Source organism: Schistocerca cancellata, chromosome 2, assembly GCF_023864275.1.
Source record: "Schistocerca cancellata isolate TAMUIC-IGC-003103 chromosome 2, iqSchCanc2.1, whole genome shotgun sequence".
NCBI classification, from domain to species: Eukaryota; Metazoa; Arthropoda; class Insecta; order Orthoptera; family Acrididae; genus Schistocerca; species Schistocerca cancellata.
In genome coordinates, this window is record NC_064627.1 from 234631096 (window position 1) to 234757678 (window position 126583).

Here is a 126583-nt window from a genome sequence, read left to right on the forward strand (position 1 = left end):
CGACCAATCCACCTGTCATGAAATATGCTATTCAATACCGCTTCAACTGCACGCGAGCTATGTGCCGGACATCCATCATGTTGGAAGTATATCGCCATTCTGTCATGCAGTGAAACATCTTGTAGTAACATCGGTAGAACATTACGTAGGAAATCAGCATACATTGTACCATTTAGATTGCCATCGATAAAATGGGGGCCAATTATCCTTTCTTCCATAACGCCGCACCATACATTAACCCGCCAAGGTCGCTGATGTTCCACTTGTCCCTGCGATCGTGGATTTTCCGTTGCCCAATAGTGCTTATTATGCCGGTTTACGTAACCGCTGTTGGTGAATGACGCTTCGTCGCTAAATAGAACGCGTGCAAAAAATCTGTCATCGTCCCGTAATTTTATTTGTGCCCAGTGGTAGAACTGTACACGATGTTCAAAGTCGTTGCCATGCAATTCCTGGTGCATAGGAATATGGTACGGGTGCAATTGATGTTGATGTAGCATTCTCAACACCGACGTTTCTGAAAATCCCGAATCTCGCGCAATTTGTCTGCTACTGATGTGCGGATTAGCCGCGACAGCAGCTAAAACACCTACTTGGGCATCATCATTTGTTGCAGATCGTGGTTGACGTTTCACATGTAGCTGAACACTCTCTGTTTAAATAATGTAACTATCCGGCGAAGGGTCCGGACACTTGGATGATGTCGTCCAGGATACCGAGCAGCATACATAGCAAACGCCCGTTGGGCATTTTGATCACGATAGCCATACATCAATACGATATCGACCTTTTCTGCAATTGGTAAACGGTCCATTTTAACACGGGTAATGTATGACGAAGCAAATACCGTCCGCTCTGGCGGAATGTTACGTGATACCACGTACTTATACGTTTGTGACTATTACAGCGCCATCTATCACAAAGCGAAAAAAAGTGGTCCAACTAAAACATTCATATTTCTTTACATACTACACGAATATGTAATAAAAAATTGGGGTTCTTATTTTAAAAAACGCAGTTGATATCCGTTTGACCTATGGCAGCGCCATCTGGTTTCCCGCTTCAAGCTAGACGAGTTTCGCTGTTTGCAGTTTTTTCGTTTGATGCTTATTTCGTGAGATATTTGGCCCGGTCACTATCAATGGACCGCCCTGTATACATGTATATACATATTTAAGTGAATCTATAATCAACTCTTATTTAGGTAGAGTTATACTACACTCTTCCGTCCTTAATTTGTCACGACGCGTGGGCTACTCCACTGCAGTTCTGAAGACAAGTCCGAATCATGTCTTAGACGATGAATTCGACGCTTGAGGCACGATCGTGTCGGAGAGTGCAGGGCAGGAGGTGTTCGTTTTCCAGCCGTACAGCTCGGAACGCTGTTTCACCTTTCCTCGCGGTTTGCCACTTGGCTTTGAAGTAGGCCGACTATGGTTGGGGCTTCTTTTATAGCTCTCTCCCTATTCAGGGCGAGCAGAGTGGCTCGTAAATAGGCCCGCGAGAGCAGTAAATGCATTGCTTTAAAGCCAATCCTCAAGCAAAACTGAGGTCACACACTTGCCACCTCCGGTCAGATTTGTGATTAGTATCTTCCAGGCTACACAACCCTGTTCCCGCAGCAACTCCCCAGTTACCGGAAGATTGCTGTCTTGAACTGGCGGCCTGTCATAAGGCAGACATCGGTGCGTGATATCTTTTAGCGTGGGACAGCCGATGATTATCGACAATCGTAGAATTCATCACAAGCTGTGTCCATTGATAGAGGTCTGCCAGGTATACACTGACGGAAAAAAATCGCAACACCAAGACATAAACAAGAGTTAATAAGTGTGTTTCTACACGTGAAAGGCGACATCTAATCAAGTTTCGCGCCAGTAGCATAAAAGTGGCACTAGTAGCGCAACTATGAGGATGCAAATCAGTTTTACTTTAAGTACACATTGTAACGCTCGTGAGCGTTAGTTATCTTTGAGACTGGACGTGGTGAGTTGATATTAATCAAGGATGCCTTTAAGGCGACAAAGACGCCATCATCAACAAATCATTTAGCTTGAACGAGGTAGTGTAAGAGGACTACAACAAGCTGGATGTTACTTCTGCGACGCTGCAGAAATAATTGGTAGAAACGTAGCCACTACACACGACTGCTGGCAGTGATGGTCACAAGAATGTACAGTCGCAAGAAGATGAGCTCCAGACGACCACGTGGTCTTACCGAGAGGGAAGACCATCGTGTTTGGCATATGGCTCTGTCGCATCGTACTGCATCTGCGGCAGCAATCTGAGCAGCAGAGTGATACAATGAACTGTTACAAATCGGTTGCTTCAAAGACAGCTCGGACGACTTGCCAGATGCCTCTTACCGTTTAGTCCACTGACCCCAAACCACCACCACTTGCAACTTCAGTGGTGTCAAGTGAGAGCTCATTGGAGCACAGCATGGGGGTCTGTTGTGTTTTCTGAGGAAAGCTAGTTCTGCTTCAGTATTGGCAGTGTGAGGAGACCTGTTGAGGACCTGCATCCAACTTGTCTGTGCTCGACACACTGGACCTCCACCTGGAGCTACGGTCTGGGGAGCGATTTCGTATGACAGCAGGAGCACTCCCATGATTATCCCACACACTCTTGAATGCAAAAGTCTGGTGATTCGGCCTATTGTGCTGCCATTCATGAACAGCATTCCAGAGAGTGTTTTCCAACAGGACATTGCTCGCCCACATACTGCTGTTGTAACCCAACATGCTGTATAGAATGTCGACATGTTGCCTTGCCTGCTCGGTTACCAGATGTGTCTCCAAGCCAGTAAATATAGGACATCATCGGAGTATTGTCCAACCAAGTGTGACAGGCATGGAACTCCATCCCACAAAGTGACATCTGGTATCTATACAGCACAATGCAGGCTCGTTGGTATGCTTGCGTTCAGCCTACTAGCAATTACACCGGTTATTAATGTACCAGCGTTTCACATCTTCAATGTCGTATCTCACACTTACATTAACCTGTGATCTTGCAACGTTAATCACTTAAATTTGTTACCTCCACAAATGTATTCCCGAAATTTCATTAGTCTACATTAATCATTTTTTTTGTGTTGCTATTTCTCCGTCAGTATATAGTCGCCGGATATCAGCAGTTATAATCATTTCACGGATAAAAATCTGCCACAATAGTAACTAATTTGTAGCGAATATTACAATTTTCATCTATTTGCGTTACATGTGATGAAAGATTGCGATTCCATGAAGTGGCATCGCACCTTGGTCTTAACTGAAAACTGGCAGTCTGTAAGCATTTGTGGAATGTTTGCGAGTGTCATACTCTCTGGAAGTTCATTTCCATCCTTTCCTTTCAGTTACTACCGCTTTGCCTCCACCTGTTGACAGTGTACCGTCGACGCCTCATTTTTCGTGCAGTCAGTAAAGTGTCTAATGGATTACAAACCTGGTAGCTGGTTATCTGAGATGTGCGAATTGAGAAGTTTCTGCCACCTTCAGTTAACACTTCATTGAGAGTGGGTTAATAATACGCAGGGGTGCAAAACTTAAGGACGAAAGTAACTTTCGCATGATGTGTCACTGCTAAGTGACGTAGCGCGATGAAACTCGAACTATCCATAGAAGGAACTGCTGCAATATAGTAAAGAGGCTAACTGAAAGGAATATGTAACGAGACGAATGGAAATGACATTTTTATTTAAGGACAATAATTACACTGAACTAACCGCGATTTATGATGGTACCCTGGATATTAGCCTACAACTGATGGGACGTGATTCTTAATAGGGTTTGTCATCACCACGGACGACAACGCATGCTCTACCATGTGCTCCCACGCTGGCCACGATACTCGTTCGGAGTTCTTGTGGCTGGGCGTTAAATTCCTGCATCATTGCCGTTGACAATTGCTGAAAGGTCGTTGGTACACGTAAACGTGTTGCAGTACGTCTGTCCAATGCATCCCACACCAGATTGATGGTATTTCAGTTGAGGGAACGGGCAGGTCAGTGCATTCGCCAAATATCCTCTGCTTCCAAGAGCTCATCCATCTGCACTGTTCAATGCAGTCGCGCATTGTCAGCCATAACAATGAAGTCAGGGTTGAATGCACCCCTGAAAAGACGAAATTGGGGAAGGAGTACAATCTCACAACGACTTTGACTGGTGACTGTACCGTGTTCAAAGATTTAGAGGTCAGTACACCAATGCAGCATTATGCCTCCTCACACCATAACAAAATGGTTCAAATGGCTCTGAGCACCGTGGGACTTAACTTCTGAGGTCATCAGACCCTAGAACTTAGAACTACTTAAACCTAACTAACCTAAGGACATCACACACATCCATGCCCGAGGCAGGATTCGAACCTCCGACCGTAGCGGTCGCGCGGTTCGAGACTGTAGCACCTAGAACTGCTCGGCCAACACCATAATACCTGGACCATAAAAAACGACCACGTTCGACAATGGTCCTGGGTGCATTACGTTTTCCTGCCTCTCACCGTCTGTAGGTATGTCCAATCATGTCATACCTGATCGTTTTGTAGTCCAGGTGTTATGGTGTAGAGATGCATGATGTTGCATGTGCATACTGATCTCCAAATTTTTGAACATGGTGCACTCAGCAGTCAACTTTACTGTGACACTGTAATGTAGCCCACTATTTGTCTTTTCAGGTGTCCATCCGAGCATTCGTCTGACTTCATTTTCATCTACATCTACGGGGCTTTCAACTTAAATAGTAGCAACTATTTATTTACAGCTCGTAAAAAGTAGATACATGGTTCAAAGTTTTACTGACCTTCAAAGTAGTCACCATAATCGTGTATAGTCCGTGCCAGCGATGTGGAAGTCGTAGGATACTCTTAGCAATGCCAGTTGTGTAGACAGTTCGAGCAATGCGGTCTATTGCCGGACGAATTTGTAGCAGTTCTGAAGCGAATGCCGTGAAGTGTTTCCTTCAGTTTAGAAATCGAGTTGAACTCACGAGGGCTTAAGTCAGGGGAGTGCAGTACGTGGTATAGCATTCAGTGTGGAACCGCACGAGCGCTACGGTCGCAGGTTCGAATCCTGCGTCGGGCATCGATGTTGTGATGTCCTTAGGTTATTTAGGTTTAAGTAGTTCTATGTTCTAGGGGACTGATGACCTCAGAAGTTGAGTCCCCTAGTGCTCAGAGCCATTTGAACCAATTTTTGAACCATTTTTTGTGGTATAGCACTTAGCAGCGCCATCAGTCAAATAAATCAGTAACAGCTTTACTGTACATGCTTGAACATTGTCCTGCAAGACGATGGTCAGGTCCCGCAGAAAGTGACACCACTTTTGTTTCTATGCTGTTCATTTTTGGAACACAACCTACGACCAGCAATATTCTAAAAGAGGACGGACAAGCGTAGTGTAGGCAGTCTCCTTAGTAGATCTGGATTTATGGATGACATTGCACAATGACATCGAACAGCAAACATGGAGGCGCTCTTGGAAGGAGAGGATATACGGTGAATGCACTGGCCTGCCCATTCCCCCCGATTTCAGCCCCCTTAGCACATGTGGGGTGCAGCTAGGGAGACGTATTGTAGCACGCCCGCATGCACCAACAACCATGCAACAGCTGTCAACCATCCTGGTGGAGAGTGGAGCGCCCTACCACAAGAACTCCTTAGCACCTCGTGGCCGGCATGGGAGCACGTTGCAGAACATGCTTTGCTGTCCGTGGTGTTCACAAATACTATTAACAACTGTGTTCCGCCTTTTGTAGGCAAATGTCCAGGGGCCATCACAAATCGAGGTGACTTCAGCGTAATTAATGTCTTTGAAAATGAGTGTCAATTCTGTTCATCTTATTGGGTGTTTGGCCGGCCGCGGTGGTCTAGCGGTTCTAGGCGCTCAGTCCGGAACCGCGCGACTGCTACGGTCGCAGGTTCGAATCCTACCTCGGGCATGGATGTGTGTGATGTCCTTAGGTTAGTTAGGTTTAAGTAGTTCTAAGTTCTAGGGGACTGATGACCACAGATGTTAAGTCCCATAGTGCTCAGAGCCATTTGAACCATTCATTGGGTGTTTCTTTCAGTAACGTTCTGTACGACACTGTTGCACTTCCTTCTATGTGTGGTGCAAGTGTTATCTACGAGGGTCGACTGAAAAGTAATGCCTCCACCTTCCTAACTCTTCAACAGTTGGCAGCATTGATATGCGGCAGATACTGGCTTGTTCCGTAGCCTCTTGTCTACAGCTCAAGTTGGCGGGAAGATTCAGCATTGAACGGTTGTGTTGTTACAGTGTGAAGTATGGAACCCTGCGCAGACGGTCCGTCAATGCGATTTAAGCAACGTGCAGTCATTGAATTCTTGTCAGCAGAAGGTGTCACCCCAAAGGAGATTCATCAGAGAATGAAACGTCAGTCTATGGAATATCGACACAAAGACTCGCCCCAGAAAAAGAAATTCAAAACGCAGCCCTCAGCTGGAAAATTCATGGCCACAATGTTCTGGTACACAGATGGTGTTATCCATGTTGATTTCTTTGATCGTGTAACAACAAGTAAAGTTTGGAAGGTAGGAGACGAGGTACTGGCAGAAGTAAAGCTGTGAGTACCGGGCGTGAGTCGTGCTTCGGTAGCTCAGTTGGTAGAGCACTTGCCCGCGAAAGGCAAAGGTCCCGAGTTCGAGTCTCGGTCGGGCACACAGTTTTAATCTGCCAGGAAGTTTCATATCAGCGCACACTCCGCTGCAGAGTGAAAATCTCATTCTGGAAACATCCCCCAGGCTGTGGCTAAGCCATGTCTCCGCAATATCCTTTCTTTCAGGAGTGCTAGTTCTGCAAGGTTCGCAGGAGAGCTTCTGTAAAGTTTGGAAGGTAGGAGACGAGGTACTGGCAGAAGTAAAGCTGTGAATACCGGGCGTGAGTCGTGCTTCGGTAGCTCAGTTGGTAGAGCACTTGCCCGCGAAAGGCAAAGGTCCCGAGTTCGAGTCTCGGTCGGGCACACAGTTTTAATCTGCCAGGAAGTTTCATATCAGCGCACACTCCGCTGCAGAGTGAAAATCTCATTCTGGAGGTTATATGCTTGTGTTAGGAAAGGTCTTCTCATAAATGAATTGAGACGTGCTGTTCAAAGATGGCGGGCTGCTTGGGGGAGGGGAGGTGATATTGATCACTGTCCTCAAGTTGCCATACATCAGAAAGGCCGAAGAATAAGGATGCTAGGTTTGGTGGTGCATACTTATCCAGTAAAGTTAGCAGAAGTTGGGAAATTTATGCAAGTAAGAGAAGAGAAGATGCTGCCGTTAATGGAAGATAGGTATCAACAAGCGGTAATGAGTGAGGGTGAGCTGAACTGTGACATGTAGAAGTACGTGCATCATGCTGCTCTTCCGGGATAAAACACAGGAATGTCCTTGCCAAAAAGATCTGATCAAACCGAAACCACATTTTAGAAGGCAGTTTACATTGGATATACCCACTGTACAATGATATAGTGGTGATTGCTAGTTGCTATCAGCAAGGGAAACTCATGGGGGCTATACATTTAGAATTGTAAGGTAGTGGACTGTTGATCAACAGGACTATCTGTGATATTTCAGGAGCTTCATCTCGTTTCACAGCTACTGTATGGGGTTACTCTACTAAATGTCACATAGCCACAGCTGTACTGGCCAGGCCAATCTCTAGAGATATCGTCCAAACAAAACCTTGCTTTCCTTAACCACAGCTGTCAATCTAGGGAATTCATTAAGCAGAACGATAGGATAGGGCAGGCGGATCACTGCAGCACAATTATTGCAGCATGATACAGGTATTGTACACAACAGGTAACCGAGACCTTGAGCATCGTCGCAGCTCCTAGCACCATGGCAACTCTGATTTTGCTCTGCCTAGCTCTCATATGTTCATAAAAGGGGCGAATCCAGGTTTCTTTAAATGGGATACCCCGAGTGAGAGATGACAGATTTATTAAATCTGGGTTAAGCACAGTAATTTTCATAGTAGTTAAGAATAGCAGAGTTAGTATTGGGTACTAGTTTCATGGATTAAGCATAGAACTGGGCCAGGGTGAGTCCCCAGGGACTGGGTCTTCTCAAACACAGCAAGAGAAAGCTAACATGAGAATGCCACAGAGCATTGTGTTAACAGACATAGGTTGATAGCTACCAGTATGACATGCTGATCAAAAATACGGACATGCCAGTGGACTGCACAGTGAGGATATTTGAGTAACCACATAGTAAGTGGAGTGATTACCACACCAGGGCAAGTCTCTTGTTAAGGTGTCATGACTAGGCACTGGGTTTTAGTGAAAGAAGTGGGCACTAGAGACATATAAATAAGTCTGGATTTTAAGGCAGGAATCAGTAGCCAATGCTGGAAGCCAACAGTACCACCTCGATGCCATGGCACCGCTGGCCAGTGAGACGACTGGGCTCTACCAGATGCCGCAAAGGGTTCGAGATCGAGCTGTGCCTGTTGTCTGTATTAAGTCCTTCACAGATCGTTGTGTGATCATCCTGCTTTCCATGCATAATGTCACTGACACTGGGTTTCTAGTGGGAATTGGTGCAACAGTGCCAGCCACCAGCCAGCTTCTCTCAGACAACAGAGGGTTGCACATTGCACACAGTAAACTGCACAGGCTGATGCCAGAGCTGCATACAAGGCATAAGGGCCATCTCCCTAGTGGGACACCATTACAGTACAACAAGAAGCATCGCTAACATAAAAGGCCGTGGCCTACAAAGGCTGCCAGATTCAGCAGCATGAAGCACCAGCTCAGCAGCACCAAGCGGAAGTCACCACCCATTCATGAGCCCCAGTCAGAGTCAACAAGGAGAGGAATGCCTACCCCACTACATAATGTATCAAAATCAATAAAAGTTATTTGTAACTGTTAACAGCATTTGTCTTGGGTACCACAGCCTGTCAGCACCACTCACTCATCCCTGAACATGCCCAACACACTATAGAGTGGTCTCATTCTTCATTAGCAATGAAGAATATGACAAGTACTGGATCTAAGTATTGTGGAGCATAGTAGCAGTCAGTCACTTGTTAGATATTCCGTCTTTGCATTAGTTACTTTTTGTGACTGTACCTCAATAGACGCTAATTGTAATTAAAATAATGAAGAAATAAGTAAAGAGACAAATGGCATGACAAATATTTGTTAACGTCAAAATATGATTGTGTAAAACAGATAGTATTTGTTGCAAGAAAACATCTGTGTGGTTTGGGTACATTACGAAGACTTATGAAAAGTTATTGTACTCATGTTAAAACTGTCTCCTATTTTGAGTAATGTAATGGTGACACAGTACAGTCCAAGGAAGTTCTTTAAAAATAGAATGAAATAATGAATATTTAACCGATAAGTTCTCTGTCATAGGTGCTCCATTCTGATTGTGACTCCAAAAATTTTCTGGAAAATAATAAAAGTGGCAGCTACATACGACTTACTTGCTGCTGTTGTTGCTGTTGCTGTCTGGCTTGCATCAACTACAATAGGTAGAAGCACGAGGGGAATAGGATGCACTAGAATCACTGCATCCCTTAAGCTAGAGTTGACGATGTTGTATGTTGATAACATCGCTGAGGTCCATGTAATGGAGGAATTGTCCTCTTGAAGTTCGGTCCAACAGTGCAGCAGTGGCATCACTTTGTGGGGGAGACTGCAGCTGTAGAAGTTGGTCATACCCAAAAAATGGCATTAAGTGTTGGAAGTTCTCTGGAGGAAACACAGTCTGAATCAAGTCACTCTTATTTTGTAAGGGCTGAATGTGGAAGAAGTAACCTAATGTCCCAAAAAGTCCACCTCTTCCTGCACGAGCACATATTTGCCTTTGTTAATTTTCAACATGTAATGTGAATGTCTATCAGAAATAATCTGTAGACGTTTGTCATGTTCCACAGCAGAATTTGAGAGACAACACATCTTCCAGATAAGCAAAACAGAAGGGCTGGCCACAAAGCCCTTCATCAATGAAACACTGCCATGTTCGGCTGCTTTTTTAAGACAAAATGGCATTCTGACATTTCAGAGAAGCCAAAAGGTGTGATCACTGCTGTCTTTAGAGTATCCAGAATCTAGTTATATGCTTTTTGGAAATTGATAATGCTCAACAGCTGAGCACTTCATTATGCAGCTGGAAAATACTGGTGGTGTGGAACAGGATAACTGTTTGGAGTCAGTGGTGAGCCAGAAGGCAATGCAAGATTGGTCTTCAAATTTCACTGGTAGAATGCTGGAAGTACAAGCAGTGCGGAGTAATAAAACTGTTAACAGTGCAAAAAATCCATCTTCTTGCAAATGAGTGTTTGCATTGTTGACATTAGCCAATACATAATTTCTTGTCGTGGTAGGGTGTAGGCATATTACATCACAGCAGTCATTCATGCCTATGCATGACTGCTGTTCTTGTTTGGGTAGTTGCTTTGATGGATACATTTTCCAGCCAGCCATCCAAAGTGGGAATGATACCAACACTGTCTTAAGTACTTTCTGATGTCACAATGAGTGATTCATCCTCTAGCAAGCAATGGGCTACTGGGGCTTACTGGATCTTGCTGAAATTGTCACTGGAGAGTGCTGAAGTCACTAACTCTGTTAGTGAATGCTCCTCCCCTCTAGTGATACCCCCTGTAATAAATTTGTGATGCCATTTCCAGTTTGTGGAGCACAACTTGTGTTATTATTTAACAATATATTATATATTTGATCAGCAGTGGGCAACTGCAATTACAAATTTGAAGTGTGACTGGAAACATAAGCACTTTTGACAACAAGAGGCAACTGATTAACTGACAGTTGTTTCAGTATTTCCTCTAATACTTCAGATTCAGACATTAGTGGCCAGAAATGATGCCAGAATACAAAGGTGATTTGTCAGCAATAATTTCATCTGTCAAGACTTGTTGGATTTGAAGATCTGTCAGTTTACAAACTTGATGAAGCACATTGTCTGTAAGGTGCACATATTTTCACACTTGTAGCATGTTATGCACAATATCAGACAACAACCCCGAAGTGTTGGAGTCTAATGCTCCAATTGTAAGAACAAACTAAAGGTTGTCACAACTGATACCACAGGTGGAAACTGGAAGTTCTAGGAGCTGGAAATATAGGTCTGGTTGTTGTAGCTTGTATGATGGGGCAACAAATTATCCTCATCCTGGCGAATTGTCCGTGAGACACAAGTCACACGAAGTGCCTGGCACTTGTCTGAAATTTATCATTGCTGGTGGAACAGTAGTTACTTCCTCTGAGGTACACAACAGCTGCCCTCAAGAGGTGACATTCACAGCAGCAGGCACAAGATCCTCGCTTCTGATGTGTTTGTCCTCTGACATGGCACTGGTCAGGGTCACTATTTGTGAGAACAACAATTCACAATGAAGTGTGAACAATATTAGTGACACATACTTTATTAATTTACTAACAGAATACAGATGATGAACAATAGAGGATATACATTATGGAACACAGAGAGAAGACAATGGCAGGAAAGCACGGAATGCACCGAAGAACTCATCAACAAGAAATGCAAAGATATTTCACACTTTTGCCTGATCTTAATGTTTGACTAATTGCATCACCATGCAAGTATTGGATTGCTTTGGAAAGTATGTTCATGTGGAATCAAAATAACTGAATATGGAATAAATAATTACCTGACAGAAATTAACAACAGATTTCAATAAATTCGAAAGTAGCTGGATTTTAAAAATTAATTTGATTTCATTCTGAGATTATTTGTATCTTCCAATACAGTTTCCATCCACTTAACTGAAACTTAACTTTTTTGATACACAATGTAGAATAGTGATGGGCAAATGAACACTGAATGGTGGTAAGAGTACTGGAAAGAATTAGTGGATGCTGGGAGTTGAGCTGAGAAATGGACTTAGTGAAAGAAGCTGAACAAAGTATTTGGACATATTAAGGGATGAATTAATAAGTTGAACCACACAAAAATGTTGAAGGATAACATATGTGAAATAAAGACGAGAAATGAAGAAAATAGTAATGCCATATTAAAGGCAAGTGTTTCCATAAATTTCTTGTGAAAATCAGTGAAATGGACAAATATTTTCAAGAATTCAAATTTTTTTTTACAACAAGTTGCATATCAATGTACAAAACTGTTACTGATGATTTCACAATTGTAAAATTTAAATTATAAAAATCTGTAATGTATAACTGATATTTATACTTTTCAAAACTGAATTATATTTAATGGTTTGTGACAGCTTGCAGTTTATTATGTTTTGAGAACACTGTATTTTGTGATTTTTTAAAATTTTTTTTTTTACAGCAGCTCATCCAGTAATGTACTTCCAATATCTATCAGTTTAATCCAGTTTTTTGTGGGGGTGGTGTGGGATTTTCGGAGGGGGAGGGGGGGGGGGGGGGAGGTGATGTAACAGAGCAAAGTGGGAATATTTAAGATATAATAATCATGTGTTTTACTACTTTGTAATTTCTGTAATATACACATCTATAAATAGGTATCACACACAAAACAGTAGCCTCAGGGTTTGGCAGGAAACTTTTATGTCAGGTCTATGTGTTTAACAAATAAGAATTTTTCAGGCCATTTCTAGTATGTATAGCTTACTGATCTGTGTTGTGGGATCTATATCATACTACCAGCAAGCTGATCATCTGTGGTGTATAGTAACAATAAATATGAATGAAATGAGAAAGTAAAATTGACTGTGATACATTGCATCATTTGTAACTGCTTTTATAACTTAATAATCATCAGAGAAATATTAGACTGACGCACATCCATGAGACAGAGAAGGTGTAAAACAGGTCAGTAACATCACACCTTATTAATGACAGCCAATACCAGGAAATTTGCTATTTGATCATTATTATCTGCCTGTTTGCACACTGTTATGATCACTCACATTTTCCCCCAAAGATTTGTCTCTATATCACATGTAGGCTATGAAAACCATGTGGTAGTGATTCAACACAGTACTTCATTAGATACTCTTAACAACATGAATTTGCTGTGTTATCATAAGCTAGGAAGATATCAATTTGACTTGCAGAACAGATCTGTTTATATGACATTTTTATGAGTATTTTTCTGGGCTTTACATTCAGATAGGACAACTGGAATACCATGTTGTCATTAAACTCATTGTTGTGGGTAGTAGTGGTGACAGTTTACGAGAAGACTGTGCGAACATAAACAGCATTGTACTTCTCTTGTAGATGACTCGTGTGAAGTTTGCCCAAAATTTGAAAGGGTAGATGCGGGGGAAGAACGTGAACATCGATAGCATTTTATGTCCACCTCCCCAGCTGAGTGGTCAGTGCTAATGACTGCCATGCAGAGAACCCAGGTTCGATTCCCGGAACTGCAAGAGATTTTTCCATTTATGGAAAGACTGGTGCAGGGTGCACTCAGTCTTATGAGGCCAACTGAAGAGCTGCTCAGCTGATTACTAGTGGTTCCAGCATCAAGGAATCCGACGGCGACAGGGACGGCAGCCTGTTGACCACATGTCTCTCCATACTGCATCTGATGATGCCGGTGGCTGAGGATGACGTGACAGTCAGTAGGCCTGACTGGCCCCTCAGGGACAGAATGCAGAACTTCACTTTTACTTTACAATATATTATTGGATAATTGACAGTTAAGTGTCACCGAAATGGCTGGCAGTAGAGTACAAAAGATTTTGAGTGCGAAATAAAAAATTAGTCATATGAAACCTTTGCAATAAATAGGTGTCTCAGTTGTAGAGAACTGACTAAAATGAAATATGCAGATGAGTTTATCAGCAACACCTATGTACAACTGCAGAAACAGCTACTTAATGAACAATTTTAGTTACTAACATGACTAGTATGAAGTACAAAATGAAAATAAGTTGAATAATCTGAAATCTTAACTACTGTTCATTGAAAACTGTCATGATGTAGTGTGGTCCAGTGAGACAGCATGATGGTATTACAAAAGGACAAATGGCACTAGCCAATCAAGTATGCAGTTTTTTATAGAATAAACAGTCTAATAGCATATCATTTGGAGCATACCATCAAGTAACAAGTGTACTCACTCTAGGTAATTGTAGTTGCCTCTGGCTCTGGCAATACAGCTTCTCATCCTGGTATTATTAATCAGGGAAGTGGTGGGAAACTAACTGAATGATGCAAGTGAGAACATTTTCTGTATTTATTTTGCCTATTATGTCCTAAGACATCTGGTGAGTGTTAATATACAATTTAGGTGATGGTAAAAATGTTAATATTGATAAAAATTAGAAAATAAAACAGCTCTGTCATGCCACAACGTACTTGCAGAGTAACATTTATAATAATGGGAAAATGCTAATCTTCTTTCACCTTTCTGTGACAAATGCTTCCTTCAATCTGAAGGCATCCTAACTCAGTTTTTCACACAAATGGTACCATACACTGAGGTGGCAAAAGAAGTGGGATGCCATCAAATATCCAGCCAGACTTTCTCCCCTGTAGAAATACTGACCCATACCACCTATATAGCCATCCACAAATGTGAAAGTGTTGCTGGTGCCGGATTTTGCACATGAACTGACCTGCTGATTCAATCCCATAAATGTTCAGTGGGATTCATGTTGAGTGTTCTGGATGGCCAAGAATTGTGGCCTGGTGACATGTTTAATAACTTTAAGTCCATGAATGGGTGCAAATGACCTCCAAGTAGCTGAATATATTTACAGTCAATGGTTGGTTCAGTTGGACCAGAGGACCCAGTCCATTCCAAGTAAACACAGCCCACACTGTTATGAAGCCACCGCCAGCTAGCATACTACCTTGTTCACAAGTTAGGTCCACGGCTTTGCGGGGTCTGTGCCACCCTACCACCAGCTGTCACCAACTGAAATTGGGACTCATCAGACCAGGCCACCCTCTTCCAGTAGACTACGGATCCAACAATACAATCACGAGACCAGGAGAGGCACTACAGGCAATATCAGGCTGTTAGCAAAGGCATTTGTGTTGGTCATCTGCTGCTATAGCCCATTAATGCCAAGTTTCACTGCACTGTCCTGACTTTGTAAGTCCCACATTGATTTCTGCAGCTATTTCATGCAGAGGTGATTGTCTGTTAGTACTGACAACTCTACACAAACACCGCTGTTCTCAATTATTAAGTGAAGGCCACTGGCCACTGTGATGCCCATGGTGAGAGGTAAGGGCTGAAATTTGTTATTCTTGACCCTGTGGATCTCAGAATATTTAATTCCTTAAAAATTTCTGAAATGAAATGTCCCATGCGTCTACCTCCAATGACCAATCTGCATTCCAAGTCTGTTAATCCCCATCGTGCAGCAATAATCACGCCATCAACCTTTTCACATGAACGACTGGAGTACAAATGACATATCCACCAGTGCACTATCCTTTTATATGTTGTATAAGCAATACCAAAACCATTTGCATATATGCATATTATTTTCCCATGACTTTTGTCACTTCAGTATACAGAAACATTTAATAGAGGCACGTGGACATTATCATGCTCCTGATGACAGGTGAAACGATGTATGTTTAGTGTGTGTAGTGTGTACATTGTATGCAGATAATATACATATGTCATTTGAGTTTGGATCTACAAGCTTATAAATTTGGTTTCTGATATGAGAAACTTTTAACAAACCATGAATTTTTACATTTTGGGCAATACTTTCCTTTCTTATATGAAAGATCATGCATTTTTCAGTTAATTTTCAGATTATTTCTGTATGATCAGTTGCTTAATTTGTCTCTTCCATTTTTGTTTTGATCAACTAGGAGCATGCAACGACTTCAGTTCCTACTGTTTAGTTTTTGTTTCCTATTTTTTCTTCTCCCCATATCATTCCCATTTCTTTTTCTTCTGCTTTGAAAGCCTTCCAGATTCAATATTTTATTTTTTAAAATGTTATTTCTGTTATTTCAGTTTCTTTGATACTGATTCTTTGTAGTTCTTTTCTTATTTCTGCAATCCACACTACCATCAATTTCCCTTTCAGGAACGTTCATTTCATTAGCCTGTCACTCAGCAGAAGTGTCCTACATTTAATGCTCACTTTTTGATTACTTTTTTCCCACACATTATTGAAGATTTCATCATTTCTCATTTTTCAATCATCTATAGTTTGTATTGGACCCATTGCTTTTCTAACCCATCTTATGTATTTCTATTCTGTCCAGCTTATTGTTCATCATTGAGCATTCACACATATATAAATGAACATTTTGAATACTTTTTTGATGCAACTTCATGATGAGCCTTACATGAAGTACAGTCACTACCTTTGTCATACTGTCATAATGCATAGAGACCACATTTTCCACCAGACTGTAAAATTTCACAATCTTATTTTCACATCAAATACTGAAAAATATAGTAGTGTTACTATGATAAATGAGATGAAGCTCTTCTTTCTTGTGTTAAGTTGAATCTCTCATAAGATTATTACCAGATTTGAGAACAGTATTACTGCATTTGCTCTAAGACTGTTACGCTAATTTTCGAACGTTAGGAACAATTTATGGTTGATACTGTTAGTGGGAGCTCAGATCACATAGTGTTGAAGTGCAGTAGGCATCACTTAGTATCTGCATTGAGTGATAATGCCATGAAACCATCACCGTCAGCACAGATATAACTAAGCTAGCTTATAATGCCTTGACTACAAGCCAGGGAATTGAAACCCCCAAAAAAAGGAATAAATTTTTACACGCAAGCCAATCGACAGGAGAGTGGAGAATGGAAACAGAGCACTGGACGAGGCTCAGGCTTGATCCATGGGCATTGGAAGGATTGTTAGAACTACTGGGTCAGACCTATTGCTGCAGGCTGATAAACACCTGGGTCAGTGGCTCTGCCCATGACACACTTTACACACACCCTCTGTGAGAGTAAAGTGTACTATCCCTTTGCAATAATCACAACAGATTCTCTGTATCCATCTCAATGTCTGCTGGCATATGGATACTAAGCAGCAGCTCTGTAAAACAATTATATTCTTACTTTGTTTAAACAACAGCATAAACTTCAATTGTAGTTCAGTTGTAAGCCATCCTATGCCAGCCCCTTTCACATAATGAATTAAAAGACTTGCCAAATATTATTTGCAAGTTATAAAAGTTTACAAGCAAATAGTACTAGCACAAAATGTAAAATAAATCAGTCAGTGTTTCATGTGCCACTCTGTGTCTTACTTTCCTTTATTGTGCTGTTACAGATCTAGCGTCTTGTTCTTCCAATATATAACTACACCAAATATAGAAGACACTTATATTCCAGAGTTTTGGTTTTGGCATACCAGTCACCCACAGGACAGGAGTAAGAACAAGGGACCTGTGCTCAGTTTTTACAAAAATGTAAGTGATATTTTTGAAACAAAACAAGAGAAACAGTTTTAGCATATATTGTAAAGATACATAATTAATGTAAACATGCAACTTTGTTGCAGGAGCTTATTTTTCTGTTATAAAGCAGCAAGAAAAAATTACACATTTAAATCAATGTAAGTTCAATTATTTAAAAATATAATTCATTCTCTATATTTTCTTCAACATAATGAAACAATTATGGCCTCAAAGGTTTGTCACTGGTCTCTTGCTGATCCATTCTTTTATGGCTGGCAGTTCACATATCTTCTTCTTAAGAGATGCTAGATTTGGATAATCTTTTGTAATATCAAACTGAGCCACACAATTCATGTAATCGCACAGTGCAGCAAAGAAAATGTCTCCCCAAGTCAGCTAAAACAAAAGAGAAAATGAAAATATGTATTAAGTGGTATTTCAGATTTCATATTAATTACAACAGGATTGAAGTGAAGTAAAATGAATATGTCATAATACTATAGCTTTTACTTTTCATAGTAATATCCGTGTCCCAATATTCCAGAAATTTCTTAAACAATTAACAGCTGCATTTCCTTTTAACTTCATTTATACAGAGCTACCCGACATCTAAAAATATTTAAATATAATCCATTATTTCGCAACTAGCATTTGGTATATATGAGGCGTGTTTAGAAAGTCCATGAAAAATCCGAGAGATGGCACCACCAGCATGTATCAAGGTCATATTTAGTTAGTAGCATCTTTGGAAAGAACGCACACCAAGTTTCAGCCATATTGGTCTATTTCTTTGTGTCTGGCATTCATGTGAATCAAGAAAGTTGAGTGATTATCAAAAAATGGACAAAAAAGAATTTTGTGTGGTGATTAAACATTACTCTATGAAAGGCAAAAATCCTCAGGAGACTAAAGAGAAGCTTGATAAACATTATGGTGACTCTGCACCTTAGATTAGAACAGTTTATAAGTGGTTTCAAAATTTTCGGAGAGGCCATGTGGGCACAAGTGATGCTGAACGTTCTAGATTCCCTGTGGAGGTTATAACTGCAGAAATCATTGATAAAATCCATGATATGGTGATGGATGACAGAAGAGTTAAGGTGCGTGAGATTGCTAGTGCTGTGGGCATCTCGAATGAATGGGTACATAACATTTTGCATAAACATTTGGACATGAGAAAGCTATCCACAAGACGGGTTCCGCGATTGCTCACGCTTGACCAAAAACGGAATCATGTGAAGTGTTGCAATAATGGTTTGCAGCTGTTCAGGAAGAATCTGTAGGACTTTAAGCATCGTTTCATCACTGTGGATGAAACATGGATACATTACTACACTCCTGAGACCAAACAACAATCTAAAAAATGGGCTACCAAGGGAGAATATGCACCAAAAAAGTCAAAGACCATTCCTTCAGCTGGAAAGGTTATGGTGACTGTTTTTGGGATTCACAGTCCTCATCGACTATCTGGAAAAGCGTAAAACTATTACACATGCATATTTCTCATTGTTATTGGACCATTTGAAAACCAAGCTGCAAGAAAAACGCCAGCGATTGAACCACAACAAAGTCCTTTTCCATCGTGAAAATGCACCAGCACACACCTCAGCAGTTAAGGTCGCAAAATTAATGGAAATAGGATTCCAACTCTTTCCACATCTCCCCTATTCTCCAGACCCGGCTCCCTCTGACTACTATTTGGTCCCCAATTTGAAGAAATGCCTTGCAGGACAAAGATTTTATTCAAACTAGGAGGTGATTGCAGCGACTAATAGCTATTTTCAGGACTTAGAAAATTCATATTATTCGGAAGGGATCAAAAAACTAGAACAGCATTGGATGAAGTGTAGAAGTCTAAAAGGAGACTATATTGAAAAATAAAAAAGGTTTACCCCAAACATGTAAGTAGTTTTTATTTCTGCACGGACTTTTCAAACACCCCTCGTGTTAACAAACAATGGGCATACATCTTTGCTCGTACTTAGCTAGAACTAAGGTAAAATTTTTGAGCAGTGAAAAGTCTATATGAGCTGCAGTTGGCATGAATATATAAAACTGACAATAGGCATGCATCTTTGTAGGCACTGTACTTAGCTAGAACTAAGTTAATTTCTTTGAGAAATTAAATGTCTATATGAGCTACAATTGGCATGAATAAACTGAACTTAGCAGCTTTATTTCTACAAAATTTGCCACTTACTAGCTGGCACTAGCATCATATTGTATGATTCATACACAATTACTAACAAAAGTACCAATAGGCAATTGAAGACATAAGAAAACTTTTAGGGTTGGGAAAATAAGGGTAAACTTTTAAAAAATACAATTGGGGTTCAGTTAAAGTAAAACTTCTGGAAGTTGAAACATACAGCAGCATAATGGTTGCTCTTTTAATTTGAATTTTAAGAGAATCAGTATTATGAATATGAATAATGTGAAGTACAGAAATGTGTCATAGCAACTTATCACACTACTTTAAAATGTATGAAGACAATCCAAAAATCTTTACATTAACCCTGGAAAATCTAGTGAGATTAAGTATGGTCATATGTAAGATTCTTGAAAGATCTAACATCGAATCAACTGCTAGGATTTTTACATGTAAGTGCCTTACTGCTTAATTTCAGCATGAAAGATGACTGACACAAACACACAGTTCTGCATCCTCATGTATTAAACTTATACCTATATCACAACGAAAACAATCAATTATTGATAAAATTATTTAACTGGATAGATAACAAATCTACTCACTGAGTGGCGGCAGAGCACACACATAAAAGACTGTTGTGATTAGCAAGCTTTTGGAGCCAGTGGCTCCTTTTTCAGGCAGGTGGGTTGAAGGGGACAGAAGAAGGGTGAAGGAAAAGGGTGGAGAGGTATAGGAAAAGGGGTAGATTTTGGGAAAATCACCCAAAACCACAGGTCATGGGAGACTTACCGTACGGGATGAGAAGGAAAGATTGATTGTTGGGGACTGCATCGGATAAGATTTGAAAACCTGAGAGCTTAAAGGTAGAAAACAAGGTAATATGTAAGACAGAGATTACTACTGAAACATCATACACGAGTTAATATGAGTGAGAAGCTAATTGCATAACAGAGGTGGGAGGGGGTGGTGAAAAATAAATGGAAAAGACAAAGAAAAATGTAGGAAATTAAAACGGAGTGGAGCAAAGAGTAGTTACAGTGAAGAAATGCTGAGACGGAAGAAACTAATGTAAATTAAGGTCAGGTGGGTGGCAAGAACCATGGACATGGTGTAGTGCTAGTTCCCACCTGCGGAGTTTTAAGAAACTGTTGTCTGGGGGAAGAATCTACATCTACACCTACATCTACATGGTGTGTGTGGTGAAACAGTCACCGAGGTCACAAATGTCATGTTGTAGAGCATGCTCTGCAACAGGATATTGCAAATTGCCAGTATATATCCTCTACTTATGCCCATTCATTCTAATTGATAAATTGGTGGTAGCTATGCCGATGTAGAAGGCTGAACAGTGTTTACATAACAGCTAGTGTATGTCATGTCGTTTTGCAGGTGACTATCCCTTTGATAGGGCTATTATAGATGGTGGTAGGAGGGTGCATAGAGCAAGTATTGCAGTGGGTACGGTAACATGGATAGGAGCTGTAGGGTAGGGAGATGAGTGCAGAGGGAGCGTAGGGTCTGATAAGAATATTGTGGAGATTGGGAGGGTGACAGAAAGCTATTCTAGGTGCAGTGGGCAAAATCTCAGACAGAATGGATCTCATTTCAGGGCATTATTTTAGGAAATCATGGCCCTGTTGAAGTAGCTGATTAACACATTCCAGACGGGGATAATACTAAGTCACCAATGGTGTGCTCCAAAGCTGTTTTGTGAAGTTATCAGCAGTACCAGGATTGGATGTGATGGCCTGGAAATCTGCTTTTTAACTAGGCTGCTGGGATAATTATGTGCAATGAAGGCTGAGGTGAGAATGGTGGTTTATTGCTGTAAAGAGTCTGCATCCGAACAAATATGTTTGCCTCGGATGCCAAGGCTGTATGGGAGGGAATATTTGACACGGAAAGGATGGTGACTGTCAAAATGTAAGTACTGTTGTTTGTTGGTAGGTTTAATGTGGGCAAAAATGTACAGCTGGCCTTAGGTGAGGATGAGATCAAGATCAAGAGAAGTGTAGAGAGATTAGGAAGAGAACCAATTAAATTTCACATGGTCCTATTGTGGCCTTAATTTACATTGATTTCTTCCATTTCTTCCATCTCAGCTTTTCTTCACTGTAACTATTCTTTGCTTCACACCATTTTAATTTCCTACATCTTTCATTATCTTTTCTGTCTATTTTTCACCACCCCCTCCCACCTCTGTTATGTTCATTGCACTTAGCTTCTCACTCTTATTGACTTGTGCACAATGTTTTCGTAGTAATCTCTGTCTTGCATATAATCCTGTCTTCTACCTTTAAGCTCTCAGGTTTTCAAATCCCATCCAATGCAGTCCCCAACAATCAGTCTTTCCTCTTCATCCCATACGTTAAATCTCCCATGACCCGTGGTTCAGGGTGGCTTTCCCAAAATCTACTCCTTTTCCTAGAACTCTCAAGTCTGTTTCCTTCAGCCTCCTTCCTTCCCCTTCAACCCTTCTGCCTGAAGGAGGAGCCACTGGCTTCGAAAGCTTGTTAATCACAACAGTCTTATGTGCATGTTCTGCTGCCGCTTGGTAAATAGATTTTTTATCTATCCAGTGAAATACTTTTATCTATATCATTTCTCTGAAATATGTTGCATGCAGTTTAAGTAAGAAAATACATACAAAACTGGTTGTTAGCTAAATGAAAACTATTTTCACAAATTACTTTAATAATGAGGCGCAGAAGATAGTTTCACTTATGTGGATCCAAACTGCCTTCTCATTGTATGAACTAACATCTGTGTGATGGGATTATGGATGCATTCAAGTGAATAGCATTCACTTTTTGTTTTTAATAGACACATACATCACCAATTTCTCTTAATACTTCAGTTTGCTTTTAAGCATGAATCCCCAACAAAAGCTTCCTTCACATTGGTGATTACTGTTGCGCAACATTTCTCAACTCCAGCATGAAACATAAAATAGCCAAAATGTAATTATTATAGCGGAATACACATAAGTCTTATCCAGTGACATGAGTGCATTCCATCTGGAAGCTCTATGTTTTTTACCAGTTGTTTTGCATTCAGAAATGTATTGCAGGAGGAGATTGTGAACCCATGCCTAATATAGTCTTTCACACCGAGGCATTGACATACATAGTGGTTGACAATAGCCTTCAGTAGTAACCTCAAATGGAGCTTATTATCTGCATCCATTTTATTCTGTGGTAGCAGGTCCTTAAAAGCAAATTTTAACATGGTAACAAAACAAAAAACATTGCTTTTACTCAAAATTTGCCACTCATGATGCTTCTCTGAAAGTTGTAAATGAATAACATGCCAGGCTAAAATAAACTGCCACATTTTCGGTAGAATTCTTTTTAGATACTAACCAAAGCAGAGGTGACATTTTTTGATTTTTTTGAATGTCACCATGCAAGTGTGGGCGTGGAGGGGGCCCACTTAATATTTACAAAAAAGTATGAGTGTAGGCTTCGTTTCAAATGACAGTTCCTCTCCAGCAGTCGGCATTTCTGCTACAGTGCCTTCCCACAACTCCATCACTACTGCTCTCCCATGTGTGCCCTGCCACGTATGCATCTACCAGATACGGTATTATGTGCTGACTCTAAAGGAACAAGACCTACGGAGTGTCAGTACAGGAAATGTTTAGTGGCCTGTTCCTCTTCCTTTACCACCTGGCACCCCACTTATTCCTCTTCTGTGCCACCTCCCTCTACACTAACATCTCCTATGTCTATGATCTTGCCACTGTTGAAAACTGCCTTTCCCTACACCCAACTGACTCCATTATTATTTCTTCTATTTCTGTCTGTAAGCTTGTGCTTTTTATAATACTAGTGCCCTCTGCGAAAAGAAGTAATTTTGCTTGTTGCATATATGATGGAAGTTCCTTTACATATATGACAATAGTGGATCCAAGATCAAGCCTTATGGAACCCAAAAAATTGATTTCTCCCCGTTCAGAAGATTTTCCATTGTTTACTTTGATTGAATTATTAAGCACAACTTTCTGCATGCTTTTATTTAGATGATCCATTAGTTGGCTAAACTGTCAGTTCCATAAAACCTCAATATTTTTAGGAGAGTATTATGATTCACATGGTCAAATGCTCTAGATAGGTCACAGAAAATACCAACCCCAGTGTTGATTTGTTATTTGATGGTCGTGAAATTTGTAGAGCATTCTCAGTTCAGCATGTCTTCTAAATTTCAAACTGTGATTTATGAAGGATACATCACCACTCAAATTTTGGAAAATGATATCTGTAGTGCATGGATTTGCCTGCATTATACCCAAAACCCAACTGTCTTTATCAGTCAGAGTTGATTTTAAAAACAAAAGTGTTTTCTAATGTAAATATATGTTATGGAAAGTTATTAAGCACTTTGAAAGGATGTTTGTATGATTCCCTTACTTTTACCTCCATTCATTACTTAATGGCACTGTTTTGTGTTGCAAGTGCACTGTGTGGTGCCAGAATTTCCTTCATCATTATTCCATTATAGAATGTTGGGTAGCAAGTGCTCAAAATTGTTTCTGTACTGGTGCATAGAACACAATGTCCCATGAAATGAACTGGCAAAGCAGTGTCCATACACTGATTTGCTTCGTGAAATAGATTACACAACGCTATAGTTTCTCATCATTTACTAGAAGTATCATATCCCCAACAAATAAAACAATTTTCTTTGCATTTACATTTGCTATCAGATGATAAACGTATATCAGGAAAATAAGGCGGTCCATTAGCCAAGCCTAGGAACACACCAAATTGACTGCATTCGCTTGGTTATATTTCAGTGATATTTTTTTTTCTTTTGATCAGAATATCTTACTGAAATCAATTTTGCACCATTCTTTAATTGTTTATCATACATTAGATTTAACATACTGCTGAGTCATTCACAAATTGCTGTCTGTGTTGATTTTGCCCTTCTGAACTCCTAATGTGAACAAGACAGTGTCATTCTTATTTTCAAGTGGCATCAGTTTATTATGTATAATTTCTATGGGCTGCCACATACCCATGTGAGACAGCATTATCAGCATCTGACAGACATGGAAAGGGGGCTCTCCATTTGGCCAACTGTTTGAATCATGCAATATCCAAATTTGTGTGGCATTTGGATATGACAGTGAGCCAGTGTTAGACAGAATGAGAAGGTGAGAGCAGGCATTCACACTGTCAAGGTTCCATTGGCCACATCTGACCACCACACAGGAGGATTGAAATATTGTGCACCATGCATTGCATAACATCTTCACATCTGTGCTGCCATCTGAGTACAAGTAATAGACTCCCTGCAATCCACCATGTCATCCTGCACCATTGGGTATGACTTCAGGTCATGGCTGGCAGTGCCTAAGGGTACTCTGATGGCACAGTGGTACACCACAGACATTCTGTGTCCTCATCTGTTGCCTCTCATCTGACAGTAACGTGGTGCCATTTTTCAACAGGACATTCCTTGTCCACACATACCACATGTCTCTATGAACTGTGCAGGACCAGCTCATATGTCAACTCCATCCCAGTGCCAGCATGCAGGCTAGCAAGGGCCAGTTACAACGGTTGTAGGCCAGCTTGCCCCAGAAGGGAATTCAATGGCTTTATGACGTTCTTCCCAATTCAATCAGTGCATGCATCCAGGTACAGGGGGTGCAATGCCATTCTGATAAGTGGGTTCATACTGCCAAGTTCTTGGGAAATTTGACTTCATTTTGTAATTACTACAGTAACATCACATACCCTCTAAACCTGTGAAATTTCACTTTGTTTCCTCCTCTCTTTCTGGGTGCTTCACTTTTCTGTCAGGCAGTGTATATCACCACCATTATCACTTGGACTTATTGGTACACTTAAAGATGAAGAATTACCTTCTAAGGTCAATGAGTATTGAAGTATGCCAATAGAAGGCACCATTAAGAGAGAACATAAATGTATATGACATGTGACAGGGAAAAAAATCTTGGGTTGCACAAGAAATGACTACCTAGAAGAAGAAAAAAAGAAAATTCAAACTCAAGAACAATAAAGATAAAAATGTACAGAACAAGCTAGAAAAAGTGGCTAGAAGAGGATTGCAGTACAACTGATGAAATGGGGAGAAAGGGAAAACACGATTTATTGTATAAGAGAGTAAAGAGTAGGCTTGAGCTTGAAATCTAAACTTTTTTTAGAAGCTACTATTGAAAGACAAAAATGTAATGTACAAATATCACAAGTAAGTCCTCCAGACATGGGAAGAGTATTTAAAATTGCTATATGACACAGATCACAAACCAACAAATCTACAGTTCTAATCCTTGAATGTTGTGGATGATAAGAAAGAACTGCTAGCTAGTGCAGTTTAAATAAAAAACAGGAAGGCAACAAGTACAGATGTGAGATCAGGAGAAATACTTAATAATTTGAACCAAGAAGCAATAAGAGAAATACTGAGGTTATGCAACAAAATACATGAGAGTTGTGAATGGTCAGAGAACTTCTTGACAGTACTAATGATGCTAATACCAGAGAAATTGGGAATAAATGGTTCAAATGGCTCTGAGCACTATGGGACTTAACTTTTGAGGTCATCAGTCCCCTAGAACTTAGAACTACTTAAACCTAACTAACCTAAGGGGATCACAGACATCGATGCCCGAGGCAGACTGTAGCGCCTAGAACTGCTCGGCCACCCCGGCCGGTGAAACAGAGAATAAAAGAATGTCTTGAACACAGGATAATTAGCCTAATTTAAAATGCTGCCACAGTTAAGTTAAGAAGCATGGCAAAAAGACTGAAAAAGATAATGGAGGTGGACTTGACTGAGGAGCAGTTTGGTTTTATGAGAAGTAGAGGCACAAAATATGCACTAATGACATTATTTTCCAAAATTAATCAGAAGATGATGTACAGTAAGGCAACTATAATGTAAGGAAAGTATGCTGTTCACTAACATAATAACAGACTGAATAAAACTTTCACACAACACACACAATACTGAACTGTTGTGGAACATATCATTTCACATGAGCTTCCAATTTTTGAGAAACTACCTGACACTTAGTAACAGAAGTCCTGAATACAAAGCTCTTCAAAAACACTATTCCAGTAACCTAGTACACTGTTGCATCAAATGGTGGTGGTAGGTTTCTTTTTTCTTTCTAGTGTGGAGTGTGACAGATGCAAAACCCAAGTTCTGCACTTTTTTTGCCATTTTGACCATGAAGAAGCAACAAAAATCATTCTATACATTTTAAACTAGGCTGAATTTGTTGCAATTTGAGATTAAAATGGGCTTGCAAGAGCTTATATTATCTGAGATACAGTTTTTCAAAGTCTGGCAGATTTTCCAAACTTGGAAATTTTAAGCTAATTTTCATGTATCATCACATGCTGTAGTCTTTCTATCTTCAATAACCTGTCTGAAATGTTTCAGCAAAGTAAATACTTATTCAATTTAACATTTTGATTGGCAGTTGGAGAAGCTGATGTTTGGTGGGAGGTCACTGTTCACAACAAGGTGACTGAAATTGTAGAAAAGAAGTGTACATAAGAAGTTTATTTAAGAAACATTTACATGAGGTGAATGCAAGAAGTGCAAATGATGTGAATGATAGTATACACAAAATGTGAATTAGTGTTTCCTCCTCTTCATAGGACCAGGGCTAAGCAAATCTGATAATCTGCCTTGTTCAGTGCCATTTTCATTGTCCTGAATGTCCGGAAATGGAATGTAAATATGTATTTGTTGATTATCCCAAGGTATAACCTTGTCAAAAAGTCCTAATACAAAGGCAACCCAAATGTTGGTAAGTATTAATTGATAGAAATAATGATATCAATACCTGATATTTTTCTTCGACTTGTCTGAGCAGCCTATACATCTCAGCATCTTCATTGAACTTGTCGAAGTCTTGGGTTTTGAAATTGATGTCTACCAGAATTTCTGGCTGCTTTTTGCAGGTTGTCTACTGCAGGCTTTCCTATAGCTGCAAGCAGTTCTGCAGGAAATCACATTTGGCAGGTTTGAGGGGGCTTTTTCCCTCAACACCATCTTTGTCAAAAGGCTTTGGACTGTAGCAACTCATCCCCATTCGAGCAGTTTGTTTTTGTAACCCAGTCATTGCTGCTCCTGGTGTTATGTGCTACATGAATGTAGCTCTGTAGCATCTTGCATGGGAGGAAGTCTCGCCATGTCAAAACTGGTCTTGTAAGCAGCCCGTGTTAAGAGCAGGTAGCACAGGTTGTTGAAGATTTGACTGGACCTTTCCCCATTGTACAGCTCAATGAGGAGTTTCTCCTCTGATCCAGCTACTTCAGCAGTTGTCACAGCTGGATTAGAAAAAAATTGCAGCTGTCTCTTTAAGGTCTACATGTTTCTTTAGTATGTGAAACAACTACAGTTTCAAAAATAAACAATTTTTTCAGCCTTCAGTTGCAAGGTAATTTTTACTCGTTTACCTAGGTTTTGATTCCAGTAATGGAATCTTCTTCAGAACCTATAAATTAAACCACATACAGAAAGAAAGATGATGAGACTTACCAAACAAAAGCGCTGGCAGGTCGATAGACACACAAACAAACACAAACATACACACAAAATCCTAGCTTTCGCAACCAACGGTTGCCTCGTCAGGAAAGAGGGAAGGAGAAGGAAAGACAAAAGGATATGGGTTTTAAGGGAGAGGGTAAGGAGTCATTCCAATCCCGGGAGCAGAAAGACTTACCTTAGTGGGAAAAAAGGACAGGTATACACTCGCACACACACACATATCCATCCACACATACACAGACACAAGCAGACATTTGTAAAGGCAAAGAGTTTGGGCAGAGATGTTAGTCGGGACGGAAGTACAGAGGCAAAGATGATGTTGAAAGACAGGTGAGGTATGAGCGGCGGCAGATTGCAATTAGAAATTAGCGGAGATTGAGGCCTGGCGGATAGCGAAAAGAGAGGATATGCTGAAGGGCAAGTCCCATCTCCGGAGTTCTGACAGGTTGGTGTTAGTGGGAAGTATCCAGATAACCCAGATGGTGTAACACTGTGCCAAGATGTGCTGGCCGTGCACCAAGGCATGTTTAGCCACAGGGTGATCCTCATTACCAACGAACACTGTCTGCCTGTGTCCATTCATGCGAATGGACAGTTTGTTGCTGGTCATTCCCACATAGAATGCTTCACAGTGTAGGCAGGTCAGTTGGTAAATCACGTGGGTGCTTTCACACGTGGCTCTGCCTTTGATCATGTACACCTTCCGGGTTGCAGGACTGGAATAGGTGGTGGTGGGAGGGTGCATGGGACAGGTTTTACACCGGGGGCGGTTACAGGGGTAGGAGCCAGAGGGTAGGGAATGTGGTTTGGGGATTTCATAGGGATGAACTAAGAGGTTACGAAGGTTAGGTGGACGGCGGAAAGACACTCTTGGTGGAGTGGGGAGGATTTCATGAAGGATGGATCTCATTTCAGGGCAGGATTTGAGGAAGTCATATCCCTGCTGGAGAGCCACATTCAGAATCTGATCCAGTCCCAGAAAGTATCCTGTCACAAGTGGGGCACTTTTGGGGTTCCTCTGTGGAAGGTTCTGGGTTTGAGGAGATGAGGAAGTGGCTCTGGTTATTTGCTTCTGTACCAGGTCGGGAGGGGAGTTACGGGATGCAAAAGCTGTTTTCAGGTTGTTGGTGTAATGGTTCAAGGATTCCGGACTGGAGCAGATTCGTTTGCCACGAAGACCTAGGCTGTAGGGAAGGGACCGTTTGATGTGGAATGGGTGGCAGCTGTCATAATGGAGGTACTGTTGCTTGTTGGTGGGTTTGATGTGGACGGACGTGTGAAGCTGGCCATTGGACAGGTGGAGGTCAACGTCAAGGAAAGTGGCATGGGATTTAGAGTAGGACCAGGTGAATCTGATGGAACCAAAGGAGTTGAGGTTGGAGAGGAAATTCTGGAGTTCTTTTTCACTGTGAGTCCAGATCATGAATATGTCATCAATAAATCTGTACCAAACTTTGGGTTGGCAGGCCTGGGTAACCAAGAAGGCTTCCTCTAAGCGACCCATGAATATGTTGGCGTACGAGGGGGCCATCCTGGTACCCATGGCTGTTCCCTTTAATTGTTGGTATGTCTGGCCTTCAAAAGTGAAGAAGTTGTGGGTCAGGATGAAGCTGGCTAAGGTAATGAGGAAAGAGGTTTTAGGTAGGGCGGCAGGTGATCGGCGTGAAAGGAAGTGCTCCATCGCAGCGAGGCCCTGGACATGCGGAATATTTGTGTATAAGGAAGTGGCATCAATGGTTACAACGATGGTTTCCGGGGGTAACAGACTGGGTAGGGATTCCAGGCGTTCGAGAAAGTGGTTGGTGTCTTTGATGAAGGATGGGAGACTGCATGTAATGGGTTGAAGGTGTTGATCTACGTAGGCAGAGATGCGTTCTGTGGGGGCTTGGTAACCAGCTACAATGGGACGGCCGGGATGATTGGGTTTGTGAATTTTGGGAAGAAGGTAGAAGGTAGGGGTGCGGGGTGTTGGTGGGGTCAGGAGGTTGATGGAGTCAGGTGAAAGGTTTTGTAGGGGGCCTAAGGTTCTGAGGATTCCTTGAAGCTCCGCCTGGACATCAGGAATGGGATTCCCATGGCAAACTTTTTAAGTAGTGTTGTCTGAAAGCTGACGCAGTCCCTCAGCCACATACTTCCGACGATCAAGTACCACAGTCGTGGAACCCTTGTCGGCCGGAAGAATGACGATGGATTGGTCAGCCTTCAGATCACGGATAGCCTGGGCTTCAGCAGTGGTGATGTTGGGAGTAGGATTAAGGTTTTTTAAGAAGGATTGAGAGGCAAGGCTGGAAGTCAGAAATTCCTGGAAGGTTAGGAGAGGGTGATTTTGAGGAAGAGGAGGTGGGTCCCGCTGTGACGGAGGACAGAACTGTTCCAGGCATGGTTCAATTTGGATAGTATCTTGGGGAGTTGGATCATTAGGAGTAGGATTAGGATCATTTTTCTTTGTGGCAAAGTGATATTTCCAGCAGAGAGTGCGGGTGTAGGACAGTAAATCTTTGACAAGGGCTGTTTGGTTAAATCTGGAAGTGGGGCTGAAGGTGAGGCCTTTGGATAGGACAGAGGTTTCGGATTGGGAGAGAGGTTTGGAGGAGAGGTTAACTACTGAATTGGGTTGTTGTGGTTCCAGATTGTGTTGATTGGAATTTTGAGGTTTTGGAGGGAGTGGAGCTGGAAGTGGGAGATTGAGTAGATGGGAGAGACTGGGTTTGTGTGCAATAAGAGGAGGTTGAGGTTTGCTGGAAAGGTTGTGAAGGGTGAGTGAGTTGCCTTTCCGGAGGTGGGAAACCAGGAGATTGGATAGTTTTTTAAGGTGGAGGGTGGCATGCTGTTCTAATTTTCGGTTGGCCTGTAGGAGGATGCTCTGAACAACCGGTGTGGATGTGGGAGAGGAAAGATTGAGGACTTTTATTAGGGACAGGAGTTGATGGGTGTGTTGATTGGCTGAGTGGATGTGTAGGTGAAGGATTAGGTGGGTGAGGGCAATGGATTGTTCGGTCTGGAACTGGTATAGGGACTGATGGAAAGAAGGGTTGCAGCCAGAGATGGGAACTTTAAGTGTGAGGCCTTTGGGGGTGATGCCAAATGTCAGACAAGCCTGAGAAAATAAAATATGGGAGTGTAATCAAACTAGGGCGAAGGCATGTTTGCGGAGGGAATGTAAATAAAACTTAATTGGGTCGTTGTGGAGGTGTTGTGAGGGTGACATGGTACTAGAAGGTGGAAAGTGGAACACGAGGCTGAAATGAAAATGAAAATAAATATAAAAATATATGGGGAGAGATAAAGGTAAAACTAGAAAGCAAATGGAGATCTGGTGTGAAAAAGGCGAAAAAGGGTTGGTTAGAGCTGGGCTATGTTGATCCTGTGGTGAACTTGTGTAGGTAGATAATGATGTGCATAAAGGTTAGGTGGTTGTGTTGCCGCCAAAACACGTTAAAGGGTGGAGAAAATTTCGAAAAAACTATGTGAGGATGTATTAAAAGGGTGGTTTGGTGGTGGCAGATTATGGAAATGAAGCTAACAATTGTCTGACGAAGAAATGATGACGTTAAAACCTGTGGGAAGCGGCTAAAAATGATCGATGATGTGAGAAAAACGGAAATGGAAATAAAGCAAAAGATATTAAAACTAGCCGAAAAGGTTGTTTAATAGCTGAAAGGAACTGTTTGTGAACTGGAAACGGTGGATTTAATAGCAGCGGTAGTGTTGAAAGCGGAAAAAAAAATTTTTTTTGGTTATGGTTTGGAAGTGGGTTACGTATTATTACGTATTATTGAGTATATATCGGCGGGATAAAATTGTATACTGGATTACGGTAAAAAAGGAGAAGGTGAATAGAAAGTAAAACTGCTGGCTTCACACGTCCGTCCACATCAAACCCACCAACAAGCAACAGTACCTCCATTATGACAGCTGCCACCCATTCCACATCAAACGGTCCCTTCCCTACAGCCTAGGTCTTCGTGGCAAATGAATCTGCTCCAGTCCGGAATCCTTGAACCATTACACCAACAACCTGAAAACAGCTTTTGCATCCCGTAACTCCCCTCCCGACCTGGTACAGAAGCAAATAACCAGAGCCACTTCCTCATCTCCTCAAACCCGGAACCTTCCACAGAGGAACCCCAAAAGTGCCCCACTTGTGACAGGATACTTTCTGGGACTGGATCAGATTCTGAATGTGGACCTCCAGCAGGGATACGACTTCCTCAAATCCTGCCCTGAAATGAGATCCATCCTTCATGAAATCCTCCCCACTCCACCAAGAGTGTCTTTCCGCCGTCCACCTAACCTTCGTAACCTCTTAGTTCATCCCTATGAAATCCCCAAACCACATTCCCTACCCTCTGGCTCCTACCCCTGTAACCGCCCCCGGTGTAAAACCTGTCCCATGCACCCTCCCACCACCACCTATTCCAGTCCTGCAACCCGGAAGGTGTACACGATCAAAGGCAGAGCAACGTGTGAAAGCACCCACGTGATTTACCAACTGACCTGCCTACACTGTGAAGCATTCTATGTGGGAATGACCAGCAACAAACTGTCCATTCGCATGAATGGACACAGGCAGACAGTGTTCGTTGGTAATGAGGATCACCCTGTGGCTAAACATGCCTTGGTGCACGGCCAGCACATCTTGGCACAGTGTTACACCGTCCGGGTTATCTGGATACTTCCCACTAACACCAACCTGTCAGAACTCCGGAGATGGGAACTTGCCCTTCAGCATATCCTCTCTTCTCGCTATCCGCCAGGCCTCAATCTCCGCTAATTTCTAATTTCCATCTGCCGCCGCTCATACCTCACCTGTCTTTCAACATCATCTTTGCCTCTGTACTTCCGTCCCGACTGACACCTCTGCCCAAACTCTTTGCCTTTACAAATGTCTGCTTGTGTCTGTGTATGTGTGGATGGATGTGTGTGTGTGCGCGAGTGTATACCTGTCCTTTTTTCCCCCCTAAGGTAAGTCTTTCCGCTCCCGGGATTGGAATGACTCCTTACCCTCTCCCTTAAAACCCATATCCTTTTGTCTTTCCTTCTCCTTCCCTCTTTCCTGACGAGGCAACCGTTTGTTGCGAAAGCTAGAATTTTGTGTGTATGTTTGTGTGTCTATCGACCTGCTAGCACTTTTGTTTGGCAAGTCTCATCATCTTTCTTTTTAGATATATTTTTTCCCACGTGGAATGTTTCCCTCTATTATATTCAAACCACATACAGACATATATTACTCACTGAAATGCATCATCAGTCTAATGATTCAATAATAAAGAAATCTTGATACTTACAAAAAATTAAATTATTTTGAGAGCCAAACACTGGCCATGTCACAGATTAAAAATTAAAACAATGAAGACGTATAATCATAAGATTATGTCTGTCAAAATTAAAACCATTAAGGCGAACGTAGACGAAGCTACGCCAACCAGAAATAAGGACCACATGTGAGCGGCACGGAAACTATGCGTAAATATACATATAAACAAAATGTGACAAAGCCGTCTTACGAATGGACAAACCTATTTATTGGTATGGCAACATTAAACAATTTACCTGAGAACAAACTACAAAGCCAAGGTATAAAAAAATTTTTACATTTAAATATTATAGTAAGAGGGCGAAGCCCCGCTACAGTAACTAAAAAATTAGTGTCGAAACCATGCGTGCTAAACATAAAACGTCTTTAACATAAAAACGCCTTAGCAACTATGTGTCATTACCAAGCATATTACAAAATACAAAGACACACATGTACAATCGCACTATAATAAAGGGACAAAGCAGATAGGGAAACAGCATCGGCCATTCGAAGCGGACTGTGGGTCAACTCCACTGGAGTAAAGGTTGAAATCCTTCAAAATAACTTCTATTTTTTAGTTGCAACTGATCATTAAGTAAGTTGTCTCTATGTTTAAAAATTTGCAATTCTTCGAGGGTGTCTAGCCTACATCCCTTGACTTCATTATGCAAAAGCTCTGCGTCTTTTTTTTACTGTAGCGGGGCTTCGCCCTCTTACTATAATATTTAAATGTAAAAAATTTTTTATACCTTGACTTTGTAGTTTGTTCTCAGGTAAATTGTTTAATGTTGCCATACCAATAGATAGGTTTCTCCATTCGTAAGACGGCTTTCAGTCACATTTTGTTTATATGTATATTTACGCATAGTTTCCGTGCCGCTCACATGTGGTCCTTATTTCTGGTTGGCGTAGCTTCGTCTACGTTCGCCTTAATGGTTTTAATTTTGACAGACATAATCTTATGATTACACGTCTTTATTGTTTTAATTTTTAATCTGTGACATGGCCAGTGTTTGGCTCTCAAAATAATTTAATTTTTTGTAAGTATCACGATTTCTTTATTATTGAATCATTAGACTGATGATGCATTTCAGTGAGTAATATATGTCTGTATGTGGTTCAATTTATAGGTTCTGAAGAAGATTCCATTACTGGAATCGAAACCTAGGTAAACGAGTAAAAATTACCTTGCAACTGAAGGCTGAAAAAATTGTTTATTTTCTATACATACACGGTTGCTGACGTGCTGCATTATGTTAAAGATTTGTAAACTACAGTTTCCCCTGGCCAGAGAAGCATGCAATGAAAACACAGTCACTGAAGGCATGAAGTGACTGACTGTGAAGGTTGGGGTGGTTAAGTAGAAGGCATCTAGCATTTTGCCTCTTCCACACTTATGAATATATATAGTACCTTGTGTGGGACCACCAAGATCAGTGAGAATGACTTACAAGCCTTCATCCACTCCTGCAATAAGCATGACATGAAATTAAAGAGTCCTTTCTGATAATGGTCATGATGATTAATGTGTCAGCATCTTCTTCAGCCTGAATAACCTCAATGTGTTTGGCTTCAAATTTCACCTTCAGCAGTTGAATGAACCTTAATTTGTTTTTATTAGTAGATAAAAAATTTCCTTGGGAAACAATTGGAGTGGTTGTTTCATCAAGGATAAGAGGATTTATTGCCCTTCCTCATCCCCTCTTGAGTGAGTACAAACATCAAGAATGGTTACGGTTCATACATGAAGAAGTTATCCAGTTCTTCATCCGACTTTTTCAAAATGCATACCCTGTGAAACAGTATGAGTGGGTCAAAGCCACTTGTCTGCTGTCAACACTAACAGTACACGTGGAAGAGAAAAGAGAGAGACTTTGATTTTAGACCCAAATTTGACGTTTTGGAAGTTTTTCCCCAAAAACCTTCAAAGCGCTTTTTTTTTTTTTTTTTTTCTATTATCTTTTGCCATATGACAGTTGACACTCCACTGCTTAAGAACATTATCAACCCCATTTTATGAAATGGAGGGTACTTCAAAAATCAGTCACACAGTTTCTTTTTATCAGATTCATTTCTAGTAATTCACAATGATCTGATTTATACTTCTGCTTCTTTCATCAATTCACTTATAATATTAAGTTCGCAGAAACCATTAGTAGGTTCCCATCTCTCACTATGTGTTATTATTCCTATATCTATGTATTCCCTGCCTTCAAAGTATCAAATTGGATATATTTTTACTTCACTCAATCATTTCACACAGGTTATTGATTATGTCTTAGACAAATGACTATGATGAAACATGAAAATTAGCTTAAAATTTTCAAGTTTGGAAAATTTGCCACATTTTGAAAAGGGCTATATCAGAAATTATTAGGTCTTCCGAGTCAATTTTGGTCTCAAATTGTAGCAAATTAAATCTAGTTTAAAAACATCACTGACAGAACGGTCTTCCTTCTTGTTCAAAGTGGGAAAAACTGAAAAAGTACAAAAATTTTGCAGTTTTGGGATACTCAAAAGTGATCCAGGGGGCTGGTGAGGTCAGAAACTTGGAGTTTGTATGTCAGTCACATTAAAATAAATAAATAAATAAATAAATAAATAAATAAAATAAAATAAAACCACGTAAGCTAGGTATTACCATCACTTGATGGAACCTAGGCCCCCTATTCACGACAAAGTTACTGGACTGTACCTTACAGTCATATTACATTTAAAATTATATTACATTTTTAATTAACTGGACTTCTGAGAAATTATTTATGCAGATTACGACTTACCAAATACATGTACAAAACTGTGTTATCTGCAGTTGTGTAATACTATATAAAGACAAGACATCATTTGACGTTGCTATCAAAAATAATAAACATTTCTTGTAGGCAGTTTTAACTGTGTTAGCATGACATTTAAATCAGTAGACATATTGTTTCTACCATATATATCCTTTTTGCTTGCATATAATTTTATACAAAAATTGTATACACAACACTGTGATGTTTTGTTCTCTTCCTCAAAGTCAGTTTTCACAGAACACATGAAATCTGTATTTATGGCTTATTGGCTTATGATTAGAATACTGTAACATAATCTGAATTATCTGACACTTTGTAATCCTATGCATTCACTGATTAAATCTGTGCAAACTACTGTCACTGAAGCTATCATTCTCACTGATCCAGCAACTCGAGAGGCCTCTACCAATGTTCAATGATCCCAATCTATCTACCCATTCAATTTAAGTGACTTCAATTCCCAATCAAAGTTTTGTTTCCAATAACAATGAACAAGGCTCAATGTCAGAGAAAGGGGGGAAGAGAAGGAAATGGACACAGAGTGGGGTAAGGAGGATGTGGAGAGAGAGCAAGAGGAAGAGGTGGTGGACAGACAGATGGGAGTGGGTTAGAGATGGTGATGTACAGACAGAGGGAGGATGAGGATGAGGATAAGGATATGGGTAAAGAGGGGGGAGGGGGGAATGAACATTGATTTTTTTTTGTTTGGGGTATAAGGGCGCTCAACTAATGAGGTCATTAGCACCCAGTCACAATTGTTAGAGCACATAGAATCTAGTAAAACTCAAGGGGGGTCGGGGGGGGGGGGGGGGGGGGGGGGGACACCAGAAAGTTCTTACAAAGATGCAGATAAAATAAGTGAAAGAGTTAGATGTCTTTGGACATGCCAGTCAAAGTAATGAAACGAAGTACAGGAGCAGCTGCTCGAGCGTCATCAGCTAAAATATCCTGTAAAGTAGATGGCAGAGACAGGACAACATGAGATTGACTAAAACGGGGACACGACAATAAAACATGGCGCACTGTTAATGCGTGACCACAAGGGCACTGCGGGGCTGGGTCACCGGAGAGCAGGTAGCGGTGGCTAAACCGGCAATGCCCAATCCGCAACCTGGTCAGAAGGACCTCTTCTCGCCGAGATGGTCGGGAGGAGGTTGTCCAAGCAGTTGGGAACGGTTTTACTGCCCGGAGCTTGTTTCCTTGAAGTGAGGACCAAGTATCCCACCACAAGGACACAAGCCTCTTACAAACAACCCCACTAACGTCAGATGACGGGACACAATGGGAGGCCAGCCGAGGCAGGAGGACTGCAGCCTTGGCTGCAGCCTCAGCAGCCTCATTCCCAGGCAATCCTACGTGGCCGGGAACCCACAGAAAGCTGACAGGAGAGCCACCCTCAGCTAAAGAATGGAGGGACTGCTGGATCCGTTGCACCAAGGGATGGACCGGATATGGAGCTCCAAGGCTCTGAAGAGCACTGAGTGAATCAGAGCAGAGTACATACGATGAATGGCGGTGGCGGCGGGCATACTGAACGGCCTGATGGAGAGCAAAAAGCTTGGCCGTAAAGCTGGAACATTGGCCGAGGAGCCAGTATTTAAAGGTGACGGCCCCGACGACAAAGGCACAGCCGACACCATCGTCAGTTTTGGAGCCATCAGTGTAAATAAAGGTGTGACTGGCAAGTCACGCACGAAGTTCGACAAACTGTGAGCAATACACTGCAGCTGGAGTACCCTCCTTCGGGAGCGAGCTGAGGTCGAGATAAACATGAACCAGAGCCTGGAGCCAAGGTGGTGTCAGGCTCTCACCCTCTCTGAAGGTGGTAGGGAGGGCAAAATCCAATTGTCGAAGCAGGTGACGAAAGCAGACTCCAGGGGGCAGCAGGGCAGACACATACAATCCATACTGACGGTCGAGAGAATCGGCGAAGAAGGACTGATAAGAGGGGTGGTCGGGCATTGACAACAGCCCGCAGGCATACCGACAAAGCAGTACGTCACGCCGGTAGGTCAATGGTAATTCGGCAGCTTCAGCATAAAGACTCTCGATGGGACTAGTGTAGAAAGCTCCGGTTGCAAGACATAACCCCCTATGGTGGATGGAGTTGAGACGGCGTAAGAGGGATGGCCGAGCAGACGAGGCTCCCATAATCCAGCTTTGATTGGACTATGGACCGATACAAGCGAAGCAGGACAGGGCGATCCACTCCCCAAGATGAACCACTAAGAACTCTGAGGACATTAAGGGAACGTGTACAACGAGCAGCCAAATAAGACACATGCGGAGACCAACAAAGTTTCCTGTCCAGTGTGAGCCCTAGAAACTTAGTTGTTTCCACGAATGGGAGAACAACGGGACCGAGATGTAAGGATGGCGGAAGGAACGCTTTATATCGCCAAAAGTTGATGCAAACCGTCTTCTCTACAGAGAACTGGAAGCCATTTGCCACACTCCATGAGTATAGGCTGTCTAGACAACGCTGAAGGCAGCGCTCCAGGAGGCATGTTCCTCGGGCACTGCAGTAGATCGCGAAGTCATCGACAAAAAGAGAGCCTGAGACATTAGGTGGAATGCAATCCATAATTGGATTGATTGCTATAGCAAAAAGGACTACGCTCAAGACGGAGCCCTGAGGCACTCCGTTCTCCTGGAGGAAGACGTCGGACAATACGGAACCCACACGTACCCTAAACTTTCGATCTGTTAAAAAAGGAATCAATAAAAAGGGGCAGGCGACAGCGTAGACCCCACCTGTGCATAGTGGGGAGGATACCTCCTCTCCAACAGGTATCATAAGCCTTCTCCAAATCGAAGAACACGGCGACCGTTTGGCGCTTTCGCAAAAAGTTGTTCATGATGAATGTCGACAAGGTCACAAGGTGGCCAACAGCGGAGCAGTGGCAACGAAAGCCGCATTGAACATTGGTAAGTAGCCGTTGAGATTCAAGAATCCAAACTAACCAAGTGTTAACCATGCGCTCCATCACCTTACAGACACAGCTTGTAAGAGAAATGGGGCGGTAACTAGAAGGAAGGTGTCTATCCTTCCCGGGTTTGGGTATAGGAACAATGACAGCGACTCGCCAACGCATGGGGACTTGACCTTCGGTCCAGACGCGATTGTAGGTACGAAGAAGGAAGCTTTTGACTGCCGGAGAAAGGTGTGCCAGCATCTGAATGTGAATGGCATCTGGCCCCGGAGCAGAGGACCGGGACAGTGCAAGTGCACGTTCGAGTTCCCGCATAGTAAAGGGGGCATTATAATTTTCCAGATTCAGCGAGTGGAAGGAAGGTCGCCGAGCCTCTTCTGCCTCTTTCCTGGGAAGGAAGGCAGGGTGGTAATGGGCGGAGCTTGAAAACTCCGCGAAAAAGTGGCCGAAGGCGTTGGAGGTATCCACAGGATCAACAAGGACCTCATCACCTTAAGTCAGGCCAGGTACCGAGGAGTGGGCCTTAATGCCCGACAGTCGGCGCAGGCCACCCCAGATGACAGAAGAGGGAGTAAAACTGTTAAAGGAGCTGGTGAAAGAGGCCCAACAAGCTTTTTTGCTGTCTTTGATGACTCTACGGCATTGCGCTCGGAGTCGTTTGTATCCAATACAATTCGCCAACGTAGGATGGCGGCGAAAGGTGTGTAAAGCACGTTGTCGAGCACGGATGGCGTCTCGACAAGCCTCATTCCACCAGGGGACGGAAACGCGACGTGAGGAAGAGGCAGTACGAGGAATGGAACGTTCGGCAGCATTGATGATAACAGCCGTGAGGTATTCGACCTGACTGTCACAACTGAGAAAATCGTGGTCCGGAAATGTCGCCAGGGAGGAGTAAAGTCCCCAGTCAGCCTTCGGTATGTTCCAGCTCGAAGGACGTGGGGAAGGGGTGTGGTGCAGGAGACGAACGACACAGGGGAAGTGGTCGCTCGAATAGGTGTCAGAATGGACATACTACTCGAACCGACGGGCAAGATGGTAGAACAGATCGAGAGGTCCAAGTGGGAGTAGGTATGAGTAGAGTCCGAGAGGAAAGTCGGGGCGCCAGTATTGAGGCGGACAAGATTTAGATGGTTGAAGACATCCGCCAAGAGGGAGCCTCTCTGACAGGATGCAGGAGAGCCCCAAAGGGGATGATGGGCATTGAAGTCGCCAAACAATAAAAATGGCGGAGGAAGCTGAACAATCAGGTGCATCATGTCAGCCCGACTAACTGCGGATGACGATGGAAAGTAGACGGTACAAACAGAAAAAGTAAAGGCAGAAAGAGTAATACGGACAGCTATTGCTTGGAGTGGGGTGGTCAATGGGAGGGGATGGTAATAGACATCGTCCCGAACGAGCAACATGACCCCGCCATGAGCTGGAATACCGTCCACAGGGGGGAGGTCAGACTGCTCCGAGGTATAGTGGGTTAAAGCAATATGGTCAGTTGGGCACAACTTGGTTTCCTGTAGACCAAGGACAAGCGGACAGTGCAGGTGGAGGAGCAGTTTTAATTCCTCCCAATTAGATCGAATACCTCTTCTGTTCCAATGTAACAAAGCCATCGCTAGTCAGAAAAGAGGGGGAACGAAACGGGTGAAGAGCTGGTCACCTCAACGGCCGCGGAGGGCCAGGTGTCGAGGGAACAACACTACAACCGGCGGGAGGCGGATCCTGTTCCATCGAGTTGTCGCCAGCGGCGGCCACTTCCCCGGGTTGCGTAGGAGGGGCAGCATCATTTGCTGACGAGACCAGCTGAGCGCCTGGCATCAGAGCATCCTGGCAAAACTGAGGACGGCTGGGAGCAGCGACTCACAGATGGAGCGTCAGATGAAACGCGCCAGGGTGGAGAGGGGGATAAAGATTTCTTCTTGGAGGCCTTCTTGGAAGGCCGCTGAGGCACGGGGATGGTGGGCTGGACCCGAAGAAGGTCCTCACGCGCGGGGTCCATTTTGGAATGCCGGACCTCGGAAGCCGGGGTCCGGAACGTTTCCCCGATGGACGCCTGAGAAGAGGATTGCTTCTCAGGCAGCGGAGGGGGAGGAGGAGGAGGAGGAGGAAAGGTGGCCCTCGGGGCAGAGGGGGCAGGGGCCACGAGGGAGGAGGATTTGGAAGGGAGGGATTTTGGAGGCGGAGGTGTAGACCCCGGATGGGGTGAGGAGGTGGAGGGGGGACAGGATAGGGGTGAGGATACTGTGGAAGGAGTGGACACGACTGAGGCAAACGAAGTTGTCAATGTCACGGGATGGAGGCGGTCATACTTCTTCCTGGCCTCAGAATAAGAGAGACGATCCAAAGTTTTTAATTCTTGAATCTTCTTCTCCTTCTGATACGCGGGGCAGTCTAAAGATCTAGGCGAGTGGATGCCAGGACAATTGACACACCGAGGTGGTGGGTTGCATTTATGTTCCTCATGAAGAGGACGTCCGCAATCGCCACAAAGGGGCTCAGCCTCACACCGTGACGACATGTGCCCAAAGCGCAACACCGAAAGCAGCGCATAGGAGGCGGGGACGTAAGGTCGCACGTCGTACCGGTAGCACATCACCTTTACCTCCTCTTGTCACAACTGAGAAAATCGTGGTCCGGAAAGGTCCCCAGGGAGGAGTAAAGTCCCCAGTCAGCCTTCGGTATGTTCCAGCTCGAAGGTGAGGATAAAGGCTCCGGTATCAATGCGACGGTCTTTGGGGCCACGCTGAACTCGCCGGACGAAATGCATGCCTCGGCGCTCCAGATCTCTTCATCAGATTGCAGCAGGAGGTCCCGATGAAAAATAACCCCCTGCATCCTATTCAGTGCCAGATGTGGGACAATAGACACTGGGATGTCTCGTAGTCGGTCGCATGCCTGGAGCGCCGCCGACTGTGTGGTGGAGGCAGTCTTTATAAGAACGGACCCCGAACGCATTTTACTGAGAGCCTCGATTTCCCCGAAGATGTCCTCGATGTGCTGGACAAAGAACATGGGCTTGGAGGTGGCGAACGTCCCCCCATCGGTCTGAGAACAGACTAAATAGCGGGGGAAGTACTTCGCCCCAAGCCGGCGGGCCTGTCCTTCCTCCCAAGGAGTGGCCAAGGGGGAAAGGGCAGGAGAACCAGAACCAGAGACAGTACCTTTCTTTTTAAAAGACTCTGCCGCAGAGCGACCTGATACATGTTGACGTTTCATCTGCGAAACGTCCGCCCCGATACCACCCACTCCGACCAGGGGCTCTCCCCACGGGCGCCACCCAGCCTCAGCAAGGGCCACCTGGCAGGATGACCGTTGCCGGGAGTCCCGATGCCCTATGGAGATGGGCATCTACTCCTTGGCTGATGTGGGGAGGGTGCAGCTCAGGTATCGGCAACCGATCCCTGTGTTGTCAGGGGGCTACAACCTAGAGGGTACATGACGACCCCACCACAACGGGCTGGCTACCGTGCTGGATTTCGGGTGCCATGGAAAGTCCATCATGATCGTAGGTGCAGATGGGGACGCACTATGGGCGTAACTTGTGCAACCCATCAGGCGTTTAGGCCCAATTTGAGGAATAGTGGGTGTGGTTACAACGCCGTTACAATGCTGAGTGCCAAGGTCTTAGTGCACTGAGGACCAGTGATACACCACGTAAGGCGTCCTTCCCCAAAAGGCTCGTACTTCTGTAGAATTTTGAAAAAAGGAGGTCAAACCCCAAGGGGGACCATCACATTGAAGGCCGAAACGGTTGAAACTCCTTTTAGTCGCCTCTTACGACAGGCAGGAATACCTCGGGCTTATTCTTACCCTGGACCCGCAGGGGGAGGAATAAACAGAGAGAGAGAGAGAGAGAGAGAGAGAGAGAAGGTGTGGTGAGGGGGAGAGGGGGGAAGATTGTGATGTACAGACAGAGGGAGAGGGGGAGGGGAGAGGGAGGATGTGGGCAAGGAGCAGGGGAGATGGGCGGAGAGGGGGAAGAGAAGGAGATTTGAACGTGTATCCAATTCTCACACAGATTTAGCAATGGTACAGTATTGCCATGTTTGCTTTTTATAGATGAGAAATGAGAAATAAATAAATAGTTTTTAGCACCATTTATGTATTATGAAGATCCAACATGGTACTTAGAAATTACAACAAAACAGCAATAGCATCCACAGTTTCATATGAATTCTGCATGTAAACAAACACAGTCAGCTGTATGATTATATACAAAAAAGAACGGAATACAACAAAGAGACAACCATGTCATGAATACCATCAATTGTGAATTTATTTCTTTTTCTCAGGGGTGTGAGCAGGTGGATAGAAAGATTTCATCAGTTGTTCCAAGAGCAGGTGGATAGAAAGATTTCATCAGTTGTTCCAATCATAAGCCATCATTATTGATTTCCAGTGATTTACAAATAACTATTATCAGTTGCAATGGACAGGTGAGAAAGTTCATATTAAAGTGTAGGTGTGATGTGGATGGTACTGCTTAGAAGTTTTCCCACTGTATGTTTTTTCTTTGGAGTATGTTTCTGGAATCTCTTGTGTATTCCAATGGATCAATTCAGTTTAAAATAACCAATAATCATGTGGGCCTCTTTCTCAGCTTAATCAGTTTCATAGTAATAGACATTTTTAATACTGTCACTATAGTGCAGAAAGTCATAAAACACTTAACAAATGAGTGGGCAACAATAATCATGGATGATACTTGAGTAATATCACATACAAGATGGAATTTCCCTGTCAACTGAATAATATATTTTGTATTTATTACATCTGAGCTGCTAAAACAGTGTACCACACTGTGACGTAAACCCGAGATAATGCCTTTCCTTGAGAGTGCATATCCCAAACTCCATTATTCAAGAAATGTTAAGGGCTGATTTAGAACTGACTATTTATAGAATTATTCCACACTTTCTTAATTCTGCAGGTACTCCTCCATGGTACTGCGGGGCTAGGCTTTCTAAGAGAGCAGATTGGTTTTTAGTATTTAGCTTTACCACAACCTTGGGGTTGTCACTTGGAAAGAATTGTTATACTCTCAGTAGAGCACGTAATGTTACTTACCTTGCCTGCTGCAAGATATCCTCCATTTTCCTTCACCTGTTCATTAAGCCTTTGAAGATAGAAGGGTAGTGTTTCATTAAACACAGTTTCTTTCTTCTTCTGCTTAATAGCTTCATCAGGTTCCCAGTAATAGTCACTTAACTCTGCGTCAAAATAGGAAAAACAAGTTTCTGTTATTAATAGAACATAAATGTGAAAACACAGATTTGCAAACACATAACTCAATATTTATTACTGTCAGTAAAATTATGATTTTTTTTTAAATTGTGTGTAATTAGTCCCAGAAATTATATTTCTAAGTGATTTTATTCAGATACATGAAGTATTAAAAACTTGATAAAAATTCAGTACTATTATAGTCCAGGAAGTGCTAACAACCTAATACTAATGTAGTACATAGAAACAAATACAACTTAAAGGATTGATTATATTTCTTGTTATAAGTTGAGCTGTGAGGAACAAAAATAAAAATCAACACTTGCAGAGTTATAACACAGTGAGCTGAACCTAACTCCACTTTCTATCACTGGTCGCCTACTAATAACTGTAAATTTCCCCCCTGATTTCCATCTAAATCTAGTCACACACATCATGTAAATATAGTGTGTGCATAAATTAGGAACATATACTGTGTTCAGACAAAGATTTACTTCAAAGGAAAAAGCTTATTGACAAATAGGCAGAATGGATTCAGATAATATTGTTCGTGTGAAATACGACTAGCTCTTTACTCACACGAAGTAAAGGGTGTTGTTGACAGGTGATCTCAAATTGATTCCATGTTTCTTGATTTCCAAAAGGCTTCCAATATCTTTTCTCTTAAATGGCTTCTAATCAAATTGCGTACCTAAGGAGTATCACCTCAGTTGTGTGACTAGATCCACCATTTCCTGTCAGTAACTTCACAGTTCGTAGTAACTGATAACAAGTCATCGAGTAAAGCAGAAATGATATCTGGCACTCCACATGGAAGTGTTATAAGCTCTTGGTATTTCTAATCTATATAAATGATTTAGGAGACAATCTGAGCAGCCATATTAGATTGTTTGTAGATGATTCTGTCGTTTACCATCTAGTAAAATCATCATAAGTTTAAAACTGATTTCAAAATTATTTAGACAAGACATATCTATGCAGCAAAAAGTGGCCCTAATTATCCTAAGGTCATCCACGTAAGTACTAAAAGGACTCTGGTAAATTTTGGTTACATAATAAATCACATAAATCTAAAGACTGCAAATGCAGCTAAATATCTAGGAATTATAATTACAAGCAACTTAAACTGGAATAATCAGAGATAACATTGTGGGGAAGACAAATCAAAAATTATGTTTGACTGGCAGAACACTTAGACAAACAGGTCTACTAAACGGACTGCCTACATTATACTTGTCTGTTCTCTGCTGGAGTATTGCTGTGTGGTATGGGATCTACCAGATCGGATTGAAGAAGAACATCAAGAAAGTTTGAAGAGGGGCAGCTCATTTTGTATTATCAGAAAATAGGTGAAAGAGTGTTACAGGTGTGTAATATATGACTTGGTGTGACAATCATTAAATCTACCATACAAGACACAAATGATGTACACATACAACAGACAATACAATCCTATTACAGAATGGTTAATTCCAACCTGGGATCAAACTGTATAATGCATACCAACATGCAATAATAATGAACAGACAGAACTTCAAATCAACGGAGAAGAATTACTTGATCAAGCACTGCATCTACACAGTAAGGGAGTATTCAGAAAAACAAAACTGCAGCAATAGTTTGTCAGTCAACTGTTTTTGTGAAATGTATAGAGTAATAAAATATTTTGCAATATTACCTTTTTCTAAAGTGATGGGTGTAAAAAATTTCAAGAAATATATGCCATGATTAAAAAATGGTCCAGAGTACAATGTACTGTCATAAATTCTCAGGCTAAATAAATAAAATGTATGCAGGTAGAATGATGATGCTATTGTTAACTTTCCTGGGTGTTTGGATTTGACGATGCACTACAATGCAACAATTTTCACAAAGTTCCCACACAGTGCTGTGCAGTAATTTGGGTTCTGTGTTCCAGAAAGTCAGTGAACAGTGGGCCCTAGCAGTTAAAAAGAAAAAAAAGTCATTATGCTTTCCTGGAGCTGCCCTGCCTGTTAATTTGACTACACTCCAAAAGTTCTGCTGGGAAACTCTTACAAAGCCTCCATACAATCCTGATCTTTCCCCATGTGATTTCCATATTTTTGGAACCCTAATGAGAGGCATTCATGGTCATCAATTTGCATCAGACAAAGAGGTGCATGCCTGGTACAATCATGGTTCTGCAGGCAACTGCAAACATTTTTCCATGAAGGCATTGACCATCTCACAGTGGGATAAATCTTTTAACAGTTACAATGATTATTCCAGAGGTAGTAAACAGTTTATATCCTTTTTTCCCCATTTGTATCAGCTTCTTTTGACTGCCTCTTATAATGTAAAGCTAGTGAATCACAATACAACAATATTGTTTCATTATTGTGTCTGTTGGGCATGTAAATACCATCAGCACCCTATTTAACAAATATGTTTAAGGTGAAAAATATGCTCTGGCCTGATAGTGTGAAGATCTAAGTGGACAACTAGCCATGTTACTTGGTATTCCATTCTATTATTTACTTATTTATCCATCATTTTTTGTTTCTGTGGTCCACATTGTGAACAGATCATAGGATACAGAACAAGTCAGTCATACAGATTTGTTGTGGTATCATCCTATGGTATTATGTAAATGCTACTATTACATTTTATATTAAGATATCTACCATTGTCACAGTCATCCTTATCCCATCACCGTTGAACTTTAAACAGAATGACAGGAGAAACTGCCATTCACCTGGTAGTTTAAGGTGGATCTCAGTTTACAAGGAAGTAACCCACTCACTATGATTTTGTAAACCATACATCACACACATGGGTATCAGACAGGTTATTTCACAAGCCAGAACTGCAGTGAACTGTCATGAGCAGCATCTTTACACCCAATTCATTTGACATGACAGTTTGGAATCTCAGCTGTGAAGTGTTCCTCTTCCATTTGGTTCGCCACTGGGTCCTAAGGCGTTGGGGAAAAGTACTATGGAAAATGACATGGGAAAAAATGGGGCATCACAGGACATACTTTATCAGCTTCATCTGTTGAGACCTGCCTGGCTCATGAGACCCTCCAAGTAGCTACACTGCTTCCAGTGTAGCCCTCAGCTTCAGGCCTCAGCTTAATAAAAATAATAAAAAGTAGAGAGCCCAAGACTGAGCCCTGAGAAACTCCACATGTAATGATACCCCACTCTGATGATGGTGAGATACCTGCTTTCTGATTTCTATTAGAAAAGTATGAATTTCTGCTGCACCATTTACACCTACCTTTGTGTAACAGTATTAGGTGTCTGACACAGTCAAACCTTTTTGTTGGGTTGCAAAGTATTCCAGACATTTTCATTATTTTATTGATGGACTCCCAAAACATTGACAGAAAATGCAAATGTTGCATCTTCTATTGATCACCCTCTCTGAAATCCAAATTGACTTTTGCTGATGATATTGTGATCACTAACATGCTTAATACTTCTGGCACACATTAGTTCCTCCAAACCCTCAGAAAAACTAGAGGGCAGTGAGATTGACTGACAATTAGCATGATCCACCATATCTCTCTTTTTATACAGTGGTTATACAACTTATTTTAAGCCTTTCAGGAACTATTCTTTGCGTAACTGATGCATCAAAAATGTGGAAAAGGATTTTACTTACATGGATATACCAGTATTTTAATAATTATTAAATATGTTGCAAACTCCTGTAGAGTTTTTACTTTTCACAGACTTAATGATTCTTTCAATTTCCTGTGTAGTGCCTGTTACCTCATTCTGTTGTACTGTGCTATATACACTAGCTCGCAGAAAATTACTGGCTTGATTTATGGAGCCTCATAACCCTATTTGTTCTGTTACTATTAAAAAGATTTTTTTTGGAACATCAGCACCTGCATTTGGACACAATGAGATTATCCGCATTCTTTTATTTATTTTTTTCAGTCTCTAAAACCTGCACTTTTCTGTTTCCTTCTGTACGAAATTCCAGATAGTTTTTACTTTATTGTTTGAGTTATCAATTCCTGCCGTCAAAAACATTATTTTTATTTATGTACAGTCTTGTTAAGAATTTTACTGTACAGTTTCTAATTTTATAATCTTGTTTGGATTATTTGATTTCTTGGCATTCTGCATAAAGCTCCTTTCTTGTTCTACAAGAAATTTTGACACCCATAGCAATCCAAGGCCTATAACCTGATTTAAAAAGGTTTCCACTAAATTTTTAGGAAATATTTCTTCAAATACACTTGTAATCTCATTAACAAATATATTAAATATGGAAGTAACATCAACAATAGCATACACAGGAAACCAGTCCACAAGCTGTAGTTTATGATTAAAGTGTTCCATGGTTCGTTTGATACTAGTCCTCCAGATTTTTCAAATGAAAGTTACTTTACTTTTACTTTTTATGATGAGAAACTATCCATCATGGTCAAAGAGCACATCTATAATATTTTTCACTGTTAAATTGTTATATCCATCCCTGTGTATAAACATGTCTACTGAAGTATTGGAATTGGCTGGTGCTCTAGTTTGAGAGTTTTACCACTGACACTAAGTTGTAATAGCAATCAGGTGTACAAGGTCTATTCTGTTTCTATTGTCTGTTAAGAAATTCAAATGAAAGTAGCTCATTACAATGAATGAATTAGGTTTCCTAGACAGCAACGGAAAAGAGAAAAACAATGAAGTTCCAGCAGGAACCCTGTACATTGACACCACAATAACTGTTGCATTATCTTCTGTTATCTCTCTGCCACACACATCCAAGCACTGTTTAGCACAGTATTCACTTAAATCTAGAGATTTATATGCTTCATTATTTCTATAAAGAAACTGCAACTCCACCTTTTCTCATACTAGATCTACAATAATGAGCAGCCAAATAGTAGGTTTCAATCCTTAACATGTGGATTCTGTTTCTCAAACACTGTGCTAGTACATTATACATCTAGAATGAAATTAATTATTTCATAAACCATATTTCAAATATTAATAAACACAAGACTTACTCAATCTGAAGTCTGTTATTGTATCAACAGCCATATCAATCTCAGCAGATTCCCAATCATTTTCACCTGCCAGCCCCAGCTTCTTGCCTAAATAGCGGCATATAGCAGTGGATTGATGCATCTTCTTTCCATCAATTTCAAGAAGGGGAAGCTTTCCATATGGTGTAGCTTCAAAATTGGAAACAATAAATCATCTTTTGCACATATACAAAAGAGAAATCACATAAATGAAATTGATTGTACTGGTGAGTTCACTTAGAAATCCTTATATATAGAGCTGTATTTCTCCAGTAATCAAATACAAAAACAAAAAGAAAACATGAATTATTAATTATGATGCAGAATAGCTATTCATATTGTTGCTATAACTTGAATCCTTGAACACATGTGGCACCTCAAAGTGAGACAACACAAGTTCTTGCAAAAATGAAAAACTGATTTTCTGTCAACATTTTTTTCTAAATTTAGTCATAAAATAATTCTTAAGTCATCACCCTGCTTCATACAGTGTGTGGAGGTTAGAAGTGATCTTCAACAAGCAGGTAGATAAAGTACACCTACAAGAAACAAAAAGGAAATAATAAAGAAACCGCCATTCCATATTGCCACCTGGAATGTCAGGACCATGTGCCCAAGGTACATCAATGATTCCCAAGAGGTTGATTTCATTTGTAAATGACTGCAGTTATTGATAGGGAGCTCCACTGCTCAAATTAGGGCAATGTGTGACTACAGGAGACGCGGCTACCAGACATGGCCTCTATTAGAGAAGCTAATTACACATTCTTCTGGCAGGAGAAGTCACAAGATGAGCCCAGACTTCAAAGTGTAGGAACTGCAGTTAAAAACGCCCTCCTGAACAGCATTGTGCTACCATCTGGTGGAACAAAGCAGATTCTTACTTTACAAGTATACTCTTCAAGTGGAACTATCAACATCATTAATGTGTATGCTCCCACCTTATCATCCAGCATAGAAGAGAAGGATCTGTTTTATGATTTACTCAGTGACAGAATAACCAAAGTGCCTGGCTCAGAGTCACTATATATTCTAGGTGACTTTAATGCTCGAGTTGGGTCAGGTAATGGCATGTGGCTGACTTGCCCGGGTCATCACGGTGTGGGAAAAATAAATGATAATGGCCAGAGAGTGCTGGAAGTATGCTGCTTTCATGGTCTGTGTATCACAAACACATATTTCCAACTTAAAGATCAACACAAGGTGACCTGGTGACATCCCCTCTCTCATTACTGGCACCAATTTGATCTTGTCATAGCTTGGCATTCAGATCTAAAAAAATGTCCTACTGAAACGAAGCTATCATAGTGCTGAATGCAACACTGACCATGCTCTGGTGGCAAGCAGACAGGCTCACGCCTAAGAAATATCACCGTGCTAAACAGAGAGGTCAACCACAGATCAACACATATCATGTTCATAGCTTTCAATGAAAACAAGAATTTGCCAGTAGTTTTGAAAGTGCTTTATCAAGAAATGCACAAACAGAAATAAATATTGATAAAAAATGGGCACAACTTTCTGACACTCTACAACTCACCAGTATTGGTCTATGGAATGAAAAAGAATAGATACAAGGACTAGCATGAGCAAAATTTGGAGGAGATGGAAACAGTCATTGAGGCAAAATGGGAAGCCCTGCTTTCTTATACAAAAAACCCAAACGGAAGAACTTGGGATGACTGGAGTGAAGCAAAGAACAGGGCACAACAAACATACAGGTGAAATTTATGTGCAGATATACAGAAAGCTGCCGATTTTGGGGACATTAAGGCAACGTACGATGGTATTAAGAAAGCAGTTGGTCCAACCGTCCAAAAAGCAGCTCCTCTGAAGACGAAGACATGAGAAGTTATTACTGATGAAGGCAAGCACATGGAGTGCTGGGTTGAACATGACCTTGAGCTGTGTACAGCTGAAAATGAAGTAAGGAAGGATGCACTTGATGCCATCAAACAAATGCCAGTTATGGAAGAGCTTGATGCAATGCTCACTATCGAAGAACTTGGCAGATCGATAGACTGCCTAGCAAATGGAAAGGCCCCAAGTGAAGATGGGATCGCTGCAGAGGTTATTAAGTATAACAGCCCTGCCCTTCTTCAGCACCTACATTCACTTCTCACAACCATCTGGGAAGAAGGCTGTGCCCACTAAGTATGCAAAATTCAAAGATTGTTACTTTGTATAAACAGAAAGAAGATAGAAGTGATTGCAACAATTACCAAGGCATTTCACTGTTGAGTGTAGCTGGGAAGGCTTATGTACGAGTCATGCAAATGCAATTGCAATTCCTAGCATCTAGAATTTACCAAGAATCCCAATGTGGATTCAGACCTGGCTGATCAACCGTGGGTATAATTTTTTCTCTACAACTGCAAGAGAAGTGCTTTGAGCAGCAGAGACCACTGTATATTGATTTTATTGACCTCATCAAAGTATTTGGTTTAGTGAGCAGAACCGGGCTCTTCAAGTTGCTGCAGAAGATTAGTTGCCCATCTAAACTACAATAATAGCTAACTGTCTCTTTCCATGAGAAAATGCAAGCAACAGTCTCTTTCAACGGCAAAACAACAGAATCATTCCCTGTAAATAGTGGTGTAAAGCAGGGGTGTGTGCTAGCTCCTACTCTGTTTGGCATTTTCTTTTCCCTTCTGCTGAGATTTGATTTTGGAGACTGTGAGGAGGGAGTGTATTTACAAACAAGGTGTGATGGAAATCTCTTCAATATTGCCCGTCTCAAGGCAAAGACAAAAGTCAATACAGTTGTTATTCGGAAGTTGTTATAAGCAGACGATGCAGCTCTGGTAGCAAACTCTGAGGATGAGCTGCAGTATAAGTTATCACATGCGTGTGGGAAGCTTGGTCTTACCATCAGCCTCCAAAAGACTAAAGATCGCGGCACACAGCACCACCAACCTTCCAGCCATCAGCACTGACAGTAATCCTCTGCAGGTAGTTGACGATTTTACCTACTTGGGATCTACAATATGTAGCAAATTGTCTGCGGACACTGAGATTACCAAAAGAATTGCAAAAGCATCGGCTGTCATGGGTAGATTGAAAAACAGAGTATGGAAGAATGGACTACTCACATTAAAAACTAAATTGCAAGCATATAATGCTTGGGTTATCAGCACCCTTTTGTATAGCTGTGAGACATGGGAAACTCTTGCTAAACACGAATCTCGACTGAACAGCTTCCATCTCCATTATCTCCGAAAGATCCTTCAGATCTCTTGGAAGGATAGAGTACCCAACACCAAAGTATTATGGCTTGCAAGCACAACCAGCATTCATGCACTCCTAAACCACCAATGTCTAAGGTGGCTGGGACATGTCAGGCTCATGGATCCTGAGCGAATACTGAAAAAATACAGCTAGTGACCGTGTCAAGTGGCGACATGCTGTGCGCAATGGGGTTGAGCTTGCAGAGAATGAATGTATACAAGAAGACATCAGGAAGAGGGCAAGATGGAAGGAGAGGGTGGCCTCTGGTGGAAGTCTTTCACATTTCAAGTGCCCAAACTGCAGCAGAGACTGCCACTCTTGAGAGGGACTTTCATCCATAGCAGATGTTGCAGAGTCTGAACCAACTATGCTACCCATCATCTGACTACACACACACACACACACACACACACACACACACACACCAAGGACGTTTTTACCAAATTTGTAACCTCATTTTTCACCCTTCTGTGCTATTCCTTGTGCCCTCTGCCTTGAGCACAGCATCTGTTATATCTGTCTTATCATCCAATTGTGTCTTTTCCTACACCCCCCCCCCCCCCCCCTCACACCTGAGTTGCAGTGCTGGCACAATGCACAATATAGCTCTACAGGCTTCTAAGAGAGTTTATAGACAGTTGTTCTTCCCATACACTATTTACAACTGGAACTTAGAGGAAGATAATGGTACCAGAGGCACTCTCCACCACACAATACAAGGAGGCTTGTAAAGCACAGGTGCAGGTGTAGATGTATACTCTACATCTCTGAAGAAGGATTTGACCAAAAGTTAGCAAAGTTCTCAGAGTTTTGTATGTGCCTATCAATGGCTCAGCATCTCAGTTATACAATAATATTTGGAAGGGGATGATTCATGGACACAGCATGTAGTCATTTAACAATTTATTTCAATTTTACTGTACAAACACTGAAAAATAAAGACTGGGCCAACACACTATAGCAACATTTATGGTGACCGATGATAACACATGACTGTAACATTTTACATTTTATATTGCATCTTAAGTTATGTAGCTTATTATACTAAAAGAAATCAAACTTTAATCCAAGACCTTTCACTTGAATACAAAGTCATTTAATACACTACAGAAAAGTAATACTTTTAAAGTGAAACCTTATTTGAATGTGCTTGATTTTCATGTGAAAATATGAGTTGCATGACAGTTTTCCAGAATATTCATTGTTATTATAAGATGAAGTATGATAGTTTCTTCAGATTTGGTACTTTCATGAAAACTGTCAGTTAAATTACTTCATTCACTACTTCAATGAGACAGCTGTACTTGACTTCAGTCAGTGAAAGAGCAATAGATTTGTGCATACTGAGAACTATCATATCACCCATCAGGATATGAAGTTGTAGCCTGTATATGATTTTGTACTAGTACCAGAATTCCACAAACAGCATGATTTTCTACCTTGTGCCAGAATTTCCCCAATCCACATCTGTAAAACTGGAGAAGTAGATAATCTTCTTCTCTATGGTTCCTCCAACACACATCAGGAGTCAGCCATTTGCCAAAGAGCATTATGATTACTGTTGTTGTAGCTTAATATGGCAATTGTCTAACTTGTTTTGGTTCAAAAACTGACAGAAAAGTAGAATTGATATTAAACAAATTCTCTGAATTAATCATGAGTTTTGTGTTCTCAAGTGGCTGTTTATGTACGCAAATTACTTCCAGTTACAGTAGTGTCTTTGTCAGCTTTCTTTCTTGTATGCTGAATTGGTGTACATTTTTTCAGACATAACAAATTTGCCATTATTTGTATTTTATTTTCAGGTTGATTGGCCTCTGTAGCTTGGCAGTACCTCCTGGTTCCTAGGACCTATACACAAAAGCGCATGTATATCTCATTCTTGATTTCTATATTAATTATTATGTTACTTGTGTACATGAATATGAAGACTGGCTGTTGTCTTTGATTGGCTATATAGACATGGGTCTGAGTTTTATAATTGCAATAATATTGATTTTAAAGTTGCATTTAACTTAAATTAACCATTGTTACATGCTTAATTGTGTACATAATTGACTTTTTAGATTTACAGTGTGTAACCCAGAATCCAATCACATTGGTCAACAAATATGGCTGCTCCATGACTGTTTCTTTGTCTATGTCTCCAATAAGAAATGCAGTGGTGATATCCGGTTAGAGATATGACAGTCAAACATGTTTGATAGAGCCATACATAACTGAAATAAAAGTATAACTTGTCTCATAGAAACACAAGTAGCTGAAATGCCACAAGACGAATCCAGACATTTGGCAAACGACTTGAATTTCTCCAAAGTAAGCTCCATCACTACTGTATTTTTTCCAAAGTGGTTTTGTAGTCTATTTATTCGTCTGTTGTCTCATTTATAGCCAGTGGCCTAATCTCAGTGTATATAACCTAAAAAATGTCTTGATAATTTTGGCACCCTTCATTCATAAATGGTGTTAGTATCTATTAAATTTGCAGTGAATTGCTTGAATCGAAATACCATCCTGAGGGAAAAAATTTCATGTTAAATATGAGGCATCATCAACTTAGTAAGTCAAGATAAGCACATACAGTTTACAGGTACCTGTTAAATGGTTTAGATAACTCAATACCTCACATGAGAGACAACAAGAGGAATTAAAGTACATACCATTTCACCGTAACTATGCACTGAAATGAAAACAGTTTGTAAGCACACCCAGGATTAGAATGTGGTACTACAAGTCAAATGCAAATACTGATGATCCCTGAGCTGTCTATCATTTTATACTACAATCTTTCACTTAAAATATGTTAATTTGCATCAATATTAAAGTTTGTTGTGAATTGTATTACCGGATACCACCAGTGTGACATACCATGTTAGCTTCAGTAGAAACAAACAGAGAAGGAGAGATAAAAAACAAAGAAAATAATATTATTAGATTAAATTAACTACTCTACTGTTAAATACAGTATGATTTTACTCATGTGTCTATGAAGGTGTTATAAACTCAGACTAGCTGCACAAGTAAATTACAAGAACTAGCAAGGTTAAATACTTATTCACTCTGGTTCTGACATTTTTTTAATAAAAATTGCTCTTGTTGTTTGTAAAACTCAGCCATTATATTGCGATCCATATGGCATATGGCAATAGGCATTTGGAGACCCTTCAAATTGCTTCATCCAATACTACTATTCCCCTAAAATATAAATCTACTTTGTCAGATCATACACAACATAACATTATGAATTCAATATTTTTGTTAGATGGTAATCTGCTTGATAAGTTCCCTAGTTCACGAGTTAGTTCTCTTTTCCTAAATATACTACTGTTTGATACAAAATCACCTTTCAGCATACAAAATTTATTTAGATATATTTGATTAAATTGCTTGTATTCAATTTCTGCAACTACACTGATACAGAAAAGAAATGTTTTAAATGAAGTATACATTAATTCAGACACCTTACTTACATGTTTTCACTGGTGGCCACTGCTCAAATTCATAACGAATATCCTCAAAGTCCATCTTCCCATAGGACAAAAGAAAACGTATTGGTTCACCAAGCCCCATAACAGCGAAGTAAGTTAATTTACATTTTGGTGCCATCTGGAAGTCATTTATATTAAAAATTAAAAAATTGAAATATATGAGCACATTTAATATAAATAAAAATATATTATTTATTATTATTTACTTCTAGTGTTGCCACATCAATGGTTCTAATTCATATCTCTCTGTCTACTACCTTCCTCACTGTTTTAATGAAAAACTAAATTCAAAGTACCACAAGCACTAACAAAATATGTAAAAACTACTGATATTTATTAGCTTCAGTGCCTTCCAGGATAAATGTTTCCAATGTTTAGAATATCTTTTTTAAAATTATTCAGAGTGAGACATTACTTACATTAATGTATAGTATATATTCTACAGAGGCAGCCCAAAAAATGTATACACTCTTTGTCAGGCTCTTTTGAGATATCGATATTATCGTTCAATCTGGGTTATGAGTGTGTTGTTGTATGGTCTTTGACTCAACAGCAGTTAGTTCTTTCATCTCAGTTTTGAGCAAACAAAGTGGCTGGAGCACACTTGACTTTTGAGCAATGAAAATGTACTGTAAAGAGGTTTTTCAAGTTTGATAATGCCATTGAAGTGCAATGTCAGTGGAGGTGGGAGTTTGAAGCAGAACCACCAACCTGCCTAACAATTAAACACATCATTGACAAGTTTGAATTGCATGGAACAATTTGTGATATTCACAAAGGAAGATCAGGAGGACAGCATACAGCTACAAGTCCTCCTTTGTTAGCTTTCGTGTTGGAAAAGTTTGTTAAAACTCCACAGAATTCTGCTACGTAATGTGCACATGAAGTGGGTGTTAGCAGTGCAACTATACGAAGAATTCTGAAAGCTGCTAAGTGGAAAGTTTACATTCCATGATTACTGCGCAAGATGATGACAATCCTGATCGCCGAATGCAGTTTCGTGAATGATCAGCAAATGGTAACTGATGACAAACAATTTGTGATGAAGGTAGTGTGGAGTGACGAGGCACAATTTAAACTTAATGGAACCATGAATCGGCTTAACATTGTTTATTGCGCACCGGAAAATCCGCACGTTTATGTGGATAAAGCGGTCAATCTACCAGGGGTTCATGTGTGGTGTGGACTATCATCTAGGGGCGTAGTACAACCATTTTTCTTTGATGCTACTGTCACAGGAGAAATGTACCTGGATATGTTATGCACATCAATTTTGCCAGGTATATGTGTGCGTGTGTGCTTTATGGAGCTGATGAAGAGGTCTTCTACCAACAGGATGCAGTACCATCACACTACCACCTAGTTGTATGAGCTTCCCTGGATGACAGTTTTCTGGGGCATTGAATTGGACAAACAGTTCCCTTCATGGTCGCCATACCTAACACCTATGGACTTTTGATTTGTGGGGAACTGTGAAAGATAAGCCATGCATGCTGGAGGAACATCACCAGGAGATTACAGTTACATGTGCACCGATCTCCAGTGTAACATTGACTGACGTAGTTGTGGCAACCGCTCGTCATTCTGTTATGTGTACAGCCATAAATGGAGAACATTTTGAATTTTTAAAGTAGCCATGTGCTAAATTGAAGTTTGTACAACATGTGTGATCAATTATTAAATGTAAAATAAACACATAAGCAATATTTCTCATTCCTTAAAGTGTGTATACATTTTTCCAGAGGACACTGTAAAATAACAATCTTTTCATACCTGTAGCTAAGTGATAATATATTTCACTTATGTAAACTAGACACACTCCCTAAGAGGAACATGGTGACCATATTGGGAAAAAAAAAAAGAAAAATCAGAAAGTCATTATCAGATTATTTTCACACAAAAACTTGCACTTTTGTCAAATTACTGTATATGTCCTTTTCAAGAGTTACATTCAGATCAAATTTTCTTCTTTCAGACCAGTTAATAATACAAAAAGTTTCAAAATAATTGTTACTAATGGCCTGCTTCATATAACTATTTTTAATTGGTTTAAAATCGTAAGATTTGTAGAAAATTTATCTGTTAACAATAGCCACATCATACAGGAAAATACCTTTTTTTTATATGTTTCCAGACTGTTGTGAATAAAGATTACTTATTTTAAGCAGCTATTTGGGGCATCTACTCAAATTCAGACCACTGACAACTTCCTAAAATGTTAACATTTGTAATGACACCATCTGCGTGACCTTATTCTGGAAAAAAAATAGTAAAAGGTATTTTCCTGTATTATGTGGCTATTGTTAACAGATGAATCTTCAACAATACTTACAATTACACAACCATTTAAGCAAACCATTGGTAACAATTATTTTGAAGCTTTTGTATTATTAACTGGGATGAATCATTGTTGTTATAAACGCTAACACTAATAAACATCAACTGCGTAAATACTGCAAGGAAAATTACATACCAAACAGGGAGAGAAACACAAGAGGGTATGTTGTACACAGAGCATTCCCAGTCCAACAGTTTTGGTAATAAAAGAAACTGCTCAGCACATTAGTTGAAAATAATGTGATAAATTCTGTTGATCTTAAGAAAACTGTACTGAAAATTTAGGAGAATCTCTCATTGGTTGTGTCCACTAGAAACAATTTCATGTGAAATTATATGAGCATTTATTCTTATTGGGTCATTCCACATCAAATGGACCACTGTTCCCCATCTGATGAGGAGCTATCTGAATGAAATTTTTCACAAATCTTTCCCAAATAACTAAAATAAACTGTGCACAATTCTGAATTCAAAATGCAAAAACATTAAAGTTTAAGAGGCTTTCAGTGGAGGGCTGCAAAATGTTAGGGTAGCTCAAGTTTTGGAAAAAATTTAAGACAGGTTAAAATAGAAATTAGCAGTAATGTAAACAAGATATCTGTATTTGATAGACAATGTTTTGTGCTCTTCACACTGTCAGAATTTCAACGCTATGTTCAGTAGCATTTACTTGAAGCACATGTGTGAAGTTATAGAAGAATCAATTTTGACGATTTGCAACCATTTTGTAGTTGCAATAACTTTTAAACAAATTAAGTACACTGAGTGCTCTTTAGCAGTTCCACAAAGAAGCTGTTTGTTGTTGGTTCTGGCAAACTGTAGCAGTTATTACAAGTATGTTAGAAATGGTTAAAAGGTAAACACCCCATTAAATTTGCACAAACTTCAATGTTGTATTGCTAATTACCATCATCTCCTATTTTTCATGACAAAGTGCAGATGTTTTGTAAAGGAAAACATTTCTTTGTTTTGGGGATCATCTGGATAATGTTTATTTAATGAACTACACAATACCAATGTCAAAGACTTGCATATTGTTTTTATATATTTGACAGATTTTAGTGTTTTTAGATGTAATTATGTTTGTTTGTCTCTATTTTTACTTTTGATCTACATCTATTCACAAACAAAAATTTAATGTCAATGGAAAACGAGGATGGAAGTAATTACAAGAGAACTGGCTACCACTCACCTTAGATGATTTTACAAATGTACTTCTTCAAATACTAGACATATCTACATGTTTCTGGACAAGCTCTGACTGACGTATGCTATCTTAATTGTAGATTGTAGACACCAACAATTAACATCTAACTGTCAGTGTGTCCTTTGAGTCAAAAGTGACTATTTTTGGTTACATTTTCAAAAAGAGAACAAGCTACTATCCACCACCAGACAATTATACAGATGTACTTCTTCAAGTAATAGACACAGTAATTTCCAGGCCCACACTGTCAAATTTGTGCTGTGTTTTAAGTGTTGACAACAGTATGGTCTTAAGGGAAATAATTGTAGTTGACAGCATTAGCCCTTCTTTACATATTCATGTTTCAATGCAACACCAACAATGGATGACTTTCTGGAGACCTTGATTGTATAAGTCAGCAATATGGCTGTTCAGGAAATGTTCCACTTTGCAAATCACCTCTTTGTCATTCAGGAAATGCCTCTCATGGAACAGTTTCTTCATCTGAGGAAAGCTGAAAAAAATCACTGGGTTCAGTGTCAGGAGAATATGGGGGAATGAGGCAGAATATTACAGCCCAAACAAGCAGCATGTATGACTGGGTCCTGTGCAGAATGAACTGCAGTGTTGCCATGGAGCAAAAATACCCCCTTGGACAGCTTCCTGAAGCACTTTGTCTTGAGAGAATCTCATATCTCATCAGCTGATTCTGATAGCATGTTCCTGTAACAGTTTGCCCATTATAAGAATCATCTATTAGCAGGGGCAGTTCTAGAAGTCGGTCAAGGAGGGAGGGGATAAGGGTAGGGGGGAGAGGAGAGGGGGTTGGGGGAATGGAATATTGCTTAATAAAAGGAGAGTCATGGCCCTCCACCGACAAATTGGTAAAATTTGGAGTTGCTTAAAGTAGTTTTTGGTAACTGTTTTGGAGTTTAGGGTTAAAACGTGTCTACAGAACGTGTGTGACCAGGAAATAATATGATTTGACCCAGATGTCCAGTTATTTTGAAGTTTTTGTCTGGGGTCAGCAATTTAAGTGTTGGTTGGCATACCTGGATCTTTAGCTTTCTTGATTATTGTAAGAGGTACTCATACATTAAAATACATCCAGTGTATATTAATAAATAATAAGACGCCCATTTTAAGTTAAATGATATTTATTGGTTTAGATAGTAAGCTATTTGCCACTCTTATTCTTTTGTTAAAATGTGTTTGAAATACATTGCAACCTATATTGCTACACTTTGATATATATATATATATATATATATATATATATATATATATATATATATATATATATATATAAATGATTGAAACTGTTGAAGTAATGTATTTGCTGATTTCTGAAGTCATTTTATCCAGTGTAATATGATACTCAATTGGGGAGGGGGGGGGGGGGGGGAGGACTCCAATAACCCCCACCCCCTCCCCCCTTGCCACGGCTCCTGTCTATTAGCTGCACACATTGGTAACACTTCGTTCACCTTGCCCAGTAACAGTTGGGTCTATGCCTTTTTCACCCACTTCCTTCTTTGTCCTGCCTGTACTACCTAGTGACTGTGTCATATGATAGTGCATTGTTGCCATACACTTTTTCCAACTCAGCATGGATTGTTGCAGCACTGTTCCCCATCAAAATGCAGAATACAAATGTCCACATGATCTGTACTTAATAAGTGGAATGCACCATTTTGTTTTGGCTCCTCTGGTGACATGCTATGGTAGAGCAATGCTTTAATATCAATATGTACCAGGATGAAAATCATACACCTGCAAGCCAGCAGAAATTTATTTCTGTAGCAACATTTTTCAGAGGTGATAGTTAAAGCTTTATGACTGCCCCTTGTACATTTGTACACATCATCTATAGGTGAGAGTAGCTTGTTTCCCTTATAGAATTATAACAAAGAAATTGGTCACTTTTAAGTTGTAAGGGAACTGCTCAGTGCTACTATCTCTCTAAAATATCACAGAACATGGTACTCACATTAAATTCACGACATGATCCAATGGAATCAAAATTGTAAACCTAATAACGTAACTCACTCTTACATTTTTCAAAAATAGAAATGATATATGGAATCGACACAAGATTTACTTCCAACTTAATTTGAAATTGTAATCATATTTTAAAACTATTCTCATTATTCCTATTTGTAAAAATTATTCTGAAAACAATTACAAGAAGTATTTAATTATATATATGAAACTCTCTGGAAGTATAAAATCAATGTATTTTGTAATCTATAACTGTGATCTTTTGTATCTGTATACCAGTTGATTTTTGTAAGTAGTATGTCACATTTTATGCTGAAATGATGTAATTTAGAAGTGTGTTATGGCGCGAGTTGTTGTGAATACATTAAAGAATGGAAAACAAATTGTGACAGTTTACTTAAATATGAGATGAAGATTAGTAAAAGGAAGGATAAAATGTCATCATGCAGTGACTCAGTGTCCTTATTTGTCAGGTACTGGCTCAGTCACATTCTTAGACATGACATGGGTAACTACACGGAGCTGTGTATTGACCTAGAATTTCTTTAACATGTTTTGGAATATTTTTATGGTAATTGTAATCTATCCACTAAGAAATTATTGAGACTGAAATTATCTGCTGCTTTAATGAAAATATTACCGAAAATTTCTACAGGTTTGGGGTCACCTTCAATCTGTTTAAAGAAATTTACTCATTGCACTGAATATTTTTTGTGCCTCATTTTTTTACCATGTTCCAAACAGGTTTTATTGTTGCTGAAGAAACTCATTTTTCTCAAAAATATATTCAGTGGTAAAACACTGACTTCTATTCAGGAGGATGGCAATTCAAATCTCCACCCAGCCAACGAGATTTAGCTTTTTTGTGATTTCCTTAAGTTTCTCAAGATGAAAGCAAGATGGTTCCTTTGAAAGAACACAGCTGCTTTTGTTCCCTGTTCTTCCCCACTTTAATGGCATCATTGCCAACAGGATGTTACTGCATGATTTTCCTTCTCTGTTTGAAATCACATGCATTTTGATTCTATGATGATTTTCCTTAAGTTTGTAATATGATTTAACACTAGAATCAGTGAAGACCCTTAATGCTTATTCTCTATGATATTGTGATTATATTTATGGGATTTAGGATCATCAAATCTACTTGTACAAATCCATTTGTAAGAACAATTCTTTTCACAGTCTGTTATTTTTATGGTGAGTAACACGAGAGATGAGGATTCAAAGTTGTGTGAAGCATCTCTCTCGTGTGTTCAATATGAGTTTTCCACACCCCAAGCAATACTATCAACTAATGTACTGAAAAAAGCTACTCCTAGCAAACATCGCGCAAATGCAGAGGTGAGAAAAAATCAAACTTTGTCTTTATTCCACCAAAATATATGTAGCCTCAAGAATAAAACAGACCAGTTGCTAATAAATTTAAAAGACGAGTTTGAAAGTGAGCCTGATATACTGTGTTTCTCAGAACATCACGTCATGAATGGGATCCACATGATACAGATTGAGAACTTTAGTTTAGCTACTCATTACTGTAGATCTGTTATGGAAAAAGGTGGTGTTGCAATATTTATAAAAAATAATATAGTGTATAAATCCCTAGATTTAAGCAAATACTGTGATGAACAACATTTTGAGGTGTGTGGCATTGAGTTAACAGCAGATAGTGCAACTGTTATTGTTCTGGCTGTTTACAGGGCACCTGCTGGAAATCTAAATGTATTTCTAAGACAAACTGAATCACTTCTGGCCCACCTATGTAGGAAAACTAAATCTATCATTGTTATGGGTGACTTCAATGTGGACCTGTTAACAGAAAATAGAAACAAGACAGATTTTGAACATTTAATGTACTGTTACAATTTAGTACCACTTGTGAACACTCCAACTAGAGTAACTGCCAGCTCTAGCACTTTAATAGATAATGTATTTGTAGATAAGGATATTTGCAATAATTTAACCATGAAAAATATTATAAATGGTCTCTCTGATCATGAAGGGCAATTCCTCACTCTAAACCAAATGAATGTACAAAGAAAAGAAAATTTCATTTGGAAAACATTTAGGATTATAAACAGACACACCACTGAAACCTTTAATCAGCAATTACAGCTTCTGGACTGGTCTCCTGTATATGCTACAGTTGATGTTAATTCAAAATTTAATATATTTATAAATGAAGTTACAAGCCTTTTTGAAGAAGCTTTTCCTAAAAAATCAGTGAGAGAAAACCTGTTCAAATCTGGAAACAAGCCTTGGATTACTAAAGGCATCAAAATCTCTTGTAAAACAAGAGGAGAACTATATACTGCAGCCAGGAGTCCAAATGATAACAGTAGGATTACACACTAAAATCTACAATAAAGTTCTGAATAAGACAATTCAGGCAGCAAAGAACATGTGCTTGAAGGCAAAAATTGACAACTCGAGCAATAAAGTAAAAACTATCTGGAAATTTGTAAAGAAGGAAACGGGGAAAAATGCAGTTTGTAGTGAAAATATCCAAATCAAAAGTGAGGGTAATCTTGTTAGCGATCCAAAAACAGTTGCAGACACATTCAACTACAATTTTTTAACAGTAACAGAAAAAATAGGTTTACAAGGGTCCATGAAGCAAGCCATCAATTTTTTGAAAGCTAGAGTACCTGGTTTAGTGCAACACATGAAGGTAAAAACAGTCACTGTTCAAGAAATTGAAAGAGTTATTAAATCCCTGAAAAGTAAAAACTCTGCTGGAATTGACAACATTTCTAACAAATTATTAAAATACTGCTCCAGCCATGTAAGTAAAGTCCTTTGCCACATTTTTGATGCATCACTTAAGCAAGGAATAGTTCCTGAGAGGCTTAAGTATGCAGTTGTAAAACCGCTGTATAAGAAGGGGGATAAGACGGATACTGCTAACTATAGGCCAATATCACTACTGACAAGCTTTTCAAAAGTTTTAGAGAAACTAATGCATGCCAGGATAGTTAAGCATCTCAGTGAACACAATAGCTTCAGCAAAAGTCAGTTTGGATTTCAGAAAGGTTTGTCAACAGAAGATGCAATATTTGCATTTACTGGCAAACTCTTGGAATCTATCAACAAAAAACTGAAAGTGATTGGCATATTTTGTGACCTAACAAAAGCATTTGACTGTGTAAATCACCAAATTCTTTTACAAAAAGCTGCACATCTCGGTATAAGTGGTGCAGCAGGGAAATGGCTCGACTCATATCTGTCAAACAGAAAACAAAAAGTTATAGTAGATAGTCAAGATGGTGTCCCAATATCTTCAGAAGGGGGTACCATCACATGTGGAGTGCCGCAGGGCTCAGTTCTGGGCCCCCTACTTTTTATTATATTTATAAATGATCTTCCTCTCTCTAGGGAATATTGTAGATTCACCATTTTCGCGGATGACACTACACTACTTATTGATAATTCAGAAGATAAGCTTGAGGTAACGGCAAATAAGGTTTTAAATGAAACGGTGAACTGGTTCAACATTAATGGTCTTATTTTAAATTACTGTAAAACAAACTACATTCAGTTCCACAAAACATCCAAAGATGAGGAAATATTTGTAAAGGTAGGTGAGCAGACAATAAACAGGGTAGATTCCTCAAAATACCTAGGCTTGCATATTGATAGCAAACTGAATTGGTCCAACCACATCGTGGATCTGTGCAAAAGACTAAGCTCATTAACATATGCATTGCGCATTGTTTCTTCTTATAGAAATATGGAAACCATGAAATCAGCGTATTATGGTTACCCTCATGCAATTATGGCATTTGGAATTATATTTTGGGGAAATCAGCCACTGGCTAAAAAAGTACCGTGTGTACAAAAAAGAGCCATAAGGATCATGTGTGGAGTCCATCCTAGAGCCACATGCAGGAATCTTTTTAAGAAGCTTGAAATACTTACATCCACTGCGCAATATATATTCTCATTGATGTGCTTCATAAGGAAAGAAAAATCCATCTTTAAGCTGAATAGTGCATATCACAGTCACAATACTGGAAGGAAACATGATATCCACTATGAACAGCCAAATCTAAGTATGGTGCAGAAAGGAGTCCATTTCAGTGGCTGTAAGATTTTTAATGCCCTCCCTTCACGAATTAAGTGTTTGATAGATGATGATCTCCTGTTTAAAAAAACCTTAAGGCAGTTCCTATTGCAAGGATCATTTTATACATTAGAAGAGTTCCTGAACTACAGTGTTTAACATCTCTTATATTGTAAATTGCAAATGTATGCCCAAATTTGTATTTGAAATACTGAATATTTTTATTGTAAACATATATTTTGCGATATTTATTTCTTTGTAACACTTATTATTTTGTAATCTTTATCTCTCTCTAAAACGTATTTTTGTAGTGGGACCTAAGTTACTGTTCACTGTTTTTTGTTTTGTAATCTCTATCTATATCTAAAATGTATTTTTTTTGTAGTGGGACCTAAGTTACTGTTTACTGTTTTTGTTTTGTTTTATGTATTACCATAAATTCTGGCCAAAAGCTTGTAAAATTGACACGTTCCATATCCTGTGATACTGTCACAACATGGATCACCGGAACAAGAGATAAATAAATAAAATAAACAAATAAATAAATGTTATGTGACAGAATATATTATATTTTTCATTCACATGAAGTGTGTTATGTAGACATTTCCAGTCTGTAATTCTGTCATAGTCTTCACTGCAATGCTTGCTCACATCTAGTGCTTTTCCTTCTATAGATCTAATCAACTGATGGTTGAGTCTTAAAAAGATTGATCTTGACATGGGTAAAGGAAGTAAAAGCTTAACATTTCTTTATAGCTGAAGGATTTCCTAAACCACTTTTCACGATCTTTCTATATGCTCCTGCCAAAGCTAAATGTCTCATGTTCTTTCTTTAGATTTTAGATTGTATTTTATTGGTCCTGTTGTCTATATAGCAGCTTATGCATAAGACATTGGACAAGTCAAGTTATAAATATACAAGCTGAAAGTCATTTCAAGGCATACATATTTAAGCTTACAATAATACACTTTACACGTAAGTATTTATACAACACATTTCATAAATTTAAATATTCTTCAATGGAGTAAAAGCAGTGATGCTGTAAATATGACTTTAGAGATTTTCCAAATGTATTGACCTCAGTGATAGCTTTTATGTTTTCAGGAAGTTTGTTATAAAGCTTAACTCCCATGTGAAAAGTACCTTTTTGGCACAGTGCTGTGCTGATTTGAGTCATATGTAAGTTTCTGTTTTGTCTGGTAAAGTGCTCATGTATATCACAGTTTTTTGCAGTCTCTGGTCCTTGCCTATTACATTTAATTTAAAGAACAAAAGGGTTTCCATAATGAATACACACGGTAATGGAGGAATACCAGATTTCTTAAACAGGGGTTTACAAGAGTCTCAAGGCTTGCACCCAAACAAGATTCTAATGGCCCTTTTTTGTAGTTTAAAAGTGCTATTAGCTGTTTTAGATTTTCCTCAGAAGGTGACCCCATATCTAAGACAAGAATGAAAGTACGCATGACATGCATTCAATACTGTTTTCTCACTACAGCATGATTTTAATGAACAAAGAAGGTAATATGTTTTGCTCAGTTCTGCATTGAGATATTCAATATGCTTATTCCATCTGATGTTACTCTGCAGCCAAAGTCCTAAGAATTTGGTTTCAGTACTGTTACCAACTGGTTAGTCATTGATAGAGACTGATGGGATAAACATGTCCTTGTTAGGAACATTGTGGAATTTTAGAGCAACGGTTTTCTTACTGTTTATTACAAGCTGATTACTCTGTGCCCAGCTGCTAAGTTGTTTTGTGACCGTGTTTACTGTCTGCTGTAACTGTTCATCGTCGTCTCCTTTTAGTAGAATCGTTGTGTCATCTGCAAATATGATTGTTTTGTGTGCATCAACATTTAAGCTTAGATCATTTATGTACAGAAGAACAGAAGGGGTCCCAATACGGATCCTTGGGGTACACCACATTTTATTTGTTTATAGTCAGATAAGTGATTAGATACAGTTTTTAGTTCAATATTTGTGTGCTTGACGCACACTGCCTGCATACGATTTGTCAGGAAGGAACTGATCCACTTGTTGGACAGACCTCTAATACCATATCATTCTAGCTTTTATAGCAGAATTTTATGGTCCACCATGTCAAAAGCTTTTGACAAGTCAATAAAGACTCCTATTGTTTCCTGTTTTTTGTCCATCAGGTTTAGGATGGAATTGATGCACTCATAGACAGCAGTTGTCGTTGACCTCTTATTTCTGAATCCATGTTGTTCATTACATAGGATGCTGTTTTTATTTATAAATTTCATAAGTTTCTCATACATAACTTTTTCCAGTACTTTAGAGATGCAGGAGGAAATTGTGATGGGTCTGTAGTTATTTACATTGTTTTTATCCCATTTTTCTTATACAGGAATAACTTTTGATGTTTTCAACACATCAGGGAAAGTGCCTGCCTGAAGTGAGCAGTCGCATAAATGTGCGAGTACTTCAGTTAGGTTTGATGTGCTCTTCTTTAACACTGTTGAAGGTATACCATCAATACCTGCCGATTTGGAATTTTTTAGTCCTTTTATTGCTTTAGCTACTTCATCTTGTGAAACAGAACTGATGTACATTGATCCTCTACATTCACTTATTTTATATTCATTTGCCTGGGTCCTCTTAAAGTTTGATTGTAACATATTTTCATCAACACCTGTGAAAAAGTTGTTAAATGTGTTGGCTACTTCTAAGGGGTTTGTTACTTTTTTATTTTTATGTGATAGTGTTATATTTTTGCAAGGTTGTCTGTATTCCCCACATTCTTTTTTTATAACAATCGACATAGCCTGTGATTTATTAGCTGAATTATAAATGATTTCATCATTATGCATTATTTTTGCTGCTTTTATTACTTTTCTTAATATTTTGAAGTATTTTTTATAGTATGCACGTACTACAGGTGAGGAATTTTTTGAGTTACATATTTCATGAAGTAGTCTTTTCTTCTGGCATGAAACCCTTATTCCCTTTGTGATCCAGCTGTTTGTTCTAGAGTTTCCCCGTATGGTTAATGTTTTCAGTGGGAATGCAAGTTTAAAGAAATGGGTTAATGTATCAATGAAAGTGCTGAATTTTTCATTTATATCATTCATTTTGTACACTCCTAGCCATTTTTCTTTCTGTAATAAGTTGTTGAAGTAATTCACATTATGCTGTTTATAACTTCAATATGCTGTTCTGAAAGACATGTTGTTAATAATACTGCCTTGTACTTTTATCACTGCCTTAGTATCTACTATACTAAACATCTAAATCTTTCTACTTGTTTTAGTTGCCCTTTGTACTTTGGCAAACATTTTTGCTACAACTGCCACATAGTCACAGACCAATTCCAGTGTTGACATCCTCAGATAAGTCAGGACTATTTATTGGATTTAGACCTAATGTATTTCCATAATGAATTGGTTCTGAAATATGTTTTATGTAGTTTTCAGAGAAGGCATTTAGCAATGTTTCACAGGATGCCTTGTTTTGCCAACTACTTACAAAACTGTTACTATCACAGTCAAATCAATTGTTAAATCATTATAATCTACTCCAGTGATGATAGTATGAGTTGGAAACATATGTATATACAAGCAAACTGAGGTTTTCAGAGACAAAGTGTCTGTACAATAGGTCTGAAACATTGTACATAAATGATCTAATAGATAGTGATAGAATCTCCACGTTCGGGAATGACGGCGGTGGTGGTGGTGTGTGTGTGTGGGGGGGGGGGGGGGGGGTAGTCGAACGCTAGAAACATGCAGAGAACTGCTGGAAGACCTACAGCAGATTGACACTTGGTGCCAAGATTGGCACTTGACTCTCAACATAAACTGATGTAATGGATTGCATAAAAATAGGCAGAAAGACCCATTATTGTTTGACTGCACAACTGCCACACAATCACTGGAAACAGTCACATCCATTATACATCTGGAAGTATGCGTATGGAATGATTTAAATTTGAGCGACCACATCACACTAATAGCAGAAATGGTTGAGATTTATTGCAAAAATTCTTAGAATGACGACGAATTTGACTGTAGTATTATCAAAATTGAGGGAAACGTTGTGGCAAAAAACGAAAATTTTCCCACTAGATGGTGCTGTAAGCGTCATTATGTAGTTGGTTACAAATGACAGATGAATTGCAATACCATGCCCATGGTATGAGTTGCACATTAAAGTAACCGTATTATGCAATGTGCCTGATCGCTCAGGTTTGGCATTCAATAGTTGTGGCACTGTTCGTTTGGTAAGTCCACCCACCACGCAAGGTCGTACCACATCGAATGGGAAAAACGAGGTTTTAATTGTCCTGCGGCCAAAAACGGCACAAAAAGCTAGAATGAGAAAGTTTTTTTAACAGTCCTGTAGTCAAAAAGACACCAAAAACATCAAGCAAATCGGTTTCTAACTATCGTGAGACTGGCGCAAGGCACGTTCAACATCCTGACCACCATTTTCTGCCACAAATTGAAATCAAGAGACAGCACATTCCACAACAACTCGGAATGTCTCAAGGGCTCACGTTCAGTATGTGTTGCGCAATGCATCCCTTCAATTCAGCTACGTTTGTAATCAGGACACAGAGCACACCATCTTTCTGATAACCCCATGGCCAGAAGTCACGCTGATTAAGGTCAGGTCATCTGGACAGCCATGCTCTAGGGAAAAGACAGCTGATGATTCTAGCATTTCCAAAATGTCTCTGCAGCAGCCGCTTCACTAGCTGTGCAATGTGCAGAAGGGCGCCATCTTGCATAAACATGATCTTACTCATATGTCAATGCTGTTGAAGGGATGGAATGACGTTGGTGCGCAAAAAGGCTCCCACAACGATTACCAATGACGGTAAAGGTAACAGGACTCGCAGGACCCACCTTCTCGAAAAAACATGACCCTAAGATCAGCAATGCCGTCAACCCGCACCACACAATTACCGTTTCATAATGAGGCGGTACCGGTTGATGTACAAGCAGATTTTCCGTTGCCCATACATATTATGCAATACTGTGTACTGACAGGTCGTTGGAGATGGAAATATGCTTCATCTGTCCACAGAATGATCCAGAGCCATTCATTGTCTAATTCCAGACGAGCGAAAAATTCTAAAGCAAATGTTTGTCTTAGTAGCAGGACAGCATGAAGCAACTCATGAACATGGGTACTTTTGTATGAACAGCAATGCAGAATGTTTTGTAGAATTTTATGCACCATGGTCTCATGCATGTCCACAGTTCGAGCAATTCCCCGTGCACTGCAAGTTTGCACACCACCACTCGACCTCTCCAGCAATGCTGTGGTCACATCATCTACTGAGGTCGGATCAATTGTTTACCACCCTCTGCCATATTGCACTTTAAAAGAAACAGTCTATTCGAATTTCTTAACCATTTTCTCCAGACCTTTGGCAGACATCGGACCAACGCCTTTTTCCATACCCTCGAGTGTCTGAAATTTCTGCCTAGCTACTGGATGCACAGTCGCCGTTCTTGTAAAATAGCTTTACCAACAGCGCAGGATCCTGCATTGAGACATTTCATGCCGAGCGTTTCAGACGCAAATTGAGGGACAGTCGTGTACCCTGCGTCTTATTTTGCGTATTCTGCTACTTACAGGGTCTTCCAATAGTATGGTTTTCGATAAACTTGTTTTGTTGCTACAACGTTTACCCTTCTTCGATAACATTCTTTTCAAATTTGACGATATTCGCTTTTTACAGCGTTTTGAAACTGGAACTTCCATTATAAGCATGCTGTATTTGTTCTAAGTCTTAGATCCTTACCAGGATAGAGCGACAGGTGAACTAGGGAACAAATAATCGCAGAGCCCTTCGTCAAGGGTTAGTTCGTAAGTATGGAAGCGTCACGAGGCAATTCCAATGGCAGACAGTACGAGAGGGGGGTCGTGGATCACGGTGTGGTTTACTATTGAAATTCTGAGGACATACGTTCGTAGAAGAATCAACCAACTGCTTTCTCAAACTTGTATCTCGCGAAAATACCGTGAAGGTGAGACTAGAGAGATTCGAGCCACCATTCGTGAGACTAGGGCAGGAAAGTGGGATGTGACAATCGAACATGAAGTAGCACGTCATTTGGCGGCTTACGGAATACAGATGCACAAGAAAATTAGTCGTGGCCTTGTTTAAGGCACCATTCCAAAAATAACCTCACGTGTTTTAGAGAGGGGATATGTGATAGTGGGGGCAGGAAAAACTAAATCAGGACGACCTTGTGAAGAACTGAACCCTGTTAATTTCCAAGACGGTTGCCATTTCATTTAAGCAAACTCTCACACAGAAAAACTTCCACCATCACCTTTTTAGAATCGCCGTTGTGATTCTTCATTATCATAACTTGTCATTTAGCGTCATAAGTAATTCGGCTTTTATTTTTATTGGATGAAAAGTAGCTCTCCTCATAAAGTGTCAAATCTAATGCTAGTGACGAATGATTAACTGAGGTTTGCATCGAAACAGCCATGAAAAAGTTGAAGGGGCACGTGATAAAAGAATAATATTTACTTCAATACCTGGATTTTGCTATTGTTATATTTTGATGCTCTCAATATTCGACAATGTTACTGAGCCGCGTGCAAACAGCATTTTGCAACGGCTGCACGAAATGTAAGTCGAGGATGACTTGCCATGAAGGAAAACAAAACGGGATGTAGAATATTGTCGACGTACCGTGAATGACAACCAAAAGTGTCCTCTTATGAAATAAAATATCACCCCAGACGATCACTCCTGGTTGTCGGGTTGTATGGAGCGCGACAATCGGACTGGTACCCAATTGCTGTCTAAGGTGTCTCCAGACACGTCTTCGGCAGTGATGAATCCCGCTGCGAACTGATCCCCGATGACCAAAGAACACGTTTCTGAAGACGCCTCAGACAGTGGTGGGATTCCAACTGGACTGTCACTCGCCCGACCAGCTGACATCCAGGAGTGATGGTGTGGGCTGCCATTCCTTTTCATAGCAGGAGTCTTACAACACAGCGGTACGTCGACCATGTTCCACGACCCATTTTGTTCCCATTTATGGCAACCGTCCTGGGCTTAAATTGCAGCAAGATAATGTCCGCTCGCACATGGCGGGAGTTTCTACTTGTTGTCGTGTTTGCCAGTCCCTACCTCGATCAGCAGGGTCGCTGGATCTCTCCCCAATTGGCAACGTTTGGAACATTATGGACAGGGCCCTCCAATCATCTCAGCATTTTGACGACTTAACACACATAATTTTGCACTATATCTCTCAGGACATCCACCAACTGTGTCAATCAATGACAATGCGAATTACTGTTTGCATAAAGGCCAGATGTGGACCAAAGCGTTATTGACTTCCTGATTTTGTGAGTCTTCAATATGTTCAAATGTGTGTGAAATCTTATGAGACTTAACTGCTAAGGTCATCAGTCCCTAAGCTTACACACTACTTACCCTAAATTATCCTAAGGACAAACACACACCCATGCCCGAGGGAGGACTCGAACCTACGCCGGGATCAGCCGCACAGTCCATGACTGCAGCGCCTTAGACCGCTCGGCTAATCCCGCGCGGCTTGTCTTTAATCAATCATCCATTTTTTCTGACTTTGTAATCATTTGTTTGTCTGTACATGTACATCACATCTACGGATTTCTGTCCCTTAAGGATAATCCCTTTGTGGTACGTCTTTTTGTTTTAGAATATATTTCCACTGGCCAATATCCAGTTGGTTCCTGCCGCAGGGTTAACCCATGACGCCTGTGGCGCTTATCTCTGACCGTGACCGCCAACTGGAAACTGTCAACACTTGCGTGTGGCGCAGCTGTCTGCTGCACTCTTATCGAACAAAACCGCCTTTCAGCCGTTGTGCGGTAATACGTCGAATATAATCTCCCCGAATGAATATTTCCTGCCAGATGTTTCTGCACACCAAGTCGCCTTCTGCGAGTGCTATGACTGGTGACAAAAGAATCGTCCAATTGATTACAAAATGTCGCTACCTCCGGTGATTAAATAGCACCTGAGCATTAACATATTCTGAATTCAAACATAATTAGGTATCTGGAACAGAACAAACTCGTCGATGCTTGCAGAATGGATTCCTACAATATCGACCATGTTGAACCTAAACAGCGCTTTTCATACATGAAATCCTATAAGTCACGGATCAAGGCTATCAATCAGATACACCACTTCTTGACTCCCGAAAATCATTTGACTCGTTCCTACACTTGCGTTTATTAACAAAAGCACTATTATATGGGGTATCAAAAAAATGTGACTGGGCTGAGAATTCCTTGGTAGGATGGACGCAGCATGCATCCTCGACGGACAGCCAAAACTGAAATCTAAGTAATTTCAGACGACCACATTAAAATATGTTGAGATCCTTCTTGTTCGTGTAATATACTAACGATGTGGCCGACAATACTAATATAAACCTCAGAATTTTTTTTTTTTTTTTTTTTTTTTTGCAGACGATGCAGTTGTCTGTAATAAGTTTATATATAGGGCGATTCCGTCATGATGTTAAAAACTTTAAGGGATGATGGAGAAGGATAAATGTATCAATTTGAGGTAAGGGATCTGTCTGGAAATGACTGAGTCGAAAGTTACAAGCGAATATCGTGAAGATATCTCTGACAGAGGACCCCTTCTACTGCAAGTTATTTGCTTTCCGTATTTTGCGAGGACGTAGTATGGTCAAAAACAAGAAAAAATGTCCAGTAGGCATGTTCTCTGAAGTACATACCGTAAAAGACATGAGCACTCGTCAATCTCTTCTACTGAATGAGTGCTCATAGCTTTTGAGATAATCATCTTACAGCCCATGTCGTTTCCGGACCAGAGTCCCTTACCTCAAATTGATACACTTACTCTTCTCCATCGTCTCTGAAAGTTTGTAATAACATCACAGTATTACCCCGTATACAGGGTGACTCAGGTGCTCCTATCGCTGGGTTTTATGCAGTCTGCAACCCCTTCAAATACCCTATGCAAGATTTTCATATCTCTCCCTCGCTGCATGCAAACTATTAGTCCTACAGAAAAAATGAACTCGACCCTTTTTGTACAAAATTTATTGTAGTTAAGGTACGTATTTTTTGAATAATTCGAGAACTATGGCGTCTAGCAAAAGCACATTCCAGTACAAAATTTAACTAAATTAAATTTCCTACAGAAAGGTCTTGTTCATTTTTTCTATGGGGTTAATAGTTTGCATGTAGCGAGAGAGAGAATATGAAAAATCTTGTGTGTGGTATTTGAAGGCTCTGCGGGCTGCATAAAACCCAGCAGTAGGGGCAGCTGAATCATCCTGTGTAAGTGTTTGTGGGTGAAGGTGACAGTTTTGTCAAAAACTACCCATCGCCAGTCACTGGTTTTTGAATTGATGCTGCCCTTGATTTCCCCCTTGTGCAGTATAACATTTGTTTATTTAGAGAAAGCTTTTGATAATGTTGTCAGGCATACATTCTTTGAAATTCCAAAGATAGTAGAGCTAAAATACAGGGCGCAAACGGTCTTTCACAACTTGTACAGAAACCAGACTGCAGTTGCAAGAGTAGAAGGATATGGGAGAGAAACAGTAATTGAGTGGAAAACGATGCAGAGTTGTAGCCCATCTTCAATTTGTACATTGAGTAAGCAGTAGAGAAAACCGAGGAGAAATTTTGAAAGGAAATTCAAGACCAGGGGAAGCAATAAAAACTTTGTTTGCCTAAGATACAATAATTATGTTGCAGATGGAAAAAAAGGTTTGGAACTGCAGTTGAATGGAATGGATAATATCTTGAGAAGAGATTAAAACATGAACAACAAGAAAAGAAAGACAAGGGTATTCTAATGTAGTCGAATGAAATCAAAAAAATGGTTCAAATGGCTCTGAGCACTTTGGGACTTAACTTCTGAGGTCATCAGTCCCCTAGAACTTAGAACTACTTAAACCTAACTATCCTAAGGACATCACACACATCCATACCCGAGGCAGGATTCGAACCTGCGACCGTAGCGGTCGCGCGATTCCGGACTGAAGCGCGTAAAATCGCTCGGCCACACCGGCCGGCTGAATCAAATCAGGCGATGCTGAGGGTATTAGCTTAGGAATAGCACACTAAACGTAGTAGATGACTTTTGCTAATTGGGCAAGAAAATAACTTTTTAAATGAACACATCGCCATTTGACTGTATTGTTACTTATTTAAGGTCAGACCAGGTTTCGGGCTTCTATGCCATTTTCAAGTGACAGTTTGTCATGAACATATAATGTAGGACATAAAGTCAATCACTTGAAATTGGTACAGAAGACAGAAACCTGGGTCGTAATTAAGTAAACAACAGTACAGTCAAATCGTCGTGTGTTCATTTAAAAATGATTGTATGACTGTTGCTCAGCAGCGTCAAAGTAACTGATAAAAATTGCAGATTGGCAATACAAGGAAAACTATTTCTGAAACAAGAGGAATTTGTTAACAAATAATATAAAATTATCTGACATGAAGTCTTTTCTGAGGGTATTTGTCTTGAGCATAGTTTTGTATAGAAGTGAAATGTGGTCAAAAACAGCCTAGACTAGAAGTGACAACAAGCTTTTGAAATGGTTCAAATGGCTGAAATGGCTCTGAGCACTATGGGACTCAACTTCTGAGGTCATTAGTCCCCTAGAACTTAGAACTAGTTAAACCTAACTAACCTAAGGACATCACACAAATCCATGCCCAAGACAGGATTCGAACCTGCGACCGTAGCGGTCTCGCGGTTCCGGACTGCAGCGCCTAGAACCGCACGGCCACTTCGGCCGGCCTTTTGAAATGTGCTGCTACAGAAGAGAGTTGAAGATTTGATGCGTTGATCAGTAACTAATGAGGAGGTACTGAGTCAAATTGAGAAAACTGAAATTTACGGCACAACTAGAAGGTTGATAGGAGACGTCCTGCAGTGTCAAGGGTTCAATAATTTGGTAATGGACGGAAAAGGAGGGAGGGTGTAAAAATATTAGAGGAAGACCGACGATTGAGTAGGCTACAGTAAGCAAGCTTAAATGGATGTAGGTTGCAGCAGCTGCTCAGAGGCGAGACATGCACAGAACAGATTAGTGCGAGGAAATGTATCAAACCAATCTTAGGACTCATTCACGCCGTTCGGTTTTGGCCGAGTGGTTCTAGGCGCTTCAGTCTGGAACCGCGCCACCGCTACGGTCGCAGGTTAGAATCCTGCCTCGGCCATGGATGTGTGTGATGTCCTTAGGTTAGTTAGGTTTAAGTAGTTCTGAGTTCTAGGGGACTGATGACCTCAGATGTTAAGTCCCATACTGCTCAGAGCCATTTGAACCACTGACTCGTTCACGTTTGCAATCGTCTCAGCACATTTACTAGTCATTCATGGACGTACACACCGTCATGACAATTAAAAAATACACTGACTGAAAAATAAAACTGCAACACCAGGAAAGAGTTCTGCGAAATAAACGAAAGTTGATATGCGTGTTTTTATACCTAAAAGCTGATGTCTGTTTATATAACGCGCCAGTCACGGAAGAGTGGTGCAAGCAGCTACAATGCAAATCATGTTTGATTTAGTTACCTTTGAGACTGGGTGTTGAGTTGAAGTTAAGTCAAGAATTCCTTTAAGGCGACAAAGACGTTATCATCACCACTTCACAGTGTCGTGTAATACGGCTACGAGAAGCTGGATGCTCCTTCTACGACTCTGCAGAAAGATTGGGTAAGAATGTAGCCATTGCATATTATTGTTGGCAGCGGTGGTCACGGGAATGTACAGTCGCAACACATCTGGGTTCCCGACGGTCACGTGACACTACAGGGAAGACCCCCAGCGTGTTCGCCGTTTCGTTCTGGGGCGTCGTACTGCATCTGCTGCAACAGTACGAACAGCGTTTGGCAACACAATGACAACGAACCGTTAAAAATCTGTCACTTGAAGGACAGCTCCGAGCCAGACGCCCTGCAGCGTGCATTCCACTAACCCCATACCACCACCTTTTGCGACTTCAGTGTTGTCAAGCTAGAGCACGGCGTTCCGTATTACGTTCCTGAACCCACCGATTCCATATTCTGCCAACAGTCATTGGATCTCGACCAACGCGAGCAGCAATGTCGCCATACGATAAACTGCAATCGCGACAGGCTACAATCCGACCTTTATCAAAGTCGGAAACGTGATGGTACGCATTTCTCCTCCTTACACGAGGCATCACAACAACGTTTCACCAGGCAACGCCGGTCAACGGCTGCTTGTGTATGAGAAATCGGTTGGAAACTTTCCTCGTGTCAGCACGTTGTAGGTGTCGCAACCGGCGCCAACTTTGTGTGAATGCTTTGAAAAGCTAATCATTTGCATATCACAGCATCTTCTTCCTGTCGGTTAAATTTCGCGTCTGTAGCACGTAATCTTCGTGGTGCAGCAATTTTAATGGCCAGTAGTGTATTTTGGGTTTTTTGTTTTTTTTCCTTGGTAAATTAAGTCCAAGTTCTGGAATGAAGTTTAAAAAGAGTGTTTTCTTCCACTGTGCAATCGAAACTGCTGCGCTCTCACAGGTTGGAGTGTCTCCTGGAAAACGTGGAATTCTCAGAGAATTAAATCTTACCTGGAAAAATCAGGGTAATCTCAGGAATTCTTTGTTTTTAGCTTAATGTTGGCATTTGATTTTATTGAGCTTTATGAATCACAAATTTTAAATCACTTACTTCCGGATAATTCAAAAAGGACCAGATTTCAGAAGTTTATTACAAACTATAAAAGATAGAAACGCATGACGCCTGTCACTGGCTGGAGGCAAGTTCGAAGTTTAGACGCAGCTGCAATATTGTTAATTTTCAGCAACAATTTTCTGTGAATATGCGCGAAATCAATCCATTGTTCAAGCGCAACGTGCATTCCGCCATCGATTCGGCCAGAAGCCGCCTCTGCACTAGCATGTTTATGAATGCCATAGAAAATTCTTGGAAGCTGGTTGCGTATGCAAAGGGAACACCACCGGTCGGGCACGAAAGTCTGATGAAGATGTCGAGTGCATCCGAGATGTTTTCACACAAGACCGTTTCGATGTTTCTCGAGCAACGCATAGTGCTCATGTTGAGTGCGTGGTATGTATTTATCTATCACAAAACTATCAACCTTCCTCTATCCAGTGACGTGTGCAATTTGCTTCCATAGTCCGTCTGTAATAAACAGCTGAAGTCCGTTCTTCATTTCGGAATCCCTTTGCATTTCATAAGTGTGTTAATTATTTGAATATTAGTCCATATAAATTATCCGACGTTTAAAAGCTATTGAACTACAGCCGAGTGCAAAGGAAACTTATTGTAAGATGCTGTACTCCCGCCCCCGCTCACCATTCATTTCTCAGGAGCTTCTTGTTACATCCTCTTCCTCCCAATACCTGGAAGTATCAGGGAACTTTTTTCCCTTCAAGTTTCAGTAGCCACACTGTCTCATTTATTTAGGAGAGAGCGAACCCTTGTCTGACAAGGGGAGTACAGCACCTCCAACGGCTGAATCCAAATAAAAATTATTTTATGATCCAGAGATGTGCCTGTTCTACCACCCAGCATATTTAAAATTCTGAATTTGTGTGAGGTTGATGTTTCAAGGTTAACTAGAGAAGAACAAGTCGCTCAAGAAACAATACCGCCAACAGATACGCTATGTGATCAAACGTATCCAGACACCTGGCTGAAAATGACTTAAAAGTTCGTGGCACCCTCCACCGGTAATGCTGGAATTCAATATGGTGTTGGCCCACCTTCAGCCTTGATGAAAACTTCCACTCTCACAGGCATAAGTTCAGTCAGGTGCTCGAAGGTTTCTTGGGGAATGGCAGCCCATTCTTCACGGAGTGCTGCACTGAGGAGAGGTATCGATGTCGGTCGGTGAGGCCTGGCACGAAGTCGGCGTTCCGAAACATCCCAAAGGTGTTCTATAGGATTCAGGTCAGGACTCTGTGCAAGCCAGGCCATTACAGGGATGTTATTGTCGCCTCAGGCTGTGCATTATGAACAGATGCTCGATCGTGTTGAAAGACGCAGTCGCCATCCCCGAATTGCTCTTCAACAGTGGGAGCAAGAAGGTGCTTAAAACATCAATGTATGCCAGTGCTGTGATAGTGCTAAGCAAAACAAGGGGTGCAAGTCCCCTCCACGAAAAACACGACCACACCGTAACACCACCGCCGCCTCCGAATTTTACTGTTGGCACCCCAAAGGAGATTCATCAGAGAATGAAAGCAGTTTACGGTGATTGTGTTGATATGAGTACTGTGCGTCGTTAGGCGAGTAAGTTTAAAGATGTTGAGGCGGGAACATCTGACCTGTGTGACAAACAGAGTCGGACGTCCTGTGGCAGCAAGCACAGAGTTTCACAAGCAAAATGTTGACAGATTGATTCAGGACGATCGTCGTATCACTCAGAGGGAAATTACAAACATTTCATAAGGACGTGAGGGTCACATTATTGCTTTGCTTGTCTGTCGGAAGATCAGTGCACGATGGGTACCCCACATGCCGACTCCTGAAATGAAAGTGCACAGACTTGAAATTTGCCGGGATCTCCTCTCGCGTTACGAGAATGAAGGTGGCGCCTTTCTCCATTCAATTGTGACTGGAGACGAAACGTGGGTACACCATTACGACCCGAAGACGAAACGTCAGTCGATGGAATATCGACATAAAGACTCGCCCCAGAAAAAGAAATTCAAGACGCAGCCCTCAGCTGGAAAAATCGTGGCCACAGTGTTCTGGGACGCAGATGGTGTTATCCATGTTGACTTCCTTGATCATGGAACAACAAATTCAGAGCATTACATCACACCGCTGCAAACTCTGAAACGACGGCAACGAGCGTCCGACAATGCCAAACCACACACTTCACGTGCCACCACAGCAGAACTTCACAGACTGAATCTCACCTGTTCCCGATAATGACAGACTATCTGCGGTGACGTCAATATGCTTCTGATGAAGACGTTGAGAGAACTGTAGGACTGTGGTTGCGGAAACAGAGTGGCGACTTCTTCCGTGACGTTGGCAGAAATGTATCCAATTGACTGGTGATTATGTGGAAAAGTGAATATTGGTAATTAAAGATCACATTCTAAAGATTATTTCTGCGTTTGATTTATTAAAATATTCCCATCCAAACCCAATTAACGAAGGTGGAGGCATTTTTCATTCAACCCTCGTAATACTACAATAACTCTGCCTATTACATCTTCTTTCCTGCAACATGCAGATGAACGTGTTCTTGAGTGCTTTGGCTAGTTCACGGCACAGTCCCAAATATTGTTCTGACATTTAGGATCGCTGCATAGGTAGGAGGATAGCTCTAAGCGTCGCCTCCGTAGCGTCTATAACCCTTTCATACTTTTCACACTGACTACCCCTGTCCCAGTGCATCACTTACTGTGGGCGCCCTACTTTTTATTTCAGATGCCTGAGAGAACATTTCCACAATCAGGATTTCCGGTAGCGTGTTGACGAGCATTTCGATTTATGAAATAATTTTTGCTGCTTCAGTCAGTAAAAATTATTTCATAAACTTCCACTGACATGGCAAAAGTCATGGGATACCCGATGATATCGTATTGGACCTCGTTTTGCTTGGGGCAATTAAGCAACTCTACGTGGCATGGACTCAACAAGTCGTTCGAATTCCTCTGCAGAAACACCGAGCCCTGCTGCCTCTATAGCCGCGTTCTCGAACTGACCTCTCGACTATGTCCCATAACATTCGATGGGATTCATGTCGAGCGATCTGGGTGGCCAAATCATTCGCTCGAATTGTTCAGAATTTTCTTTAAAACAATTGCGAACAGTTATGGCCCAGTGACGTGGAATATTGCCATCCGTAAAAATTCCAAAGTTGTTTGGGAACATGACGTCCATGAATGGCTGCAAATGGTCTCCATGTAACCGAACATAACCATTTCCAATCAATGATCGGTTCAGTTAGACCAGAGGACCCAGTCTATTCCATGTAAACGCAGCCCACGCCATTGTGAAGCTACCACCAGCTGGCACACTGCCTTGTCAACAACTTGGGTCCACGGCTTCGTAGGGTCTATGCCACACACTAACCCTACCATCAGCTCTTACTAACAGAAATCGGGACTCATCTGATCCGGCCACTGTTTCCCAGTCGTCTGTAGTCCAGTCAATATGGTCACGAGCCCAGGAGAAGTGCAACAGGCAATGTCGTGCTGTTAGCAAAGGCACTCGTGTCGATCGTCTGCTGCCATAGCACATTAAGGCCAAAATTTCGCCGCCCTGTCCTAACGGGTACGTTCGTCGTACGTCCCACATTGATTTCTGCGGTTATTTCACGCAGCCTTGCTTGTCTTTTAGCACTGATAACTCTGTGCAAACACTGCTGCTCTCGATCGTTAACTGAAGGGCATCGGCCACTGCGTTTTCCGTGGTGGGAGGCAATGCCTGAAATTTCGTATTCTCGGCACACTCTTGACATTGTGGATCTCGGAATACCGAATTCCCTACCGATTTCCGAAATGGAATGTCACATGCGTCCAGCTCCAACCAGCATTCCGCGTTCAAAGTCTTATTTCCCGTGTGCGGCCATAACCACGTTGGACACCTTTTCACATGAATCATCTGAATACAAATGAGAACTCCGCCAATGCAGTGCCCTTTTATACGAGGGTGAGTCAAATGAAATCCTTAAATATTTTTTAAAATATTACTTACTGTGCAGAAGTGGTACAAAGCTGCATCGCTCTCCAACATAATCTCCCCCACGCTCAATGCAAGTCCTCCAGCGCTTACAAAGTGCATAAATTCCTTTAGAGAAAAATTCTTTTGGTAGCTCGCGCAACAACTCATGCACCGCGTGCCGTACCTCTTCATCAGAACGGAACTTCTTTCCTCCCACTGCGTCTTTGAGTGGTCCAAACATATGGAAATCACTTGGGGACAAGGTCTGGTGAGTAAGGTGGATGAGGAAGACACTCAAAATGCAGGTCTGTGATTGTTGCAACTGTTGTACGGGCAGCGTGGGGCCTTGCGTTCTCATGTTGCAAAAGGACACCTGCTGACAGCAAACCACGTCGCCTTGATTTGATTGCAGGCCGAAGATGATTTTTTAGGAGATCTGTGTATGACGCACTGGTGACAGTGGTCTCTCTAGGCATGTAATGCTCCAAAATGACGCCTTTTTCGTCCCAAAAGAGATTCAACATAACCTTCCCTGTTGTTTGAAACTACTTTGGTTTTGCAAGCTGCGACATCGTCGCGAAAAAACACAGTGACCCGTATATGTAATAAGTTTCTTTAAGTCTATTGTCACAATCTTTTTTGTTTAACAGATTACCGGTTTCGGTCTTTAATGACCATCATCAGATCTGTTTCATAAAAAGGACTTTGTTTTTATGAAACAGATCTGATGATGGTCATTAAAGACCGAAATCGGTAATCTGTTAAACAAAAAAAGATCGTGACCATAGACGTAAATTAAAGAAACTTATTACTTTGGTTTTGGTGATGAGGAATGGCGCCATTCCTTGTTCGCTCTCTTCGTTTCCGTTTGGCGGAAGTTAACACAGGTTTCGTCCCCAGTAACGATTCTTACAAGGAAGCCATCACCTTCTCTCGTTCAAAGCGCCGAAGAAGTTCTTCACAAGGATCGACACGTCGTTCTCTCATTTCAGGAGTCAGCTGCCTTGGCACCCATCTTGCAGATACTTTGTGAAACTGGAGCACATCATACACAATGTGGTGTGCCGGCCCATGACTAATCTGTAAACATGCTGCAATGTCATTCAGTGTCACTCGGCGGTTTTCCTTCAGTACGGCTACAACTGCTGCAATGTTCTGTCGAGTCGCAACTCGTTGTGCCTGACCTGGACGAGGAGCATCTTCCGCTAAAGTCACACCATTTGCGAACTTTCTATTCCAATCGTAGACTTGCTGCTGTGACAAACATAAATCACCGTACTGAACCTTCATTCGTCGATGAATTTCAATAGGTTTCACACCTTCACTATGCAAAAACCGAATAACAGAACGCTGTTCTTCCCTAGTGCAAGTCGCAAGTGGGGCGGCCATCTTTATGCTGATACTGTGACGCTGTATGTGCATCTGCACTACGCTGCCACCTACAGGCCATTCTGCACGTTGTTTGTAGCACCCTTACCAACGTACAGGATAACGGCGCGAAATTTCGATTTGTTATTACAAATTTAAGGTTCTCATTTGACTCACCCTCATATCTCGTGTACGCGATACTACCGCCATCTGTGTATTACCCCATGGCTTTTGTCACCTCAGTGTATGATACAGTCACAGACCTCAAACAGTTCCATACAACGTGGATAAATTCAAGTACAGTAATGCTGCTGATAGTAAGGAATTCAACGGCTCCTAGCGCGGAGTACAGCAGCTACAAAGATTGATTCAGCTGTCGTTGACCTGCAGTACCGACACTACTGGCACCATGTACTCGTACCTTAAGTACAGAGCTGTCTCCTCAGCACAGGAACCAATTTTCTCCAGCGCAGACAACGAGATTTTCACCCACACCTGCTAGCTGTGATCCTTTCCGGACGCTACACACACTGTTCTCCAGGCCTTAGCAAAGCACACAGACACCATTCCATTGGTGGAGCTGCTTCGGGAGGAAGTCTTATCACTACCTATCTGTTCCAGTTACCATTTGATCCGGCTTCTGAACTATGCAGCGCCGTCTTAGGTAGTTTGCAGATGACGCTGTCTTTTATCGACTAATAAAGTCATCAGAAGATCAAAACAAATTGCTAAACGATTTAGAGAAGGTATCTGAATGGTGCGAAAATTGGCAGTTGACCATAAATAACGAAAAGTGTGAGGTCATCCACATGAGTGCTAAAAGGAATTCGTTAAACTTCGGTTACACGATAAATCAGTATCATCTAAAAGCAGTAAATTCAACTAAATGCCTAGGTACTACAATTACGAACAACTTACACTGGAGTGAACACACAGAAAATGTTGCGGGAATGTTAAACAAAGACTGCGTTTTATTGGCAGGATACTTAGAAAATTTAATAGATCTACTAAGGAGACTGCCTACACTACGCTTGTCCGTCCTCTTTTTAGAATACTGCTGTGCGCTGTGGGATCCTTACCAGATAGGACTGACGGAGTACATCGAAAAAGTTCAAAGATGGGCAGCACGTTTTGTATCATAGCGAAATATACGAGAGAGTGTCACAGAAATGATACAGGATTTGGGCTGGACATCATTAAAAGAAAGGCGTTTTTTGTTGCGACGGAATCTCCTCACGAAATTCCAATCACCAACTTTCTCCTCCAAATACGAAAATATTTTGTTGACACTGACCTACATAGGGAGAAACGATCACCACGATAAAATAAGGGAAATCAGAGCTGGTATGGAAAGATACAGGTGTTCGTTCTTTCCGCGCGCTATACGAGATTGGAATAATAAAGAATTGTGAAGGTGGTTCGATGAACCTTCTGTCATGCACTTAAATATGATTTGCAGAGTATCGATGTAGATGTAGAGTTTCGAACAGGTTCTTCAGAATACAAAACGAGACGTAGCCAAGTTACATCTACACACCAACTCTACAAGCCACTGTCCACTGCATGGCAGAGGGTACTCTGTGTGAATAACAGCGACATTTTGGCCTCGTCCATTCCCGTATGGAGCGAGGAAAACATACGTTATGCCTATATGCCTATACATTTGCATCTATACTCCGCAAGTCACCCTACGATATGTGGCGGAGGGTACACTTTTTGTACCACTATTCTTTCTCTCCCTTCACTACTACATTCGCAAATAGTGTATGGGAAGAGTAACTGTCGATAAACCTCCGTATGACATCTAATATCTTTGATTTTCTCGTCGTGATCATTTCGCAAGACATACGTGGGAGGAAATAATACGTTGCCTGCCTATTCCTTGTACGTATGCTCTCGGAATATCGACAGTAAACAACTCCGTGACACACACTGCGTCTCTTGTAACATTTATCACTGGACTTCGTTGATCATCTACAAATTACATTTCTTTTAGATTTTTCGACTGGATCCGATCCTGGCATCATCTTCTCCTATAATCAGTTTCATGTGGTCATTCCATTTTAGGACGCTCTGGCTCCTTACTACTAGACGTCTTACAGTTGTTTTTGCCAATAGCTTACTCGAAGTCTTAAGCCTGAAGACTGGTTTGATGCAGCTCACCACACTAGTCTATCCTATGAATACCTCATCTCTGCTTAACCACTGCAACCTACATTCTTTTGAACCTGGTTAACTTTGGTGGCCTTCCTCTACTATTTTAACCCCCCCCCCCTCTACCTCCCTTTCTTCTACAGTGCCCTCCATTACCAAACTTATGATACCTTGATACCTCAGGATATGCGTGGTACTGGTTTATTACATGCACAAATCAGTGCTAATAATCTCATACAGTCAAAGTCGCAAATAAACTGGCCAGTATATTATGAAAACTAAAAAGGTACACAGTTATCCATCATTTTGTACACCCCGCTTACTGTAGGACATTTATTTCTGTACGACCTAAGTTTTCCTAAATACACAGCAATGAATAAGAAAAAAATCTTAGTTTTCCACTCCACATCCCCTAATCGAAATTTACGTGTGTGTATCTGCCGGTTGCTGCGAGAAGACATCTTATTCAGCTCATCCGTTACGCTGAATTCACTATCGATATTTTCTCTGTTGTGACCGTTTCCATAACAACTTGCCACGCACAAAACGACCTACGTCCTCGAAGGGCTTCGATGAGCAGTGCTGCTAAAATTTAAGATTACTTTAGGAACAGCAGTCACCAGTAAAGAAGCAGCACATTGTTTTGTAATGAAAATGTGACAGAATTAACAGCAGTTAGAGAAGAGGAAGGATACGCTATGAGTAAAGTAAAGAAAAATGTTGAAAAAGACAGATGCGAAGGGGGGCGGGAGTGAGTATGGGTGTCCGCAAAAATTTACCCGTGGCCGGGCAGGAAGTGAGGAGGGGGAAGGTGTAGGCTGCAACGAAAAAATGGTATAATTGTCCATAGGCATTGTTGCAACAAAACATATGTTATACAGCAACTGCTAAAGCCACAGTACTGTCACACTGCTACTGGCCACGCAATGCTATAACAGAATCACTGGAAATCACTTCTGGAAGTGTATTACAATTCTATAATGAATAAAAATTCAGTACTCCAGATTTATGATTATGAAGGGGAGCGAATAGCCCCCTCCCCCCCCCCCCAACCTTGAGAATGCCCGCGGGGGGGGGGGGGGGGGGGGGAGGTAGCGAAGGAATGATTAGAACACACACGCGAGTTTGCCTTCTTGGTGTAACAGAGGAGCAAGGACAACATGCTCTACAGGAATAACGAAAGAGTGTGAGGAGAACGCAGGAAGGACAAGACATCTTCATTTTCCAAAATAAACCGACAGACAAATGGAAAAAAATGTTGACGTTAGGCATAAAGAGGGTGGGAGAGCACGACATTCGTGGGTGGCACGTATGATTACGAGTATAAATAGTCATATTCTCAGACCAACATGATCATAAAACCGAGGTTACGATGTGCAATTTAAAACACAGAATTAGAGGCATCTGCTATATTTGTGATGCCGTGCTTTCCAGGAGCTGCGCGATCTATCAAGGGAAGCACACAGCTGACGGAGTGACTACTTCGCAACACGACGGTGGCAGTCTACGACGATGACACTGCCATCCTCGCGCAAGATTGGAAGCCGTCTAACATTAACTCACGACTACAAACTGCACTCAGAGCGGCAGAGCCTTGCTGGTGAAATGGCGTGTTAAGAGTAAACGTCGACAAGTGCGAAGCCGTTCTGTTCACTAGAAGACCGAAACTACTGCGCAAATATCAACACTGCAACCTAACAACACTACATGCACGCCCAGTACGTTTCCGACAGAAGGTCAAATACCTCGGTGTCTGGCTGGACCGGAAACTACTTTGGGGGGGACCACATTCAACACGTGACCAACAAAGCAAATGCGAGGCTCAAACAACTCTACCCTATGCTTAAAAGGCCTAGCAAGCACACTGAATAGGAGGGTGTCCAGGTCCATGTACACCACACTTATCAGACCTCTGATGACGTATGCTGCTCCCGTCTGGGGATACGCTGCGCCCACTCGCCTGCGCCGCCTGCAGCTCATACAGAACAATGTACTCAGAACCATAAGCAACGCTCCGCGCTACACACAAAGCGCGGATCTTCACCAGGAATATCGGCTAGATACCATCTTACAGGTATTCCAAAAACTCTCCACACGACTGTACCGAAACACGATACAATAGCGTAAACCGTTTATCCTCTATCTGGATAACTACGACCACAACCACAGACGGAAACATAATAGACCAAAGACACTATTAGCAAGAAACTAAACATCTATGGTCCATAGCAAGCTAACACGACGGTACTGGCGAGCCCCTGCAACACAGCTACTACTGCCAACCCAGGATGCTCGGCCCACCGAAAAACAGGCAATCGCTGGGAAGCCGTACTGTACACAGCACGCAAACCAACCACACACACACTACACTGTGAGCTGATCTATGACCGATCACTCACTAATGTGTGACGATCTTTAACTGTTACAGGGACGCAGAAGCTGCAGCAGGCCCTACAACGAGCACCCGCAACAACAAAGGTAACGATGCACGATACCTCGCACTAACATAACCACACCTTGCATGCACTGTCGCAGCTACCAAGCCGCTGCTGCCCTTATTACCCGTCCTACTGTCGCAGAGGTTTTTTACCTTGGCACTTTTTCCCTCTGCCCTTACAAACCGCTATCCTTCGATCGCTCTAGTCCACTTTCTGTCTCCTGACGGTCCATGTCAATGAGTAATTCTATCTAGACGCATGGACAACATCACAGCCCACATCCTGTGACTCACGATTTGAAAACTAACATATTATACGGAAGTGATAGTAGAACTTTTGGTTTGGTCACCACGTTCGTACGGGCGTGGAGGAGCCCCATCCAAATTTTCCCTCATGTGTCTTAAGGATGTAGTACCTGGACATACATAGTTGTAACAAATGCTGCTGCTTTAGTACGGCCAGCTTCTCGAGGGTTTGTGACGACTCGAGGTTCCGTTTTACGAGACTACTTAACACATTACCGGAGCACCGGCCTAAGCAAAACACTAAGTCCGATCGTTTCGGCATTAATTTTTTTATTTTCCATAGGAGACTGGTATCATTACAAGTTACAACGAAGCACGTTACTTCAGAAAACAACAACAATAATAATAATAACGAAATGGCAGAGTCGAAGCAAGGTAGCCATACTAAAGAATACTGATGAGTATTTATTTATCTTAACACATATGTGCGTATCGCAATGAAGTCATAGCGGACTATACCTGCTTTGAATAATGGACACTGTATTTGTACTACTTTTGAAGAGCAATAGGAAACAGCTGTGTCCCCTATTCGTGGAATGGGCCGACGCCGCCTGCTTTCTTACCCACTGTGTTAAAGATCGCTTCATTTCGATACCAAAAGTGATCGAGATGCTAGTCGACAGCTCATAACCACCCGGGACGATCTTTCATTTCTGTTCATGCCAAATACACTGTTAATGTGTTTTTTAACTGGAGCCGTTACCAGTAGTTTCAACGGCGAATGAACAGCAGGCACCCAAGCGTCTGGTGGAAGCTTAGAACAAAAAATAACGAGACCTGAACTTCATTAGGACAGATTTGTGGTCTGCCACTGCTCGGTGGTAGGCGCTCTCCTACGGCATGCAACTGCTCGAAAAACTTTGAATCTCGATTTATTGAAAGTGCTTGAAAAGCTTATTATTAGAGCAGCATTTTTTGTTACATCTAAGTACGTACTACAATCTTGACACAGCAAAATCAATTACCTGTTGTGTGTATGCTTCCCTTGTTTGTAAGAAGTCATTTCATTATTAGTTTCTCCATGTTCGAAGGGCGACGATGGCACAACTGTATGTTAAATTAATGAAAAGTGGCGTCAGCTGCTAATGAGACGTTTATTCTAGGCTTTTTTCAAATGTGTCTGCAACTGCCGTTGTTAACGCATAACATGATTGATGTAGACACATTTTACATAACAGAAGATGAATAACTATGCTAAGATACGTACAGTGTAAGTACAGAAACAATCTATACTTCCACTGCGCTATAGCGAAGCAACGACAAATAGTAAAAACAACAGAAGTGGACTTAAAAATTGACGCTTGCTTAGTGTACTACAAAAGTTATGCTGATAACGTATTCCGTCTTATTCTGTGGCTCACAACGAGAATATGTCCGCAGTTCGTGGTCAAGGGCTGCCTCTGGATCACGGGGGTTCCGGGTTCGATTCCCGGCCACGTTGGGGATTTTCTCTGCCCGGGGACTGGGTGTTTGTGTTGTTCTCATGATTTCATCATCATCATTTGTGAGAGTGACTAGATTCGATTGTGAAAAGAAAATGGACTGTGTAAAAATTGGTACGGGAGTTATTACAGTGCAGTCGAGTGTCCCACAAACCAAACATCATCATCACAACAAGAATTTGACCAGTGTGTAAATGTCTCTAACAAAATGCATTATAATAGTGTTTTTACTGGCAAGCACCAGCGGAAAAACAGCATTAATTTTTTAGATATTTCCACTGCCATGAATCAACATAGACATGCTTTTGGTATTTATCACATACCTAAAAAGTCCCATGTGCGCTCTCACATACCGCTAGCGTTTATTGTTACTCTTCTGCTAATGCATAGAGGTGAGGTAGGAGATTACAGCATTTTCCAGCTCTTTCCTGAAGCTGCGGTGATTTTCTTCGTCAGTAGGTTTCGAGAGGGTGCGTTTCTGGATGAGGAATCGAATATATTGCTTCCCCCCAACTTATACCTGCCGAGGAGATCACGAATGTAGAATTAGAGAGATTCGAGCGCGCACGGAGGCTTTCCGGCAGTCGTTCTTCCCGCGAACCATACGCGACTGTGGGAGGTAATGACATGGGCACGTAAAGTGCCCTCCGCCACACACCGTTGGGTGGCTTGCGGAGTATAAATGTAGATGAATGCGACGTCTACCTGTACTATTACTGTTCTATCGTGTTAGCGGTCTCTGAGATCGCAAGTGCGACTTTGCGTTATAGATTCAGTAGCCAGGTCTTCTACTGTTCGTGTTATGGAACCTGATTTTGAGGATACGTTTAAAAAAAAAAAACCTGTGGACAGTTTAGGAAGTGATGTTGGATCAGATGGTGACAACCAAACTGAAAGCGAACATAATTCAGAATAGGAACAGTGCGAAAGTGAAGACGATTTTGTTTTCCCACCTGTGAATTCCTTGAATGAAACGTGATGACGACAGAAGTGTAGAGACTGAATCTTTAGTAAAGGTTTTGCTAGAAGTATATATGGTTGAAACAAATCATTCTTGTCGTCGAAGCCTCTTCCAACGTTGGCCAATTGCATTTTTTCCACATGTTGGACATAAGTGGGGTGTATGGGTTTGTCCTTCATAATTCTTACAAAGGCGACACTCTGATATGTAGCTTTAATTTTGTTAACTCCTTGGTGGCACCACACATAAAAAGCGAGTCATTGACTATGACCTACCCCGTGTACTTTGTGCATCCATTCACCGTAGAGGAGGAGTATATTAGTGTTTTAACGTCCCGTCGACACGAGGTCGGGTTAGGGAAGGATGGGGAAAGAAGTTTGCTGTGCCCTTTCAAAGGAATCATTCCGACATTTGCCTGGAGCGATTTAAGGAAGTCACGGAAAACTAAATGAGGATGGGCGGACGCGGGTTTGATCAGTCATCCTCCGGAATGAGAGTCCAGTGTGCTCACCACTGCGGCATCTCGTTCGGTATCCCATTCACGGTGTTTTGGGTGTAGAGAACGGAATTCGTTGTAGAACGATTAGAAAAACGCAAAACATGCCCCACCTGTGGCCCAAAAACGAATACAAACGTGCCTTCGTTGCAAGAAACCAATCTGACTCTAATCTCTCCAAAAATGTCCTGCGAGTGCAAACAAAACCTCTGTGAAGGAAACTAATAACCTACAAAGTAGTAGTGAAATTTTCATTTTTTGAATGTTTTATGGGATTTTTTACGTTTTATTATTACATGTATAATACAAAATAAAAAAGATATAGCAAAAAGTAAAGTTTGGAGTGCAAGGTATTTGAGTTTCCATAATATTAACATTAGCATGTAATACTGTGTTCATTTTGATCAGCTTTCTGTTTAAATGCGTTTTTTCGTAAAAATAATCTTTAAAATTTATTTGAATATATATTTTGTGTGGTATTACTCTAACCTTTTGCATAAAAGCTTTACGTTTTTCACTGAAATTGTTAAATGCAATTTTTATGGCTATTTAAATACACCAGTCTGTTAGGCTGTACCTGGGACAGAGTGCGACAAAAAAATGACCCAAGGGTTAAACTGCCACAACATGCTAGTGAAGTAAAAACGGAATTTCGCTGGTTGCGAAATACGGCCAGGAATGACGGCTATCACAGCATGGTCGATGATGAAATTTATAATTCATTAAATCTAATAGGAATCAACGAACACAAAACGGGGTACTACATAACAAACAATTCGTACTGTTTCCTTTCAATGGGCAGGTCTAACGTAGACTGCATAGTCTTTAAAAATGATGTAAACATCGCATATACATCTCAGCCAACATTTTTATGTCTTTTAATATATGGCATTAACACAACGCAAGACATATCAAAACTGTGGCAAACACAAAATTTAGTGCCCTGAATGCAAGGCTACCTATATCAGACAAAAAGGAAGGATCTTTAAAATGCAATACAATTAAGACACAAAATTAAAACGAAAAAGACGTAAGAAGTAAGTGCACCTACGCAGCTCACTTCACACAAGATAGTCACACTGTACACAGCATCGGAAACGATCTGGTAATCCGTCAAAAATGAAGAAGGGGTACTTTATGGACGTACATAAAGAAACAGAAATTTATACCCACCTGGAAAAACCTAAGAAAAACACGCTTGAAGAGCAATACACACTAAGAAACACCGGTTTTGGCAACGTCCTTTACAGATGCTGCGCAACTTCGAAAATGTTTACGAGTATGCTTTTGTAAGCAGTCTGCGGTGCGTCTAATCTACACCAGAGCCCTCTAGTGTCCCCTGTGGTTCAACTTTAGCACGCTAGAGGGCATAACTTTCCACTCACTTTGACGTCACGTCCACTGCGACTATATTACACTTTTATTAAATCTAAAAAAAAGTATTACTCTTTTGTTGGTAAAGCATGCATTTTGATATTTTTACACGTCAGAATACAACATTTCTAAAAGCTATAGCAAGCAATGTATCAAATTGTAGACAGATTTTATAATCAAGACAAAAAGATGTCTTTGGGCATACAATTTTTTCAATTCATGCAACTTTTACTGTTTTTATCATTTGACGTTGCTTCTCTATAGTACAATGAAAGTTTTATTTCTGTTTTTTATATTATTTCTGTAGTTTTCATCTCTTGTTATGTAAAATATTTATATATCCATCGTATTATGCATTAACAATGGCAATTTCAGATTCACTTGAAAATGATGTGATATAAATGCCGAAACCGGTCGTGGACTTCATAAAGTTCTTATTAACAACGGCTTTTCATTAAATTATATTCATTTTATTGTTAACGTAGAGAGATGCTAAAGGAATAGTGGACGAGTTGACTTAATTGACGTCTATCCAGTCAGTTGTAAGCTTGACAAATGGCTAATACGTAAAGGAAGAACCGTTTCTCCTCGTGCTGCGGGAAACACACTGATATGTAGTTGGGTGTTACGTTGTTATTTTTCGTTAGCAGTTTGCTGGAGGAAAAAAAATATGACGTCTACATCTATCGTTTTTCCTTATAACGCATCGTCCCGCAGACTGGAAGGAAGCTCAGACGTTGACTATTAAATCTGCAGGGCCCATGACTAGACGATTGCATGCAAGCTGACGTCAGATCACGATGTCAATATTTAGCTGTGCTGACAGTCAGTAGTGCTTCATTCGTCGGCGCTCTGTTCTTGTGGATGTTTGTCTTACTGTAAAACAAGCCCATTTGCTAGCTAGCTCAAGTAACGTGCCTCAACTGTGCGATCCTGTGCTCCTGAACCCATCGATTTCATATTCGCGGGGTCACGATCAACGTGAACATAAACCACGTCCTGATTGATGACGACCCTGCCGCTGTCGTATTCCAACACGTTCCTCCATCCTACATGAGATATAATACGATCTTCTCACATACAGCTAATATTCAGAAGCGATTTCTGAATAAGGAACCCGCTGTGTAATGTTCTCTTATATACGGAATATATGTGACGTTACTCATATCTGCTTTGTGCAGTTGTGATGAAATGCTAATGATTTGCACATCCGAGCATCAGTTCATGGCAATTTGGATGCCGCCTTCATAGTGTTGCAGTTTTAATGGTCATCAGTGTACATCGCTAAAAATAATTGCTTACTGTAGACTGGAAATGGCAAGGAAAGCGTTTCTGAAGAAGAGAAATTTGTTAACATCGAGTGTAGATTTAAGTGTCAGGAAGTCATTTCTGAAAGTATTTGTATGGAGTGTAGCCATGTATGGAAGTGAAACATGGACGGTAAATAGTTTGGACAAGAAGAGAATAGAAGCTTTTGAAATGTGGTGCTACAGAAGAATGCTGAAGATTAGATGGGTAGATCACATAACTAATGAGGAAGTATTGAATAGGATTGGGGAGAAGAGAAGTTTGTGGCACAACTTGACCAGAAGAAGGGATCGTTTGGTAGGACATGTTCTGAGGCATCAAGGGATCACCAATTTAGTATTGGAAGGCAGCGTGGAGGGTAAAAATCGCAGGGGAAGACCAAGAGATGAATACACTAAGCAAATTCAGAAGGATGTAGGTTGCAGTAGGTACTGGGAGATGAAGAAGCTTGCACAGGATAGAGTAGCATGGAGAGCTGCATCAAACCAGTCTCAGGACTGAAGACAACAACAACAACAACAATTGGTAATGCAAGCAGTCCCTCTCTCTCTTCTTTTGTCAAACCTCGTAGTCGTCTTGCTGTGAGGAACGGATAATAACCGTTTCTGGCTGAAGTTTCCTGTGGAATTGTACATTTTTGGACGTATGTACTTTCCCATAAATAAATGTACTTAGTTTACAACACTTACATACACATCTTGCATTATTGCACCGAAGACGTGCAGAAGTTATAATTTATGTAACACATTATATGACTTTACTAATAATATACACATCAACTGGTTTTTCTAAGAAATACATCAATGGGGCAGAAAGAGTTGTCCACCAATATATCCTTAGGCATCTCTTAAACTGTACATTATTAGTAGCGAAGTTTTTTACGATTGTTACGAAGCCACATAAAATGTGTGGTCCTGAATAACGGACACATTTATGGACGAAATTAAATGATTATTAGTCTTCATATAGATTATTCGCGTTTCTACTATTGATTCCATGAAGAGAGCTCTTGCGCAGAGAAAGAGATATTGTTCATGATAAATCTCATTAAGTACAAAATATTCTGAGAAGTAGTAGTTGGTTTGCCAGCTCCTTGAACGGGCCTCGCGTTACACACTTTTGAACTCGGAAAATTGGCGTTATGAGTATGATCCCACATGAATGGTTGGCAAGTTATCTGTGGCAGTGATATTTTTCATGTCTAGTGCAAAGTGAGATCAAAAGTGCGCGAGAGTTTTTTTGGTCATGTGTTGTTTTTTATCTTTGCCGTAAGACTATAGAATCTCCTAGTTTTTGTTACTTCTCTGTTGTTTTTAGTTTTCTTCTCAGTGTGAGTTTTTCACAAATAAATTGTACTTCGTCAACTCATTATACCGGACAGCTATGCAATTATTTGCTGTAGGCAAGTCGCCTACATAATTGGTGACCCCTTCATGTCACAACTGACCAAGGACGTCAGTTCGAATCTACGTTGTTCCTCGAGCTATCCAAAATGTGCGGTTTCCAACGCCACCACACGACTGCCTATCACCCTGCCAGTAATGGTATGGTCGAACGATGGCACAGAACACTCAAAGCAGCATTGATGTGTCATCAAGAGAGATGGACGGAAGCATTACCATTAGTGTTGTTAGGCCTGCGATCAGCTCACAAACCCGATATTGGTGCATCAGTTGCCGAGATGGTTTACGGCGAGCCGCTACGAATTCCTGCAGATTATTTAGTACCAACCTTACTACCTGGATCAGAGGGCCTCACACACTGGGTGCAGCAGCTAAAACGTCACTGCACAAATATACGTTGCCCGCCACCTTCTCGCCATGGTAACCGTAAGGTGTTTGTACACAAAGACTTGTACAATTGCTCTCACGTAATGTTGCGAACAGACTCAGTCAAATCGCCTTTACAACCACCATATACGGGCCCATTTCAGGTGCTGAGTAGAAATAAGCATACCGTGGACATAATGTACAATGGTGTTCCGGCAAAGGTATCGATTGAACGTGTCAAGCCAGCATGGGTTTTACCCTCTCCGACCTCTGACACCACGCCTGTGCATCAACACCTGATGGACGCAGAGCATACCCAAACACCGCTCAGTACACCGTCCGAGACAGGTGAATCACCACCACAAACAACAACGTCACCGCCCCCGAGACATCCGACGCACACCAGAGCTGGACGTCAAATAAAATTCAAGTATCAAGATATCCCTGGGGCTCCGCACTTTAATGGGGGGGCTGTGTGGCAGTGATATTTTTCATGTCTAGTGCAAAGTGAGATCAAAAGTGCGCGAGAGTTTTTTTTGGTCATGTGTTGTTTTTTATCTTTGCCGTAAGACTATAGAATCTCCTAGTTTTTGTTACTTCTCTGTTGTTTTTAGTTTTCTTCTCAGTGTGAGTTTTTCACAAATAAATTGTACTCCGTTAACTGATTATACCGGACGGCTATGCAATTATTTGTTGTAGGCAAGTCGCCTACATATCTATTGCCAGTTGGAAACTTTTTTCGACAGTTGGATTACTGACTGACCCCGGCTTGGGGACTGAATTACATCAGAAAAAAATTAAGGGGGAGTGTTTATCAGTTTTCTCTAAAACGACCAGTCGAATGGTTGACAACCACGTGAGAAGAATTCCGGTAGCGTGTCACGTGCTTCAACATTTATGGACTTAGTAACTGTCAGTGATAAGCTGCAACTTACTTGACATATTTTATTAATTGGTAGTGAGAATAAATATAAACTAGACCCTTAACGATATTATCTGTTATGGTTTTTTGAACGAATGTGCTTAGAATTGAAATGTAAATCAGTAATAAAACGTCTCAGACATTGCCAGGCAAATGACAAAAGCTAACACGGTAATACCAAATTCTTACTACGTTCACGAAGTACACTTAGTGCTTTTCATTTCTTCCGGAGTCTCTTTTTACTTTGAATGACATGCACGTTTCTATCTGCTGGCATAACTTGCAACTTCTCATAATCTTATCTTTATGCCTTTCTTTCCCTCGTCAGCCAATTTAATGTTTCTTTTTGCACGACCCTAGATAATGCCGGTGTGAATCACAAACAAGACCACTGTTCCCATCACTCTTCCGCTACTTTAGTGCCGATCTCTCTCTATTTACCTTTTTATTATGAAGAATAATAGTGCTTCTAGTTCTCGTAATTTTATCTTTGTTTTTTTCCCTTGTCCAGCAGTTTAATAGCTCACTTTCTTAGTTATTCCATACAATGGCGGTGTTAACCACACCACTGTTTTTAACACACACTTTCTAATTTATTGTCGATCCCCTGCGTATTGGCAGTTTCCACTAGAATGTTCCAAGGAATGTTGTATGCAGTAGCGCTTCGAGTGAGCGAGGCTTAATTGTACCCATGTCAAACACATTTCCTCATTCGAACTACTGGAAGTTCCTCCACTAAGATAAACAGAAAACTCAAATAACACAGGTCTAGCAATCTATACTTCGCAATTTTTTCTCGATATTTTTAGTTGGTTTTAATGTTTTTTGATACGGTAAATTCAGAAATGTTACTGGTTTCCCCCCGTCACATAAGGTTTTTTCAGGCAGTAATGATGAGGACACAGAAATTCATACAAAACACATACCCTGACGAGAAAAATCACAACAACAAAAATTAATTAATGTAATGAAGTTTTGGGAATACATTTGACTATGTAACATTTTCAAGTGATTAATATTGCAGGATCAATGTAAGTATTGGGGCAAGGTCTGTTCTGCACCAAAATACTGTTATCCTAGATGGCAGCGATGACGTCATCAACCGGCGTCAGTTGATGACGTCATCCAAGATTGTGGCCGTGATGTCACCCAACCCCAAGGCAGTTTCTGGCCCAAAGTACCGCTATCCAAGACGGTGGGAAAGTGCCACACCCCCCTGCCACGCCCCCCCCCCCCACCTGGTGGGAAGTTCAAGTTCCATCAGGACAATGCAGCCTCTACTAACCTAAGAAAATGGGGGGGGGGGAAGAAAAGTATCCTAGGAACTGGCGCCAAGTTTGAATTATGGCGAGAAGATAGGTCAACTGGGCTACCTCTATTAACCTAAGAAAATGGCGCGAAAGAAAGGACACTTGGGCTGCCTCCATTAACCTAACCCCCACTCCCCTCCTCTCCCCTCTCCTCCACCAGAAAAATGGTGGGAAGTTCAAATTTCAACAGGATAATGCATTACACCAAGGTTATCTCTACTAACCTAAGAAATGCACGGGAAGATAGGTCACTTGGGATACCTCCACTAACCTGTCATCCAACCGCCACCTCCTACAGATTCATGGGCAAAGGACTTGATTAGTGCCAGGCTGTTGGAGAGGGGAAGGAGAGTACTTTATTTATTTTGGAATAATTTATTTAGGGATGTAGTATATTTATTACACTGATACAAGACACATGCTCTGACATGCTTGGGGTCACGCCACACAACCTACAGACATGCAAACCCCTAAAAGACTCTGCAACCATGCTTGCTAATCATCAGCTGTTGAAATCATGCACCAGTCTTTATTTAAACAATTTGAGCCACTACCACAATCCCGTGTCTCCACCACGAGGTCTAGAGTCCAACTGACCTAGTACACAGTACTGCCACCAGAAAGCGCTGTTTTCCATTCCGTCTGATGTGTAGACATGCTCAGTACTCGTAAACTGTCCAAATAGTGCACAGCACAGCCTACAGACCTGCTCACAAAATAATGCAACAGACATGTAAAGAACATACACAGGCACTGCCCACCTCCCCCCTGTCCACTAGACCGCAGAGGAGGCTAGCGGCAACCCCCATGAAGTGACGTCGCTGTTAACTGCCAATCCAAGCACAGGTGCACATTTGGGTCCCTCAAGCATGAGGTGGCGGCATCCGCTTCATACTTGGCACCTGAGAAATTCCTCTCGAAATATGTGATCACCTAGGTGCCACTGATGATGCGATTGGACAGGAGCGGAAGACCTATTTTCAAAGCACAGATGCTCCAAGGTGGGCTGTGCTTGCACGTGTTCGACACTGCTGACGTGAACCCTCCCCCTACCTGCAGTCTGGCAAAGAGCCAATTGCCAAGTGACGCTGCAGAAATCAGTTCCAGAATAGCATACACTGTTTTCTCCCTAGCAATTCTAGCAGATCATGCGTGAGGTGTCTAGCCATACCTGCATACCCAGTGTGGGTCACGCCTCAGGGTGGAATGCTCATCCTGCTGTCAATATACCTCTCAGAAACGTTAAACGTTCACACAGCTAAAAGCCTGTGCACACTTGCGAAAACACCCTTAATCATAAGAGCATTCTCCTTGTTTGGAAATAGATCGCTGTCTAAGCACAGATGGGGGCATTTCAGAACTATTACGCAAACAGAAATCGAAGCACTGCCATACAGAAGAGAAAAAAAGTCATGAATTTTCGGTATCCTACAGCTACAGGTCTGGAGATGTCCTAATGCTACAGTGGCAGATGAGTGACAGCATCCCCGCCAGAGATGGATGGTATGCTTAAACTTGTCTTTGACACTTGCTTTCTCAGAACTTTCCATACATACCTTGCCTCCATCTTGTTCAAATCTTGTTCAAATCTGTCCCAGCACAAAGGCTGTCTTGTGAATGAATCTAGCATTATGATTGGCTCTTATCGAATTTACCCGCCGAATTACTGATGCCATCGATGTGGAAGCACTGTCAGCCTTGTTTCTTCTTTCTGCAGACAAGGCTTTCAGCGGCAAAAAACTATTTTACACAGACACCATATTGCACCAACAATTAAATCCTCTAACGAGCCTACATATCGTCAAACATGGAAAGACTCTTCCTCAATTACAATGCCCACCCACTGAGGGCAAGAGCTTGAATATTAGAACGTGAAATCGACCTGCGACCCATCAATATATCATCGTGTACCCTATATATCATCAAATATGGAAAGCCTCCTACTCAATTACACTGCTCTCCCACCGAGGACAGGAGCATGACCAGCTCACCCTCAGTGGACCAAAGTCACGCTCAGAACTGTTCTACAAATTCGGACTCGCTTCCCCTTGTCACAAATACTTTACTGTTTGTGGTCCGGACCTGATTGCTTGCTTGCTTTTCTACACCCGTCTCCAGACTGTGGGATTACAAGAACACATATATTTTTGCATGGTTCGCCTTAATATTTTACTATTTTCGCGGTACTTCTCGATATCAAGCAGACAGCAGTAGCCTACCGATCGCTCGCACAACATATTTCCGAAGATATAGACTGGAAATTATTTCTTTACAAACCTGAAACCTTAGCCCTTATCCCGTCTACAGGGACCTTTATGTGAGAACTCGAAACAAATAGAGGAAACTGATATTTCCATCCTCGAATACCGATGTTGGTGATGTAAAAGATTCAAAATCATCCCTATAATTTACAAGGTCAACTAAGGTGTTTCTCACGTCTGTAGAACCGGCAAATGTGTCTTCCACATGCTAGATGCACACAACACAATCGATGTTCTCTCAACTAAATAAAGACGTAAAATGTGAAGAAGCAGTCAACTGAACAATTCATATGGGATGGTAAAATGGTCCAGCACAAACACATGTCCATATTGAATCTAGTCAAATTTCCATGTGATCACGAAAGCTATCCAACACATACTAAGTATTAGTTCGCTATTCAGTCGTCTAGAGGACAATCCGGTTAAGACGTCTACATTCGTGCACTCCAACAGGTCTCTCCATTTGGAGGGCTTCTACCGTTAATGGGAAACGTAAATCATCCCCACACGTCACCAGCCCTGCACGGCAAGCATGCACAGGTAGAATCATCACTCTAGGAAACCGATCACATATATATTTTATCCATGTGCTTACAACTAAATATTACGATTGAGGTCTCAGTTGAATGACATTCGACAATGAGTGAAGTATCGGAAATACAGCTGTGGCTCTGGAAATAGAAATATATTTACCATTCTTATGACTTGACATACTCTTCCCTTTGCTATCCCAGTACTCGATGTCAAATCCATACCTTCCTTACGACTGGACATAGTCATTCCCTTTTGCACATGTTGGAACACAAACACATACATTATAAGCCTGATGCTCAAGGCAATCCTATCACGTATCCCCTACTACTACTAAGTATAATACTTGACCAATAAATGATTCCACATGATGCACAATAATACTGACCGAAAATCAATGATGGGTGGGCGTGTCTCATAGGTTTTTTCTTGTGAGTGCTACCACTGTGTCGTAGAAAGAGAGACGTAATCGGTCAGATGTTAAAAAAACCTGATTGCAGCAACTACTGTATGTTAATGTCACAAGCGGTCTTGGTTCTACAGATGCATACAAGCGTTCGTGTTAAAAGCTATACTGGCTTTATAAATTGAGGTACGACATTACCTCTGAATGAGGTGGTTTTTTCTAGACAAATACCGAGACGGTGATGGTAGAAATGTGTATTATCAGACCAACACTTCGCCCACATTGAAACCTTGTGATAAAATTACCGCATTTTGAAGGTGATTCGGCTAAGGAACGTGGTATGTAAGCGGTATTTGCAACTCCCTCACACCGCCCCAGCTAGATAATTCTATAGTACAGGGCTATTACAAATGATTGAAGCGATTTCATAAATTCACTGTAGCTCCATTCATTGACATATGGTCACGACACACTACAGATACGTAGAAAAACTCATAAAGTTTTGTTCGGCTGAAGCCGCACTTCAGGTTTCTGCCGTCAGAGCGCTCGAGAGCGCAGTGAGACAAAATGGCGACAGGAGCCGAGAAAGCGTATGTCGTGCTTGAAATGCACTCACATCAGTCAGTCATAACAGTGCAACGACACTTCAGGACGAAGTTCAACAAAGATCCACCAACTGCTAACTCCATTCGGCAATGGTATGCGCAGTTTAAAGCTTCTGGATGCCTCTGTCAGGGGAAATCAACTGGTCGGCCTGCAGTGAGCGAAGAAACGGTTGAACGCGTGCGGGCAAGTTTCACGCGTAGCCCGCGGAAAATTGGCTCATGCCAGAACTGGAGACCGTCAGCGCCGACTTCATCTTTCAACAGGATGGTGCTCCACCGCACTTCCATCATGATGTTCGGCATTTCTTAAACAGGAGATTGGAAAACCGATGGATCGGTCGTGGTGGAGATCATGATCGCCAATTCATGTCATGGCCTCCACGCTCTCCCGATTTAACCCTATGCGATTTCTTTCTGTGGGGTTATGTGAAAGATTCAGTGTTTAAACCTCCTCTACCAAGAAACGTGCCAGAACTGCGAGCTCGCATCAACGATGCTTTCGAACTCATTGATGGGGACATGCTGCGCCGAGTGTGGGAGGAACTTGATTATCAGCTTGATGTCTGCCGAATCACTAAAGGGGCACATATCGAACATTCGTGAATGCCTAAAAAAACTTTTTGAGTTTTTGTATGTGTGTGCAAAGCATTGTGAAAATATCTCAAATAATAAACTTGTTGTAGAGCTGTGAAATCGCTTCAATCATTTGTAATAACCCTGTATTTGTAACGCATTCTATCTCGATGCAATGTCAGAGGGTCGTGGTTGATTGAGAAGGATCACAAAGAGTAGTAGATGATGTGATGATTGAGGTCATAAGACATGTACACAAGCTTTTCAGATCTCTAATGCCACGCTATCCACTAGAAATGCTGTCTGGGATTTGGAATCAAGTCTTTCCATTCAAGCACATACCTGCAATGTGTCCTTTAACGATTACAACCACTACTCAATCGTATTTCTGGTACTCTTATGTCTCCAAACGATCCACCTTCCTCGAATCTATCTCCTACAGTAAAATTACCGCATAATTTTAGGCAGCCCCCATGCATCCTGCAAATGCCTCCTCAGACACCATGCTACCATCCCCGCACCTTTGCGCAGATGATTGTTCCAGTGTACATCGAAACCGAGTAGGGGTCAGAGGAAACTATATCTATCACCTCTTGCAATTCGTGCAGAAACAGACGAAGCTGAGTGACTGTGACAGAGCTGTGTTTTGACCATTCTATGGAAATGAGGCCTGCTCCTGCAACATGAAGTAGTATAAAAGACAGTACGGGAACTGAGGGAAGGACGTGAATTTTGCTACTACATTGTGGTGCTTCTCTAAACTACATACAGATACTACAGATCCATGTCCATTGAGATCTATCTCCCCAACACGCTATCTTCGTTATTCTGTACCATCCATCAGAGAAAAATTATGACCTATAAAAGCTCAACTAACTTCATCTGATAGATAACCAGATAAGATTTTTACTGCCTCTCCCTCCTCCCGTAAGTAGAAAACAAATACCGCATGCATGCTGGCATTGAGCACGTGACGATACTATTAAATATACAGTTATTGATCAACTTCACAGACCAGTTTAAAGTTCCATCACCTGTACTGTGGGAGGATGACCGTATACCCCACAGACCATACTGTAAGCCGCAAGAGACGCTCCCTGTGACCCTGTCTCGTTGTTTGAAACACTATTTTTTCTGCTCTAATATGATCTGTAGACTGCAAAAAATTTTGTTTTTCTGCCACTACTTCGAGGTCTTCGTCAGGTTCTAAACCGACAGTAAGACGCTCTGATCTACTGCCTCTCGCAGACAGCAAGGACATCATCCCAAAGTACAGTGATCCAAGACGTCGCAGTGTGACGCGATTAACATCATTCAAAATGACTGCCGTGACGTTAGCTGATGACGCAAGTACCGCTACCCAAGGTGGTTGGAAAGTGCCACATACCCACAGCCACATAAATTACAAAAGCATCTTTCAGTAACCAATGAAACTGTAACGTTTTAACCTTTAAAATTGCTCTCCTGGAAAATCGATGTAATGGACTAAACCCATTCTTTCCGTGTGGTCTTCATATATGAACTAGGTACTGACTCGTTCCATTACCAGTTAGCTTCGGCTCGCATGCTCCCACGGATGTTGATAAATTAACTTCACGTGTGCCAGAGGTGTTTAATCACCCTCTTTATCACATTTTTTCCTGTTCCACACTGATGTAGAAAGGGTACAGCTATCGATCCTATACTTGAAGGATCGAATCTACTTTTCAGCACTTTTGCTACGGCACATCTACAGTACATCGCTGCCCCATCGTTCTAGAAGGGAGAAAGTCACGCCTGGAAATATTTTGGCGCAAAGAGTGAGTAATTCGAGCCCGAGCAAGCCTAAGACCAAGACAGCAGGGCCGGTACAAGGAACTCGTAAAAAAAAAAAAAATGAATAAGTTCTGCGATGTTGCGGAATATTATCAGTAGAGCCGGAGCATGCTTGCTGAGCAGATTCCGATTAGTACATTCATACAAGCGTGTGGTAAATGAGCGTCTTCAATTGTTGTGTGAATGAATTATGAACCAATAGGTATGTTTTCCTTGAATCCCTTTAGAATAAAATAACTGCATCGTGCGAAAGTGTTCACATATTAAAACCTCTTCATTATTAATAAAATTATTTTGAAAGGGACAGAACCATATATAGGGTGTTACAAAAAGGTACGGCCAAACTTTCAGGAAACATTCCTCACACACAAATAAAGAAAAGATGTTATGTGGACATGTGTCCGGAAACGCTTAATTTCCATGTTAGAGCTCATTTTAGTTTCGTCAGTATGTACTGTACTTCCTCGATTCACCGCCAGTTGGCCCAATTGAAGGAAAGTAATGTTGACTTCGGTGCTTGTGTTGACATGCGACTCATTGCTCTACAGTACTAGCATCAAGCACATCAGTACATAGCATCAACAGGTTAGTGTTCATCACGAACGTGGTTTTGCAGTCAGTGCAATGTTTACAAATGCGGAATTGGCAGATGCCCATTTGATGTATGGATTAGCACGGGGCAATAGCCGTGGCGCGGCAGATTTCCAGAACGAAGGTGTCCTGACAGGAAGTCGTTCGAAGCAATTGATCGGCGTCTTAGGGAGCACGGAACATTCCAGCCTATGACTCGCGACTGAGGAAGATCTAGAACGACGAGGACACCTGCAATGGACGAGGTAATTCTTCGTGCAGTTGACGATAACCCTAATTTCAGCGTCAGAGAAGTTGCTGCTGTACAAGGCAACGTTGACCACGTCATTGTATGGAGAGTGCTACGGGAGAACCAGTTGTTTCCGTACCATGTAAAGCGTGTGCAGGCACTATCAGCAGCTGATTGGCCTCCACGGGTACACTTCTGCGAATGGTTCATCCAACAATGTGTCAATCCTCATTTCTGTGCAAATGTTCTCTTTACGGGTGAGGCTTCATTCCAACGTGATCAAATGTAAATTTTCACAATCAACATGTGTGGCTGACGAGAATCCGCACGCAATTGTGCAATCACGTCATCAACACAGATTTTCTGTGAACGTTTGGGCATACATTGTTGGTGATGTCTTGATTGGGCCCCATGTTCTTCCACCTACGCTCAATGGAGCACGTTATCATGATTTCATACGGGATACTCTACCTGTGCTGCTAGAACATGTGCCTTTACAAGTACGACACAACATGTGGTTCATGCACGATGGAGTTCCTGCACATTTCAGTCGAAGTGTTCGTACGCTTCTCAACAACAGATTCGGTGACCGATGGATTGGCAGAGGCGGACCAATTCCATGGCCTCCACGCTCTACTGACCTCAACCCTCTTGACTTTCATTTATGGGGGCATTTGAAAGCTCTTGTCTACGCAACCCCGGTACCAAATGTAGAGACTCTTCGTGCTCGTATTGTGGACGGCTGTGATACAATACGCCATTCTCCAGGGCTGCATCAGCGCATCAGGGATTCCATGCGACGGAGGGTGGATGCATGTATCCTCGCTAACGGAGAACATTTTGAACATTTCCTGTAACAAAGTGTTTGAAGTCACGCTGGTACGTTCTGTTGCTGTGTGTTTCCATTCCATGATTAATGTTATTTGAAGAGAAGTAATAAAATGAGCTCTAACATGGAAAGTAATCGTTTCCGGACACATGTCCACATAACATATTTTCTTTCTTTGTGTGTGAGGAATGTTTCCTGAAAGTTTGGCCGTACCTTTTTGTAACACCCTGTATAAAAATGTGAGACAAAAGGGCAAACATCTTAGTCTCACGGTCAGAACTTCATTTGTTGGCACATATACGTTGGGAGTAAGTCCGCCATCAATATCTGGCTAATTATTGACACCTGTTGTCTAATTTCGTAACTAGCTAGACTAAAGCAAGTTTTAATTAATTATTTTCATTAATCAAAGCACTAAAATAATATGGGCGGTTTACAATGTGCAGGGTATGGTGTGTGATCAATGAGAAAATAGAGCAAGCCTTGCAACTATGAGACGCATGACTGTTTCATTCATGCGCTAATTATACAGCTCTTGTACCTAAATGTTCAAAGTATCCCATCTCATTTGGCAAATATTGTAACTATAGACTGTTTTTTATATCTCTTTTGTTAAAAACACACTCTCCCAGGACGTCATCTACCGTTTCCTTCTGCATCAAATAATTTGCATCCAGCTGTATTATATGAGGTACTGAGTAGAACTATCAGCAACAGTAACTTGATATGAGAATGTTTTACAGTCATCTGCGCTACCCAACACAATGGTCTCCCGCGGGTTTTCCGACCAACACGGTTGGTTGCACAGCGCGCCAAGAAGCCGACGCTGTGTAGCCCTCAATCGAGCCCGGCAAGCCGCTTATTATGACCAGCACATTTTTCTCGGCCTTGCTGACTGCCGAAGAAAAAAGGAAGATGCGTAGAAAGCTGAGTCAGAGAGAGAGAAAGAGAGATAGAGAGAGAGAGAGAGGGAGGGCGGGAGGGAGGGAGGGACGGAGGGAGAGAAGGGGCACGAGGGAGAGGGAGAAGTAACGCGACCTTGGCTCACAGCACGACCGGCTGCGATCAAGCTTCTGCTATGCGATGCTGAAACAATCGATGCAGCTACGAAGCCGACGACGGGCTCTTCAGAGACAAATTTACGTAACTGCGGTAAACAAACTAGTAACCATTAAAAGCAGCTGGTAAATTTCAAGGTAGCCTGAACAACGATTATTACTGGCAAGAGCAATTCTCACTTTCGTATTACGTTCTGCATTCGGAGCTTAAGAATTCAACTACACTACACGTCTTTATAAACTTCACTTATAAACAGAAGGGACAGTCAGATGTGCATCGCAAAGTCTGTTTTGCCGCAACAGCCGTCTTTTCGTTATACATGCTGTTGACCATTGAAATGGCAAGTCCATAATGAATGCGGCATGCAACAAATGTCAAGTTTGCATACAGTATAATAAGTGCATTAATATGGAAATGATTAGCATTTTCATGACAACTAACTTGTAAGTTGGGTAAGAGCAACGCAATCTACATTCCCTATACCGACCTTTAAATGACAATATCCTGACTGACTGACTCATCACCGCCCAGCCCAAACCGCTAAGGACAGAAACTTGAAATCTGGAGAGGCTGTTGATCGCATACTGTATGCATCGTTTAAGAAGGGATTGTTCGAAATTCGTCTTCTAAGGGGGGTGAGATAAGGATTGGAAAGGTTTTTGAAAACATATCACCATCAAGGCAATTTTGAAGCTAGAACTACGAAAAGTTGGTATTTGGTTACTCACTCAGAAATGAAAAATTTATGTTTCACTGTTTTTAGACATTCGAACCATAATGGGGTGAATTATGGGATGAAAATTTTTACCAAAATATTTCGTTTTACTAAAACTTTTTTATAGTTAAATCGATGAAAATTGGTATTTACTTCTCGTTTATATATACAGAAATATCTATTAGTAGATGAAAGTTTCCATGGGAATATCCCCACAAGAAGGCATTTTTACCAAACACCTTGGGTTGCAACTACCGGAATTGCTTTTTGGTCAGAAGTAGATTGCGGAAAGACCATGCTTCTATGGCCTTAATTAGCGTGAAAAGTTTAGATGGTGTTGCAGTTTATGAACAACATAAAAAAATCGATTGAAGAAAGACAAACAAATCTATGGAAACATACAGTCTACGCCAGCGAAGGAGTGGGCGCTAAGCTAATTCTCTACTGTGGAGAAGTCACACAGCAGGTTTCTCTTTTAGAAATAGCGTTTGAATTATGTGTGTTTGTTAGAAGATTGTGTTACGCCTCGTGTCACGAACTTCTACCAGCACACGAAATTGGAGAGGGGCAGGATTTTGGCCTATCGAGACGGGTTTATCGTTTCCACGATTTTGCTGGTCGCGTTGGTCAGGATACCACGACTGCCACACGAATGGAAATCAGTGGGTTTATGAGAGCCATACCCAATGCCATGCACGATTAAGGTGTAAGGATGTTTTGTGCTGAAAGCAATTGTATGAACTTTAGCTTTACATAGAAGTGAAACGTAGACCATTGACAGTACAGTCAAGAAGAAAATAAAAGCTTTTGGAATGTGGCACTAGAGTAGATGCTGAGGACTAGCTGGGTACGTCAAATAACGTATGAAGAGACACAGAACCGAATCGGGGAAAGAAGGGACGTACGACACAACTTCTGACTTAAAGAAGTGGTAGGTTGATAGGACACGTCCCGAGCTATCAACTAATAATTAATTTGATTATGGAAGGGAGGGTGTTACATATTGTAGTGGAAGACCATGGCTTGAATATAGTGAACAGATTCATACGGGTTTAGGCTGCAGCAGTTATGCAGGGATGAAGAGCCTTACACGTCCTGTAGTCTTGACACAGACGATCAGAAACACATCACGAACAGTGTTACTCTCAATAAGACAATCCGGATTGCTTCAGAAGAGTGACAAAGTAACGTATTGAAATAGACTATGCGATTTTTTGCGATTAAATTTGAACTTTTTGACATAGTCCGTGGGTTTTGTCATTAAAAATTGCTCTTATAGACCCTTATTCCTTTCCATAGGTTTCGTTCATGCATGACATTAATACAATTGTTAACTCAGCATACCAATGACAATCGAACATCCGTTTGTACGAATTTGCTACCTCAAAACTGGGCTCCTCGAATGTTTACTATTTCTTTATTCCCTACAGACAACTTGTTTCTCAGTTTTGAAGTAATATTCACTATTGAATCGTATGTAATTCAGAATTTCCCAATGGCCTGAAGATGTAGTTGCAGTAGAACCTCGCTAATTCGACCTCGGATGGTCCGACTCCCCACTTAGTCCGACCATCCCATTTCCGGTACTTGTTTACGCACATGGGCCACTGCTGCAGGCATATATGTGTTCGTCGATAACTCGGTGGAGTTACCTACGACCAGCCTATTGACACTGCAACTCAAACAAGCGATAAGGACGAGAAAGATCGACAACGAACCTGTGGCTGGAGTATGTGGATCATTTACTGCTTGGATACTAATGTAGTGATGGAGGGGAAGAGTGGTAAACGTATGGCTAGGGCTCATTGGAGAGTTTCGTATTGGGGTTTATCTTACTAAGGGGAAGTGTAAAATGGGGACAAACATACAAAAAAAAGTCTTGCTTCACAGGCTATAGGTTCAGCTAGACGTGATTCGACAGGAAACAAGCTGATTAGGGGTTTGTTCTCAGGTCAGCACTCACATGGATCCAGGAAAATATAAAATCGTCCCAAATCTTATGGGATGGCATGCTGACTGTCCTTACTTGACGCCAGTGGATCTACGCACAAATTAATCTTCTCTTGCATGGGGTCAGTGGCGTAGAGTAAGAGGTGAGGGCGAGGTGCGGATAGGGGGCCCTGGCTCCGAGAGGGATGGTGAGGGGACGGGCCGGGGGGAGGGGGGGGAGCAGCCATGATGGAAAAATCCTATCTGTTGCATCACGCCATGGTCATTAAATCTAACTGCACTGTCGGCCGGAATGCATGGGCACTTGCGCAGAATTTCTAGGGAGTTGGACAAGTGGAAGTGGTTCAGAACATATTTGTAAGATTTGACCTAAACAATTATACCAAAACCTTGTCAAAAATTTTATCTGAACTGGAGCATAAATTTTACTTTATTTCGAAAGCGACGTTGCCGGCGGCGATCCTCTTTTGCCACGCAAGAAATGCAGTTAGTGTGTCTGTTTTGATTTTTGAATTAATCTCTATAGTTCTTGAACAGGCGGAGGTTCGAGTCATCCCTCGGGCATGGGTGTGTGTGTGTGTGTTTGTCCTTAGGATAATTTAGGTTAAGTAGTGTGTAGGCTTAGGGACTGATGACCTTAGCAGTTAAGTCCCATAAGATTTCACACACATTTGAACATTTTTTTGTCCTTGAACAACTCATGAACATTTTTGATTTCGTGCTTCTAATGCAGCGTTGATATTCTTTATTTCATACTTTGATAAAGTTTCATGTGTATCTACATTTGTTGGTTATTGCAAATTCAAGGGACCAAACAGCGAGGTTCAAATGGCTCTCAGCACTATGGGACTTAACTTCTGAGGTCATCAGTCCCCTAGAACTTAGAACTACTTAAACCTAACTAACCTAAGGACATCACACACATCCATTCCCGAGGCAGGATTCGAACCAGCGACCGTAGCGGTCGCGCGGTTCCAGACTGTAGCGCCTACAACCGCTCGGCCACTCCGGCCGGCAAACAGCGAGGTCATCAGTCTCATCGGATTAGGTAAGGATGGTGAAGGAAGCCGTCCGTGCCCTTTTAAAGGAACCATCCCCGCATTTGCCTGAAGCGATTTAGGGATATCACGGAAAACCTGAATCAGGATGGCCGGACGCGGGTTTGAACCGTCATCCTCCCGAATGCGAGTCCAGCGTTCTAACCACTGCGCCACCTCGCCCCGTTAGGAATATACAGGAGTGTTAAGGTAAGTGTTAGTTTTATTTTTAAACTCTTCAACGGATTTTCGGTTTCACACACGAAGAATGTTATTTATTCGCTTTAACGTATTGAACAGGAAGAAATTTAATTTTACATGCGTGCAATGCATTCGTGATATTTTTTTTTATTTCTGTCGTGGTTTCGTGTTTTTATAATGCCCAACCTATGAAAAGATTAAGAAAGTCGAAAGGCAAAGGTCCCGAGTTCGAGTCTCGGTCGGGCACACAGTTTTAATCTGCCAGGAAGTTTCACTATTAGTACTGTAAGGTCCCTAAGTCTTTCGGGACATTCATACAGGCTTCGCTTAAGAGCCAACAGTACCACACACGGTTGAATCAGACTCGGACTCTTATCACGCTGAAAGTATTGTCAATGAGACAGCTAAAGCGAGAATGGGTTTGGCACCACACATTGACAAATGTCGAAAAAGTGTTATGCGCTAGGGTGGCTTATTCTCGTTCTAAAGCATCATTGTTTTGCTTCTGCTGTCGTTTGTTTGAAAACGCAAACTCACCGAACACATCGAAGTTTTACCTCTCCGATTGTTTCAATACACTGTGGAAATTGAACCCCACAGTCGCCAGCCATGGATTAAGTGCTACATAATTTTTTTTTCAAATGGAAGGAGTTGGTATCAATATTTTGAAAGGGCAGTCAATTGATAAAAAAGAGCAAGAAGTCGTGGCAAAAGAAATTTTAAAAATGTCATGAAATGCTAACCAGAACGTTTGACATAATAACATTCTTAGTAAAACAAAATTTAGCTTTACGCGGCCACAGGGAAAGCGACACCTGTGCCCATAGAGCCAACTTTTTAGATCTGTTGCATCTGCTGTAGAAGTACGATCCTGTTCTCCGAGAACATTTAATAAGGTTTCACTTATCATATGCCACCAGAAATTAAAAACGAGTTTATGGAAATTGTAGGGAAGAAAGTTCGCCAAAAAATTATACACTAGGTCAGGTTCGAGAGGCCAAGCATTATTTCCTGATATTCGACAGTACCCCGGATAATTCCCGCAAAGATCACAATACGTGATGATTGAAAATCGGTAAGTACGAATAGTGGAATATCTTATAGATTTTATTGACACGAAAAACAAAACAGCCGAACGTATTAATAAGAGTAAGTAAACTCGACACTGACGGACTCTACATAACGAACTGTAAAAGGCAACCTGCATTATAGGTTTCACTATGAATGGAAACCAAAGGTCTTTATCAAGACCTCACCTTGTGATCGTATCAATCAACATAGAAGGATTGTCTGTTGCCAAAGAAGAACTCCTGCAACATATTGCCAAGGAACCTAGGTGTGATATTTTATGTATACAAGAAACCCATCGAGATGACACCATGAGAAGACCAAAAATCCTTGGGATGAAACTGGCAGTTGAGCGACCCCATAGACAATATGGCAGTGCTATCTTTGTGAGGAACGATATAGCTGTTCTCTCTACCTCACTTACAGAATTCAACAATATTGAAATACTGTCTGTAGAACTGAATGGTTGTATTGTGTCGTCAATTTACAAACCCCCAGGAGCAGATTTCCAATTTTCACCTACAGACAACTACACCAATCAACAAGCTCACTTTATTGTTGGAGATTTCAATAGTCATAGCAGTGTTTGGGGTTATGTTGAGGACGACAGTAATGGTGAAGCAGTTTTGACTTGGGCTGATACCAACCATCTTAATCTTGTCCATGATAATAAACTCCCACCATCTTTTAACAGTGGGCGTTGGAAACGTGGGTATAACCCCGACTTAATTTTTGTTAGCGAGAACATAGCTCACCAATGCAGAAAAACTGTTCTAAATCCGATACCAAATACTCAACACCGCCCCATAGGCTGCCAAGTGTTTGCAGCCATTACTCCTAGAATCACATCATTCCGAAGGCGATACAATTTCAAGAAAGCAGACTGGCAGAAGTTTGCTGACCTCCTTGACTCAGAAGTTTCACGCATAGAACCCTCAGTTTCCAACTATGATGAGTTTGTAGAAGCCGTGAAAAGATGCTCAAGACTCTCAACTCCCAGAGGCTGTCGAGTTAACTACATACCTGGCTTGACAGAAGAATCCGTGAAGCATCTACATAACTATATCCAACTTTTCAATGATAATCCTTACAGCATTGAAACCTTAACTGCTGGCCAAAATTTATCCTCAGCCTTAGCCAAATCCAAAAAAGAACGATGGATAGAGTTACTCGAGAACCTTGATATGTCTAAAAGCAGTCAGAAAGCCTGGCAGTTGCTGCGACGCCTGAACAACGACCCTGTCCACAATCATGGCCATGCAAACATTGCACCAGATCAAATTGCTCATCATCTAGTTCAGAATGGAAGGGTCAATTGTTCTAAAGATAGAACAAAACTCAAAAGAGAACCTGAACGTGAAAACAACCATCTATCAAATGACTTCATCTTACAAGAACTCAGAACCGCAATTCAGAAATGCAAAAATGGTAAAGCGCCTGGTCTAGACGACCTAATGATTGAGCAAATTAAACATTTTGGTCCCATCACGGAAAGATGGCTTCTGCAATTCTATAATGGTTGTCTGAAGCGGAAACAGATCCCTGCCATCTGGAGGAAAACTAAAGTTATTCCCTTACTAAAACCTGGAAAGGGTGCAGCTGATCCCAAGAACTACCGACCGATTTCGCTCCTTTGCCATTTGTATAAAATCTATGAAAGAATGTTGCTAAATAGACTCACTCCCATTGTTGAAAAACAACTCATACCTCAACAAGCAGGTTTCCGACCTGGAAAGAATTGTACAGCACAAGTCCTTAATCTGACTGAACATATTGAAGAGGGATATGAAAAAGGATACATTTCCGGGGCTGTCTTCGTGGATCTCACAGCAGCATATGACACCATTCAACATCGACAATTATTGCACAAAGTCTACTACATCACTAGAGACATTAATTTCACCAGAACTGTGCAGACACTTTTGGAAAACCGGCGATTCTATGTGGAGTTCCAAGGAAGAAAGAGTAGATGGAGAAGTCAAAGGAATGGCTTGCCTCAGGGTAGTGTCCTTTCCCCCATATTGTTCAACATATTTACAAATGACCAGCCTCAACCTTCTCTTACAAAGAGTTTCATCTATGCAGATGATCTTGCCTTAGTCACACAAGCCAGAGATTTTGACACAGTAGAAAACCAGCTTACTGTTGCTCTCAAGGACCTATCTGAGTACTACAGAGTCAATAACTTAAGACCGAACCCTGCTAAAACTCAAGTTTGTGCTTTCCACCTACGCAATCGAGAGGCCTATAGAAAACTTACAGTGGTTTGGGAAGATCAAGAGCTTGAACATTGTTTCTACCCCAAATATCTGGGTGTCACCTTAGATCGAACGTTGACCTACAGAAGACACTGCACTAACACTAAGCAGAAAGTTGCTGCTCGTAACAACATCCTGCGGAAGCTCACTGGCAGCGTTTGGGGTGCAGATCCCAAACTACTAAGAACATCAGCCTTGGCCTTGTGCTATTCCGCAGCTGAATACGCATGTCCTGTATGGTACAAGTCATCTCATGCAAAGCAGGTTGATGTGGCCCTGAACGAAACCTGCAGGACAGTAACGGGATGCCTCAAAGCTACACCTATTGATAAACTCCATAAACTAGCAGGTATTGCTCCTCCAGACATAAGGCGTGAAGTCGCAGCCAAACTTGAGAGACATAAAGCAGATCATAACACCGATCACCTGCTACATGGATACCAGCCACCAATTAGTAGACTCAAATCTAGGAGGAGCTTCATGAGAACTACTACACCCCTCACCGGTCGGACTGGAGCAGCCAGACTATCTCAGTGGACAGCAAAATCTGACAGTAATGATTGGATGACTCCTTCTGAGACCCTTCCTCCTGGTGGAAATCAAGTCTGGACAGTGTGGAAGTCTCTAAATCGGCTCAGGAGTGGCGTCGGACGAACTAAGGACAATCTGTTTAAATGGGGCTTCATGAAGGAATCTTCCACCTTGTGTGACTGCGGAGAAGAACAGACAACCAAACATTTAATTAACTGTCCTAGATGTCCTGTATCATGTTCCACACAAGAGCTTGTTGATGTTTCAGACAATGCTGCTGCCGTTGCACAATTTTGGGCTAATACCGTTTAGTTTGTTCTTTTATGATTTGACCTGATTTGTTATATTGTATATATTGTAAATATTGTTGTAATGTTTTTGACTCGAAATAAAATAAAAAAAAAAATAAAAGGCAACCTTGTGATAATGCTGTTACAAAGGTCAGAAGACAGACAGGAGTGCAGCAACGAATAAATTTGTTCCCTGCTCATACCACACTCTCTGAACCCAGCTTGATTACATGTGGCTTTGGTGGAGGTGAAGGTGAAGGTGTAAGTGAATTCTGCTACTTTCTTCGGCAAATAGGAAGGTTGTTGCGCTTTCGGTGCAGACAAGTACGAAGAGGGTTCAGGACACGCAATGGAACACATGACATGGAATCATTACAAAGAGATTTTGACAGCGCTAGAGAAGCTTGAACGCATAACGGAAGCAGGGAATTTGCTAGTTGCAATGCAGTCATTTTCGTTTGTGTGTTTCTCGGGTCTTTGGCAACCTGTGATGTGTCAAGTGAATGATGTTCAGAATTATTTGCAAACGGAGGGACTACACCTACCTCACCGTGCTCAGAAAATACTCGCCTCACACCCAGAATTGGAAGAAGAACGCCGGCCTTTGTGACCGAGCGGTTCTAGGCGCTTCAGTCTGGAACCGCGCGACCGTTACGGTCGCAGGTTCGAATCCTGCCTCGGCCATGGATGTGTGTGGTGTCCTTGGGTTAGTTAGGATTAAGTAGTTCTATGGGACTGATGACCTCAGATGTTAAGTGCCATAGTTCTCAGAGCCACTGGAACCATTGGAAGAAGAACAAGAGGAATTTTACTGAACCTCCACTGCTGGAATTAGAGAAAGGTTCAAATACTTGGCCTGCACTAATACTGGGCGTCGCAGATGAGGAATGCAACCTCGACCAAGCTCCTCAAGATTTTGACAGAAGAGTTAAAGCTTGAGTATCTAAGGACTTTCGTAGCTTCAACAAGGTTTAAGAAATAACTTATTGTTCCGGCGGCCTACTGCTGTTTATTAAAAGATTGTTTTTGAATCCAAACGTGAAGGAGGGCTACCATATAGTTACAATGCTGAGAATATTCCCCACAACTGCCGTAAGTAATGCCAGTTGCGAGAAAAGCTTCTCTAAATTGAAACGGATTAGAAATTATTTAAGATCTACAATGTCCACGTTCAGTTTAACAGTTTGGAAACCGAATAAGAGGTACTCATTAGCCTTAGCGAATGTATTAAAAGAGTTTGCGTCACTAAAGAGACACAATAAAATTTTAATTAAATAAACGCGTTTATTTTGAATCCATCTGAAATAGTGACAGAGCTGCGATATTTTTCTTAATTGTGAAAATTGGGGAGGGGGGTGGGGCGGTAAATTTAGTGTTCGCACTGGAAATCGACGCTACGCCACTGCATGATGTTGCAAGTTGGCAACAGACCATACACTTAAGTATAATGTTAAGGAAACTACTCGTAAATGTATGGTGTTGCCGTTTGGCAAAACGCACACACACTGGCTGCATAGGGATACCCTGTGTTTGGTGTCATAATGTAGACGGAAACTATTGAAAATCGGTATTCTATGCTAAAGGTCGAATGTCCGTAAACAACCGTGAAAGCCTGTCAAAAGAGTGCCAGTTAGATCACATTTGGTTATACTTTTAAGGGGCGTAAAATGGTAGCACAGATTATTTTTCCATGTGTCTAACTGAACGATTAATAATTAATCAATATCATCTGTTTGTTGCCGAAATATAGAATAAATTAAAATTTCTATGTTCAACCTCTCACATAGCATTTTGTCGCAGACAATATTACACTGAAACTGGTTTCCTAACAAAAAAAAAAAAAAAAAAAAAAAAGAAACAACAGAGTTTTAACATCAGTTAAATGAATACTTTTCTACAGAGCTACGTGATGCGACGTCACATATGTATTCAATATATATTACTGTTCTTGTTAAAGAGATTGTCAACGTGTGTTGTGCACGATTATTAAGAACACATATCTTCCTCATACAAATTATATGACAGACAGTACTCTATTTAACTTGAATCACGGGCGAGAACAAATTTTTCCTACCAGGATACAGAACAGCTAAAAGATGCATGAAAACCTGAGCAGGTTTTACAGGCATAAGTTTTTGCAATTTCTTTCACTTTGCTAATCACTTACTGAATAAAATATTTTCCAATTGAACACTGTAAAATTATTCTCCCCAGAAGTTCCATGTTCATTTGCGGTTTTTATTTACTTGAAAATTTTGATCCTTCAACCTTCACGTTAGTTCAGTCTGCCTGTATTCATGACAACTGAAAAGTTGTGATTTACGCCAGCCAAATAGTGACCCGATCTGCTGCCTACACTTCAATGCATCAGGATTATCTCCGTAATGATGCCATCTGTTTTTTTTCTATTTGAAACACAGCAAAATGTAGAAACCGGAAAACAAAAATTGAACTTATTTTGTGAGCGTGATGGCTCGCACTGGTACGTAAGCACAATCAAAGGTGAGCTCATTTTTGTGTTAAACTCGGGACCGTCTCCGTTTCATGATGGAAAATAAGTGCGACAAAAAAATTAAATATTTGGCAACATGCTAATTTGTTGACATTTTCCGCTCTATTTAAAACTTATTACGCAGGACAATAATACGACAGATAACACGAAAAAAATCCTATTGTTTCCTTATTAACAGTTAGGGATACAATCCCCATGAGGTACAAGGATGGTTGATGCTGTCACACGCCGCTGTCGATGAGATGGTAGTAGTGGTAGTACGTAGTAGCTGAGGTCACATGTCAATCTATACAATTTATATCCTGCAACCTCTCGAAGCACACCATGAGTATAGGAAAAATTTTAGTATGTCAGTTCCTCTTACCTTGCAGTAGCTTTAATTTCTTGCGAAATTCGAGCGGAAGGTAGTCACTTCGGAAACCAAGGGATTCTTTCCGATTTTGAGCGCAAAGTTCGTCCGTCCACTGCCGGGTGAGCGTTTTGCGATCTCAGTCGTGCGAGGCTTCCAACGACACTGGACGGCGCATTCGTGAAGCCGGCTATATAGCGCCTGTTACTGACGTCGAGTGGGTGGGGCGGTGTTACGCAACAGGAACATCCTATACTGCAGGCGTACACTATTACAGGGTGTTTCAAAAATGACCGGTATATTTGAAACGGTAATAAAAACTAAACGAGCAGCGATAGAAATACACCGTTTGTTGCAATATGCTTGGGACAACAGTACATTTTCAGGCAGACAAACTTTCGAAATTACAGTAGTTACAATTGTCAACAACAGATGGCGCTGCGGTCTGGGAAACTCTATAGTACGATATTTTCCACGTATCCACCATGCGTAGCAATAATATGGCGTAGTCTCTGAATGAAATTACCCGAAACCTTTGGCAACGTGTCTGGCGGAATGGCTTCACATGCAGATGAGATGTACTGCTTCAGCTGTTCAATTGTTTCTGGATTCTGGCGGTACACCTGGTCTTTCAAGTGTCCCCACAGAAAGAAGTCACAGGGGCTCATGTCTGGCGAATAGGGAGGCCAATCCACGCCGCCTCCTGTATGTTTCAGATAGCCCAAAGCAATCACACGATCATCGAAATATTCATTCAGGAAATTAAAGACGTCGGCCGTGCGATGTGGCCGGGCACCATCTTGCATAAACCACGAGGTGTTCGCAGTGTCGTCTAAGGCAGTTTGTACCGCCACAAATTCATGAAGAACGTCCAGATAGCGTGATGCAGTAATCGTTTCGGATCTGAAAAATGGGCCAATGATTCCTTTGGAAGAAATGGCGGCCCAGACCAGTACTTTTTGAGGATGCAGGGACGATGGGACTGCAACATGGGGCTTTTCGGTTCCCCATATGCGCCAGTTCTGTTTATTGACGAAGCCGTCCAGGTAAAAATAAGCTTCGTCAGTAAACCAAATGCTGCCCACATGCATATCGCCATCATCAATTCTGTGCACTATATCGTTAGTGAATGTCTCTCGTGCAGCAATGGTAGCGGCGCTGAGGGGTTGCCGCGTTTGAATTTTGTATGGATAGAGGTGTAAACTCTGGCGCATGAGACGATACGTGGACGTTGGCGTCATTTGGACCGCAGCTGCAACACGGCGAACGGAAACCCGAGGCCGCTGTTGGATCACCTGCTGCACTAGCTGCGCGTTGCCCTCTGTGGTTGCCGTACGCGGTCGCCCTACCTTTCCAGCACGTTCATCTGTCACGTTCCCAGTCCGTTGAAATTTTTCAAACAGATCCTTTATTGCATCGCTTTTCGGTCATTTGGTTACATTAAACCTCCGTTGAAAACTTCGTCTTGTTGCAACAACACTGTGTTCTAGGCGGTGGAATTCCAACACCAGAAAAATCCTCTGTTCTAAGGAATAAACCATGTTGTCCACAGCACACTTGCACGTTGTGAACAGCACACGCTTACAGCAGAAAGACGACGTACAGAATGACGCACCCACAGACTGCGTTGTCTTCTATATCTTTCACATCACTTGCAGCGCCATCTGTTGTTGAAAATTGTAACTACTGTAATTTCGAAAGTTTGTCCGCCTGAAAATGTACTGTTGTCCCAAGCATATTGCAACAAACGGTGTATTTCTATCGCTGCTCGTTTAGTTTTTATTGCCGTTTCAAATATACCAGTCATTTTTGAAACACCCTGTATGTCTCACATTATTGCACGTCGTTGTGTAATGAATGCAGCAACATCAGAGCACTGATTCCAACAACACCACCATCGTTCACACTCGTAGCTGTGACAGTGGCACCGAAGTGTTTCGCTCACACCATCTAACAAGAGGTCTAGTACAAGGGGTGGATAAAAGTATGAAAAGACCAAAAACACAGCGCATTATGATGCCTAACAAAGTGTAAAAAAACCGTTAGCATTCGAAACAGCTTCCAGTCGTTTCGCAGTGCACAAATACAGGGCCTATATGGTTTTCAAGGGACACACATCATTCTTCATGAAAAAGAGTGGGAAGTTCAGGTAACGATGATAGAGGTGGATAGCGATAACGCGCCCTGCTCTGCAAAAGTAGAGCACAAAGGGTCAGTAACATTGAGACCTGGTGTCTGGTGGCGAGGGAAGATGCGACATTTCATCCTCATGCTCACAAAACCGGTCTTGGATGATGCGAGCTGTATGAAAAGCAGCCCTGTCGTCTTGGAAGACAGTATCACCATTGGGGAACGAACACTGTACCATCGGATGGACCTGATCAGCCAAAAGGGTTACAGTCCTTGGCAGTAATGTGACCTTCCAAATTACCCTGGAACCCATGAAATACTACGATATGGCTGCCCATGTCATCACCGATCCCCGCCATGTGTCCCTCTTGGGACGTAAACTCGACCAGAAGTTGTGAACTCTGAAACAAGAGTCATCAGACCAAATAACATTCTTCCATTGTTCCGCAGTCCAGATTTTGTGGCTTTTTGCACCACGTTTTCCTTTTACGGGCACTTGCATAACTGGTGAGAAATTTTAGAATTCCAGCTCGTCCTGCATATGGAGCCCCATGTGTTTTGGTGCTGAAAGGGTTCACGAGCGCGACATTCAGTTCTGCAATGACTTTTGCAGCTGTCGTCCTCTCATTTTTCGTCACAATTCTGTTTACTGCGACCACATTGTAACTTAGCGGATGATGTTTCTCAGTTTTCGCTGTATGCAGTATAAATCTTCGATACGGTGCAACTTGAAAACACTACGGCTACATTGGTTATCACCAACAATTTGCCCACGTTCGAATTCACTTAGCTCCGACATGATGCACTCGCAGCCACAGAGAACTTTGGTCTGATCACTACTGACACTTGCAACATATTGACACTGCACAGCTGCTGCTCGTTGTCAAATACAATAGCACAACCTGTAGGATGGCTAGCGGCTACAAGTATGCATTTCTCGAGGTGATTCCATATTTTTGTCCAGTCCCTGTAAATACAACCAAGTTGTTTTCTCCTGCTACTCTTATCAAATGGTGAACTTAGTGGCTGTGTGCGTGATACTTCAAACTCTTAGAGAACCGGAATGGATTCACAAATGACTGAAGTTTTCTCCTGGCACTTAATGTGAGTTTCCACTCCTGACAATCCTTTGTGTATATGAAACATCCAAGCTACATGTCATACACTCCTGGAAATGGAAAAAAGAACACATTGACACCGGTGTGTCAGACCCACCATACTTGCTCCGGACACTGCGAGAGGGCTGTACAAGCAATGATCACACGCACGGCACAGCGGACACACCAGGAACCGCGGTGTTGGCCGTCGAATGGCGCTAGCTGCGCAGCATTTGTGCACCGCCGCCGTCACTGTCAGCCAGTTTGCCGTGGCATACGGAGCTCCATCGCAGTCTTTAACACTGGTAGCATGCCGCGACAGCGTGGACGTGAACCGTATGTGCAGTTGACGGACTTTGAGAGAGGGCGTGTAGTGGGCATGCGGGAGACCGGGTGGACGTACCGCCGAATTGCTCAACACGTGGGGCGTGAGGTCTCCACCGTACATCGATGTTGTCGCCAGTGGTCGGCGGAAGGTGCACGTGCCCGTCGACCTGGGACCGGACCGCAGCGACGCACGGATGCACGCCAAGACCGTAGGATCCTACGCAGTGCCGTAGGGGACCGCACCGCCACTTCCCAGCAAATTAGGGACACTGTTGCTCCTGGGGTATCGGCGAGGACCATTCGGAATCGTCTGCATGAAGCTGGGCTACGGTCCCGCACACCGTTAGGCCGTCTTCCGCTCACGCCCCAACATCGTGCAGCCCGCCTCCAGTGGTGTCGCGACAGGCGTGAATGGAGGGACGAATGGAGACGTGTCGTCTTCAGCGATGAGAGTCGCTTCTGCCTTGGTGCCAATGATGGTCGTATGCTTGTTTGGCGCCGTGCAGGTGAGCGCCACAATCAGGACTGCATACGACCGAGGCACACAGGGCCAACACCCGGCATCATGGTGTGGGGAGCGATCTCCTACACTGGCCGTACACCACTGGTGATCGTCGAGGGGACACTGAATAGTGCACGGTACATCCAAACCGTCATAGAACCCATCGTTCTACCATTCCTAGACCGGCAAGGGAACTTGCTGTTCCAACAGGACAATGCACGTCCGCATGTATCCAGTGCCACCCAACGTGCTCTAGAAGGTGTAAGTCAACTACCCTGGCCAGCAAGATCTCCGGATCTGTCCCCCATTGAGCATTTTTGGGACTGGATGAAGCGTCGTCTCACGCGGTCTGCACGTCCAGCACGAACGCTGGTCCAACTGAGGCGCCAGGTGGAAATGGCATGGCAAGCCGTTCCACAGGACTACATCCAGCATCTCTACGATCGTCTCCATGGGAGAATAGCAGCCTGCATTGCTGCGAAAGGTGGATATACACTGTACTAGTGCCGACATTGTGCATGCTCTGTTGCCTGTGTCTATGTGCCTGTAGTTCTGTCAGTGTGATCATGTGATGTATCTGACCCCAGGAATGTGTCAATAAAGTTTCCCCTTCCTGGGACAATGAATTCACGGTGTTCTTATTTCAATTTCCAGGAGTGTACATGGCTTAACGGCAAGAGTAAAAGAATGTTAACTTCGTAGTTTCAGGAGAAACTGAAGCAAATAAGGCTCAAACAAGGGAAGAAACACTACCTTCAAATGTCTGCTGTATTCTCAGTGTTTAACATCGTTCACAACCGACACGGACTCTCACGACTGATTCCCAGTGTACCAAAACAAATTTTCTGGGCTTGGGAATGTCCTGTATGGGACTCTCAGATCCTTACAACTAAATTAGTTGCTTGGCCGGGGGAAAAAATAAAAGAAGCAGCCTTATTGAAAACTGGTCTCCAATGAGAAAGCTGAAATGCAGCTAAGACAAAAAACAGCTACCTGCCTCCACTGCCTAGTCTGCTAATGCACACCTGCACAGTGACATTTGATTCGAGAGACAGCAGAGTCTAATTATGGTGATTGGAGGAATTTTTATCATCTATGTTTGGAAAGCCTGTGAAGGAGAGACGGTGATGTAAAATTCTTGATTGAATGCACCAGTGTCCTGCTTATACTTCAGATCCCTCCCAAGTGCCTTGTGGCATCACCAAACAGAGGAAAGGCCACTGATCTGATGGGATACCTATATGAATCTATACTCAGCATATGAAAGAATTAGCTCCTCCTCTAGTAGCACTCACTGGAATAGCGAAGTGCTCCTTATGACTGGAAAAATGCGGAGGTCACTCCCATTTTTAAGAAGGGTAATCAATGACAGACATAAAACTATAGCCCCACATCTCCAACAATGGCCTGTTCTAGAAGTTTGGAGCATGTTTTATGCTTGTGTATTATGACACTTCTGGGTATTGCCAATTTCTGTAGTATTCAATATAGATTCCGAAAAGATTTGCACAAAAAACAGCTACTAGAGGCACACAGAAAATCAGACTAGCCATGTGGTTGGATTAACAAACAGAACACAACATGTCATTCACAATATAATGCAACTTCAGTTTTACCCAAGGGACTGTTATAGGACCATTCCTTTTTATAATTTATACAATTGATGTAGAGCAGAATATCGAAAACTCCATGATGCTTTTCACAGATGATACTTTTGCATACGGGAAAGTTACAATGTCAGAAAATTGTTGCACAATGCAGGGAGACCTGCAGTAGATAGACACTTTGGCAGGGATTTGCAACTGACCCTCAACATAAATATAATGTGTTCGACATAAATAGCAAGAAAGACCTATTACTGTGTGATTTTATGACCACAGAACAATCATTGGAAGCAGTCACATCCATAGAATGTCTAAGAGCATGCATACGGAGCAATTTACAGTGGGATGATCTCATAAAAGTAATTGCAGGTAAGGCAGATGCCAGACAGATTCACTGGAAAATTCTTCAGTAAATTTAGTCTATCCACAAAGGCCACAGCTTACAATCACTTCTTCAACCAATACTTTAATATTGCTTAGTGATGTGGGATCTGCACCAGATAGGATTGATAGAGGAAATGGAGAAGATCCAAAGAAGAGCAACATGTTTTGTTACACGTTCATTTAGTAAGCATGAAGATATCACTGAGAGTCTCAGCCAACTAAAGTGGCTGATATTGCAAGAGAGACATTCCGCAACATTGTCTGGGTTACTGCGAAGTTTCGAGAGTAAGTGTTTTCTGTACAGTCAAGCAATATACTGCTTCATTTTAAGTATATCTCACAGAAAGTCCAAGAAGGTAAAATTAGAGATTTGAGCTCACATGGAGGCTTAACAGTGATTGTTCCTCCTGCAAACCATTCTTAGACTATAGCAGGAAGAGGGAAAAGTGGCTGCAGTACACTAAGTACCCTTTGCTAACACCATAAGACAACTTGTCAAGTATATATGTAGAAGAAACAATAGCAGAAGTGGTAACATCAAGAAACTAGGAGCAGAAGTAGGAAAACATAGATGTAAATTTTAAAAATAACTGAGTTATTTTAATTTAGCATGAGAAATTAAAAAATAGTAAACATACAACCAAATGAATAATAACTGAAAAATTTCAATCCTACAGTAACAGAATGGTAAATGTTTAAAAGCATTGGGGAGGCATCATTTAGTGCCAGCACCAAAATCTTGCACTGCCCACAAATATTTACATTTCATGTTGCAACTTATCCAACAGAGTGGGAGGGAGAAAACTGTGCATCACATAGAAGCATACATGTAAGCAGCATCAAGGAATTTTTTAAGAGAAACAGACCATGTCTCGACACTGGGTTTGACAGTCTCCTGGTCTTTCATCAACAGTTAACAAAAGCATAAAGTCCATATTGCATCAAAACAAATTACAGCAACATTAGGAAAGGAAAAACAATCTGACTAGACACAAATCAAAACCCAGCTCAAGATAGCAGCAGACCTACAACATGATTGCTCCTTCAGTAGTTTAACAAAATTACAGCCAACAATTTAAAATACTTAAAAGTTATTTAATATTGTACATCAAGTACAACACTCATCACAAAGATTCGAAAAATTGTACAGTAATTTTGTAAAAAATCTGTAAGGCTTGGGTGCTCATTAGTGCACAGAAGAAACGCTTATATAATGTAAAACATATGTTACGGTCAAGACAACCATTCAATTATAAACAACGAATTCCCTAATATAAGGGACAGGGACCCAGTAATTTACGCTCATGTCCATGAAGTGGTTTTTAAGATCATCCTTTCATTACAAAGGAGGAAGCAAAGCGGCTCTCCATACTGTGTATTAGACTGCCCAGAAGGACTATTGGTAACACTTCAAACCACTGGATAAGTGCTATCTGTAGGTATGCTACTCTGTGGTGGTATTAGAGCTAAGCATTTTAAATTGTATAGGTGATGCATCACTTATCCCATTAAAGGCAGGGATGCCTGTGAAACCAGTCATGTGATCTACAAGCTAAGCTGCAACCACTATGCTCCATTCTACGTGTGCATCACAACCAACAAGCCATCTGTCTGCACGAATGGCAACAGACAAACTGTGGCCAAGAAACAGCTGGATCACCCCATTGCTGAGCCGTATCCTCTCTCCTCCTTGTCCTTGTATGCTCCCACAAGCAGCACTTTACCATCCCGAGCCCTAACCTGCTATGCCTCCTCCTCCCCACCCCAGCCTCCTCCTTTCTGCAACCACCTGGTTACTTCTCCCATCACGCACTACTGCTCGCAGCCCGGCCTCAACAGCCAGAGTCTGTGGTCTAGTGTGTGAGAGTTGCATTTGCACGAGTGTGTGTATGTTCATTATTTCCAATGAAAGCCTTGCTAGCCAAAAGCCTACTTTCTGACATTCTTTTTGTTGTGCCTATCTGTAACTCAACATCTCCACTGTTTGGTGAGTAGCAGCTATCATTTTCATAATATAGTAATCAAGGAAAAGATTTTATTAGTTTGTGTGCTCATTATATGATCCCACACCAGAAAAGAGCACTAACCAACACCATATTGGTCCCATTTCCCAAAACAATGGGACCAGAGGCCTTTGTAGTCTGGTCCCATCATCCCCCACAAAACAACCAACCAACCCACCCAAAACAATGACACAATATTAATGTATCCTTGGGTTGAAGCAAATTAATGGACCACTATAACCACACGAAAATGTTCCTGCATCTACTCACGGCGAAGATGACACCATATTTCCCATGCCATATAGTGTCTGGGGGGGAATGCATATGGAGACTCACCAAGTTCACAAGTGAACCACTTGAAGACAATGATAGTCTAACTTGTGATGTGACGCACAGGCTGCTGCAGGTCTCTTGCCGGGAAATTTATGTCTTGATTGGGTGTGCGAGCACTTAAGGTAGGACACCGATCTGAGCAGTAACATGCAGATGAGCTTACTGATGATGTTCTTTTTCTCCCTGGGATCTTCTCAGCAGGTGTGAAAAATGCAACGATGGCATTTTACCTTGGCCCATCTAAAACTGAGAATGACTACCTCCAACCTCTCAATGATCTGGCTATGTGGAA

General features: G+C 41.5%; 1 protein-coding gene across 2 annotated transcripts; it reads right to left on the reverse strand.

Moving 5' to 3' along the window:
- Positions 1-17184: 17184 nt before the first annotated feature.
- LOC126161563 (glutathione S-transferase-like) lies at positions 17185-118088 on the reverse strand. Of its 2 annotated transcripts, none has more exons than XM_049917503.1 (5): positions 117927-118088; positions 55984-56119; positions 49268-49435; positions 44125-44267; positions 17185-17742 (listed from the first exon to the last, which is right to left on the reverse strand). In XM_049917503.1, the coding sequence occupies exons 2-5, from the start codon at positions 56117-56119 to the stop codon at positions 17575-17577; spliced, it is 615 nt and encodes a 204-aa protein (XP_049773460.1). In that variant the 5' UTR covers positions 117927-118088; the 3' UTR covers positions 17185-17574. The 2 variants fall into 2 exon arrangements, with proteins under 2 accessions (XP_049773460.1, XP_049773461.1); XM_049917504.1 differs by lacking the exon at positions 117927-118088 and adding an exon at positions 92592-92731.
- Positions 118089-126583: the final 8495 nt, after the last annotated feature.

Coding starts and splice junctions, on each gene's coding strand:
- LOC126161563 (XM_049917503.1), bottom strand. CDS start 56,119: ATGGCACCAAAATGTAAATTAACTTACTTCGCTGTTATGGGGCTTGGT. Junction 49,436..55,983: donor GTGGCCACCAGTGAAAACAT/GTAAGTAAGGTG, acceptor CCAATTTTGAAG/CTACACCATATGGAAAGCTT. Junction 17,743..44,124: donor GATATCTTGCAGCAGGCAAG/GTAAGTAACATT, acceptor CTTTTGTTTTAG/CTGACTTGGGGAGACATTTT.